Source organism: Manacus vitellinus, unplaced genomic scaffold, assembly GCF_001715985.3.
Source record: "Manacus vitellinus isolate BGI_N305 unplaced genomic scaffold, ASM171598v3 scaffold_8_pilon, whole genome shotgun sequence".
Lineage (NCBI taxonomy): Eukaryota > Metazoa > Chordata > Aves > Passeriformes > Pipridae > Manacus > Manacus vitellinus.
Window position 1 is genome coordinate 9,423,225 of NW_021940864.1, and position 124,447 is coordinate 9,547,671.

The 124,447-nt window shown below is 39.8% G+C and overlaps 1 protein-coding gene across 6 annotated transcripts; it reads right to left on the reverse strand.

Annotated features, from left to right (window-relative positions):
- Positions 1-37,020: 37,020 nt before the first annotated feature.
- RPS6KC1 (ribosomal protein S6 kinase C1) lies at positions 37,021-120,008 on the reverse strand. 6 transcript variants are annotated; one of them, XM_018085217.1, is made up of 16 exons: positions 118,980-119,086; positions 115,444-115,564; positions 107,628-107,743; positions 105,564-105,657; positions 102,191-102,250; positions 101,001-101,363; positions 86,419-86,537; positions 78,738-78,830; positions 67,453-67,500; positions 65,712-65,844; positions 55,429-56,982; positions 55,068-55,157; positions 43,547-43,629; positions 42,755-42,850; positions 39,507-39,645; positions 37,021-38,219 (listed from the first exon to the last, which is right to left on the reverse strand). In XM_018085217.1, exons 1-15 carry the CDS (start codon positions 119,061-119,063, stop codon positions 39,535-39,537), a joined length of 3,165 nt encoding a protein of 1,054 aa, XP_017940706.1. In that variant the 5' UTR covers positions 119,064-119,086; the 3' UTR covers positions 37,021-38,219; positions 39,507-39,534. The 6 variants fall into 6 exon arrangements, with proteins under 6 accessions (XP_017940706.1, XP_008931184.1, XP_017940705.1 ...); XM_008932936.3 differs by lacking the exon at positions 118,980-119,086 and adding an exon at positions 119,976-120,008 and having other exon boundaries at positions 37,021-39,645; XM_018085216.2 differs by having other exon boundaries at positions 37,021-39,645.
- Positions 120,009-124,447: the final 4,439 nt, after the last annotated feature.

Here is a 124,447-nt window from a genome sequence, read left to right on the forward strand (position 1 = left end):
GAAACAACCAATCAGCTCCAGAAATTCCAGGAATGCCTTCCTCTCTGTGTTTTCCCTGTGTTTTATAGTATATTGTTGCGTATGAGTTACAAATGTGGGAAAACACTAAAGTTGAGCCAACTACAAAATAAGCTAATATCTTGTGTTTTCTAAAAAATGCAAGCCTAATTAGAGTTTACGTAATTAAAGCTTTCACAGTTATAAAAAATACAATACATTCATTTATGCAAATCTGCCACTGAGTGCGATTTCAGTAAAATACCATGTAATGCGCATAACGTCAGAATTCTGCTTACAATTGAAACGTCTGCAAAGCAAGTTCTCCTCCTAAATTTCAGACACATGCACTGTAATTCTCTTGCATTATGGATTTAAAACTCAGATTGCTTTGTCTTCATTTTAAAATGATTAGCAGTTTACATTGGATTTATGTGCTGGCATAGCCTTTGTATCATTGAACAACTACAAGCTGATTTACAAAAGCCCAGATACACTATGTGTATATCTGTGTAACTACAAAGTAATATGTGATGGCAGGCATACCCAGCAGACATAATTTATAATTAAGTGATTAGCAATATAAGCCACTATTATTAATTAATGTGTAATGCTGACATTGTGCTTGGGGCTGTATAAACTACAAGTGTAAGGCAATCTCTGCCTTGGAGTGGCAAGAGGCTAAAATGACAGGCACTGTCTCCCAGTCCCACAGCTTCTGGGGAGCTGGGAGAAGAAAGCATCCAGTGGGAGTCCTGAAGCCAGTTCAGCACAGCCAGAGTGGCCCAGCCAGGCACAGGCCACTGCAGCCTGCCACAGCTGCTGACACCTCTGAAATAACAGCAGTGGCAAAAGCTAAGGCTCCTCTTCTCTAGTTCAAAAACAACCAAGAGCAATATATATACATAAAGGTTTTCCAGCCTCTATAACCCTGAGGCAAAGACCGAGGCAAAAACTTAATACAGAGGAAGGTAGACCTAGCCGTTGCCCCTTGCCTGTTGGGGAGCAAGTGGGGACAAGCCTCTTTGGTGGCTGCACAGACGACTTTTTTGCTCCACTCTGTCACTCCACAGAGTTCAGATTAGCTCTTGAGAGCAAAAACCTGACTGTACTTCCCAAAAGATCGAGAAGGATTCAGAGCATACAAGGCCCCCCAATACCAGGACAGACAGTTCTCATGAAACAGCACCTAATGCACATTTGGACAGGACAACAGGAGTGAGGAAGGTGGTTCAGAAATATTGCCCAGAAAGTGAGATGTCACAAACAGAGCAGTTAAATAATCAGGATATTTAGGACCACAGGAACAGCTACTAAATGTTGGAGACTAGGACTTTCCACATAGAGCACACATTTGAGTTTAGTCCTTTCTTTTCGATGTAGATTGGGACTTGAGCAGAAGAACATAACAGAACTACTTCTAGTTCACAGCACTCACACTGTTGCTCTCTCAGTAGTCATATTTCCTTGAATATGCAGAACAAGAGGTGTGAAACTTCTTGCCATGAAACCAGTACAGCTCCACCAATGGCTAACACCCAAGAAAGAATAAATATCCATTTCCATATAAAGAAGGGTGGAGAGAATTTTTAATACCTACCCTATGAATTACCCAGGTGAAGCAAATACTACTGAGTTTAAATTTTTGGGGGGGCAATCAGGCTTTGAAAAACAAGTCTAACAGATATCGTCATTAGTTTTGAAAATCCTCTGCTTCTTCCATGCTCAGCAGTCTAAATGGGAAAAAATCCAGCCTGGAAGTGTCCTTCATCATTATTTACATAGAGCCTTACCTGCTCTTTTGTTGATAAATCGAAAAGCTGTATTTGCAGCAAAATAATGATAATATACAGCTGCATGGACAGATTACGAAAAGCAAAGCAACCAGACAATTATTTACTGTGCCTCTGTAAGACAGGCACTAACTTTCTTTACATCAACAACTTTTAAAACTGTCACGCAGCTTTTAATTGCCATTAATAAGGTAGAGATAAAGCCCTCTGGGTCTTAATCCCATCATCATGGTGTCGCAAGTTAATGATATGTTAGCCAGTGCTTTGTATCACTAGCTTACAGAAGGGTCAGAATGAACATTTCATCCTAGGCCATCAAGACTGTATTCCATGGGTAACCTCTAACCTGTTGGGGCTGTCAATCAACGAGCAGTATGCATGAACACCATGCTTCTGGTAAATCTCCTTTCACACCTATGAGTTTTGTCAATTGTCATCCATTATTAACAGCTCTTTCAGTTGCTACGACTAGACTGAGTTACTAGATCTTTTTAGGACAGCAGAGGGTGACTGGCTATTGATCTTATCTCAGAGAATTAGTGATCTACTCATGGGTTTGGATACATGATGGCTCTGTGAAAGGTAGAAGATTGTTTGGCTTGCTTTGAAGGACCTCAGAAGATTACAAGAATACAAGAACTGTAAGAAACCTGTAAAATATTAAAGGGGCTATAAAGGAAACAGCTTCAGATGGATTTAACTAAGAGATGAACTGGGATCATAAAAGTCAAGTCATGGAAAGTAGTTGGGCCCCAGTAATGAGCAGGACCTCTGAAAGGTATTGTCACACAGATAATAGAGATCTGCATCCAACCTACCACGAGATTCATTGGCACTTTGATCGGATCTATGTCTCCTGTATAGATAAGGGCAAACAAAGAATCCAAAGGAAAGGCCATTTTCCCGGCTTGCTATTGAAGTCTTTTTACAGAAAAAGTACTCTGGAGACCAGGGGCTCTGTTGAATAGTTTTACATGGGAAATAGGACTGGAAGAGTCCTCCCAGGTCATCCCCTGCTACGTCTGACACATCATATCTCATTGATATCACAACATCACAATCTCATTGATAAATTTCTCAAGCTTTTTCTTGAAACCACATAGTTTTCTTGCCCCTGTGACTCCTAATGGAAAGCTGCTCCAAAACTTCACATTATTAAAACCTTCATCTCTTTTCCAAAGAACATTTATTCAGTTGGCTACTATCAATTGTTCCTATGGCATTCAATACACCCCTAAGTTAACCAGTTCTCTCTCACCACTTACTCTGATGATACATTCATAGGAAGCAGTATACCCATACTCAGTTTTTGTTTTGCTAAACTAAAGACACAGTTTTTTATTCCCCATTTCCTATCTCAATTTAATATCCCTTTTTCTATACTCTGTCTTTTTCTGGATGTCCCCAGTGTCTTGTACAAAAGTAGTCAGGAATCCCACGTTTCCTGGATATGCTTCCCCTGATGCAACATCCAGGGGAACATCTCAGGGAATACTTCCCTTCCCTGCTGTTGTAGAGAGTCAGCATTTGTCAATCACTGTGAGATTCAGCAAAACACTTCTCTGTTACTTCCAGCTGATGAGCCTCCTGCTCAGAGCAAAAAAACATCTGCATGACCTTGTGGTTTATTAGTACTTAATTTTATCTGTTTTTCATTTCTCCCATTGTCAGGGTCAGTCCTTCTCTGAACTGTCAAGGCCTCTTAGTTTTCTGTCCTTTACAGACTTTGTATTTGCACAGAATTTCTGCTGTGGCTACAAATAAAAATGTTCAGACAGGTCAAAAGACTATCATTAATAAAATTGGCTAGTTACTATTCTTTTCCCTTGGCAGTTCTTTCAGCTCAATTCTCGGCAATATTTCCATAGTCATTTCTTTACATTTATTGTGCCATATGTTCTCCAATCCAAATTATTTTCTTTCACAGACCACTGTGTTAAACATTTTACAGAAATCTTGATGAATTAGAGCAACTATATTTCTCTTGGTCACAAACTCAGAGAAAGGTATCACAGGAATCTGACACAATTTATCTTTGGTAGGCTATCTAGTGCTATAGCATTTGTTAATTAATCTTTCTTCCAACAGATCTACACAAAGTTCAATGTCCATGTATTATAATGCCAACAAAGGTCAACTCCCCCTAATCTCACTCTGCTAGAAATTAAGAGCTTAAAAAGTTAGTGACATTAGTACAAAAAAAAAAGAAAAAAGAACTGATTGGCCTTGGAACATGAGTCATAATGTAAAACCCTTTACAGTAAGATCATTTATAGAGATTCAAAGGATTTTCCATCTCAAAATTATAATACTATTTATCTAGAATCAAAATCATTTGAAAGGTCCCACCAGCCTTTGACATGTTTTGAAGTTTATGGCAGGAAGTATCATTGGTCACTGTTGTTGAGCTAAGAAAATATGGTTCAGTTGCATTCAGCTTCTTGCCCTGAAGTCTGCAATGAGAGTATAGCAAAATTTACTATGTCATCCTAAATCATCTTTAACTTTGCCTCAGTATTTATACCTTAGAGTAAATATCTTAATGGAAAGGAGACTTAGCAAGGAAAGAATTGCCCTCATTATTTCTTTTGTACATCATCAGAAATCCCAGATGCCAGCCCCGCTCTAGTTATGACCTTGTTCTGCAGGACATTACAAACATCCACAGAGCCCATGCTGCTGTGGGCCCTTTCAGACAGCTAGTTATGATGTCAATGGAAGCATAATAATATGGACAACTGGCTAAAAATTACATTCCTTTGTGAACTCCACTGTCTCACCAGGTCAATTTAATTATTCAGATAAGATTAACAAAGAGAGAAAAGCGTACTGTCATTAGACACCAAACCATGCACCACATCCCTCTGGCAGGAGAGAGGATGACTTTGACTAAAACAGAGCAGAGAGACTTACAGTAGGACTCTGGATGTTCTTCATGACACCAAACAAGTCACTCAAGTTCTTTGTGCCTCAGTTTCCTCACCTGTAGTCTCCATCATGATAGTTCACAAAATCACAGACTCATTCTGAGACCCTTTTAGATCCTTAGATGAGAGTTGTTAGAAACTATCATTGATTCAGCAAGTATGGTTGGAAGTAACAATTTTGTATTTCAGCTGAGTCAGTAAGGCTGCACCTCATATAAAGTTCTCAGCATAGTAGTTCTTAAGTTTTTAGGGAACCTGAGTCTTGTTGAGGTAGCTTGGAAAAAAGATAGCAACGTGCACAGCACATTAAGTGTTGCCACATATTGGAAACTAGTATATTTAGGTGAACATGAAGCTGACCACAGACAGATACCCCAAACCCTGACAGAACCAAATGGTGAGAAATACAAGCATTTGCTAGTTGCCCGTAGGCCCAACACTATGAAACGCAGGGCCCAGTTTCTACAGCATCCATTCATCTAACTCTCAGTACTGATTCACTCAAAGCTGCCTAAAAAGTCTAAAACACTAACTTTACAGCTATACAATTTCTTTATTAATTTCTCAGACCTGGGCTTGTGTGAAATCCAAGGGCAGCCACTGAAAACTCAGCATGTAACTTGTAGACATGTGGAGTATGTTTGACTGTCTTCCTGCTAGGTGTGCATAACTCCTGTTATCCAGTCTTCTCTAGAGAAAGAGAACAAGAGGAAAGTTCATTGTTTCCTCAACAATTTGCAAGAATATCTGAATTAAAAATTGAAGTTTTGTCATTTGCATGGCAAAGAGAGCAGGGAAAGAGAGGAAGTATTGTTAGGTACTGGTAATGTAAAAACATAAGTATGCTGTTATTTATGTAATTAGTTATTGCTTTCACTATGGGTGCAGTCTTAATGGTTATAGTATTTATGTATAATTACCTTAATATTCACTGAAATTTCCAAGTAGCTCCCTAATTAACTGTCTCAAATATATAATTACATTGCATCTTTACGCAAGACTTGCCTAATTAATGTAGTTACACCACTTCTTTGTGAATGTGCATTATTAAATGCTCTTCGCATCATTCTTCTGACTTCTTGTAATTCACTCTTTACAAAAATTAAGACCCTGAATTAGAAACCTTCATGAGCAACCAGCTCCAAAAGCAAGCGCCAGATGATCTTTTCTTAACAAAAAACAAATCTTACTAAGCCTCATTACCACTCCCTTTAACAAAAGCTTTCCATCTGGATCTGAAAGAAATCCCAGGTACCATTGTTTTTTAAGAGGGCATAGAAAACATGTTATACATACATTTAAAGAGAAGACTTTGCTGCCATCAAGGGTCCAAACTCCTGGACTTCCTAACTCATCCAACAAGCCCGTCTGGTAAAGGAATCAGGTGACAGCATGATAGCACCCCAATCACTTGACAGTGTCAGGTGGCATTTTCACAATACAAAAAAGTAACAAGAGGTTTTGGGAGACTGTCATGATTCTCCAAAACCATGTGTGATACGGTTTTAAATCAAGAGCTTCGAAATCCTTTCTGCCAAGTGTTCCACCTCTGTGCTTGGCACACTTCCTGCCACTCCAAAGTGCCTTGCATGTCACAAGTTACCAGTGTATCACACCTTGGGGGCTCTTGCTCTAGCACGCTCCATGGGCAAAGGACTGAGCGCCACCATCAATCAACAACACATGTGAAGGGAAAGTTTCTGCTCTAAATAATTTAATTGCATTTATAGATTGAATTCTTCTGATCCTCAGCATCCTGGGCACCTCAGGTAGTGACCTCAGAAGAAAAGGAGAAAGAAGAAATTCTGGGACCTTGTCTTGTGTAAAGTTTTTCTCAGGGGTCATTTATGCCCAACTTCGGTTGAGGACTTACAAAGCTACTGAAGTGGCAGAGAGGTTAGGCCAGTGGAAGTTTCTCTAAACAGTAGATGCACTGAAAAGTAGCAGAGCTAAGGAAAGAAAACTAGCAGAGCTCTTATGTGACAGATCTAAATCTGAATTCACCAAAAGGCAAGAACAAGATTTATCAGTCTGGAGCCAGGCCAGATGCCAATGAGGAATTTGATTCTGCTAGTTTCATAGGTCAAATTTCCCATACATGGACTAATGCAGCAAATCCAGTTGGCCATATGGGCATGACAAGCCTAATAGTGCATTCCAGAAGCAGTGGACTTAGTATGCACATGTGGTCAGCTTGTTCAAAGGCAGCATATTTTTCACACCATGGGTCTTTTGAAGAAAAACAGTAGAGTATGCACCACAGACATTTTCCAAGGATGTATGTACTGGTTAACGGGTTACCCTAACAGCTGGGATTTGGTGAAAATCTTCCCAAGTGTACTTGTAGACTCTACAGTTAGTGACCTCCACCCAAGTGGAGGAAGAAACACGCTTCAAGAACATTTACTTAGAAAATGTTCACTTGCAGAACTGAGGTGAAGGCTGACAGAACTATGACAAAAATAGTTGCTGTCCATTCCAAATAACCTGGTCTTTAGTCATCCCTTTCCAATGTGAAATTTGACTTGACACATACTTAAGGCAACTAAATCTCAGAGGTAAATTGACAAAACCTATGGAGCTTAGAACCCAGGTTTATCTGTATTTACTGTTGTAGAGTTTTCAGCAACAAGCTGTCAAAGATAGGCAATACAGGTATGTAAAACTAAGGAAATCATCCCACTTCAGCTCCCACAGCAATCACTACATACTAGTGCAAGGATATACTACATACAAACTGTGCCATATGGGAAAATAACCTGACCCTGATAACTCTGCTTGGATATAGATACAATTACCTTGGTAAGCAAAGAGTAGGCATGGTTGAGCTTTGCTCTGCAGGTTGACATTTTCAGGTGTAGACATACACATTTAGGCACCTAAATAGACAGCCTGACTTTCAGAAGTACCAATCATTAGAAGTTAGAATAAGAGCTACTGTGTGCACCTTCAAATATCCTGCCCCACATCCTGCCATTTAATAAGTATATCATGTCTTTCCAAGAAGTCCATAGCCCTAAACTACCTATATCAATCAAATCTGTGCCTAAACAGGTTCAAGCACTGAACAAATATCAATTCCATCATTGCTAGCAAATCATTGCTATTTTAAAAGGGCCTCTTGCTTTTTGAAAGAGCGGATGCCAACTCATACACTGAATGGATACAATAATTAATCACTTTGTATTGCAGTATTTTAGGTAGATGTTTAATGTATCAGTTGAATATGTTTCAGCCAACCTGTGACGTGTGACATGTGCATGGAAAATGTGCTATCATTCCAATGTGGGGTTTTTCCACTTGCCTTTTTTTTTCAATTCTGTAGTACGCAAAGAGTTACTGAAATAGCCAGGCATACAACATCTGGGAGACAAAAAACACACACAGGAAAATGCAGCAGAAGGGGGAGATTCATGAAAACAGGAAACATTAATGGGGAGAGTGAAAATATGTCAAAACAAAGAAGGTAATAGACTGTCAGAACGAATGAGTTCACCAATCGGCAGAAGTTCCTCAAGAGCCTTCAGAGACCAGCAAGGTGACGTATGGCCACTCCTGGCACAAAAGGACAGCAACCTTTTTAACCTGCATTTTGCACACAGACGAAGGATGGTGGTCTGCCCACAGACATGACAGTTACACAGGCCCATTTTATAAGACTGTGCCTTGCTCTGATAGGAAACACCAGCATTTAAAGAATACTGCTAATAGCAAATTCACATGCTTATGGCCACAAGTGCCCAGCACAGGTATTTAGACCTAGTTAAACCATCATTCACAAACATGCACACTGCTGAGGCCTTTTTGTTTCAACTGTGCCCATAGCCTTTTCACCAGTGTTGGTACAAACAGCCTTTTATTTGCCTAAAGCTTTGCCAGTGCTTCTGTACTTCCAGGCAGACAAGAGTGTTTATTTGCATCCTTCACCTTCCCTCGTGTTTCCATTTAGGACAGTTTAGTCACTCACTCTGATGCTATCAATAATATTCTGTGCATTGGGATAGTTTCACAACAGAGTAAAAAGTGGTAAACACCCAAAGTAAGCAGCTCTCACTCAGACTGAGCACTGTTCACCCAAGCTCAGGCAATGTTTCAGTGACAAATACAAGCATAGAAATCAGGACATGGTGCAACTTGAGGAGCTGTGAAAGCAAACGCCATTCTGCAAGAGATTACACGGACTTTAAAGCCTGTCAAAGCAAAGCTCCCCCCGCATTCTGAGAGGACCCTCAGATAGAGTGAGCCTTTGTAAGACATCATCAGCTCTTGAATCTCTATAACTTTAGACAGAAAAGCAGCCAGGTATCGTCTGTACAAAGACAAGTTCCTTATGTGGATTTTCTCAGTCTTCTTATCTCAAAACCATCTAGGAGGATTTCGACTGAGGAGATGAGGTATCGCAATGCTTTGTAACAAACCAAATCCCAGCCTGTGAGAAATGAAGGATGTGAGGGCAATTTAAAAAACAAAAAGGCCAGCAAAAAAAACCTACAAAAAACCAGTTCAGTGTAGCCTCACCCATTGGTTTTCTTTATCACTTGCAACAGATACGTGGGCTCTCCCCATTTCACGGTGAATATTTCCCTCACACACAAAGGCCATTTAGATGTGTAACTCCTGATGACTTTCAAAAGAGAGTAAGCACTTAAATACATTTGTGCCTTCAAAAATCTCCCCCTAGTGACACAGTAGTAAAATTAAGTCTCCAAAACTTGCAATGAAATGCATTCACTGGTGCCCTGTGAAGCGCCCCAAATAAAAACCACACTTGCTCATGGGAATGAAAGCAGTGCACAGAGCAGGGTGTTGCTTTTGCTTTTCCAGCATATCTAGCCCTCTTCTGTCTTCACTGACAGGAAGGAGAAATGATTCTGGTACATAATTTGCCCTGCCCAGGGCAAGGGGAGCCATCAGATGGACCTTACTTCTCCCCAGGGCCATGATGCTCCTTCCCCTCTCACACAGGGAGAGGAGTGGGGAAACCTTGGGACCAAAGCTACGGGAGGCCATGGGCACTGTGAAGGGGCTACTGGGAGGACAAGGAGGACAAGATGGACACTGGTGGTTGTGAAACAGCAGTTCTAGTCAAAAAATTTCATCAGCTTCAGTCCCAAAGGTTGTCATATGAAGGGCACACCATCTTCATGAATCTGTATTATTACATAGTCTCTAAAAAAGACTATGGGAGGTATCTCAGGTTTTTTTGGAATTGCTGCCCTCAAGGGGCAATGCAAATAGTTGTTAGCTGCCAGACTTGTCAAGAGGTGGATCTCCAGCTAGCCTCCTTGGAAACTGTGAGCTTGAGCTCTCCCTCCAGCCCTGCAATTGCACTGCCATTCCCATGGGTGTTTTGTTTTACTTCAGAAAAATGTTAAGGCCTTTTACAAATTCCAATTTTGGCTTCAAAGGTACCCAAAAAGCCTGCATTGTGCACTCAAGACCTAAACATGATTGCAGAGTAAAGCAGCATTCCTGGGCATCTGTCAGGCTGCAACAGATGTTGGGCCAAAGGATAAATGAACACAGACCCTAAAAGTTCATTGTAATCCAGGACCGCATCGTATTACATAAAGACCTGACCCTCTCTTACCATAGACCCCCACAATAATCAGGCAAACAAGGAGTACCCCACCTCCCCCAGATTAAGGACCTATAGCAGCTGCCAAGGCTCTCCCATAAACACACAGACAGCAGCACGCACTTCAGACCCAGTGATCAGAAGGTACGTGTGACCCCGCTCCAGCCCCTGCGAGTGAGCAGTACCGTGGCACAGCAACGTGCTCAGCGGGACGCCCAGAAAGTGAATCCCTAGCCACACATCTCATTTTTATAAAGTTAATGTTAACCATTACCTGAAAGGCAACTCTTCCACAAAGTGTTGATCATTCGCGACAACAATGAAATTAGGAAACATAGAGAGGTTTTGAAGAAAAAAAAAAAAAAAGCCTCTTAATTACATACAGTGCTGCATGACTTCACAGAGCAAAGCTTTTCTTTAAGATCTTAAGACCACCCACAAGCATAACACATGGCCTGGAACCTGAAGAGAATATCTGAACAGGGGTCTCAGCATAAGGATGGGAGGAGGGCAGTTTTGCTTGGGCATATGCAAATGTTTGCTTCTACTGGATCAAATAAAAATTAACTATTTGTTGTGTCTGGTTATCATTTGTCAGAACTGGGGACTGCTTGGTAAAGCAGGGAGAAATAAACCTTTAAAACCTGTGATACAGGAGGATTATTTGTCTGTGCAAGGCTTTAGTCACGGGGTTTGGTGTTTTATGTATGGATGTTGTGTGGGAACAGGACAACAACGGCTTTGTTCAACTCGATCATCTCATCAAACAAGGCTAAAAGAATAAAAGTTGGGCTGCAAGACTAAATGGATATGATCTGAATGCATATTTGTGTTACATCTAATACAACTAGCATCATAGATGAACAAGATCAAATAAATGGTAAAACCTGACAAAGAGAAGAATAGATGGTGTGTGGAGCCATCTGTTTTGGAGGACACCCAAATCTGTCTGAATCAGGAAGGCCAAACTACCAGCTATTCTAAGATCCTCCATTCCAAGAGTGGCCTAATACGCAACTACACAATCAGCTTCTCTCACCATCACTTTGGCTGCAACTTTTTTGTGCAATTAAGTAATTTATTCCTTTCTTCATCCTCCTGATTCTAATGAATCCAAGCCACAAACAAGCCCCAGTTGCTCCTATTCAAGGAGTCTGATTGCATCTGGCAGTAATTGCTGAAAATCCTGAAGAGGAAACAGGGAAGGAAAGCATATTGTTTGTGGGGGTAATAGGTGAAGCCCTGCCTCTCTTGACCTATAATACATTAGTGTCAGTGAACATTTGGCAGCCTTCAGATGATTAGCAATGAAGATGAATCAAGCAAAAAAAGAGGTAGAAATCTGCCTCATCTGAATCGCCAGAACTGCATAAATTTGCATGTTGATTAGCTGTTCTTTTGTCTGTGTTCCTAATTATTATGACACATTATGTCTTCATCATGCAAGATTCTGATCTGTCTTGTTCAAAATGCATGTAGAAAAAAGTGCTGTTTATTGATTCAACATGTAACTTTAATTTTTATGTTTGCTTTAATTAAATACATATTTGATTGCCTTTGACTGGTGTCTCAGATTTTTTTAACTCTTATTTACTTCATCCTGTTGACAAACAAACAGGTAACCTTTCTTTATTCTCAGATCACTTGCTGATTAAAAACCTCCCCACCCCCATCTTCGTCTTCACTCACAACAACCTTTGCTTCTTGTTAGAGAAAAGAATACCAAAAAAACTCCTTAGGTGGTGAAGTGTGATATCTACAGCACTGAGCAGGATTGCAAGGACCTTAAAAGAGTTAATGATAGCAAAGAAGTGCACCTGCTACAGGGTCAAGGTAATTTTATTATACCATAGATTCATCAGCAACAAGACCTGTAAAGGACCTCGATGTGCAGACCTTCTGATGTACAGGATTAGTTACAATGGGCCAGATCCTGCACACATATTTTTTCATTTTCATTGACTTTCATGGTAGCAAGACTAAACTGCAAAGTTCCTGACCCCAGATGAAGTCCACACCATCCCATTGACTCTCCTAACTGATTCCAACAATCAGGACACTGTTCCTGGGAACTGGGAAACTTGGAACTGACATTTACTCCTTCAAGATTTGTTCGAGTGGCTGTAAGTAACCAAATCAAATCAAAGCCAAATCAAAAGATAATATGTAATCTTTAGTTGCTTTGACTCAAAATAAGTTTCCAGAAGTTTTTCTTTGTTAAAAAGAAGTACTAGCAAAAAAAAATAAATTGGCAAATTATGACACTATTTCAGCAAAACATTTTATTCACTCAAAAAAGCCATAGTTTAATTTATATTTTATCTCTTTAATTTTAATTTTTTAAATAAACTGGAAGCAATTTTGAAAATTAAACAGTATTTTTAGTTGTGAAATCAAAGTGTTTCATTAGAACACGTTAGAATTTTTAGAAATGCTGAAATGAAACAGTCTTTTTTGGCATTTTTTTTGCCTTTTTCATCAAATTGAAGCAATTCACTAAAAGCAGCAAAACTTCATGACTCTCTTTGTTCAATAGAAAACTGCATGTTTCAATCAAGATCTCAGTTTCAGATTAAACATTTGACCATCTCCTCTGCTGGTTAATGCTAGTTTACCTTCATTACACGTATGCTTATTGTGAACTCTGACCTGTTTGTAATGGGGAAAACATACTTTGCTGGAATTTTTGTTTGTTAAAAAAATAAACATAGTCAGTACTGCAATTTGGAAACAGCTTACAGATCTTCTCAAATAATTCTTCAGATTGTGAGTCCAATACTAGGATCATCAACATGAACTGACTTCCTCTAAAAATAAACATTATATAATTGTGTTTTAATTTTCTACAATTCACCTTTTGGAGATAAATAGTGAACAACCCATTAAATTTTCTCTAATGTCAATAAAAACGTGCCAGTCGCTGTACAGCTATTAATCAAAACTGTGCTGATAAAGATGCCTGAAGGTGAAAAAAGCTGTATATTCGAGCAATTGGTTTAGCTGTTATTTTTTACCATCATACCCTTGCCAAACCAAACAAGATTTGAAACAACAATGCCTGCCGTTTTTCACTGTTAATGGCACAGGATTGGCTGCAAGTGAAATCAGTTGCTTGGTACCCACTAATCATCTTGAAACACAGGTAAATGTAAATCCATATTTCTAAGAATATAAACATGTAATTAACACATAGCTGCAGAAAAGCTACTCAAACATAAAGACTTAAAGGTTTTGACATTAATCCACAAGGCAAGAAGGAAAACGTTGTTGCATATTGAGGCTATTCATGATTATTTTCTTTCGTTTGGTCCCGACATGATGATACACAGTAACCAGCCCCATGGACCTCCATTACAGTACTGACATCCAGAAGTAACCAAGGAGCCAAAAGAAATCTCACACGTAGACATAAATAATGATAGGGAGCTAAAGTGAGGCAGCTAATAGACTTTCTCTTTTCTGTAACTCTCTTCTCAAGGCACTTCAGAACACACTGATCTGCACAGACAGCTCTGGCTTACTCAGCCTCCACAGCAACCAAGCACAGCCGGAACGGCTGAGCGTGCTGCAAGATGGAGCAAAGCACAATGGACAAGTGGGTCCTGCTACTGAGGGTTATGTGGTGCAAGGCAGCACTCCTCACCTCTGCCCTGCAGCACTGCCCTGAGGATGGGGCACCCACACAGTTGCCCTGGGGCCAGGAACACCCCTGCTCACTGCCATCGCCAGGATCAGCACATGCATCTACTGCAGGTGTCATAGCGGACACCTGGTTTTCATTCATCGCAGGAGAAATCCTACCAATGAATGGATGCAATGCTGTCCCCTCCCACAGTCCTTTACTACAACTTATTTAACAAGAAGGGACTGTGACTGCCCCATTAGTGGAACTCCACTCAGCTTCATTGCAGGATCCAAAGACCAAATAGTTTTATCTTCTGTAAATACTTCCTCTTCCCTCCTCCCCATCCTGTGAAAAAGCAAAGGTATTCCTTTACATATGGCCAAAGTTATCTTCATTTTAAAATCCTAGGAAGTGCTATCACCCATCTGATCAGAGGAATAAGTGTTTACCAGTGTGTTGACAGGACAGGGCTTCTGGCTGCAAGGGCTCCACCTCAGAGGTCACTCTGTTCCAGTATTCAGTTGTCCTGGATTTAACCTGGCCATGCTGTCTGGCTTCCTCATGCTGCCATCTGCCCAGGGTTGTTCCAGAGTCCAATCCAGAAGGCTGAAGTCTTGAAAGAGGGAAGATGGGGAACACCAGCTGAGGAATTACCAACATGTTGGGAATTGTCACCCAGCCTTGAGGAAATCTACCCTGCAGACTTCAGTTCTTCCTAACCAATATCCAGGAGGGTTCCCAATTACCAAGAAAGTTCCTATGGCTTCTAGCCAAAGGCCAGCTTAACTTAACCTGCTAGAAGTGAATCTTTTAGATCTGTCACAGTCTGGATTCAAGCCAGGATGTGGAACTGGAGCTATTCGAGTGGCATTGATGGATGACAACCTCCTGTCAGTGGAGAGAGGGCAGACATCCATCCTCATCCTCCTTGACTTTAGCACTAACCATGAGATATTACTGTCTCGCCTGATGGGTGGCAGAAGACCACAGTAATAAACTAAAATTATTTTGAGTCACTCCTGCTGGTACACAACTCGTGACTTCTGAAGAAGTGTTATCTCCAGCACTACACTCTTCTCTCCTGTGGAATCCTGATCTGTATTCTTTGTGGTGCCTCCCTGTGTCTACATGAAGCTGCCGGGTGATATGGCATGGACTGAATTGCCAGAAACAGACAGCTCAAATACAGCTACACCCAAATTTCTGTGTATATACAAATACTGCTACCACCAACATGGCAGTGAAAGAAAGGCAACTGGTTAAATCCAAGCAAAATAGAGGTAAGACAGATGGGAGACAGGAAAACATCTTTAAGAGCTTGTCACTTGAGTGCACTATGCCTGGTGTGATGGTGCATTTCCACAATTGTTGTGTTGGTTTCATAATTTAGGAGTGCTCTTGGATTTGCTACTGAAGCTAAGTTTTCCCATAGCGACCTCTGCAAGAAACACTTCTTTTCCGTTGGTTAGAAGGCTCTGTGCCACCCTGGCAGGTGATGACCTTGTCTCTGTTATTCATGGCTGTGTCACTTCTCAGCTGGACTATAGTCATTTGAAATATGCAAACATGCAGCATTCATGCTTAGAAAACTTCATTTAGTGCTGTAATGTATCTCTTCAGTGACAAAGGTATATCAAACCTGGCATTGGGCCTGGTACCAGCTTCCCACGGAATTGCTAATTGAGTTCATGGTCATCGTTCTTATCATCCTCGCCACATCTAACACTGTATAAGGCTGCAGCAAAGGAAATGTCTGACAGATTTGCTCCACCAGCCCTATGAGCTCTCTGCAGAAAGAATCACACACATCTGTCCAGAGCCCTCAGCCTGTGGATCGAATACCTTCAGGGAATGCAAACCTTCACCAAACTTCCCCTCCATCCTATGGCATATTTGACTTGCATAAATAATAACATCAGAAACACAGAAACAAGGTGCTCCATTACACCCACTTCTCCCTTAGAAGGACGGTGGGAGAGGGAATCAATCCACAACTGATAAATGGATACAAGGCTCACTGGATGGTGCAAGGAGCTGGCTATTATGGAGATGACCCACGAGTTCATTGCCCACTTAGCTCAATACTGACCTCAGCCATCCACAACGTTGGACTTGTCATGCCTAGGAGTTAACCTGGATCTGACTGGAAAGAAACCAAACCTGTCTCACCCAGATACTAAAGCCTATTCACCATTTCTCTTTTTATTTTATATGTTGTCCATGTTGTTCCAAATAAGGAATTTGCATTAATTCTACACCTTGCCAGCTCCTCAGGATGGATATTATAATTGTTTAAACTGAGAGTTCATACTTTCTTCTCAGCAGAGTAAACGTGGTTTTAAAGGATGTTGGCAGGTCATTTGGCCTTTAAAATCATGTGTTCTTCCCTGAAGTATGAACTTCAATCCAAATATGATTTTTTTAAGTGGATTTTTCAAGTGCTGCAGTATTTTTAAAGCATAATTGTAAATCCCATCTTCAAATACTGAGCTATCTCCAAGTCCTGCAATCAGAAAAAATCACAGCAAACGATGGTAAGATGGTAGGTCACGCTACCAGGAGGCACATGGAAATTATTTACAGTATAAAAACTTGGAAATATAATGAAGATCTGCATAAAGGATGAAAGCACTTTGCTTAGGAGCAGTGTTCACTGAAATTCACACTGATTAAATTATTGTGGCAACAGTCACTTTTTAGAGGCTTCTTCCCCACAGCTAACTTACAAGCCATTCATAATGTGGCTAAATATGTCTGTATCTGGGGAACTGAGTGTTGTATCATGCCTAATTTTTTTGCTGTAAATACTCTTCATCCTCAAGAAAGATTCATGCTTGTTCCATACTCAGATTTCTACCAATATAATGGTCAGTTAGATGTATTTATTTTGCCAGTGTATTCAAAATAGTATAACTCCTAATGTACACCAGAATATTTACACAGTATGGCTCTACTTGTATTATAAGTAAGAAATCACCAACATAAAGCATCTTTCTATCAATTAATTGCACTCACACAATGGAGGTTGTGTTAATTTAACCAGGCTCAAATGATCTAAGACAGATTATGCAAAGCTTGCTTAAAGTGACTGCAGCTACCTGCCTGTGATCTTCCTTGGGGAGAGGGATCACCAAAGTTCATGTTAGCTGGAGCATTTTCAATTATTTCTGTTAGTGTGACTTGCTGAAATTTCAAAATCAAATGAGAGGGGGAAAAAGGACCAAAGGACCTTTCCTCGTAAAGGTGACGAGACTCATGTTGAAACTTTGGAAGACAGGAGTTGGCCAGAAAGTTTGCTGGATGTAATCTACCCACTCAACAGAAGAAAGCGCAGGATCTGGGGGAAATGGTGCTTCCTGACTTTCCCGTATCCCTGCATAAGGGCCTTACACAGCTTTATCCACCATCAGTCTGTCAGAATTGCAATATCTCCTTCTCCTCTCTTTTCCCAAAGCCTGGAACAGATCAGAGAGTATGCGGCTGTTGCATCTTCCTGTAATCTTGTTATTTGGTTCCCAAGGAGAGGAGAGACCTCCAAAACTCCCTGGCACAGGCCATGGCCTGCTGCCCCCAGCCCTGAGGCAGCTGGAGGGACCCTCACCTCCTCCAGGGGCCACGGCCCCCATGGAGTGGCAGGGGACAAACCAGGAGATTCACCCACCGCCACCCTCCCTTTCTGAAGCTTTGGGAAGGAAGGGAAAAACACAAACCTGAATCACTTCAAGATCTGATGAGCACCACTGCCACAGGGACGTTGGCCAGGGAGGGCAGTTAAGCATTCTGAGGGACAGAGTTACAGGCAGAAATACACACCAATGAGTGGTTGGCAAACTCCCTGAAAGTGGAGGACTCGAGGGGCACTTCAGCTTTTCTCCTCTCATGGGTCCTGGGACCCACAGCCATGTCCAGCAGGGAGACACATGACGGTGGCAGTGACATGGCTCCTGCCATCAGCAGCGGTGAGAGAAACATCGCTTTGGGGTACAGATTATTGTTCCTCATATTCCTTTGTTTGCCATTGTAATCTCCGCAGTCATTCTCCTTGATAAACAAACAAGTGAAAAGATGCAATGAGGTGTAAGAATAGATTTGCACAGGGCAGACAACTGAACATTTAATTTATTTACCTCTCCTAACAGATACCTGGGGTGACATTTATTAATAAACGGCATTATCAGGTGTCTGATATGTAGCTCACAGAAATTAATTACCCAGCCCATGGTAAAACCATAACAAGCCTGCAGTGCTGTAACATTTGTGCTAATTGAAAATGAGATAAGTGCTGTGGGTGCAATTTGCATTCAATGCAGTGTATTAATTATCTTCAGTTCTCTTCATGATAAATATACCTGACTGAACCACTCTGCTAATTTACTGGGTAATAGAGTCATAAGTGGATTCCCTTAGGTGACCAACTACAGGCATCAGGCTCTTTGCAACATCAAGGCCTTCCCCTTTCTCAAGCACTTAAATGGGTTAGCAAACATGGATCACATTTCTTGCAGGCTGGACTGAAAGTACACAGCAGCAAACACTTCTTGTGACCGCACGGCTGCTCAGCAGGAAATCAGGGAAGAACACTCCCTCACCACAAGACTTCTGCACTTTGGGAAGCTGAAGAGGAGCCAGTTTGCCTCTGTCAATAGCACACCATGGTGCTTGATGGCAGCTCCATAAGGAAAGGCTTTTCAAACCCTGCTCTTCACTCCCCCCCACTTCATTTCACAGTCAGGTTATCATGGGATTTAATTACATTTTGTGTGAAATATAAATTAATTGACTCTTGTAATACCCATAGTGATCAGGAAAATTCAGATTTAAAGATACTGCGTAGTTCCAGTAGATTAAGGCACTAATTGTTCCACTCTCACCAACTATGATTTATGTGGGGATCAGGTTACAAAACCAATATGTGCTCGAGTTAAAGCTCTGTGGTACCATACAATTAGGGCTAAAGCTTTTTGTAAATGGGCCCAATAATGCAAAAAAGCTCTTTGCTAATCCTGGTCTTTTAATTCAGAGGTCACACATTGTCTAAGGCAACCGCTTATACTGTATGCAACCACTGTCCTTTATTCACCCTCCGCCTGTGTAGCTTGGGTATCTGAATTTGCCACTAACCTTGGACGTGCTGTTACTAATTTCAGGGTAGGTGATGGCAAGGCAAGAAGATCAGGGACAGCGCTTTGCTGTGCTGCCCCTGGAGCAGCCTGGGCACATCGTGACTGAGAGGTGATATCTGCCTCCCCCAGCTCCCCTTTAGTGCACAGGCTGCGGTTGGGGTCAGCTTTTGGGCTCTGCTGTCAAGTAAGCAGACATCCAGGGCAGCAGACGGATGGAGGTGACAGTCACTCTCGCAGCTGAAGGGGCCAGGAGGTGCTGCAGGCAAGGAGAAGGGGCAGCAACAGAGGAGGATGCACATGCTCTGCTCCCCTTCAATTCGCCTACCCCACAGCCAGCTGCACTTTGTTATCTTCATGCAGATGGGTGCTTTTCCATTGTTTTGTCCTTGTTCACGGGGTGCTAAAATTCAGCATCGTTTTCCCTACTAAGCATTGCCAGGACAGCTCTTCACCACTCTCCATCAAGTATCTCCATATTGTGAAATTGTGCTCACAGGATAGGAGGTGGCATGGGATGGGCACGCGGTCAGTGTGCCACAGGAACTGAAAGGTGAGAAAGATTAATTCAATGCCTGAAGAATCAGTTTGCTTTTTCAAAAGATCATCTAAGTGCGAAAGAACTGGAGAGAAGGTTTGTGTCTGCCAGAGACATGTTCACACATTCCCTTCTAAGACAGACAAGGCTCTCCAAGCTCTTACTCTGTCTGTTTCTAAACACATGAACAGGAAATACAAGTTAGTTTCACGAAACATTTCGGGTGGCTGCTCAAATACTCTTTTCTCCTTAAGTTTGGTCAATTTAATACAACAGGAGAGCTGGAACATTTTATAACTATTTTTAAGGTTCTGATATAATCTGTGCCAGAGACCTTATCAGTGACACCTACAAAGTTATCAATTATATCTCCTCATCCCTTTCTTGTTCTCTGGTAAGGAATTCTTTGGAAAGATAAAAGCAACTCTATGTATGTGCCTGTGTGTTAGCTTAGCAGTATCATTTCACTCAGATGATAGCTAAAAGTCAGGATATTTTTCTGATTTGGTGGGCAGAGGGAATAAAAACCTGCTGAAGTACTGGTTCTCCCAACCCAAAGCTTTCATACTTATATTGCTACAAGGACGGCAGGGCCTATCTGATGAAGAGGGATCTTGTAAGGCTGGAGTACTGCAGTGGCTCCCCAAACCAGAGGGAGGGCAGAGTTATCCCACATACACAAGAGCTGTCTGACATCACTGACTCCTGAAAACTGCAGCCACCTTTGCTTTACCATCCAGCCCTTACTATGTCCAAGGCCCAAGCTGGGCTCCTCTCAGCTGTAACTCCCCATATGGACTATAAATTACTTTCCTGGAGAGGGGAAAAAAGGTCAGTGGGGAAGGGAAGCCACAGCACATCTGCAGTGCCCAAGGACCCCCAGTGCAGATGACTGAGGCAGCATGCCAAGAGAAAAGTGCTGCAACACCTGCATCTCTCACCACCACACAGTCCACCTGCATCTCTTACCACCATGGAGCCCAGCAACAGCTTCAGCAGTGTCGCAGCCCATCCTGGGGTGAGCAGAACACCAGCTGTGGTGTGCTGCAAGATTGTCTGCATCCTCCTCCCTTGGGCAACCAGGACACAGCAGAGGGCAGGCACACAGCTTGCCCAGAGGTGCCCTGCTCTCCTGCATCCTTGTTTTGCTCTCAGAGTGCCAGGCCTCACTGCCTTTGCACAAGTGCAGTGGATAAAACACTTTCCTGCTTTTTCAGGAAAGCCAGTGCTGCACAGAGTAGGAAGTGAGATGCAATAGAAATTGTGGCGGGGAAAACATGAACAAAAAAGTCTTAACTTTTTGTGTGAAGCACACATTTGCTAAATAGAATCCTAATGGCATTATTGTAGCTAAAAACAGAGACTTGAAAATGCTGTATACATTATTATGTTCATTATCTACCAACTGCAAGAATGCTGTGCTAAAACTAACTCAAAACACCTCAGGTAAGGTAATTGCTACTAATGGATTTGAAGTGTGCAAAATTGAGCGTTATTACACAGACATCACATTCTCAACTTGGTGGAGCCATTGGATATTGTAGTTACCAGCTCACTCATCTCTCGATCGGGGAGAGATTTGAGGAAAAGGGCAAGCTCTCTTTCATTCGGCACTGGAAGGGAAATTCAACAACATGATATTGCAGCCGCCTGTTTGCACCTCTGTGGTTAAGATGGGGTCAGTGCTTGCTTTCTGAACCACTGCTTCAGAAAAACATCTACAAAAATTTGCTCCAGAGTTAAATATCTCAGGAAAAATCTGAAAGTAGGCTTTGCATTTGTAAACTTCTGCAACTTGTAGGTCAAAAGGAAAGAATGGGACAGGGGACTGAAAAATTATGAGGGGACCCAAGAGTCCAATGATATATTCTGAGGCAAATTAAGTCCTGGCTCTTCAAGACATCCTAAGCTACTATAAAGCCCTCCTGCCTAGAGACAGAAGACAGAAAACAATTTTATTAGACTCTCTCCTATGTAGGGATATGCCTGCAGGTCTGTGACTGCAAATCTGAACTTTGCCAAAGCCCAGGTGTCTTTGAAACAAGAGACTTGATTCACCTGCTAGAAAATCCCATATAACAATATAACTAATACATTCGGTATGACTGATATCTTGGCTTTCAGGGAGGGTAAGATTCATTTTTTAAATGAGTGACTCTGCATAAAAATCCATTATTCCAATTTAACTGTTTGTAGCTACATCAGCAGGCCCCAGATTATCCACAAAAAAGGGGTTATCAGGACTTTTGCTCTCTTTCATGAAAATGAAAATTAAACTCCACCAAAGCCAATGCTTTTCTAATCTTAGAGAAGTTAATATCTTACAAATTATTTTGTTGTAACACAAAAGCTACGAATTGGCATCTGGATAAAGTTATGTAAACCATCATCATTTCAGTGAATATACAGAAAAAATATGTGCCCAGGACCAAGTAAGTTTCAATTCCTTCTGATTATCTTGGGGAAAAGAAATTAAAAAGGCTATGCATGAACAAGATTAAAGCAGTCTCTATCCTACTACAGAAAGCACAAAGAAATTTGAACTCACAGCTGCAACTGAAGGCAATGGGAGCTATGCTTTGAACAGATAACAAACTAAGTCCTCTGAAAAATCAGACCACGCATCTCAGATCAGGAACTTAAAATTAGCGAATACTTTTGTACTTAATCTCTTTCTGCCTGAGTTCTTCATCATGAAATGGGGATAATACTACCACCCAATGCCTCACTGCAGTGCAGTGGAAATAAGTTCATTAATGTTTATGAAACATCCAGTTACCATAGTGATGAGTTCTATAGAAAAGCCCATGTGGAAATTAATATTTCTGTCTTCAGAGCAGGGTTTGAATAGAATACATTTAGTAAGGCCTGGGGCCACACAATGAGGAGAAAAGTAAACAGTAAATAACTTGTCATTGAAAGATAAAAACAATAATCAAATCAAAATGGCCTGTTAAACAAAATAATTTTTATCAAAAATTTTCATTTCCATAAAATGAAATTTTAGCCTAATTTTTTTTACCATTTCCTTGTTAAAAAATACAAAGTTTTTTGCTTTTAACTTTCACTCTAGTTTTCTGCTTTTGTCCTTCTAGCCTGGGGAAAAGAATTTTTTTAAGGAAATTATTTAAAGAATCTGGAAACCACTATCTTCAAGTTTTCAAAAATCAAAAGCTTTACCGGTTTGATTTGACAAAAAATCTGAAAAATTAGAGACTTTTGTGAATTTAAGATTACCAAAATGTATTCCTGAACAATCCTGACCCATTCAATCCAGCAATTCTCCTCATCAAGTAAGTTTGCAAAGGGAGGGATACGGGGTTTATATTTTGAACCATAAAATCAGGTACCTGGTTTGGTTGGTTGCTGATGTATCAGGTGCCAGTTGGGGCTGTCATATTATCATGCCAATTAACACAACTAATCTCTCAATTTGAGTCATTAACCTTCTCGTAACAAGTAAATAATAGGCAAGCACAAACTTATTCTGTGTAACCTGCAAAGACGAAGATGAGAAGACATCCATTTTAAGAAAAGAGATGACTCTGGCAGAAGAATCTTAACAACAAACTGCCCTGAGGGCCAATGGCATGTTCTTATGGCAGGTGCTGGATGACCAGCAAGCATAGGTCAGGGATATGCTTGCCCAGGACTATACTTTCCACTATTTCAGGAGCCACTGTTGAAACTAGAAGCCCATTTTTTTCCCCTTCAAGTTGTTTTGCAGTCAAAGACACGGTATTTCCTTTAGGAGAGAACTTTTGCCAAAAAGCAAAGAAGAAAAATCTGAATACACCTACCTTTCATTACTCAAGTCTTTCTTGCTCTTTTCTGCTTTAGTCATTGCCTTCTCACATATTTTTGCAATTGTATCAAATAGAAGTATCATAGAATCATAGAATGGTTGGGTTGGAAAGGACCTTTGAAGGTCACCTAATCCAACCCCTCTGCAATAAGCAGGGACTTCTTCAGCTAGACCAAGCTACTCAGAGCCCTGTCCAATCTCACCTCGAATGTTTTCAAGGATGGGACATCCACCACCTCTCCAGGCAATCTGTTCCAATGTTTCACTGCTCTCATTGAAAAACTTCTTCCTAATATCTAATCTGAATCTTTTAGTTTAAAACCATTAGTCCTTGACCAATCACTACCTGTCCTTCTAAAAAGTTTATCCCCAGCTCTTTTGCAGCCCCTTTAGGTACTGGAAGGTGCTGTAAGGTCTCCCTGGAGCCTTCTCTTCTCCAGGCTGAACCCCAGTTCTCTCAACCTGTCTGCATAGGAGAGGTGCTCCAGCCCTCTGAACATTTTTGTGACCCTCTTCTGGACCTCTTCCAACAGTCCCGTGTCTTTCCTGTGCTGAAAGACACAGGAAAGTGGGAGAGCCTTCAACAGCAGCTATTTTTCAATTCGTAACAATGCTCTTTTCTGAAAAACGAAGTTTTAAAATGTTGTAGAATGACAGGATTGAGGCAGGGAGAATAAACTGCTGGAATTATTTATTATGTTCATTTATTGAATTTGATACCAAGCTAGGTTCCTTACCTGCTTTTTCTTTCTGATGAGTAACACTGTTGTTCTATTAATTACGAGTTATTTTAAAACTATGATTAATACTTTTAAAATATATAATAATAAAATTAAAAGAATGTATTTCTAATGCTCTTACATGGAAAGCAAAGGAACCTGTTCACTCACTCTGAACTTCCAAAAAGCTGAAACTCCAAGGCACATAGCTACAGCTGCTATGAAACCCTGGTTGTCCTTACTTAGCTGTGCTGGGAGGTGCCTCTGCCCCCTTCATTAGCACAGGGTGACTCTCCTACCACACACAAACTGCTGCTGAGCTCAGCCTGGGAGCCACCTCTCCAAGCAAAAGACAATGTTTCTAGTTAAGCACAGCGTCAAATGGGCTTGTGCAATGCACAGTCAGAAAATCCCCTTAAAACCAAGACATTAACGGGATTTTAAAAACCATAAATAAATATTTTAAACCCAATAAATTTTAACAACAGTTCAAGCAGATCTAGTTAAAGCTGCTCAACTAAACAAAGGTAAGATGCGTATAATCTTTTACATATCAAAGCAAAGTCTGAAACTAATTGGCCTTTGCAGGGAACTCCACACACAAGAAAACTATTTCACTGTTCTTTCTTATACGTATGCAATTCTTAGGCAGGCAAAAAAGAGCAGATGCTCAAGTCAGTGAATACTGATTTTATTTCAGAATGCCTATGTTTCTATATGGCACCTAAAGCTTCTACATGGCATCTAAAGCTAAGGAAGCATCAGCATCGTTTGTGCTGCATGTTTGCCAGGACACGCTGGGAGAGAAAGAGTAGCTGTGCCTGGACCATTAAGTATCCTATTATAGAGGTGGCCCTGCCTCTCAGGCAAGGACCAAACAAGCCCACGGCTATGAACTTGTTCCTTTGCCACAAACTTCAGGGAACTTCACCAGGATTACAGAATCTTTAAAGGTTTCCTTTAGGAAAAGCTCTTCTAAACTGAGGAAGCCTAATTATGAGACCCGAGTCTGCTGCACAGAGCTCTGGCACCCAGAAATTATATGAGGGCCAATTGCCAGGACTAAACATTTAACACATCAACAGGTGTTATATGTTATGCATCAATGAGGTGTACATCACCAAAACATAAAGACCCAGCAAGCCGACAGCACAGCCATCAACCAGAACAACACAGCCATAAAATCCTAATTAGCCTCATACACGTGTTATGGACATTTTTATTTATTGACACGGTCAAATTAACAGGCAGCAGCATTTATTTTTAATGATAGCTTTGAAATCAGCCCAGGGAAAAAGTTAGCACTCATGCTCAGATACTGCATGCCATTTCCATTTAGCCACATGAATGTATATTTTAAAATAATAATTCAATATTATCATTCTAATTAAGTTACCTTAAGCAGGTAAGAGAAATCCAGTTCTCAATCAATGCATATCTTGTCTGAACAGGCAAACAACCCAGCAGGACAAACTCAGCAAGCTTCATGGTTTTAAGTGTGTACAGCCACAGGTCTGATCCCTGCCTGCTAGAAGGAGCAAATTCTGACAAGTGGAATTGTCAGGAATAAAGAGTCTTTCACTGAACACCACCAGCCAAGGCAGTATCTAAAATGTTGGTGAACAAGACTGGATGCCCTCAGAGGAATACTTATTTATATACTTCCAATAAGCAGGTGCTTTACTGAATATAGCTGTGGCTATAAAGATTTGTGTCGGTCATCAGAGAGTGGCAGATTGCTGTGAAGCAGACAAGATGCAGTGGCCATTATATATTGGTGCTGGCTTGGCCACGCAACAGCTTACAAAGCAGGAGGGAATATCTTGGCATATTTATTATTACAGTGGGGAATTTAGATAGTAACCCTAATGGCTCCTTGAGACAGGTAAAGAGAAAGGAACTGGGCAGCAGTACAGTTATCAACTGGGTTAGAGAAAGCACACAGAGTAAAGGATAATGAAGAGCATTTTACCAGGTATTTTAAGCAGGTTTATATTTTGCTGAAGACAGTAGGAGTTTTTTGAAACTAAGTACTTGTGGAAATTAAATCATTGCTTCATGCATTTAAACTGTACTCTTCACAAACCAGATTTCCCATTTTAAAACTTCTGATTTACCCACTTTAAACAAGGATATTTCAGAAACGCAAAGAAAGACTGTGTGCAATGGCTGAACCAAGCAAATTGCATATTTTGCATTAATTACTATAATGTGCTCTGCTTGTTGGTAATTTCTGTTGTATACAAAGGATGACAGTTGCAAAAAGTACCAACATCCCACATTCAAAAGAGATTCAGGAGTCTAATTGCATAGTCCAAAATGCTGAGACATTTACAAAGTAGAACTTGAAATCATCGTTCACTTCATTGTACTACAAAGCTTTGCCCTAAATCCTGCTCTGTGGCTTAGGTGTGGGCTGAAAATTGGAGAAAAAGGAAAGTACTTTTAGAGGTTCGTTGGTTCTTTGGACTTGGCATTCAAACATATGCATGCAGATAAACTCATCTGAATCTATTAATAAAAAAGATTTTGTTTTTTTCAGGGAAGAGCAGGTCTGTAAGCTTAGCTGAGAAAAAGTTTCCACAGTGTTTTTAGTAAAAAAAAAAAAAAGAACAGGTAATGAACAACACACAGTGAAGATGGGAAAAGGATCAAATTTCTGCTCATGAGAGAGAAGGCTGAGGGCAGGGTAGGCATGTCGGGCTGCAAGAGCAGGCACAGGACAGGACATGGACAGGCAGGGCAGCTGTCCTGGCCACTGTCTCTGTGGGGGCTCTGAGAGGGGCTAAATTACTGTCCCCAGGGAGCCTCCCCATCCTGGCCAAGTCAGGATACATTTTTATAGCCTTTCTTCAAGTGATAGCAATACTGGGGGGAGGGTCAAAAATGTGAGGGGGGAGAGGAAGCAGTTTCCAGTATTTGTCATTATTATAGGTTATATATACAGGAAGAAAGTTAATTAAGCTTTAAAAAATCCATCACACATCAATGGGTGCATTTTAATGAGTACAAAAAGTTGAGGTGTTTACTGCCAATTAAAGTGGTTTTTAAATAAGCATTAATTAACACAGAAATTCAGAAGAAAGTTATACCTTGTCAAAGAAAGGCCAGTGCAGTCTATGCCCACTTCTGCTCCCATTCATACTCAGATAGTAATTACCACCAACCCTATATTTTCCATAATAATGAGGACAGGCTGTCATGGCTGTCAAACAAAACATAACAGGAAAAAAAAAAAAAAGGTGCTGCACAAAAATACTCTTAAACTGAAGTAAACTTTTTTTTAGAGTCAAAGCCACAAGAGATAGCAGTGAGGAGTAAGGCAGCAAGTGGGGCAGTCAGACAACCATGCCTACACTTGGCTCCTTCCCAGGGAGTAGAGACTTTTCCACATGGGATGAAGCCTCCTCATACGGTCCAGTTGAAGAAAGACTGAAGAAAGGTTAAGGAACAAGCAGTTGTTTCATCCCTAGCACCGCGCCTCACGTAGGAGCTGGTTCCACTGTGAAAGCCAGAGGAGCTGTTTTTTCCCCACAAACAAGCACTGACAGACTCACTCCTTGTTTCCCAAAGTCAGGTCAAAGCAACCACTGCAGAAAAGTTCAGTTTGAACGTGTACTTCCAGTTGGTGCAACTGGTGGCATGGAAAACAGTACAACTGTCACTTTTGTCACTTCTTGATTGTTTAAGAATTTCTTCATAACTGTTAGGAGTGTCAGCTCTACTTCAGCTAGTGTTGGCCCCTGAGCAGTGAGCAAAGGAAGTGAATACTCCCACTGTTAGTCAGGTATGTGTTTAAATATCATAGGAAAACCTTCCCTCTCCTGAAATGCCTCTTAAGCACCAAATAAGGTTTTCAGACTGCCTTACTGAAAATGGTTGCTTTCCTCAGTTCTCCAACTGTGAAGGGACAAGAGCTGTACTGTCTTTTCAGCTGATAGCAAAGGCAGGTCCCATTCGCAGTACCCTAACAAGTTTTGGACAAATCTTTGGTGTAGTGCTTTTAAAATTAATTAAAAAAAAAAAAAGGTAAAACAAAGAAATATAGACAAGTATATGATATGCACAGATACTGTGTCCCTGACCCTTGGCACTTTGCTGGTGTGAGTTGTGTCACTCAGACAGTGTGCAGCCTCTCTATAGTGCCTTTTTCCTATTCCACATCCTCAGGCGATATCTGCAGTGAAATAAAGAAGGAGAACATTAGAGGCCATGAAAGTGTTGTTAAACTTAGCTGGACAGGGCCTTCAGATCTCACACTAATCTTTCTAACATATCTGATGGGGCTACAGAGGAATATTTTATTGCTAGAAATAGTTGAGCGATTACTTCAGAGAAAGGACGGACGTAACACAAAAGAGTTTCCAAGTACCGACAGGAAGGAGTGTTGCTCATGCAAAATTCCACATTAGGCTCTACAAAAATAATGAAAACAACCACCGGTCCTTGTGATGTCTGAACTCCCCGACACTGATATATGGACAGGGGAACAGAGGAGGAAAAAGACAGAGAGAGCAAAGCAAATACTCTAGGATGCTTATGAGCAGAATACAGGAGCCAAGTGTCACAAGGTGACCCTTTGTGTTTGCACTGAAATTTGACCACTCCACACGAAATTCCTTTAACGGCTTTTACCTGGTTTGAGTATTGTTTATAATGGCTATTTCTCACAGCATTGTGACATTTAATTCTGTTTAATCAAAACTTCATAGAAGGAGTTACAATTCTAATTACTACAAAAACCATTGTAACACACTTACGTTTTCCTTAGATGGATTTGACCCAGCTCTGATTAAGGGCCATAATAAATAAGCTTTGTGCATACAGAGGCACATCAGGAATACAGCTTGCTTCACAACAAATGACCTGCACACATCCAAGGAAAACGCTCTCTCCACGATGACTGCAAAAGAGCCCTGTCACATCCCATGCTAGAAAACCTCTCAGACTTCCTGGCAGCAGAGGTGCCCAGTGCTCAGGGTAGATCTGCTGTACGTCATCCTCTGGGACTCCCACCGCAGCGACACCTGGACACCAGCACATGGGGTTTTCATCATTCAGGAACAAGAAAAACAAGGGAGAAGGTTGTTGTAGATATAAATCATCTACATCTTTCTTACCAGGATGAGCATGGCACTGGGCTGGGAAGCACCTGGTACATAAAGAGAGACTGAAGAGCTCAATCCCAGCATGATCAATAGTACCAAACATTGTGGCTTCAGCCCCATTTCTTCAGGCTCTCTGATGTGAGGCTATTTGAACTGTCAGGTCTCTAAGGATATTCCTCCCTTCAGGCTTGCAGATGCGTTGTACAAGACCATAATGTAAAGACAAAATATTGGTCTCTCTCTGAACACAGAACAGGATTTGTTCTCTTATCCATCAGACTCTTGTTTTGGTGTCCTTCATCAGTTGGTCCAATTCATATTTGGTTGGAATGGGGACAACACTGGCCCCACTACTAGTAGGAATCATTTGTGCTTTGGGTTTTATACCATGAAAAAAGTTAGCCTCTATCCAAAAATCCTGTTTAAAAAAACAATGGTAACAACAGTCATAATACCGACAGCAGGGTTCAAAGGTGGAAACCTGAAGAAACCTGAGCTTCTTTCAGCCATCTTCTGGAAGCTCTATGGACCCAGCTCTGAAGGTGGACTCCAAATTCAACCAAATATGTCAGATCACTGCAGTTAGTCTTTTATAATGATGAAATATGAAAGACAGAAGGAAATTTTTTGTTTAAAAAGGCCTATGGCTGAAGGTTGGCTTATGCCCTAAGCTGAAAGTGTTTCTGTTTCTTCCACAGCTCTTAACTATTTTCAAGGTGCTGGGATTTTTTAAAATATCTCTCATTCCTCTAGAAATACTTTAATAGCCAAATAAACTTGTACAGCTCTTGAGCCTCTATATATAAGTTATAGGGATATACTAAAAAGAAGGGAACATGCTTTTTTTAAACGTGTATGGAATGAAAGCCAACATTTCTGCAGCAAACCACCCTTTTGGTGGCTAGGAGACAAGTGAGAACCAAGTCCCCTTGGAAAAAGACCGAAAAATAAATGAGAGTCAAAACTACTGTCACGTAAAAGATAAAAACAACATTCAATCAATTAGCTGGTTATAAACAGAAACTCCCCAGGAAACATACATATGGAGAGAGGAGGAGGAGGAGGAGGAGGTGGTATTCCCTTGGAAGTAATGTAGGAGCTGTCCAGGCTCCTAATGCTTCGAGTGAAGCTGCCTGGTCTGGCCAACAGGCAAAGTTATGCCATACTCATAAGACTATGTTTATGCTGGTTTTTTTAGTTAAATCAATGCAAAAAAGGTATCTGTATTCTCTGAAATCAATGGAAACCTTACTTCTTCTGTATGCTGATCTCTGCAGCCTCATCAAAAATAGATGGCCAGGTTAAATATCCTTCCATAGGATACCAGTGTCATCACACAAGTGTAAATCCCATTATAACTAATGTCTTGCACCAACACCAGTACCTAAAAAATGAAAATGTCAGACAATATTGGCTTCCCCTGCACTTACTAGGAAACTGATAAAAAGTCTCAAAAACTGGCAGCACCATCAGATTCAGCTCTATCTGTAGTTATAGCCATAGGACAGACAGCTTGCCTGTTGCCGACCACTTCAAGCATCCACAGCTTTATTTGTGATCCTGAAAGAAGTGTACATCTCCTTCACAGCCACATAAACATACAGTGACTGATCTCTCTAGAAACCAACTTGACAGTTTAAATCTTTTGCCCAGCTGAAGAATAGGTTCCCCTTTCAGTGAGACCTTCTCTTTTGGTCACCTCTCAATAACATAACCTTTGATTAGAAAATTACTCACACACCAGAAACATTTTGAAAAGACCACAGAGGTGCCACACTGTAAAGAGGGTCTGAAGAAAATCTCAAAAGGCATCTCTCTTTTTTCCCATTGACTGTGTGGCAGAAGCCCTGACTTACACCACTCTGCTTATTTAAGTGACAAAGGTCAACTCAAAATTTCCAAAACGGAAACGAATCTTTAATTTTAGATACTACATTTCCAGAGATGAGGCCAACAATGTGACAAGATAGTATGCTGGTATGAAGGTGGATATTATTGTGAAATGGGAGGGAGGTCAAAAAGTCACCCTCTGAGCTACGGACAGGAGGCAACCAGTAGCACAGGTTCCATACCCCCGTGCCAGAAAAGCCAAACCAAAACACACATCCTCACGTGCCTTCACACACATGCTGTAAACCAAGGTGTGGGACTCCTATAGGGCCTGTGCCAGTGCTGGTGTCACATCCCAGACAGGACCTAAGGTCCGCCAAGAGAGCTGCTACCTCTATTGTAAAACCAGCCTGCCAGATTTTTTATTTGAAAGCCAAAAATTACACACCTTTTAGAGAAAAAAAGAAAATCTAATTGACCATAATAAAAAAATAGAGTAATCTATTTCCAAGAGGGTTAGAATAAAAAGACACCCTGAAACCTTCACGTGAAACAGCTCTAAGCATTTAAAGGTTTCTCATGTGTTGTATTGTAAAACAGCAGCTCATTCTTTTCAGAGCAGCAGAGGTAAGAGCACACAAATGATTAAACAAGCAGGTTTAACTATCTTGCACTGACGAGGAATTTGTCAACATGGGCTTGGTATTTATGCAGCTCTGCAGCAAATACTGTACGGCTGCAGGAGTCAAACAGCTGTCTGTCAATAAAGCTATTCTCCTCGCTGGAACATAATAGCACAGACTCAACATGACCCTCAGAGGCATCTTTAAACTGCCTGGCTGTCTCCTCCTTCCCCATCCCTCCAGAGTCCTTCACCAGCAAGCTCTGAATTAAAAGGGGGGCGTGGGGGGGGGAAGCAACAACCACATATTAGAGTCTTTTCTGTCCATCTTAATATTAAAAGTGACTTAACCCTGGGCAAGTCAGCCTACAAGCCTGAGCTAAAACAAAGTTAGGGAAAGACAGCTTTGATTCACAGCACGTGATGGGCTACTGACAATCCCTTTTAATAGAGCTTGCAACATTAATGTAGCCAGAGCCACATGTGACACCCATTAGGGCCACGGAGAGCTCCCACGCATATATTTCAAGGAAGCAGTAGATTCCCCGGTCCCAGAAGCTGTCTTCATTACAAAAGTCTAATGCATTTTTTATTATTCAGCCTTCAGTGGAAATGTCACCTTTCTAAAGCAAGCTGTTATCATGTGTTTCCCATGCCAAACACATGGCCTCTAAGGAGAGGGTTTTATCTCTACATTTTTAGTGATTTGTATTTCTCTTTCAAGGAGCTCCATGCCTTAAGGCACCTGAAACGCTCACAGCACAAGAAGGTGAGGTTACACAAGATCCTGCTGAAGAGGACAAAATAAAACCCAGGGCCAGGAGTCGGCACGGCTTCCAACAGTAGTCACTCTACCCGATAATTCACCTCCTTTAGGAGATTTAATTATTATCCATTTTCTTGGTTAGGACCATATTCTCAAAGAAGCAGGGCGCCCACCAAGCGCTGCCGCCGCCGCATGACAGGCAGTGGCACAGCCAGCACCACTGCCCCGGCGCCTGCCAACCAGCCAGATGCTGCCACATATTGGCATCTGGGGCCTGGAAAAGCAACTGCAGTCTCCGTTTGGCGGCGAATCCTGACCCCGACGACTGAAGGAGACAAAAGGAAGATAGACGGGAGAGGGGGGCGGAAATCTCTCCTGACAATTTCACTGGTAAAGATTTAGACAAAAACCTATTGTTTCATCCCTCTCCAAATGAATAAGTTTTGGAGAGGAGAAGAAAAAAAAACCCACCCGGCACATTCTAAATGCTGTCAGAGTCCAGGGTGCAAGGACAAGGGATTATTTATGAAAAGAAATAATGAGGAAACCAGATGCCTGCCTTTCTCAGCCCTCTGCGCTCCAGTCACTCTAACGGGGCATGTGCAACGCTGCTCATCAAAGACTTCTCAGCCTTAAAACGCAGAGCAGGCGCTAACTAACTCTTCCCATCTCTGCCACTTTGCAAAATGCCCTCCCTGTTTTCCAGGGAGGCTCACACAGTCCACCAGCGGCAAAGCAAGGGCTGAGGAAGAAGAATTGCAGACCTCACTCCAGCCAGGGACAGTAACTGGACAGCCATATTAACTGCACCCACCAGAATAGCAAATAAAATAAAACAACACAACACACACCACCACCCCCCAAAAACAAACAAACAAAAAACCAAAAAAAAACACAAAGAAAAAACAACCACCACACACAAAAAAAAATCAGAACAAAAGACCAAAGAAAGAGAACAGCTTATTTCACTAACACGAAGGCTAAAACTACATGGGAACACTCAACGTAGGAAAGCAAACAAGCTCCCTAGACCCGTTTCCATGAAATTGGAAACATTCTTTCTGTAATTGAAGGGTAAGCTCCTGACCCCAGCAAAGCCAATGTGAAAACTCACAGTGATGTTAATGGGACTGGAACTTCACACTGTGCAGTTATTTTACCCTAGAAAGGTGATTAACTCAAGACTCTGTAGTATCACAGAGCACCTGATGAGGGACCTGCAAGAAGCCAGAGCAGCTAAGGTCCTTCTCATGGGAACTTACTTCATCCTGCCTGGTTTGCTGGGCCAGGCAGAACACCATGAGAGACCAGGGGCTGATCGCAGAGGAGTTCTCTGAGGCCAAGGCAGGCATGAAGCTGGAAAGGAAGGAGACCAAGGCAGCAGAGTAGCAAATTTTCAAATCTGGAGAAAGGATATATGCCACTTGGCTCATGATCCACACTGCTGAAGTACCTCCTCTCCATGCCTGGTTCGTAAAGCAAGATTATGAGCTGGCAAATGTCAGACCACAGAGCACAAGCAAGACCCCAAGTGGAGCATAGCTGGCCAGCATCATGCTCTAAATCATGGCGCAGCACTGGTCCCTCTCATGGAGGCTCCTTCCTCGTTATCCCACCACTGTGCAAGGTGCCATAAAACTCCCATTACTCACAAGCTGCTGGGATAACCAATTTCCTAACGCTTTTACAATCCCTGTGCTTTCATTTTGTGGGAGTAATCCTCTCTCTGCTTTCATCACTATGTGGGGATAACAGCTGTATCTAATAATCTACTCCTGTGTCCCAGTATTTTGGGGCAACATTTCAGAATCAAAAGCACAGAAAGGGCAAGAAAATCTGTGACCAAGGCTGAAGGATGTAACACAGGACATGGATGAAGACAGCTGGGCAAAGCTAGAAAATATCCTGGAAATAAATAGCTCAGCTATGGAGGGGGATGGGAGAAACTGGCAGAAGTGAGGTTGTACCAAGGCAAAATGTCTCTTGCCTCCAAGGCAAAGCATAAAGAGGTGAGCAAGGCTAAGAGATCACTGACCTCAACAACATCTGTTCTTTCCTTGGCTAGTCCATCTTCATCCAGCTCTACCACTTGCCAACTGGCTGGTCTAGCTTTATAGCCCCCAGAAGGAGTTCTCCCAAACTTGCCAACTTTAGGATCTCAACAGAAAAGTATCAAGGTAACCACCTGCAGCCTTCCCAAGAGGACAGCAATTCCCCACTGCCCAGCCTTGCACACTTCCCCAGCCCTCCCGTGCCTCACAGTACCACTGCAGTCATCTGGCAGCAGCTCTAATCCCTCCTGATGGGTCCCTGGGCCAAGAAGACAGAGACAGAGCTGTCTTTGGAGAAGGAGAGCCTCTGCTCTGCCAAGAGACAGTGAGGTCCTGTTGGGGCAGCACATCAAGCTGTCACCCGCTGCCAGGAGTCTGGAGCATCCTCTCTGCTGCACCCTGATTAGCCTCCTCTGCCCAGCAGCAGGGGTGCAGGAGATTTCACCGCACGGCCCTAGCAGACGGTGGGATCACTTCCATCGCTTTGCCCCTCAGAAGTTGAGATTTTCTTTAGGACACTGCAACCTTTGGGCCAGGGCTCCACAGCTCTGCTCACACAGATGGCTCAGGAAGCAACCAGCCCTCCACCGGCCCCACGGCGCAGCAGACAGCCATGTGCTGCCAGTCCAAACCACTGCTGCCAGCAGCAGCTGCTCGGCACCTTTTATACAAGTCCCATTCCCCCTCTGGGAGTTGGCTCTGCCACCCCTTCCCAAACAGCAGCTGGAGCCACACAAGGCACCCTGTCCTGGGGGCTGCCTCAGCCCCTCATGCACATCCTACACCCTCGCTGTGGCTGCCAGGCCTCCGCAGCTGCTTGGCCCAGTCCCTCGCTCCCCCATCTCACCCCCTCGCCCCTTCACCTAAGCAGAAGCTGTGCCCCAGCTGGGTGACCTTGTCAAGGCACTTGTCCTCCTGCAGCACCCGCATACAGTCCAGCCCCAGAGGTGCAACTACACAGAAAGTCCTCAAGCATTCGGGATGGCCAAAGCCCCAGGTCTGGTCTGGTCCTCACTAAGCCCCAGCCTACCATTTATTGGTGGGCATACACTAAACAATGACCATTAACGTGCGTGGTGCCACATGCCGCTGCAGAGAGAGAGCCCATGGGAGGTCTGGCCCACCACACCAGGCAGGAGTCTGCTGGGCAGGAGCATGGCCGAAGCCACACAAAATGCCTCTCCGGCAGCATCTCCAACAGTACCCCAAAGACACCATGCAGCGAGACCAGGCAGCCCTGACATAACAAGCTGCTGAGGTGGGGGACTGGGCCGCACTTAACAGGGCGCTGCTGCAGGCAAAGAAATCCTGTCCACCAAACATCTTGGAGCCTGCAAAAACCCATGGAGCTCTGATTTGAAAGCTACCTACAGCTCAGAAGATGCACAGAGCTGAGGGCCAGCTGGGAGAGGTGCTCTGCAGCCGCAGATGCTGCTGACTGGATGAGGACATTGGGGTGTTCAGACCCAGACAGACCAGTCGCAGGCTCACACGGAGCGTGTGGCCAGGCAGCAGCCCCGAGCCACAGCGCTCAGCTCACAGCAAAGCCCTCACAGAAAGCACAAACCCAAAGAAATCAACAAATGTACTTTTTCATTTTATTGCTAAAATCCCTACCATAAATCTCACCAGAGAGGAAGTTTCTGTTTCTCCAGCTTCCTACTCAGTGTCCTTGAGAAAACAAATGACACCACACTAAAATAAAAAAAAAAAATCCCATAGTGGTTTACTTCACACTTCCCTGTACCTTGTTATGCTGAGTGCTTCATTTAGAGAGGGCTGACCTGCCCAGCCTTCTTCATCCCAGTGCCCTTCGCCGCAGGGACACACCAAGGAACAGGTTTAGCACTGGAGAGAGGAGCCGGGTGGATGTTCCAGCGAGGGTAACCCTGCCGACTCAGCATCCCAAAGGTGTGCGGAGAGTCAGCGTGACAGTGACTGCTGTCTGCGAGGTGATTTTCAACAGGAGATATAGGAGCGCTGCTACAAGCACAGAAGCTGCGAATACAGCCATTCAAAGTTATGCCCCTTGCATTTCATGAAATGCAATTTCTTCTGTGAGTCTGGGCAGGTTCCTTGCCTCACCTCACAGCAATTCCACCCAGTGGAAGCCTTCAAATATTTTGTCTCCCAGTTTTTCCTAGTAGGACAAAAGAACATTACAGAGTGGTTCGACTGGGTGCAATGAATTACCATTTCGAGACGCCCTAAGCGTGTCATCTGCCTTAGCTGAATACCAACAGGAGAATAGGTAAATAAATCTACAGGTTTATTTTACTGTGTTTTACATAAACCATCACTAATTCCTGTGAACAAAAAGGCACTGATTTGTTTTGCTATTAGTCATTAGGTGTAACAGAAGGAAGTGGGAATGGATGGTCAGCCAAATGGAGATGTGCACCACAGGGCTTCAGAAGAGGCACCAAAAAGAATGTATCTAGGACATTTCAAGTCATTAAAGCCAAGGGCAAAAAGCATTGATCAGATAAGAAGGTGAGTCTTCAAGAACTAAACATAAAGTTCAGAAATGCAAAGTCTGAATTAGGCTTGAAAGGTTTTGTTTATTAAAGGAATACATGTAAACACTAATACAACATAATGCATGTTCAAAGAAAAAAAACAAAGATAAGAGGCAGGATTGTTTTTGTGCAATAAACTCAAGACTGTGCTTCCCTTGACAAAACCATTAGCTGAGTCATTGGTAATGTTACAGAAACCTGTAGCATCTCAAATGTTCATTTCTGGCAAGTCATCTTGCCAAGTGTCCTAATCCTTCCACTCTCTGGGGTCTAGATTTCCTCACTACTAACATACTTGAAAAAGAATATTTTGGTGTCATTAATTAAACTGAATGCTTTGCAGTGAGAGTGATTGGTTGTCTGGTTTCTGCTAGAACAGGGTTTTCCTTCTGCTGCTCACAGAAACCAGCTCGTGCTCCTGCGCTGTCTTATCCTGCCTTTGCTTGCAACCGGCACACAGGCACAACCTGAACAAGGGAGTATTTCAAAGGAACATGGAAAATACTTTTTTTTTTTACAGTTATCACCAGGTATATGCAATGGGACAGATCAACACGGGCAACAACATTATCTAGTGGTTAGGCTAGAGAGGCTCAGGGATGGAGTCAGGTGGCTAAATGGAGGGAGGCTTCCCTTGAGCAGTGAGCCCTCTCCAAAGTCACAGCCAGGGCAGTGCTGGAAGGAAGCTCCGGATCAGCTTGGTCTCTGCATTAGAGATTTCCGACCCGATGGGCGCAGGAAGTTGTTCCTGTGGCTCACCTGAGGGAGTTCCTGTTATGAAGCCAGAGGGTGGTAGGTTGAAACACAGTTTCTGAAAGTGATGTAATCTTGGACAGCACTCCGTAGGCAGTGATACTAGTGACCTGGTTACAACCTGCAGTGTTGTGACAGCCCCTCTGCTGGCCTAGCGATCACAAGAAAGGGAAGACAAAAAAAAAGAAAAAAAAAAAAGAGGGGAGTGGAATAATTTAAAAAGGAAAAAAAAAGTTTCCAGATTTCCTTTGTTTAAGTGAAGCATTTTCCTTTTCCACTTTATTTGAATACACCGACTGGTGTCTAACAGATGGAGATTGTGCAGATGCACTTTTGGGAGTGCCCATAAAATACACTGCTAAAATACAAATGGAGGGATACTTTTTTTTTTTTTGAGTTGTAAATTCAATAATCATTGCTGTCACCTCACTTTCCCAAAGGAATTTGCCCTTTGTTCTCCGGATAAAGCTGGGGAGAAGAAAAAGAGAAAAAAAAAAGAGCGTGAGCAAAGGGAACATTTAGGAAAAAACCCACAGATCCATAATCTGTACAGGCATTGCAGTACATCGGGAACCCATGCAAGCATGGCTGCTTAGCAGTAACAGCAGTGCTCAGCAAAATATTCTGCATGTCCTGTATTCTTCTCCCATTCTCCAGACCTTTCTAACAAACAAACAGGTCAGCTAATTGGCTCATGCCCAAGTCTTACCCACTAGGGTTTGCTCAGAGATGTCACTTAGTCATTTGGCATGAGCAAATCCCAGGCTTCTTCCTGTTCAAGCAGCAGAGTGGGTGAAGGCTTTCTCTGATTTATTAAGACTATTAACAAACAAACAGGGGAGTTCAGAAGCTTCCTCAAGCACAAGAACATGAGCAGAAAGGTTTTTTCCTGAAGTATCAGCTAAAAATAGGACACTTAGAGGAAGTAAAGTTCATTAAGTGATAAAGCAGTGGCTGCAGTGATGAGAGAAGAGTTTTTTCCTTTTTTATCTATACATTTATTTAGTGTTACGTTTTCTTGCTCCTTATGAGAGTGCTAAAGCAGTGTTTATCCGGCTGAGGAAGAGATTTCCCTTTCTGTAGTGACTTTATAGGTAGCTCATCAAATACAACAGAGTCAAGAGTTTTAAAAGACATAGCCAGCCAACAAAGTACAACATCTGACAGCATTATTTGCCTTTTATATGCTCCTTCCAGAGTGGGAAATGATATGCTATTTCAAGACACATTCCACAGTATTATGCAACAGCTTTCTTAATTTTTAATGGATATATTATTTTTAATGTCAACTTTTGCATAAAGCATATTAGTATTTTATTTAGCATATACCATTAATAAATTATTTGTTTCTTCTTTCTCCACCCTCCCAAAGAGCTGCACTTAGCATAGGGAAATGGTCTATTGACACTATAAAAAAATACTTTCAACTGGCACAGTCTGTAGACACTTCCAACATTAGACAAACCATCAGGAGGACATTCCTGTTTCTACTCAGCTGAACAAGCTGGCAGTGCTAAACATGCTGCCCAGGAGTTGCCTCACAAACCTCCCTTTGATGAAAGGACTTACACACACATAGCAACCAGTTGTCATAAAAATAAGTCAGTACCCTGTACAACCAGTGATTCCTGTTAAAAGTGTTCACTTTTGGCCCAATTGCTCCAGCATCCTTTAGCCACCACATCCAAACGGTTTGAGACATCCAAAGGAAGCAAGTAAGGGTGCTCCTGTGCCAGAGAAACTTGTCCAGTTGACCTGAGTTTGTTCAGAGGGCACGTGTCTCTCATCTCTGCAGATCTGCCCATTCTATAAGGGCAAAAAATGGATGAGATTTGATGTCTTCAACACCAGCAACGCCAGCACCAAGACGCTCCGCAGGATTAAACTGCAAAAGCTTGATATAAAAGAAACATATATATGATTCAGTGAGTAAGAACAAAAAACAACTGCTTAAAAGTTCCAGAAAGGTCTAAGGTAAGGGACATCCTACTGTTTTCCTGCTCTATGAATTACTTTCAAGAGTGCAAAAGCATACTTGAAATTCCTAAAATCAAGTAAAAGGAAGAAGACTCTCCTTTCCTTGAGTCTCAGTGTTACAGTCTTCAGAGACTACTGATCACAGCATGCAATTCCCCAAAGCACTGCACACTGGGACTTCATTTTAAGTGTAACCTCATTTAAAAAAGAGACAGCAGCAGCCTGAGCCTGCATCAGTAGAACTCTGGACACTGCGTTTGTTCATGTTAACCTTTGCTCACACCACTGCGTTCTGGCTACATCGGGGATAGTGGTCTGTAACTTTCCATTTCATAAACTGTGAGTTGGTACTAAAATATCAGGATAACATAGCCAGTCCTCTATTTCCTAAAAAAAAAAAAAAAAAAAAAAGTTTTAGAGAGTCCTACAAATGGCCTAAAACTGAAAAATCAAAACCCCAGTGAAAGAAACAAAACAGTGTAATGGTTTAATGGAAATTTCCTGAAATTCAGTACCTCATTTGCTTTTTAGTTGTACATCACATGCTGAATTCATGTGAAAAGGAAATCACAATATTTACATCTGTTTAAAGATACCAATCCATATAAAAGGGAATGCAAAGATAAACTCCAAAGAGACTAATAAAGGCACACAAAAATATTTTGCAGTTTTAGAGAACTGTTTATACTCTATTCAATTACAGCCAGTACAAAGGCACGATTTCTTTCTTGCAACAGCTATTAGGGTAACTTCTCCCAGTTGTCACTTGGAAAAAGGTGTATTCATATCTTGATGCAGTCAACATCTAAGAGAGCCTACATCCATAAACATAGGAATTTTCACATTTTAAGATGGCTCAGTTATTTGCAGTCATAATGTCACATAGTAAAGGTAACTTGCTGACAGCGAATGGTGCTGCTCCAGTATCTCCCACAAGCCAGCACACACACACAGATGCAGCCAGGGTGCCTCTGCCTTCTGCTGAAATGCAAGAAGCACCAGCATAGGGAAAGTAAGCATGGTCACTTATTTTCTGGAGTTTGTCCTTCCAGCAGAACTTTAATCTTAGAAAACAAATGCAACACAAACTGCAACTATTGAAAAGTCACGTTGCATATGTTGTTGGTAGAAAAACCTGATGGTGCCTGAAAAAAATATTGGGTGCAAAATACCAAACAAACATTAAGAAATGCCCAAAACTTCATCTTTCACCAGAAATAAAGAGATCTCTGTTTTCTTAGACACTGGCTAAATGAAGAAGGTGTTTACAATTAAGTCACCTGGACTGGAAGCCACAGCAGGAGACAACTCCTGACTCAATTTTTTGTATAGCTGAACATTGATTCTGGAGAGTTATTCTGTGATGTTTTGACCTGTTTCCCCTTGGCAGAGGGGGGAAGGAAAGTCACAATGACAAATTGCTATCCATGCCAAGAGAGCTCTCTTCCTTTTCCTGACAAGGCTTCCTCAGCAATGAATGGCAGCTTCCTTGGATAGTCACACAACAAAAATGTGATTTACTGCTTCATACAGCCAAACCTCCCCCAGATAAGTCACCACCCTACGCTAGACAGCTTGACCTAACAGGCACTGGGGAGAAAAAATTGGCCTTGTAACATAGCTGCGAGTGGTAGAAATACATTTGCTACTTAAACCACAAGTGGCAAAAGAGACACTCTTTGGCATATGTGATAATAGGCAATACATTAGTCTACCGTGAAAAACAATCCTACACTGGCAGGGAAACATGAACTGGACAACTCCATTTGTCTTCTCGTCTTAATGGGAAGAATTCCCTTCATTAAGTGTTGTTTCGCTTTCCCTCAGCCATTTGTGTTCTATAGCACCTGTGGGTAAGGGTAACAATTTGCTACCATCTAACAACATAAATGCAGATTACATAAAAATGGGATTTTTCTTCAGTCATTTCCCTTTCTACCTTTGCCAGAAACACACAGACACATGCTTTCACCTTCAGTGACTTCATGTCACCTAGTCAAAATAGGTGGCATCCAAACATCTAGTTCCATTTCCACTAATCATTTCACAGTAATGGCACAGAAATCTATCTGTCACTGGGTCTTTTGACTCACTGAATTTTCAAAATCTCTTTCCTTCGTTTTCCTCAAGAACTACTTTTGCCACTCTGTTCTGTTAAAAACTTCATCTAAGTGTTGTCATTATTTATGCATCAACTAGCAATATATTCTTCAAAGCCAAGCAGCACAGTTCACATGTATCACTTATTCTTCTCAAGTGGAACAGGTCAGATCTAGACACCACTTCCTCACAGTTACATCAAAATTAACTAGAAGGAAGATCATACTACCTGAATTTCAAGACCCTGTACTGGAAGTTCAGCCATGAATACCTAACTAAGAGTAAACTAAAACCATCAGACAATACTATTTCCAGTAGGCTGAAAATGGTGTATCAGTCTGGAAGCTTGTCTATATTTTACAGATTTCTACTCTGCCTTTCATCCAACCTACCAGTTACCTTCTCACTACAGAAGTCATTGTATTCACAGTACTTTTCCTAACAAATGGCATCCAGAAGGTTTCCTGGAGAACAGCTACAGATTTTCAACCGCGCCAAGGTCATAACTTCTAATCAGTGTGTTACAGGTTTCATAGTACTTTGAGCTGTCTTTCTGAATTGGTATAAAAACTTTTTAGATTAATTCATGACAAATATTTCCACAAGCATTTAGGGCAGAACTTCTAAAATGCTCATGCATCACCAGCAGGTGTTTCCAAAGCACTCAGCATTTGCCAAGCTTGTTCTTTGAAGAAATGGCAAAGCACTCTAGTTTTCTACAGACACACCACAGGCAGGAGAAGTCAAACGTTTCCAGATGCAACAAGACAACTGGGCAAAATTCATCAGCCCTGACAAAAGAGCCATCCACGTTCCTACCAGCAGCTTTCTCTTTCTACATTTACTTCACCAGACCAACTCAGGTAGGTAAGTATTTGTCCCATCTACACGTGTACATATAGAAAACAAATTTTCCCCTCACTTACTTGCTGAATCAGTGATCTGGCTTCCTTCGATACATGGTCTGGTATACTCAAAGAAGTGTGAGTATTTATTCCTGATGGATGGCACTCAACCAGAGACTGGAGAAGAAAAGGAAAATAAGGGAAAAAAAATCAAAACAGGCAGACACAACTATTAATTTAAAAACTGTAGTGTTGGATTATCTCCTAGTATACATGCAAACAGCTGAAATTTCAGTGCTTCCTAGTATGAGGTACTGATTTGGGGAGGAATGTCTACAGGCACTTATGTCCTGCAGATACAGCTGTAGAACATTTACGTCTTAGAGCTTCTGTTCTATTTCTCAAACTTGAAGAGTCTGGGAATTTGGTGGACTTTGCTTCTTTGTTCAGAACTGCAAACCAATCTCCGGTTTGATTTGGCTGAGCAATCCTTGTGTCAAAATACTGAATTAATGTCTAACAGCAACATATGGCTTCTGCGCAGTCCCAGGAAATAATACTGAAACTAGCAGAGCAAAATTTTTGTAGAAGTACAGGTGGAATCTTAGAGAACTTTGATTTCACTGTGGTTAAGAGGGCAGAATGGTTTAGGTTCTTTTTTCAGTCTTGAGTTTGATAAGGCTTTACCAAGCTGTTCTACTGAAGCTTGAGCATGTCCTGTTTCTTTGGTCTCAAGACTAAGTAAATTGAGAGTACTCAAGTTGGCAAAACACATGAGAGAGACAAGCAAGGGAACCACAACTGGGCATACCACTTGTGAGAAACTACTGGCCAAGAAGTCAGTTTAATTAAGTAACTAGCCCCCAGCCTTACCTTCCCAGTGAGGAGTTCAAAAAGAATGGCACCCAGGCTCCACCAGTCACAGGCTTCTGTCTCTTCTAGGATAGCACCAACCTCTAAACACGAGACATTTCAATTAATATTAAAAAGGTCAGTTACTCCTTCAAAATTAACATATATTTACAAGGTGACTGCTTAATGCTGACAGAACATATACTAAATACCACAGAGCTTTCATTATGCCTGCAATTTAGTTAGCCCTTTAGCCACCTACAGATTGCATTGTTCAAACACAGCAGCACTATACATTTCATGCATAATTTGCCTTTTCCATGCACACACAGGCACTTTCAAGACTTCTAGGCATTACAGTTATGATTTTTCTATACTGGACAAAACTGGACAGCGACAGACAGTAAAGCAAAACATATTTAGAGAATTTACTGTGGTCAGAAGAGCTGGACTGACCAGAGTGGCCTGAAGTATCCATAAAAGCAGCACAAGAGAGGTTGTAATAGCCTACTGCATGCCTCAATTTTGTCTTAGAGGGCAGGATTTGTCTCATGGCTAATCTATTCCCTTTCACTGGGATCACCACAGGAGGCTCTTCACAACAGCCACTCTGGTCTCAGACATGTTAAATCTATTTCACATAGCATAACCACAGCCAGTAACTATGTATTGTGGCAGTTCAGCCCAAACTGTACCTCTGTATGAAAAGTTGTTTTCCCTTGCACCCAGCAAGCACCCAAGACTGCTATTGCTGTACATGCACAAGGGACAGTGAAGAGGGGAGATGGGAGTGACAGAGATATTCAGTAGCATGATGCATGCAGAAAAATTGGCCTTCACTGACTCAGGGTTTAAACCACAAAAATTATTAAATACAAATACACCACGCTGTCTGCTCTAAAACAGGCAGAAAAACAGATTGCAACGAAGATGAAATCTTCATTTTGACTGTCAAAAAAATGCAGAAGCTGCACTAAAATAGCTTTGGTGGCAAAAGCCACACCAGCTTCCCAGCAGAGGACAACAATTAGCATACAGCCATAAGCTGTTGCTGTGAAAAGCATTGCGGCATGTGTGGAAAAATCTTGCTCATCATTTTATGGAGCTTAGCATGAGCATGGCCAAGGAGAGCTACAGATGAGTCACTCTCCAGGGTCAGGGAGAGGAAGGTGTCAGTCCCAGCCCTCCCCAGATGCAGAGAGGCACACACATGCTGGGCACAGGGATGTGCAGAGGGCTGCCCCCTCGGGCAGCTGCCACACAAGCTGGAAGATGCTCAGCACCTTACTGAACTAGCCTGAGGTTGTCACTGCAAGAGCAACAAGGAAGGATGGCTCAGACATTGTTTCTTTAGGTAGGACATCCCTCACATTGAAAAGTTTACTACAGTTAATGGCCTCTGAATGACCAATACATCACTACAAGGGTGCCACACATCAGGATTTATTCCACTCCCTACAGATTAATACTCCTATCAGCATCAAGAAACTTTTACAGAGATATAACAGCAACCACACGAGTAACTGTATCAGCATAATTACATGCATTTTTAAAATGTTTTAAGATCTCAGGCAAGCATCCAGATGAAGCTGAAGCTATGGTAAATTGAGAAAATTTGTGTAAAAATCAAAATCTGTTCTTGCAATTTATTTTTAAAGCCCTTCAGAAAGGCAGACCTTGTAGTTAACTGTGTTTTAATAAAAGAAAAACAAAAAAAACCCCCGAAGTTGGGCCTTTCCACACAAACCAGCTGATGAAAGGTTTTCATAGCACCTCTCAGTGAAACCTACTGAATGGAAATGCCTTTCCAGTCTGATTGTGATTTCCTAGTGCTGTATATTGCAATAATGTACATTCAAAAACAAGATAACGTGAATGGAGAGTAAAATATAAACCCAAATACTTTAGATTTCTTTAGAGCAGAGCTTTCTTCCCAGTAAGTGATTATTTTTAATTGAATTCCACATTTATTTTAAAATAAGGACAACAAAGCCAAAAATTATTTAAGATTGACTATTACATTCTCAGTTCCTATAATACCATTAACTTCCCCACACTGACACATCTTAAAATTTTAGAATAATACTGCCACAAAAGGAGATAAACCATTCTTCCCTAAAGACATTCAGTGGGGATGGGCCTTATGAGTTACAGCCCAATAGAAAAAAAATATTGTAAAAAAAAAAAAAATAATTCAGAGCACAGGAAAAAGAAATTCTACCAAAAAAAAAAAATCTCAGTTTTGGTATTATTTCCTTCTATTTTGTCAATCACAGATGCTGATTCAGTTCTTTGAAGCATCAAAGTTACACTGCCTTCTTTCACAGAATCACACACTGTTCATTACAGGATGTCATTTTCTTCACTGATGAAGAAAATGGACAGAGTAAGAGTCAAAAAGTAAACTACAGTCCACTTCTCCAAAATTCAGCCTCATATTTTCAACTGTAAGAACACTTTCAATATATGCCCAGCCAAAACAAATGTCACTACAGTTCTTTTATCAGAGAAGCACTGAACTCTTCCACCCACTTTTGACCATGACCAAAATGACACAAGTGGGATAAATCAAGAACAGTCAAGTAACACAGATTTCTCCCAGGGCTGAAGGGCTCTGGCTGGGTTCTCAGGCACACAGCATAAACTGCACGACAAGTCATCTGAATCAACACAGAACAGAAAATGGAAAACTCAGCTGAGTATCTTTTTTTACAGAAAATAGATTTTAGCTCAACTTTTTTCCTATTATGCAATGTCTGCTTTCCTGATGCTTTCTCTAGGTTCCAAAGTTTCCTTATTTCAGGTTAAAATAAATGTTTTCCTTAAAAAAAAAATTAAAAAATGTGTATACTACAAATACACATGTGTTGTTTACATTTCTTTATTTCAAACAGGTTACATTACAATCATAGTAAGTTCAGGATACCACATCAATATTACTGCATTTTATCTTGACTACACATCATGGGAAAATCTAGAAACTATAGATTATTAAGTGCTTTTGAGGGACACAGAGTAGCTGGCTAATGTAATATACCACATAGGGCATATGCTTTTTTTAAAGCTTTAATATTACAATAAATCTGAACTACAATATCTGCCTTCACCAAGAAAACATTTTCATCTCGATCCATCAGCAAAGTAATTTAGACAATAAATGGTAGCGACACATAAGCTTAAGTAAATAACACAGGGATATTTGTGCCAAATCTTTCCTTCATGAACCTTGAAATCAAGGACCTTACCCAGATTTGTACAAAAATAAATGTGTGCACACATGTGCACAGTGTTGGTGCTTCTAGGAACAGTCGTACAAAATTTGCAGAAAAAAAGCATTTATATCATCCTCAAATAAAAAATCCTTTTAAACCAGAGAAATAATAAAGTAAGGTGAAGAAAAAGTCAGTAGCTCTTCCAACTTTACTGCAATTTCACTAAAGGGAAAGCTTTCCTCTTTCTCTCTTCCTGATGCACGGCCATGACATCCAGCACCAAGTAGCACAAGTCAACAGCAATGCTAGATTGCTGCACAAAAACAATCCCAAGAGCAGTCACTGGGATAACTGAAGGGAAGGAAATTTGTAAAATGCTATCAGTTTAGACAAAAACAGATGGGACAGGTAAACACCCTCACTACCCTGCACTCTCCTCCTTCCAGAGCAGCTGGTCTCAGCCGAAAGGCCATTTCTTTACGGTTTTCATACTTATCTCAATATTTGCATTGCACACAGTAATACCTTACTTCCTGATAAGGGATGCGTAGCTGACAACACTCTGTATTTTAAACTGAAGTGCCAGTTCTAAAGTAAAAAGCAGAACTTCACCTCTCCTGAACACACACCCTCAATAAAGTCATTGATGGTAAACCAAGGCTCATTTTCTCATTCTTTCTACAGCACCTTAACTTGAAATATACCTTTCATGCTGAAGGATTTCAAAGGCTTTTACTACCACACCTGCAACATTTTCTTCCAAAACCAGTTTCCTACAGGGCTGACAATAAGGCTTCACAACCAGCACACACAAATACTAGTTAACATGAAAGAAGTCAGGCTTAAAGGAGGACTTAGACATTCAGTGCACAACTCAGGCCAGACGGCTTCCGAATCACCAAGAACAAAAACTTGACCAAAAACTTTGTTGGACAAATGGTAATATCCAAAAAAAAAAGCATCTCAAGTCAGCTTACATGACAACAGGCTCTAGGTGGATGTACTGTTTCTCCAGACACCTAGGAGTCAGGATGGGCTTTGCACTGAGATGGTTTTCTTGGAATTAAGAGTGGATTGATAAGAATTCCAAAACCTGAGGAGGTCCTTTCCCTTACCCCTCATTTCAAGCAGAAACACCATACTTTCAAGTATCACTTCTGCACAAGGAGACCTCTATGAACTACCACGAGGTGTCTGAAACTGTTCAGGAGGAATTGGACTTGTTCAACATCCTGAAAACAAACACAATGTTTTCCCCTTCTGTGGACATTAAGATAAACAGTATTGCATGAAAAACCATTAGAGACGCTTTGGAAATTCTGTTTACCTTACATTCATTTAATTTTAAAAAATCACTATTTTATCATATTTTGATATCTATATATGTAAAGAACCATTTGCAGAGAGTCGAGTAAAGAGTCCAAGCTAATTTACTCTCAGCAAACTCAGTCAGCCAAGATATTGTAAGCTACAGTCACTAAACACATCGCACGAGCAATCTGGCCATAACGCTTTGCCTAAAATGTTTTAGCAATTTATAAAACACAGTATTTAACCATCTATAGTTAAGTATAAGAAGTTTATCATGGTCTTTAAACAATAAAGTAGTGAGGCAAGTCCAATGAACATCTGCTAAGATCAAATGGAGTATGAAAATAGGAAGTTTCATCTTAAAGTTGTTCAAAAACACATGAGCATCTATGTTCCTCTTTGGAAGAAATTTCCTCATGCCACTAAAAAAAAGAAAAAATAACAGAGGGAACTGTGTTCTTTCCTTCTTTTAGCAGCCCATGATGGAATCAAAACTTCCTCTTAATCATGTGACTAAAGAGACAAAGAAACTTATTACTGCTCTGTTATCAAAACAAAGCAAACACTAATTAATCTTTCAACTAGCTCCATTTATTTTCACAAGGCATCTTCTACACTGTCATCAAGTTTTAGCCTCATTTGTAACAACAATTAATAATAATAAAACACATAAACAAACCCAGGTAAAATACAGTTTCTTCTAGAGTTAACAACTGGCTTTTATGTCAGCCAGACTAAAACACCAGATTTTTACAAATCAACAGCTTTGGTACATCTTACTGCTTATTCTAGTTACAGAGCCTATGAAAGACCACAAGAAACACGTAGTGTACTCACAACAAGCCCGAGTGCCAAATCACATCAGATTCTTTTCAGAAAATACCTGATTCTCTCCCCAGACCTATGCTTTCAATTGCCTACTCCAAGTTCATGACATTTTGCTGTTCTGGGAGCAGTCAGTTGTCATTGTTTTCTGTGGGACACTCAAGTGGTTTTGGAGAGCTGTCCCACTCCAAATGGTTGTTGTAAAACTGTTACTCCCAGCCTCACAATAATCAGTACTTTTTCAGCACCTCCAGACCACCTTTCCTTGTTATTCAAGCCAGTCATATTTTTCATGCTAGTTTTTAGTCCTGTTTCCTATTGCCAGGGCTTTTTAAATCAGGCTAGGCCATCCTTCTGATTTTGATGCCCAAAGCTCCTTCACCTGCCCAGTGTTTTTCTTTTTAGGATTATCCTGAGACATTAATGTCACACAAAAAGCTAGGACAGAGTCAGAGATAAAAAGTAGAAAGTCCAGTCTTCCACTATTAACCACAAGATCAGCCCACCCCTCAACACCTCTCAGGGTCAATGGCACTTTAATCTACCACAGTTATTTTCCTTCTTAAACAATCTACTCAAATTAAATTACTATAATGCAGAACAGCAGATTTAATGAGTGCCTGCAAACTCCTATTGAAAAACACATACACAAATAACATGCAGGTTTTCCAGCATCAAATGTCTATTTGGTAAACAGAGGCAAATATTTTTTTTCCTTATTCAGTAAATAAAAATTATAGTATGAAGGCTAATAATAGCAACCTAGCAATTTTTATTTTCATGCCATATATTTTAGGTTATCAGCTGCACTTTGCATCTGTATATTCAATTGTTTAAGAGCAGAAGTGACATCTTCATTTGGGAGTACAAAAATCAGGTTGCACATTAAAATGTTTTTGCCCTTTCTTTGGGAAAAAATCCTGTACACACAAAACCTTCATTTTGCTTAGGTTTTGCATTATGAACAAGTAACAGCAGGTTATATAAAACCAAATTTACCACGTATTTATGTGTAGGTTTCTGTGAAGGTTAGTTTGTGTAAATAAGGCTTATTTACACAAACACAGCTTATGTGAAAGCATCAGAATAATACAGTGCATTACTGATGGCCAGTTTACTACTTATATTTTCTGTGAAGCTAAGATCCCTTTGGTTTTAGGATCTCAAGCAGCAAATCTCCAGTTTTTATTAAACACAGTCTGGTGAAAACTCGTTGTTTAAACAAGAAAAAAGACACTAAGGGCAGCCCAGTTCTGAAATCTCATCCTCCAAAAACAGGGATGCAACAGAACGCATCCCTGCTGCTAGAACAAGAACTTGGAGAGTGTAAATAAAACATCTCATTCACACATCATATTTACACAAGATGATAGACCAGCAAGCTGCTTCCACAACATGACATTTCTCAGGTTAGTAGAAAAAGTACTTTAGAGATTTCTCTTTGTGAGTAAATTCTCAACTTCATCTGTTTTAGCTGAAGACAGTCTTGACTAGGCTATGCCTATAGACAAATGTCTTTCTCACAAGTATTAAGCATACTGTGAAGGGTTTGGTTTTTTTCAAAGTTACCGATTTGATTTTAAAAGTCAAGACTGGCATACAATTATTACTGCATTTAAAAGTTAACAACTCTTTATATTTAAGATCACAATGTTGGCAAAACCAATACTTAAATAACAGAAGGTGATCATTTGCATTTCAAAATTCATCTGTCTTGCTTTTCCCTCAATTAGACCAAAACATGTTGATTCACAGGTTTGTGTGTGTGTGTTTCTTTTTTAAACTTATTTATAGAGCAGAATAATGGCCCCCCTGCTAGGCTGGCATTTGCTCAAGTTTCTGTCCATGTAAATTGAATCTGTTACTGGAATTTTCCCCCCTTCAGAATACCAAGGCACATTAACCAAGAGATAAAGAGATACATTGCTGATACTATCAGCCACCAGGCAGGTGGATAATGCAAGGGATTTTTTGTTAGTTTTTCTGGGGATTTTTTGGACAAATATGTGATAAGAGTTCTCAGGGGGCATGGAGAGCAAAGGGCTGTTTAAACAGAAGTGAATCATTCTCATCTGATCTACTAATAACTTTGCATTCAGATATAGCTGCTTAGCACACTTTAAAACATTCAGAAAACAAAATTTAGTAAAAAGGTTTAGTTAAGTGAAAAGTTAAAGGAAAAAAAAACCCACATAAACCTCACAATAGTCACCTTAGCCACATTAACACAGGAGAAATTCTCAGTTAAAAGTGCTTAATTTCTTCTTTAAAAGCAAATAGGTTTTTCTTGGCCAAAACCCCCATGGTTTTACTTGAAGTGGTGTTGAGTTTATAGGTGATGATTTATAATCCATCACTTCCCTTGTGGGTTAGAGAAACAACATTTGACTTATCATAGGTGAACAGCAAAGATTTAGTTTGGCCATTAATCAAAGTATAGCACGGGCACTACTTTTAAGCATCTGCAGACAGCTTTGTTGTTGCTGCAGTTGGTTCAGCATGAACTTCTTTTTTTCTTAAACTGAGTAGAACTATACAGCAGTAAAGTGTTATCCAGCTTTACCAACAGATTCAACAGCACTATAACCCACCACGAACGACTCTGAGCTTGCGAGTACAATTCTCGATATGCAAATCATTACAAATGAACCGCATCTTCCATTTCCAGTTCTTAGGAGAAGTCGGGCAAATTAGCGCCAGCAAGTGCGACAGCAAAATCCATTAATGGTATAATGCCACCTCCCGTCAGCAGAGGGGAAGTGCTGCTCCTCGCAAAGGACGCAGCCCTGCTTTTAATTTATGGCAATTGCTATTTCATACAAAAGTAATTATATTGCTCGCAGGGAACAGCATACAGCTTTTTAAACCATCTCTTCCCTCATCTTTTTGACACTTCTGCATTTATAATGTGTGCAGTTGTTTGTTCTTTTATACATACATTGCATAATGTCTTTTCGACATATGCTGTCACACTGCCTCTCCACTTTTCGTAGGATAACAAGAGCTGAGCAATTCCCTGCTATTTACCATGGCAGAGATCTGATCACTGTTTCTGTACCAATATTACCTTGCTTTGCTTTAATGCAAGGTTACACTCTAGTGTACTGAAAGCCTTAAACACAAAATCCTAGATCCCGCAAGCAAGCTCCACATAGGTGGACCTCCATTCTCCCCTGCGTCTGAAAAACTTCCACACTAATACACTGCTATCCCTACCCCATCCAGGAATTAGTTTCTGATACATAAATTGTAGAATTAAGATTCCATGTTCTCCTTCAACCCATAAAACAACTTAATATTTAAATACATCCTCATGCACTTCACTGCAAAGCACTTTATAACTCACACTGTAAAAAAGTAACACATGGTCAATTTAAAAGATACAACTGTTTCAAATACATTTCTACAATTTTCATATAATTCTGCAATACAATTTTGTACCTATTTTAAATTGAAATAAATCTGTTTAAATTTCACATTCATACTCTTCTTTTTCTGCCTCCAAAATTTGTACCTCAAAAATCAGTGCAGAAGAAGAACTGCAGCCCTAGACTCATCATCTGTTCTCAGTCTCCAACACCAGACCCTAAAAGACACCTTCCCTTTCCTGCATACTTCTAAAGAGTGCACTTATTTAAATAACAAAATGTTGAAATCAGGTAGCATACAAGTTACCATATCCAAACCCTAATATATCTCAAACTCTGTTTAAAACACCAAGCTAAACACATGGAAACAAAATTCTACAAGCCAAGTTCCACTGAATCCTTCAGCCAGGAGAGAAAAGGAAAGGGAAGGCTGATGACCCAGAGGTAGGGCAACACAGCATATAATACTGAAAACCCCAGGAAAATTCAAAACAAGATAAAGACTCACTTTGAGTCAGCTCATTTAGTCACTGTGTTTTATTATGGTAAATCATAAGACCTGATGAAATTTTGTGAAGATCACTTGTTCAACCTCCACAAAACTACAGCCCTTCCTTCAGCAGAAAAAAAACCCGTTGTGAGAAACATTTATAACCAATATTAAAAAGCAACTTTAAAATAATATAAAAACCCTCAAACTTGCCAATTTCTCTTAGTGTACTGAACTGACACACAAGTATAATCTCAAAATCCTTATTCCAAGAACCAGCCTGAGGAGCAATGTTGTCATGATAAAGGGGAGACATGGGTTCCAGGGACACAGTACACTCCTTAAAACAAAAAAAAAATTAACATCCAAATAAGGCTTTTTTCCCTGTAACATTGGAACCCAGAGAAAGTCCATTGACATGATTATTTTTTAACACTGCCAAAAAGTTCTAAAGCAACATTTACTAGCAGCAGCAGCCTTAAGAAAGCTGCTTTGGACTCGGCTATACACCATTATTGAATCCTTGCTCATAACAGAATGGCACTTGACTCCAAAATATATTTTGTGGTGTTAATTTATATAGGGGAGCATTACTCCCCTATATAAAAATTAAGATGCAACAGCTACACCAAAGTACAAGGATGCTTTGCAGAGATAACATTAGGATCAAGAAATGTGAAAGGTAAGAATCACAGAGCAGGATCAACATTTGCATTTGCAAATCTTCAACTTGTAGCTCGCCAGTTACAGACACACAAAGCAAACTACAGCTTGGGGTAGGGCAGAGAGGGCGGAGAGGAGAGGGCAACTTAACCAAAAAAAGCCCGGATGGATACCACACCTGTGCTGTGAGGTGGAAATAATGACATAGTGGAAAACTTTATTCTTGCATTTGGGGACTTCTAAATATTATTTCAACTGCTCCCTAAACACTTAATTACTGCAGGAGTTGGCTGGTTGGGGCTTAGGGGGCAAAAAAAGCCTCTCTTTGGATCCTCATTAAAGTACAGAAAAATTAAGCTTTGACTTTCACAGCTCATTAATGATGACAGGGTGGGAAAAGGCTGCACTTCCATCTTTGCTACTACTCAACTAGGGAGTGCTTTGTTCGAGGCTGGGTTAGGGAGGCAGGAAAACACCTCTTTCTAACAGGTTGTCATGCATGTTAGCAACCAGGACACATTTCTTCTTAACAACCACAAGAATTGTTGGGATTCCCCAGTTCTCTTGTTCTTGCATTAAAGTGGTGCGAGGGTAGAATAAAGATGTTGGATTTGCTTTGATAGGTAAAAAGAATTATTTTCTGTAATACCAGCCCTTTTGACTTGCACCTGGATAGAAAATATTTTATTTACTATTAATCTCAAGAAGCTGGCATTCAAATTTTTGCTGAGATCCTACCCCCTGTATGCACGGAGACAGTTCCTTACTGCATTTCAGTTGTGGGACAAAAACAGAATAAACACCTGACGCCAAACTAAGTTCAGAGCTTCCATTGCTGGTAACTCTTTTTATAAATTTTCTGAGCACATTTGCAGACTGAACTTGAGGATTACCTGCATGCCAAGCTGCAATGCCTGGTCAGACCACACACTCAGCAGAAAGTTATGTTGGCATTTCAAATTTGGAATAAAGAAGTAGTAATTTCAACTCTAAAAGTAGCTTTTCTAAGCTAGCTATGAAATTTTTAAAATATGAAGCTATAAGTGAAACACCTGATTTTTGGCTGTCACTACCATTTGACCACTGTATTAGCAGAAAATAAATTGGAAAAAGGAAAAAAGGGAGGACTCAGTTTCTAAGTGCCATCCTTGCTATGAGAGAGATCGATTTTATCACCCTCATGATTGATGAAAGCAGTTCTAAGAAAAGAGCTCTCTAAACTATTTCAAAGCCCACCGTAGCTCATCAAAAATGTCAGAGGCATCTCTAAGCCTATTAGGGTTGTATTTTTCAAACCACTATGGTTCTCCCCTTGCCCCCCATGTTCTTTGCAAGTATAAATTTTTGTATTTTTAAGGCTCTTTGTGCCATCTTTTCAGTTACCAAGATGTACTTATGCACAGCAAAAAACTGCAGGAAAACAGAACATTCCTTAAACTTGCTTAAACAAAACATTCAATACAATTACACTTTATGGAAATGACATAACAAAAACCACCACAGTTCAACAATAAAGCAGTCATGAGCCCTGTAGCTTTTTAAGACATTCAGAAAAAAAGCAAAGAAAACTCAGGTACTACATGATCTTGAGCTCTGTGCTACAGAGACTCCATGAGAAAATGAAAGCTGCTAATCTACTTTCCATGTGAAACATTGTAGGTGATTGCTCTAACCTGGGGCACAGTACATTCTCTCTATGGCATCGTTGTCACAGGAATCTTCAACCTCCCTCCACCTGCTAAAATACGTTAGCTGAATGTGTCCTAAAAACAAAACGACAGGAGAAATCAAAACATTTTTCCCTTCCATTTTCTGCAGAAGTGAACTGTAATTACTCCTTTTGTAGCTAAAAACAGTATCATTAAGAATAATGGCATCATTAAGTACTAGAAGCTATTACTGGGGGTGAATTTGCTGCACTGATAATGAAGCTCTAGACAGGAAATGAAGATACTAATTACAAGATAAAACGCCTACTCAGTTAATTGGAAGCAACAGCGAATAAAAAGAAATGCATTTGCAAAAGTTCCTGACCTCTATCATTCAATAAGATGTTGTTTGGGTTCAAATCGCGGCACACAATTCCTTCTCTATGCAAAGCATCAAGGGCTACAACCATTTCAGCTGCCCATCTTTGAATGCAATCCTCTGGGATATAAAACCTGGAGGTTATCGCTAATCTTTCGTCGAGGTCCTGAAAAATTTGATGTATTTCCTTCTCCCCTCCTCCTGCTGTTTTGTCTTCCCTCTTTGGTGCTGTCTTTTTACTTTCAGCTGCTGGTGACGGAGCCGAGTCTGTCTCCGCTTTCCCAATGTCTTCAGTTTGATTGGAAAACAGCAACACTGCTTCATTTCTTAATGTGTCTCTGTCCAAGCCAACATCTGGAGCAGCCGAGAGCGAGCTGGAAACAAATGAACTCTCTTCTTTGCTTATCATGTTTAAGGAGCAGGCTACAAGTCCTTGAAACAGAGCCCTGTCTTCTGAACTACCTACCTCTTGGTCAGATGTAAAGAGGGTCCCAAGAGCTCCCTGAGTGACACCACTCTGTCCATTTGCTTCCTTGGGGGAAGGATCACTCACTTCTGGTGCCACACGATTTGGCTCTGCAGAATTATTTAATTGCAAGACATCAGGTGTTTCTAATAACTTCACTTCCAACACATCCCTATCAGTTTTTGTAAACTTTGTTGGCCCTGACACTGCTGCCTCTTCTGTCTCATCAGACATACCAGGTAAGTTTATTAGGAGATCAGGCCTTCCTTCATCAATGCTATTTACATCATCAAAAGCAGCATCCTTAAAGGAGATAACTGGCACAGAGTCATTTGAACCTCTGCTTACGGTGTCATGAGGTCTCACACCCATTTTGCTTTCTAGGGCATCCAAGCTTCTGTCATGATCTGGAACAGAAAACAATGGCTTCAAGGGCTCCGACTTCAGGTTATATAATTTTTCTCCAAAATCAAGCCCCAGGAGCTCACTAGCGCTGTCTTTGCTGTCTATCCTGAAGAGTTCCATAGGGCTGTTCTTTGATTTAGTTAATGAGTCCAATATCCTAGTAGGGCTAGCTATTTCTGGCTCAGCATCATCGATGAAAAGCTTTCGTTCCTGAGGTACAACCTGAGACATGAAGCTATCGCTGCCAACAACATTGCATTTCTGTAAGCAGCTTCTCTCTTTGGTATGCAGATCTTCACTCCCCAGTTTAGCCACTGGTTCCTCATTTAGAGAGCCCGAATCAACTTTTTCTTGCCCATATTCATTGCATAATGTTAAATAACTAGTAGTGCACTCTTCTTCTGAGCTGGATCCTGAGTCCATCCACTTCAAACTCTCTTGGCCATCTTCCTGGTTGCTGCTGTCATCCTGAGAGCTTGGTGTTGGGCTGCTCTTCAGTGAGACCACCTTCAGCATGCTCTCCCCATAGCTTTCTCTGGAATCGGTGCTGCTGCCAGTTTCTTTAGGACTAGGTGTTGGTTGTTCCAGGTAAATTTTAGTTGAACTGGCTGTCCTGGGTTCAGGAATTTCAAAGCTCTCTTCAGGACTTCTGTTTAAGTACTTACTGACATAAGACCACAGTTTTCCTCCTGAAAAAAAAAGAAAAAAAAAAGGGAAGGGAACTCTTAATTTCACTCAAACTAGAATTGGTTTCATTATGAAACAGGAAAATATTCTCACTGTCACTATGCACTATATATCCTTATGCCCACAAAGTTGGAACTGCTACTTCAGGAGGAAATAATTACAGGGACCAACAACTTGCCTTTTAAGTATATTTGTATTACTACATAAATATTTAAAGAGCTGTATCTGAGATTAAGCTGATGCTTTTGCGTTTTTAAACTTCAGTAAATTTTTATTTTGGAGTCTGTCTCAAGTTGCATGGTGGTTACTACTCTCCATCTGCTGTCTCAAAAGAAGCAAAAACTAGGGAAGATCAAATGGTTTAGGGCCCATCACCAGTTCTGCCTACAATGAATAATTCTGTATCACAGCTCTAAGTTCATGAGCAACATCAGTGGAAACGTACTAAAAACTAATTAGCAAGTTCAGCAAGGGGAAGGGAATTACCTCATATTAGCAGGTTATCTTAAGGAACTGTTTATCTCTTTGAAGAAGATGGGTTTTTAGTTAAATATTGATATATTTCTCCCATTAACTTCAAAAAAGTTTTTTATGCTTTGCTGCACCACACAAGAATTTATCAATACTCTAAGTTACACTGGCAAACAAGTTCCTTCACAGCTTCTAAGAAAGTTACAACTCCAAAAGTAATAGTTACATTTAAAAAATACAAAATAGGACTCTTTATGTTTCCAAATACTGTTCATATTAAAAAAGCTTACAGATTTCAAAACATAATTTGAGCAAAATAAATCAAGAAGTTACTGCATCTCTTGCCTGTGCCAAAGAATTTGGCTTAAAGCTAGAAAGTCTCCTTTGATAACTTAAAGAAAAATGCAATGTCAAGACATTTCAATTTAAAAGATAGTACAGAAATTCTCAAAAACACTGGAGTTCTAACAAAATCTTTGTAGAAGAAAAAAGTAAGCATCCAGCCCACTGGGCATCTGCAAAGTTTTGGGAGGTTGGGTTTTTTCTTACTTATTTGGATAAAACAGAGTTTTGTATTTTTCCAAATACAGTCTCTAGTAATTTGGGATTTTTTAATGCTCTCTGTATCAGGTAAAATTCTTTTAAAAAGTACAATAAAAAAGTATTTATCATTGCCTAGGAACAGGTTTTCTGTATTCCCAGGTATTTCAAACGTAACTTATCAAAGGCAGAAAAAGCTTGACACTAAAATTAATTTGAATAATATAGTGTGGAGTTTTCCTGCCCTCCATCCCCCTGGCTAAGACAAGACTTGTTTTTAAACAGGGAAAAAATCTCACTGGTTGTGGTGAAACTAAGTATATTAAAAATACTAAGAGGGAATTCTAACACCTTGAGTCCAACAGTAAAAATGACAATTTAGATCTGTTAATCCACATAGTTTCTGCCATAAACTACAAATGGATTTAGCACCAGGTCAGAACGATCCTTGCCGCCTTCTAGAAGATGATGAGAAAGGATGCCAGGTAAACAAGCAGGAGCAAATGGAAGGGAGTAAAAACTGCTACACTGACCACTGTATTGCATAAGCACTTTAAATACTTACCCAGAGATATGTTCAAAATAGCCCCAAGTGTGCCCTGCCACAGCAGCAAGACACAGATCACCAGTCCCTCCCAGCAGAGCAGCAGCAGCAAAGCAGGGCAGCGACTGACTGAGCTTGCTGGGACACAAGTGACCTGACGACCTGTGTCAGACAGACCAAGGGCCCTGGTCCTGCCAGAGGTGCCTGACGAGCAGGACCTCACCTGTGTGAGAAGCTGTGAGCCTGTGCAGACTCTTAAGATGAGGCTGCTTGCTTTAAATATGACACGTTGCACGGGAGCTCAGCAGGGCAAAGGCGCCCTGCCCTGCCTTCTGAGCCCTGCAGCTTGTGCAGGACTTCAGAACTACTGCTCTTAAACTGATTTGGTTGTTCATCCCGTAGTCACCGATGATTCTTTTCTATTATTACACTTTTACACTTATTCATGCTTCTGCTATGAAATGGCAGGGAGAAAAAACAACAGAAAAGAGAATAAGAGTGAGAACATACATATATATATATATATATATCGTGCAAGAGTTTCTCCTCTTTTCCACACTCTCATCCAGAATAATTATTTTCCTTTAAAATTTCAATTAAATTACTTTAAGTAACATAATAAAATAACTTTTTTCAATTTATTAACTATGCATAGAATTATTCAGGTTCACTTCATACCAAACAATAAAATCTCATTTGACAACCACACCCCTGCTGCCTTCAATAAAAAATATTATAGTCTCCCCATCCCACCTGCATTAGATTAATTAGTACAAGTTAAATATTTCCATCTACATATTACTAGTGTTTATACTTGTGCTTCACAAATTTCTTATGAAAACACAAATCTCAGGTTTCAAAGAGACCATGACCCACAAAGACTCACTTAAGATTTTTGGAGCTTTGGACAATGCCTGGCACAACAGTCCTTCAGGTTGCAGGCAAGGAGTAAGAAAAGGTGGAGGCCTTGCCTTGAGCTTTGACCCAGAGATGCAGAAAGCTCAAAATGTTATTCCTGTGATCTTCTGTCACATTTTTTCCTGGGTCATTACTGAACACCAGGTGTGCTTTTACATATGACACCTGAACAGCTCTCACTGACCTAAAATGTTTTGTAGCCCTATTCTAAGGTAAGAAAGGGTTGGGGTGCCCAGCAGTAAGAAAAATGCAAGAATTATCCTTGCACAACTTAGTTTTACCTATTGACACGTCAAGCTGCTCTCAGGATGACAACTGTCTTCTGCTCCCTCCACCTCACTTCAATGCAAGATTTCATGCAACCTCCACTAGATTTTGGCCTCTACTCAAAGTCTTACTGCAGCTTAAGAAAGGAGACCCAAGAAGAATTAAGGAAGGAAAAAGAGACACATCAGGATCAATCCTTCAAAAATCCACAGAAAAACCACTGGAAGATTCAACATAAAAGTTGCAAAAGACAAAAAAAAATCTCTTTATTCTTACACTGTTTGGGAATTCACTGCCTACTTATGAAAATAGATAGAACTGCAACAATAACTCATTTTCTATTTGCAAATCTATTATCTTTTTTTTAAAAAGTTGCTCATTAATAATGACTTGTATTTATCTAGAAATCACAGTTGAAATGACTACTTACTGCAACTCCAACTTAAGAGTTAAATGCAAGTAAATAAAAAAAATTATTATGTCCAAATATGTTTACATACAAATATTTCAAGAATGGCCTCCTGGTCAAGTGGAAATACGTAAATAAATGCCATTCAATAATTGTGTTCTACATGGAAAAACAACCATTTTAGTCCTTTTTGAAAATGTCCAATCCAGGGTCAAACAAAAGTGATATTTGTATCTGCGTATGTAATTATGTCTTTATGAATGACATACTAATAATCTTTCCCCCTCTACCCATGTGTTGTGTAAGATCAAGAAAACCCATTAGCAAGCCATGCTAATATAGTATCAGGAATCTATAAAAACTAAAATTACAGAAATCAATCCAAACAAGTAAGCTTCAGTCATTGTCAAATAGTCCAATAGACTAAATAACTATAAAAGCTACAGTATAAAGCTAAAGTTTACTAGTGTTTAATACAATTTCAGAAGTTCAATATTAACACAACAAATTATTAAGTTTGTTTTGTACTACCATGAACTGATTCTACAGCCAGTATATCTCCCTCTTTCTGGTTTTATTAGCACATGAAAATCATCAAGCTCTACATTCTTCTGCAGTTACTCCATGAAAAATTTCTTATTAGCAGTGCCATATTTAACCAGCATTTCATACTCTGGCATTCTAGAGGTTATACCTCTGCTTCTAGAGGCAGAATCTAAAAAGTTAGTGTCCAAAATAATCAACAGGAAATTCAGTACAAAGTGACCAAGTGATGAAGCTGACTAGGAATCTTGTTAGTTCCATAATATTTTTATAATCTTTCAAACATTTCTGCACCTTTTTTGCTTATTAATAGCACTTGATACAGGAATATCAAAAAGAAAATACAGGGACTATACAGTACATGTCACAGGATAAAATGAAACCTAACAAATCAGCAAATTTAGCTTTCTAATCATGTTTTTGTTCTAGTTGACAAGAAAAATTCATTACTAGTTGGATTCTTCATCACCTGGTGCTCAGTTACATTTCAGCTTCACATCCTGAAAGACTGGTTGACTAAGGAGACATATTCCACAATAAATCAATGTCTTTTGCTAGCTTGGCCCACAAGTTTTCTCTGAAGGATAATATATTCCAGTTTCTGCAGAACTGGAATGCAGCTAAGAATGCAGGAGTCACTGTACTTAGGAAATCCCAAACAAAGTCAAAGTGAACAACCCGGGCTTCCAAATAACTGTAATCTGATAGGAAAGAAAAACAGAGTATTGAAAGACATCTGCTTGAATTATTCTCCAAAACTGGGCCCAGCTCTCTACATCACCACATAAGAATTTGCTCATGGCCAGGAATACCAATCCTAAATCATGCACCTCATGCGAATTAATAGCCTTCCTCGCTGGAAAAGGAACAATTTTATGATTTTCAGAGAATCACTGTCCTCCTTTTCACTAAAGACATGCCTCCTGGTAAACTTCATCATGTTAATGCAATGACTACATAAAATTAGGCTTGTCCAGTTTCTAAGCCAAAAGGGAACCAGACACACAGGCACTGCCATGGTACAACAATGTTTCACAGCATCCCAATGGCAGCCACAGTGGAGCTGCAGCGTACACATGAATGGGAACCTAATCTCCTGCCTAATCTCTAACATGACAGTAGTTACAAGCACCAGAGTCATATATATACAGCTGTTTCCACTGCTGCTGGTGAATCTCTGCTACAAAGTTTGCTAGTTTAGGCAAAGCTCCCACTTCAATGCACTTGGAGCAAAATTTCAAAGCAGCCTCCTGAAAAAGTGACTTGCCAAGGACTATATCACCTTTCCTACATTTTCCGATTCCTGTCAAATATTTACAGCTAGTATTATCTGCTTTCCTAACAACAAATCCCCAGCTTTGCAAGCCAGAACACTACTGTGTTGCTGTCTATCAATTGCTGCATGCAGCAACCCTCTTCAGCAGGAAGTTTCTTGAGTGCTCTCCAGATTGATAGGAACTCGGGCTTGTTTATGCTTAAAGAGATTTGACAGCTTCTAACAGCCACTTAAACTTTGATGTCCCATGGAAGCCCCCCAGCCTATTTTTGAAGCATCTGTTTCTAAAATTTCTGGAGTTAGTAGTGCCAAGAAGAAGCGAGGCCTTATTAACACCAGATTGGCTCCCTACCACACTAGAACTTGCCAAGTGCTTTCCAACAAAGCTACAAGATAACTTTATGGACTTTTGTGCTTCTGAGGCATCCTTGAAGCCTCCAACTGTGGCCAAGAGAAAAGTCTGTAAGAGAACTCAAGACCTCACTCACCAATTCTGAGCACGTAACAGTATCGCGATTTACCAAAAAAAAAAAAAAAAAGTAAAAAAGTCTTAATCTTGAGTCTGTGGTCAAGCTTGCAGAATTCCATACAAAACCCAGTAGTGCTGCACTTAATAATATAATTAAAATCCACTATGAACAGGAAACAGTGAGCTGATTAGCAAACATATGTTGCCCACACATAACATTCAAACCTCTGAATTTGGTGCCCACTTAAATGAGTATTTTACCCTTGAACCTTACAATGGTGGAGCTAAGATACCTAACATCATAAATCAGCACCACTTATAAATTTGACTGGCAGAATCTTTTTTCCTGTTGGAATAGAATTACTTGGAGTATGAATGTTAAGAGCATTCATAAAGCCACAAAATAAAATTTCAAGAGACTATTACTTAAAAATTAAAATCCTAGAAATTTTTACCCTTTTCCAACATTAACTGCAAGCACCTTCTCTATTTATTTTTGGTTTGAGACGGACAAAATTTTAAGATTGCTTTATCTCTAGGGATTCCCAATATTATTATCCTTGTAATTTAAAGGATGAGTGCTACTTATGTAAGAGTGATATGATCAAGACCATCATCAGTGGGGTGAGCAAGACTAGCCCCTGCATACAGTACAGCATAATTTTAGCCCTATTTTATTCATGCTGTATTCACATAAAGGTAGAAGCCTTTCTCCTGAATCACTTGCTAGCATCAGTCTCCTGGGACAGGGTGACGTGCACTGGCCATTGCCACAGTTAGGGATTTGGGATCACACCCTACGCCTGCAATACACCTTTTACATGCATTTTCAGGCAATTTACTCATCACTTTGTACCCCAGCTATTCCTCTTTACAACACAATATATCACTCTTCCTCTCCCTTTGCCTGTTCCAAGCCCAGACAGTAAGATCATGAAAGCAGGAGACTATCCTTAATGAAGAAAACCTTGTTAATTCCCTGATAATCAGGAAAAAGTGCTTATAGCACATCATAATTTTTGAATGGTTTGCAAACAAGAATAGAGGTTAATCCATTTCCAGACTACTTCCTGCTTTACCAGAAAGTGAGGGAAAACCTTTTACAGTTCACAACTTACACCCAAAAGTGTCCAAGTCAAGTGAATCCATGTATTGTGTATCACCAACCACAGCCCTCATCCACATCAAAATCCCTTCTGGTCCCTGCAGCTCTCCCCTTCCACCCCAGCACAGCCTACCAGTCCTCCATCCTCTCTGCAATGCTCTCCCATTTCTCCCATGCTCCTTACCCACAGTTCTTCAAAGCTCTCCCTATAGGAAGTACTCGTATCTCATCAGTGCTCCTCTCCCAACTCCACCTCAAAATAACCCATCTCCCTCCCACTTGCATGGCTTTGACCCACAGCTGAGAGAGAGGCAGCACAGCTGTGGCTGTCTCCAAGTATGTGTTTCCTGTCTGGCCAGCTGAAATGAGGATGCTTTACAGACACCACCTTCACTGCTGGCAAATTAAACAAATGGTGTGGGGTGCTGCACAAGGCTGTGTGTTGCACAAACCTGATTTAGAAGGTACTTAGTAAATTAAAAATCCTTCTGCCACAGAAGTCAAAATGTGTTACAGCCAACGTTGGTAAAAGCAAGACATTCAGGCAAAGCACATTTCACTGAGATTTCTGACCATGTCAAAGATAACCAGAAGAAAGGCATTCCTTTTTTAAGGATAACATCCCATCTATTCCAAATGTTGAGCTGAGGTTTCTATTCTTAAACGATAGAAGTCTGATTATGTAATGTCTTAATTTTTGTCACTGTTGTCACAATAAAATTATGACTTCCAGGAGATCATCTTTGACAACTGGTCACATTAGGGCTTAGTTAAAATTTTTGTTCTTACATCTGACACATCTGCCCCCAAATTCCACTACTACTTCACCCACTTTTCCATTTGTCTTGAGGAAAAATGTTCTTCCTGAAGAGAATTTCAAACCTGTAGGTCTTCAGAAACTGCAGAAATATTAAGAACAGTTTTTTTAATTATTATCTTATCCTGTCTCCAACCTTTTGATTACGCTAGGTTAAGAGCAGTTGGTATCTGACAAGGGTTGTGGGTGAGGTTTTTTGTATGGTGAGGTTTCTTTGGTTGTGGATTTTTAAAAATATTTTTTCTCCAAACAAAATTTATCAGCTTATGTGGAGATTACAGTTCAGGTGAGAGTCTCCAAGCTATCCTGCCAAAACACACACACCTTGAGAAAAGTAGCATTGTACAGAGCAGCTTTGTAAATTCTCAAAATCACCATCAGGCAGTACTGTAATGTGAGGCTTTTCTTCATGCATCACTGCTCATGGCAAAATCAAGTCACACATTGCAGAAACAGTCACTCATTTTGCAAAGTTAACTTTAACTGGTCTCATATGACAAACTGTTCATGAAAAAGCCAAAATCTAAGTTACTGGGGGAAAAAAGAAATAATATTCAATGTAATAAAATTATCTTTTCTATCAGTCAGCTCAGTTCCTTCACATCATCCACTGTGACTGAATTATTAACATGTCCTAAAAAAAAGAACTATTAGCAATCCCACAATTTACATTCTCCACTCATTCTAAACAAATATGGGTAATTACATTTAGGGAATATTTAAATCCAGGTGTTAGAAGAAAAAATCAAAATGTAATTATTTTGTGCCACCTGTTCCCTGTACATTTAACAGGAATTTTATAAATAGTTTGAAGGCACAACTCTGTGGTTCTGCTTTGAACTCCTGTGTGATGCCACTAGCTATTTTCTTAAAAATCCACATCAGAATAACTATGCAACATTAACCAACAGGCAAATGTTCATGGTATTTAGCAGAGCTATTAAATTCTTGTGTAAATACTTGTCATTTTAACTATAAGATGCTGAAAAGATTAACTATCCAAAGTTTACAAAAGTAGCCAAAGACTGTATCTCTGGGAGATGACTGTAAATAATGCAGATAGTTGTTGCTTTCAAAGTACTTCCTCTTCTGTAGAAAATAAACAGTTGGAAGCTTTCAATATTGCTACAATTCAAGTAACCCATCAGGATTTGAGGCCATTTGAAACGGGAATCAGATCCACCGCTGAACGAGAGGGGAATAAGGGGGAGGGACAGAGGAAGGGAGTGTGGTGTCTTACATGACATCTCTTAGGCACACTAAAAATATTTTAACTAGATGTATAAGAGATTAATTTGACAATGAAATGTACCATTGATTAAAACTTAAACCTTTGACTCTTTTCAACAACGTGCTTAAATGAGAGACAAACCTTCCGCATGCTGCAACACGAGAAAGACGGACTCCTCGGAGATGATGTACTTGTGCAGACACACCATGTTGGGCACACAGCGGGGGATGATGGTCGTTCTGCTCCTGCTGTACTCACTACTTTTCCTTAGACCCTGACAGAGAACAAAAAGGTCAGTTGTACCCTCAGTTGCCTTTGGAGCCTGCTGTGCTCTGTGTTTATCAACCAAACTAATCTATCCGAGTTACTCTGGGCTTCAGAGAAACCACTCATCTGCTGCTCTATGCCCCTCGGTCCCCCGAGGCTGTGCTGATGGCATCTGGCGCATTTCCAGAGAACAGAAGATGGCACAAAGCTGCCATTAAAATCAATTACATGGGTCAATGTTTTTATTAGAATCTCTCTCAAACTAAGTCATCAGGATGACACTCAGTTATTTCCCTGTGACCTTTTTTTTAAATTTTATTTTTGTGTGTGACCAAAAGACACTATTAAAAAAATTCAATTCAAATTCTAAAGACAAAAGAATGCCTTAGTGTTACAGGTAATCCTCACATTTCCATTTTACTTTACTAAAGACAACAACCACCACAACAAAAAGCAAAGGAAAGGATTAGTCTCCTTGAGAGGCAATGATTTTTGGGAGGTAACACAGAGATGAAGTTGCCAGAAGTGAAAAAATTGACGTGGGAGGGTGAAAGGGAGGGGGGAGAAAAAGAGAAAAAAAATTATGTCAATAGTGTGACCTATTACAATATTGATAAACATAGGCAGTTAAATGGGAAATTCAATGTTACTCTATCTGCCAGTAGATAATGTGAGGTTCTAATATAAAATATTCACAAATAAACCTTTCTGAGGAACAAAGGGGTTTGCTGTATCCTGCACATACTTCAGAAAAACAATTTCAAAGGCCAGATGCACAAAGTTAAGGCAGGGTTGTAAGCCAAATCCAAAGCAAAGTTACAAAATGTTAACGACTAATTAGAGCTTCATGTTTGGGATACAGTTTTTTTCAGCCCTTCCTGCCATCAGCAGTGGAATTCATGTCAAGGGGAGCCTGAAATAATGACCACAATAACAGTACTCATAACTAAACTAATTCTCGGCATCACAGATGCTCTGAGCATATTGGGATCTTGATCTGAACACTTTCTGAAACATAAAAGAGTAATGGGAAAAATTTTATTCTGACCAATTAACTATTCACTAATTCAATTGGTTAGTAACATTAAACTCAGTTTTCACAGCCTACTGATGTAAAACATAAGGAAACAATTTTGAATAAGCCCAGTCATACATTTCATCCAGAATCCACTTCGGCCAAGACCATACTCTTCAGCTAAAGAAGACCAAACACAAAGCACAATGGATGTACTTGGGTTAAGAAGATTTTTCACCTTCATCAGCAGCCTGCACGTGTCCTGAGCCACTAGGGCTTTACAGATGTTTTATGCAGCACACTAAATCTCTGATTCTTTATCAAAGCCTGCTAAGGTGTTGGCTGCAATAACCAGTGGCAACTCAAGTGACTAAACCAGCACATCCGAGCACTAGGGATGTTACAGAAAAAGGAAGGGAATGCAACTGAATACCGGCAAAAAGAATTCCAGTGCCCTTAATAGGGATATATGTATTACCATAACAATATATTGCAGGCATAACTCTATATAGTACATACAAATTGAGCTTTGTGTGGTGGTGTAATTTAGGAGGCCATATAATAAAAGATTATTAATAAATAATAAAAGATTTTACTCACCTTCAATATAAAAGTCTGCTGTGTTCTAGTGTCCATTACAAGCAAAACCTAAGCAAAAAGTATTCAGATAAATATTTAAGATTCATATGAGTAAGCTAACAAAATATAGATCTTAAATCTAATGTTGAATATTCTTAAAAAGAAAGGGTTATAAGCAATGATTTTAAAAAAAATAAATAAATTAAACCCCTGCAGCACACAGCCTTGATAACCACGGTTTTTTCCTAGGAAAGAAATATGACTGAGGCTATAGATCTCTAGTATTAATGTAACAACAACAACAAAAAAGAGGATTTACTTAGGGAGAAAATTGTGGATGGGTTTGCTGCAGAGACGAGAACACCTACAGCTGCAAATAGCATCTCTGTTAGCAGTGCATCACCTCTACTGAAAGCACTTTAAACACGGCAATGAGAGAAGCACTAAACAGCAACTACACTCTTAGCAATCTGCATTTGTTTATGCGTTGAAAACAAAACAAACAAAAATATCTATGTGTATATACATTTAGGAAACCGCATCTTTAGAAAGCTGGAACCCTCCACATCTCCATCTTCAAATCACCCTGGTCAGGAATTAATTGTTTTCAAACTCTGAGAACACAGATGTGCTTGAAAAGCACCAGCTGCAAGACAGCCACACGAGCAGCACAAGCATGAGCTCAACCCTCCTCTAGGAACAAGAACAAGAGTCTGTGCTCACTGTTTATTTACAACATACATTGTAAACTTCCAGTATAAATATTCACATACAGTTATACTAAAATATTTAGGCTGCAAAATCAAACTTCTAAAGGGCTTCCACTGCCAGCACTGGCGTTACCAAACTCTGAGTTTAAAAGATAAGATGAAGCAACTCCAAGTCAACAGACAAGGTGCAGTGCAGCCCAAGACAGCTCACATCAAAAAAAGACTTCTTGCAGAGGAATGACACGTCAGGAGTAACAGGGTGTTGGATTCACCAGGTCACAGAAGGGCAACACAACACACAGTCTCCCTTATCTCCCTGTTGTGTGGGGCAGCAATGCAGCCATGCCCTGCTATCTCTGAAAGGGTGATGTCTACCAGGCTGAAATGCTGACTTTCCTCACACCAAGGGAACTGTGGGAACATCTGTCCCACGCAGTGCCCACAGCAAGGTGAGGTGGAGACGTGCCAAAGGCCCGGCAGTTGGGCCAGAAGGGAGCTCTCCAGGGGAAGGGCTGTGCTGGCTTCCTCGCAGGTAGGGGCTTTGCCCTTTGGGATGGCCACATTTCAAACACTGCCCTCCATCTCTCCCTATTGCATCTCAAGCAAGAGATGAAGAACTGAAGTCTTTTCTAAGCATTTCTCTCTCATCAAATTTCACCAACAGAAATAAAGTCACAGACACCTCCATCTCAAAGATCTCTTCTTTTACTAGAGCTGCACGCAATTTTAAAATCTGGTTTATATCTTCTCACAAAAAAACCCCAAAACCAAAACCAATCAACCAAACAAAAACAAACACACACCCCCAAACATACCAAAAAAAACCAAACAAAAAGTACAACCACCACAACTAAACCAAACCAAACAAATAAAAAAGCCAAAACAAAAAAATCCAAACAGAACTTGGTGTTACTGAGATTTTTTGACAAAGGAATGACATACAGCTTCCATGTCAAGGGCATGGTAGGGAAAGACAGATATTCCCAGACCACTGAATTTGCCTAACAACTCTTCAGGCCTCTTACCTGGGTCTTCCAGTAAGAGTGAAAAACAGTTAAATAAGTAACTGTACAACTGGTTTTGTTATTCTTGCTTAACCAAAAGATGTAAAATTAAAATTAAAAAAAAAAAAAAAAAAAAAAAAAACACACCAACCAACCAAAGAAAACCAACAGAACAAGAGAAAAGTAAAATCCACTTCACAAGAGGTACCAAAATAAGATGAAAATGGGTTGGAAACATCTATGTGTTTATAGTCACTTTCCTTCCTCTTCTCCCAAGTTTGTTTGTACCTACACTGTTCACATTGAGGCAATAAATACGAGAACATATGTGATTTTTTTTTAAATGTGCCCTTTGACTGTCAATATCTCCCAAACAGGTGTTGGTTAAATGATTATAAATTGGCCTCTGGATACACCTCTTCAACTGAGCCGTACAGGACTGGCGATAATATAATTAGACCTAAAAACATCAGGCTGGTGAATGCTTTCCATCTGTTTGGCAATAATGTTTAGTCAACAATAGTCTTTAAAAGAAGCACCTTCAACTTCAGTTCTTAAAGTTATTTATAGGGCCATTCTTAACACACCAGCACTCTTGCTAACAAGAGCTTTAGCCACTTGGAAATTATTAGCCATACGGCTGTATATGAAAAGGAATAGCAGCATTTAACATCTGTATCTCTCCAGATTTACAAGCATCAACCTCATTTGAAGTCATTTCTTAATGAACAGTTCCATGGTCTGTATTAATATGATAGTTGCATGCACAAAGATCATAAGAAGCCAAACATTTTTTTAATACCAACAGTAGGCCAATCAGTAATGAAGCTGTCAGCATAAAGGACAGAATAATAGCTTCTTTAACCCTCAAACAGGATTTGTTCATTTGTAGAGTAGAAGACACCAATTTAAAAACTGCTCATGGGTTTGCTCACCTTTATAAAGACAAAAATCTAATTTGGTACTAATTTGATACAATTGTCTTTCCAATAAAAGGCTCCTAAAGCCATCTTTTATTCCATGATAAAACAACTGCTATAACTAAAACTGTCATGAAATAATTACCTTTGATAGCATAGCTTATTGCACAAATACAATTAATGTATTCCTCCCTTTCATTTTTCATACTTGCTTATCAGCACTGTATTAGCATATGGTGCAACAGAACAGATTACTGAGCCCTCGCCCTATAAGACGACATATAGAATGAGGACCAGTAACGCGAACAAAGCAGACAACAGGTCCCTTTAGGGCTGGCTTCATCTGCTGTTATATTACAACATCAAAATGGATGTAGCAGCTACAGTTTTATAACTCTAATAACAACAACTGGTATCAGTATGCCTTTGAGGTTAACTACCTAGCTGGACTAGGTTAGACATACCCAGTCTAACTAACCAGGTTCTTTTCTTCTGCTTCCCATCAAGCACCATACCTTCCCCAAGTGACTAACATCTCATCTACAGCTCCACTTCATTTCATGGCCAATTATTTCTTTGTTGATTCAATGTCAACCTTTCTGCAAGACTGTTTCTCTCAAAAGGGATGCCAAGAAGCCCCAGGAAGAGCCATAAAAGTAACTTTAGAAATTCTTCTAGTGATGTTCCATTTGGCCCTGGCAGACTGTGGACTTTACATGGACCTACCAAGTCAAAAACCTGCTTCAGGGGAAAGCAGCCTGCATGCATATTACAAAGACGTGGTTTAACCAGATTCTTTCAGATAATTAAAGGACTACATGAATGAACAAACTGCTATCAGAAAACTGACATTTCAGAAAGGGATAAGTCCAGGAAAGAGGGGGTCACAAGTATATTTGATTGACTTTTATCATGCATCCAGAGCAGAGGAAGGTCAGCAGCTCTTGGATGCACTGCCAGGCTGCTGCAGAAGGGCATACCTGTAAGCCTGCCACTGACCCAGATGCCAACTCACTCTCCTCACCTCATGCTTTACAGCCAATTTCTAGATAGTGGTGCAACAACTCTTTCCTGTTGGCATTCCTTCACACTTCTCTCCCACTGCAAAAGGGGGTGCTTCAGTAATTCTTTTTCTAAAATTTCTTTTTAAAATGTAAAGTGACAAGTTTCCACACTAGTGGTACAGTGGGACAAAATGGAATTCCACAGAGCATTCCCTATGACATAACTCTTATTCTCCAGAGTAGATCACACAGAGATGCTGGGATTAGACCAGGTTGCTTCTAGCTCATATAAACTGATGGAACCTCTTTCACCAATGATGACCACGGAGTAACTTGTAATATTTGATATCTCCTAACAGTGAGCTGTCGGCTGTAACATTCAGCATTCTATCTCAGAGAGGAGGGAGAATGCACAGCAGAGCATTCCTGGCCACTTAGCAAACTACACTGGGACACAAAAAGAGACAAGGCAAAATCCTATTTGTAACAGTAATGTATGAACAGAGACAAGGTCTACATATCACACTGGCTTTCATGGTACTGTTGCTTATTCTTTCCTAGTTTTTTGCATTGATGACGACTTCAGCATGGTCAAAAACTCTGACATGCAAAAAGCAATGACCACAAATAAATACCTAATGTAAACAAGTGTCTTCAGCAGCACAGACATCCCTAATTTTGTACAAGCCCTTGAGCTCTCGGGTACATCCCAAAATACAAGTGAACACAGCAGCACTGCATGACAGCATCTCAGTAAAGTGGCAGATAGCAATACCCCTCCATGATGCCAAATAGGATTTTCTACTGGTGAATTCCTTTTTTTTTAACTAAGTCAAGGGTTAATTCCAATGCTGACAGCAGCTACTTAAAAAAATTAGCTTCTTAGATTTGATTTACAGCGTATCCAACAGCTTAGTGGAAAATAAATTAAATTCAATTCAATATAGTAGGTACAATTAATTGGAGAAAAATAAAATAAAACCTGCCTGGTAAATAACCATAGTCTAGCTTTAAGAAAACAGTTAATTTTAGGATCCTTTAAATGCACAGAAATTAGCAAATGTTTCAGTATGCTAATTTTTTTTAATTAAAAGATATTTCTGCAGTAAAAGCTCTTTCATATGCACTACTGATTCTTCATCAAACGTTAAGTTTCCAACTTAACACCAGTATAGCCGGTGGCAGCCTGAAGGTTTACCATCTGCTGCCACCCAAAGTCACGGTGGCCACCTTCAGAACATATGCATCAAAGCCCTGAGATAAGAGACTGAAGGAATACTGCAGAAGTCAGCATAAGGGGAAGCACAGACCCAGAGGCAGGCAACAGGCAAGTCACCAGGAAAAAAGAACATGGTGAACCATTAGTTACCCTACCGAGCAGCCAACCAAGGTCGCGGGGGACGGCTCTGGAAGAACTGAGGGCTGCTCTAACTGCACTGCTCTCCTGTGGGTGGCTTTAACATAAACACATAAATCCTGTCACGCTGCAGACATTTGCTTCCCCAGCTCCTCTTTCATTTCTGGGATTTTTTTCCCCTTCCTTCTCCCTGTCCAGCATCTCATACTGGTTTTTTTCTTGCCTCCAGTCTTTCAGGACATAGTTCAGAACATACTTGTGCTTTTTATTTACTTCATCAGTTTTTAACACTAATCAAAACAAACACATTAACACATTTGCTTGCAAAAATGTAACTTTAAGTTCACTGACACAATTGAAAAATAGCTCATGACTGATCAAAGAAAATTGAATAGGATCTCTTACTGCAGTACCAGACAACAGAAAGATTTTGAAGACAAACCAGAGCTAAGGGATTACTTTAAAACCAGCTCCATTTTGTTATTAAATTGCCACTCTACACTGAAAACACATCATGTAATAATGTCACCAGTGGGCCATCTATTAATTCTGGTCATTATCTGCTAAACAAATGTACTTTTATCACAGGATAGATACTCTAACAGAAGTCCTACAAACTTGAATCTGTATCAGATGATCATCTATGATTTTTTTCTTGCATTTACCCCACCAGTTGGAAAATCCAGTTACAGGTTGTGACAGACAACACGGAACGAGACAAGCTGTCCACCTGATCCTAGGGGTGAGTATTTGAGACCGCAAGAAAACCTCAGCAGGGTCTGGCACACAGCTGGTGCTGCTCTCAGGACACAGTTGCAGTGATGAGGCAGAAGAAGGGGTGCAATTCACTCTCCTCAACTGTGCTGGCTGTCACAAGGCTACCAGGATTAAAAGATCTGCTTAGCACAGATTTATTCTTGTCACTTTTCAGATTACACCACCCAGACTCTCACTCATCTCCCTCTGTCGTTACAAAAAGAGATTACATTTGGCTAATATGTATGGAAAATGTGATTATTGCTTATCCTTGTACCTGTGCAATATGAATTATCTTCAGTTTGCAATTACTCCTCCTTTCAAACCATTATTCTAAGGAACTTATAGCTCGTGTATTCTATGACTTGTAATAATAGTGTACTTATAAGACAAATGGTGCAGCTTTAAATAATGAAAATGCTAAGAAAGAAGCATATATTCAAATTCAAATTTTTAAATATTTTAAGTTGGTTGGTAGCAAAGAGGAAGGTCCATTTTCTTAGAGCAAAATAAAAACTGGCCAATAAATTAAAAATGGTGAAATATTAACCTAGAAAATATACCTGGCAGGTTTTACTAGAGAATGCATTTTAGAATATGAAATGCCACTGACATCGTACTAAGCAATTTTGTAACAGTTATGAAGATAAACTTAAAATAATTTTGATTTAAAAGAAAATATCTCTACAAATTATTTCTTTCTGGAGGCCAAAAGATACATATAGTTTGGCCTGCACAGGAACATCCAATATTTTAATTTCTATTTTCTAAAGGCAAGGGCAAAATTTGTGTTACTCTATCAAATCTTAAGACTGTTTTATGTCAGATGAAATAAAACATTCACTAAAGCCAAAAGAAATTTTAGTGAGACAAACAAGAAGGAAGCTAGGGTTATACCAACAAATACTCAGAAACATTCAGATTAGTATAAATGGAACGATTTCAGGAAAACAAGCGGCAGGTGTTTGAGGGCAGGGAAGAAGGGACAGGACTCTTACTAGCTGGCAGAGAGACTGTGTTTTAAAGTTCAGTAAGCTTTGTTACGTGGGGCTTGAAACCTGACTGCAGTTAGGAATAATCCCACAGCAGCAGGGAAAAGAAGTTAGTGAGCCAAGAAATCAGTTTTGCCGATAACTCCGTAGTTGATTTGATTTTGTAGGACTTGGCAAATCACTTAAGAAACGACAAGGTTATCAAAACAGAAAACCAGCTCTTATAAGTTTATTCGTATGAATAGTTACTATTATTACTCAGTTTCAGATTTTCAACCATTTTTTCCACTGCTATTTTCCATTATGCCGTGTTTGTAAGTTTATTACAGCTCCCTTCCCCCCACACCTCTCATGCACACACAGCCACTCATTCAAACCCATAAGATGATCTAAAGATGCTTGGTAGAGTGCACCCAAGAGCCAGGTGAGAGAAAACATCTGCTACAGTCAACTCAGGTTCACAGCTGCAACAGTCTTTAATCTCACCTCAAAAGGCCAAATATTTAAGTTTCTGACAAATACTAACAGAACATAGTTACCTACATCCTATGTTATTCTTGCACAATACACATGCTGCCTTAAGAAGAGCCTGTTTCTCCCACCCTCTGATTAAATTCTATTAAAGCTAGCCATAACCTGTTTGAATTCAAATATGGGTCTGCACACTATGCACGTGAAGCTGACATACATGCTAAATACTTCTGCTTTTTGGCAGTGCCACTCATCAAGCAGAAAAGCAGTAATCACACTTTATAAATAATTAATAATACTGAGTTAGTTTTTCTGCATGTTTTTAAAGTCGATTCACCAAAATGTACAACCACCAGAATTATGACTTCTGAAGATAGTACAAACAGCCACAAAGAAAATCTATACTCAAGATTAACAGAATTGCTTCCAGTTATTAAAAAAAAGTTATCTACCCACAGAATCCTTTTCAGAAACTCCCAAAAGAATTTTAGCAAGGCCCTGAGGAGAGTATTTTATTTTTTAAGGTTTCATAATAAAGCTTGACAAATAGTGTATTGAACAACAAGCTCAAATGTACAGACATCTGTGGAAGAACTGATCACAGTCACACCAGTGCCAGTACGGACAGTGTGGCTTCATGGGGGACCAGGGGAGGGGATAGAAAAGACATAAAAGACAGTCATTGGTTACAGAGGCATAGTTATTACTTAATGCACTCTGCTTTCAAGATGAATCTTTAAACTGAATGAATCTAAATAACAGAGGGTTCTAAAGAATAAGAAATTGGGTTTGAAACAGCATTGTGAAGGTATCCAGCAGCACCATAACAAAGTCGTTTCTTTAGGGGCCAGTTGTAGCTTCAAAGGAAAGATTTGCCTAGGGCAGAAACTCAGCACAGAATCTGCAACCTTGATTTTTAATTAGGCAAATTCTGAAAGCAAAACTCTCTCCTATTCCAAAAAGAAGTTTTCTGCTTTAAGGTACATGAACTGATAAAATAATTGATCATTCTTGGTTGGTGATAACAGCAGCTAAAATATTTAGTTATTAGTTTGTTTTCAGTGCTGTACCTCTGTTAACACTAATGAGAGCTTTGCTGCCCAATCTGCAGCACCTCAGATTCCACAACGTTTGCAGGACAAAAGCCACCTTTATCATTACATTAAACCTTTATTTTCAGAAACCTACTCACAGGTAGACTCTTAACATAATAAACATATAAAATACCTGCAAACACCACCTCGTTAAGTTTTGACACCATGAAGTGAGCAAACACAGCAGCAGCAGAATTCAAGAAAACTGCTTTTCTCAAGCAAAGTGTAGGTTCTCTTTGGTCTACTAAAATAGTCAGATTTATACCACAGCCTTTGCAGGAGAACTGAAGCAGAAGGATGGGAGGCAAGGCGCGGATATGGTCATTCTTCTCCAAATTTTCACAATAATTTAAGGAGTTTAATAATCCTAAAATCTCTAACTCCCTCGGATTTAACAGAAAAGGGTCAACACAACAAAACTTATTAAGGTGACAAGAAAGGTGAAAGGGTAGACAAGGAAAGAAAGATTGCACATTGGGAATAAACTAGGCTAAAATTAAATATCTAATCATTCTGCCTGGTCTAAAACAGGTTGAAAAACCCAGAGTTTCAGGTTGCAACAAGCATTTTGTCTGTGAAAATGAAGCCAACTCAAAACACTTCAAGAGGCTTCAAAAAAAAAGAACAAAGAGAGACATTACTCTAAGGGAAGGCACTGAACCTTTCAGCATTTGATGGAGGGAAGGTTAACAGTTGGTTTTCTCGAGGCAGCACTGTAGCAGGCAGACACCACTCTGGGCTTCAGCAGTGGGAGAAAAAGTCTGCAAAGCAACCAACACCATTTCTTAACACAGTGTGTTTGAGCCAGTCTTGCCCAGGATTAGGCAAGCCAGCAGTTACAATCCCAGTGGCTCATTACTATCCACACACCCATGTTCTGCTGAAACCAAAGCAGCTATCTCAGGGTTAGAATAGGAGAGTATTTTCAGGCAAAACTCTGCGTGATGCTGAATCAGTTACAGCCGCGTGCCCAAAAGCAAGGCATCTTCAATGCTGGCCACAAAAATCAAAATCCATTTTCAAGAACAAGCATGCTATGTCATCTACTTGGCTCCAGTAAGTATACTTACACATTGATTTGGATTTCTCCATGATGTGAGCTTTAGGGCATATGCAGGCAGAGAAGAAGGCAAATAACAGTGATGGTGAGGAAGGAAGCGAGATGGTGCTTGAAACCAAAGGCAGGGGCATCATCTCCATCACACAGACACACATGCACACTTTTGCTTCATATTCACGAGCATTTTGTGTATGCATTATCAAACCAAATAGAACATGCTCTGGACATCTGGGCTTAGATCAGTTTTTCATTTGGCTCACAACATTATAAACACCTAGAAATATAAGGAAAAAAGGCAGCATACTCAGAATAAGATTAAGTTTGTGACAAGGAGAATGTGGAAGCAGGAACGCAGAGTACAAAGACACCTGAAAGAATTTCCCTTTTCCATACAATAATTAAACATGAACTCTGAGCCCTATGATATTGTTTGCACACAAGCACACCAGCTGTATCCACAGGCCTTTTGCTCCTCACACACATCTCTGACACTACAGATCTTTTATTTTGTCATCTTTAGAAGCCTGATTCTTCCCAACTCTGCTTCAAAGATCTGGACACGTTTAGCTCACACCTGGAACACTTACTGAAACTCTGCTCAGAGAGATCTAAGGAGACCTGGTACAACCAAGAACTGCAAAAGCTTCATTGTGATCAAGAATCTTCTCCAGTAGATGTTCATCATTCTTATACAACAACAGAGATACTGAGAAGGTCTTTCATAATCCATTTCCAGTACTTCTGCAGGCTTACATTGTCAGACTAATTCACAAAATCCATGCCTACTGCATCCATTTAATGGCTACTAATTTAGCTAGCACCTACTAATGCAACAGATAGGTGGTCTTTCCAACCTGTCTCTGATATGTATACAGAGTGAAATACAGGCTAAATTCTGTACTTACGACTGAGGAAAGAAGATACAATGAATATGAAGTCAGAGCTGAGAAAACCTTGTGTGCTATAAAAGCAACCATAATACCTAAGGTATATAGCCCTCTGAGGAGAAATTATCAACTTATACACACAATTACAACAAAACAAGCAAAGAAAACCAAAAATCAGTCCCAATAGCTAGGGTCAGTCCAACAAGAAAAAGAAACCAAGAAATACAGACCTTAAGAGATAAGCTACAGGTTTTCTGATGCAAGTTACAAATGCACCACCATCTCACACACAAACCACGGACCACATTAGGAACTATCAAAAGGCAAAAGGGACTTGCCACAGCAAAAAGGAAACAAGCCATTACGGTCTGCCTTAGCCACTGTCACATTGCTGAATAATAATACATCATCTTAAAAGTATTTGGTAAGGTAATGCTAATCAGTGTTATCAAAAAGATGCAACAATTCTTCTGGTCTCTTAATTAGGCTTGCAAAAACTCCGTATGGTCCTTTACTGTTTACAGAGGGGTATTATCCTGGGATTTTGGAAGACATTATTTGCATGACTCAAAAATAAGCTTGGCTTCATTGCTGAATCTCTGTCTTGGTAATACATTTCAATTCCAAATTCTCAGGGAAGGAGAACAGTTGTATGTGTCCCCAGTCCCCATTTCAAGTAAGAGTTCAAAAGTAGGAATTTCTATCCTCCTGTATTTTAAGTATCCACCAGACTGTTCAACTGAAAAAACATCAACTCGTCCTTACCCCAGTATTGTAACTATGACTTCATTTTTGAAAAACAGGCCTCATCCTATTGAATGCCACCAAACATGTACCTTATCCTTTAGCTCAAATACATTTTGCATGACCTTACATGAATTGCTTAGATAAAAGCCTTTTTTTTCTTCTACTTTTGTTATTTTAAAGTGCAGATGCATTTGAGTCATTTTCCCCTTTTGTTTCATATCCTTAAGATCCACAGCTTCAAAGACAAAATGTCAGCATGCAGTCGATTTATGACTGAATTCTTGAAGAGACACTGAAGAATTACCTTGTCAATCACCCCAAGGACTCTGAAGGTCTTCAGTTCCTCGGCAGGGCTCCTTAGGTTCCAAGAGGGCCTTGAACTTAGTGATCCTGGAGGCTAATGGAAGATATCAAAGATTATACATCAATCAGGGTGGTACTTGAAGGAAGACTGCCTGCTGAAGCAAATGCCAGGCCGAAGGAAACTAAATTTATCATAAAATCACAGAGAGTGAAGATGAAAGGAGAAGTTTTCTGTTTGTCCTTAGTGGGGGGAAAAAAAAAACAACTTGCAAGTAAATAAAAGTCGAGATAACAGTGAAAACAAAAATTTAAAAAACAAAAAAATAATGAATTTTTATATTTGCTATGCTTAATGGAACCTGGCAATTGATTACTCGGTTCTTACCACATCATAATAATCAATCAAAGCCTTACAGGTATTCTGGGTACAAAATAATTCAGAGATCACTGAGGAGGAGAAAGCAAATTAGAGGCTTTTAAAGTCTGAAGAACATAAAATATAGAATTATAAACAGGGTTCTCTTGCTCTCTGGTGAGCTTTGTGAAATCCATTTAATAATAAGGTGCACAACAGAAATTATTCCTAAAACTGCCTTAGAAAAAGGTAGCTAGCTACATATCATTAATCTAGAAATTAACACCACAGCAAGAAAATTGGCATGTGCTAACTATTCAAGTAGTTAATATGCTAAAAGGCATGGATTTTTGTCCATGCTATGTTTTGCAGTTTTTCAGAGCAAACTCAAAGCTTGCATCTCCAAGGCAGGAACAGCATTTCAAATGGAAGTCTTCTGGGACAAAGACCAACCTCTTAAGCATCCCATGTACCTCTGGCATGTTAACAATCATTTTCAGAAGTTTCTGGTTGCCAACTGAGAGAATTCATTAGATCTTCCTCCAAAAATTCAACATGCAGCTTCTACTAGAACCTCTTCCTCACAAATAAGTTAATTTCATTTGCAGAGCTGTTGAATGCCAAACTCCTTTTAAGCATAACCTGGCCTCCCCAAATACATTTCTATCACACAAAGGTGGAAAGGAAGAGGAAGGTGAAACTCCTTGATTTTTAGGTTTCTAAGACGTAAAAGTTGTTTACTTAATTTGTCAGCATCCTGAGACAATATGTAACAGTTATGTCACATTGGAAAATGGCTGGTAAGCAATTATGCTGTGGATGAAATGCTTAATTATCAGGGAAAATGAAAATTTCTCACTTGTGATCATAAACTCCAAGATGCTGAACTAGGCAGTACCATTTGTTCCCCCCCTAGTTTTTCCCCTCTGACATCCTTACTGCAGTATCCTCAAAGGCCAAAGCCTTTCCCAAAACTGAGCCCCTTTGTGTTGCCAGTCAATAACCTCTCCTTCCAAATTCCTTCCTAAAACTCAGTACCTATTTAAGCATTGCACACAAAATCCAAAAGAAAGGGTTATAAATACATGTTCAGAAAGCATGGAGAAAAGTGTGCTTTTATGGGCTCAGTGTTTAAAAGAGTTCATTACTTATCTTCATTTATTTGTCTAGATCTCATAATTGTTTCATAATGTAAACACTGTCAAGCAGAAGTACCAACTGCAGTTAGGAGAAAACAGCCCAGAATCTACAATCTAAAACTGAAGGCTGCAGCAGGAAGAAGAAAAAAAAAAGAACACTCTGCATGAACTTTTTTCTCCAAACCTAATTTACGTTCCACATTCTAGTAAGCTGTTAAAAGCATTCTGAGAATGTGCAATTTTTTGGCAATAATCAAATATTTCCTTTGAAACAAAGAGTTGTGCTAACACTTATTCATGACAAGATATCAAAAGCATTCTAAGGAATACATTAAATGGAAGATAACAATTCCAAATCCTCTAGACTACTATAAAAGATTTCCACTTTTATCTGCTTGCTATTACATTTTATAACTATTCCTCAATAATCAAGCTTTTAAAATTCTCTCTTATGAATAACATTTCAACCATGAATTAAGTTCATACATCTCTACAGAAGTTAATAGTTGTCTAATAATGCTATACAATTAGATTCCTGTACCCATTACATCTTAAGAGCTCAAAAAAACCCATTATTTATATTTTAGGTCCTTCTCTAATGTATGACCAATGGTGGCACAGTCTGCAATACTGTGTACACACACTGTTTTTCATATATGCGCTCTACAGTCACTTCTTACTTTAAAAGGATTTACAATCACATCTACATCTCCACAGCTCCCAATAGCTTCTCCACTTTTATCAGTTTCAGGTTATTTTTTGCCCTTTACAGTACTTTGGTTTCACTGTTGCAAAGTCTAATAGTAGAGCCCAGTGATGGGGAGGCATCACATTCTGTTGTGAGGCAAGCCGGAAGCAAACTCTAAATACCCAATTCCCAGAACTGCAGCAATTAAGCACTCTATGAAACCGCCTGCTCCTCTGAATAGAGTAAAAATCCAAGCTCAGCATCTAGGCAGCAATAATAAAAATAACTAAAAAACACCACTCTCATCAAAAACAGAGGACCAAAAAAAAAATAATAATACAGGAAGGAGGGTAACAAAAAGTCAAAAGCTTTGTTTGCCTTTAGAAATAAGGTATTTGTATTCTAAAGAAAGTGGTAGGTTACCTCTGCCTAAAGACCTTCAACATCCTATCTGAATGCTTGGCATGTTGCACAGGTATCCCAGGATCATCTCTCCTGTGGTCAGGCCCTTTATTTCCAGACTACACTCTGAGCTGCACTGTTGGATTTATCTGAGTTAGGATTGGCATCACCAGTTCCTCTCCCACCACCACCCTTTGGCCAGCATCATGTGCTAATTGCAAATAGAAAAGGATGCTGACTGTGATGTCTCTGCAAAGACTCAGCAGCTTGTGGCCACCACCTGCCTTTGGAAAGCTCTAATTTTGCAAGCCACAAAAGGAAATGTGGCAATAGCTCTTGCCTCAGCTTTGGCATCATGGTCAGCAGTTATAAGAGCAGAGGAAGAAAGAGAAATATACCACCAACCAGGCAAGAGGAAGGGCCTCTCACATTAACCTCATTTAAGGTAAGAGCACTTTCGTAGCCCAGTAACACAAACACCATTTGATGGGAAATCATAGAATATCCTGAGTTGGAAGGAACCGACAAGGATCATCGCATCCAACTCCTGGCTCTGCATAGGACAATCCCAAGAACCACATCACGTGCACATCTCAGGTTGGGGTATACCAGCACCTGTTGTGGAGTTCCTTACATCCCTCTACTTCCCAGGATGCAGTGAAAAATAAGGTCCTGGTCCTCCTTTGGTTACACAAAGCAACCCTTGTGCTCCAGCAGTGATGCACCTTGCACTGCCCCCTCAGAGCTTTCTCAGCACAACTGCTGTTTTCCCCAGATCTCCTCTAATAAAATATTTTATCTTTATTTTAATCTCTTCATTCTTTCACCGAGAAAGCTCTGCTAATTTAACTGCTAATGCTGCCACCTTTGACAGCATTCACCACAGATCCTCAGGATAAGAAAAAAGAAAAGAACTTTCATGAACACCAGTGCAGAGCTGCACATCAAAATACGATCTCCCCTTGCCATTCAGAGGTCTGAGACTGATGACTTCAATAACTATCTACCTGTAGCATAGCCAGATCTTCAATGGCAGCAAGGAGACGCCTTGTTTTGTGGCAGATACATTGCCTCATGGGTATGAAAGTGCTTCCAGTTCTCCTGGTGTTGCCCCATCCCAGCCCCTTCCTACCTGTGCATCAGGAGAAAAGCAGGTTGCATTTTTGCCTGCATCTGAACGACAGAAAACTACAGTGTGCTTCAGAAGGCCCTCAGTGAGAACCAATTGGAGAATGCATCTTCCCTGAAGCTGGGACACACCTTGGATGTGATCTTGGAAGCCTTGAGACTGAATTTCTTATTTTATGTTAAATTTATATCTCACAGAACTATGGTACTGCATTTTCTTTATACTTCATGTAATTTTCATGCACATTTAATGAGAATTTTAGGAAGATATCTTATGAAAACCACAAAGAATGAAAGTTGCTTCTTCTGTTTGGGCATCGGGTTTGCATGTACCTCTTGTTAGTAAATTGCTTTGAAAATCAAAAATAATTGACATTTTAAAAGACAATAGCTTTCATAACAGTGCAAAAAGAAACAACTCTGAATGTAAGAAGTTAGGCATGAGTAGAATCAGAACTAATTTCAAAGAGGGAAAAAGTATGTTTTATAAAACTACCAAAGTTAAAATGGACCCACAGCCTGTACAGACAGCTGCGCTGGGCTTTGCAGCTGACAGCTATGTCAGCTATGTCACCTTTCTGACAGTCAATCCAGCGTGATTCAGAGGCTGTTGCTACAGCCCCCTTTCAGGTTTGGAAGTGGCTCCCCAGAGCTGCTACTTATAAAGGGGCAGAGAAGAAAATGCAGCTTGAGAACGAGCAAAATGACCCACTGCTGCCATTACACAGTGCTCTGGAGCGTTTGTCGAAGAGAAGGTCCTGGAAGCTGCCATGCTGTGCCAAAGGAGGAAGAGACGGACAGCATTTGCTGCAGTTAGTTTTTCCAGAAGGTCTACATGTCTGTTTACAAGCTCCAGAAGATGTCCCCACATCTCCTACTCTTATGGGTCACAGCAAGGCTTTTCTCAGTGTTTACAAGACTCTGTCAAGTGAGTTCCCAGTTCACGGTCACAGTTGCATCAGCTCCCTGTGTTTCTTTCCAGCTTTAAGAAATCTTCTATCCATCATTAAGCCCTCTATCCACAACCTTTTTTTAACAGTGCCAAGGGTTCTCCAAACACCCTCTTCTTGTGTTTCTCTCTTCACCACTCGCACTTGCCAGCAGCAGGGTGGTTGCTAAGGATGCTATCCTTGAGGGTTACACTGCTGAATTTTTGTTGAGGCAAGAAAAGTAACAAAGTACTGTTGTTCTTTGTTTGGTTTCCATGGCACCAAAGATAATTTTTGCTTCTCAGCTCTGAAATGCCAGACTTTTTCCTCTAGGGAAATCTGGTCTTCAAAGAGGCAAGTGTCTGGCATTTCCAGCCACGAAAGAATGGCTCACTTTCTCCTGCCCCAGGACCTCAGAGAAAAGCAAGCCACTGTGCTTTGCCTTCATGTGGTGTTCAGATGGCAAATGGGTAGCTTGGGGTATGGGTAGTGGGCACAGTCTTTTGAGATTGCTGCATGTGGCTCAGCACATGGCTGGCAGCCTGAGCCTTTGGGAGATACGAGAGGCTGAGAAGTGCAGGGCAATAACCCAACCTGCACTTCTGAGCTTCTCTCTTCCCTTGCTGGACAGTTCCCTGGCCTGGTGGGTGAAAAAGAAGTAGAATTCCATGTCTAGGAAAGGCATGTGAGCCTAGTTCTGATGCTGATCACCATGATGGTTCCTTGTAAGGGCACAATAGGAAACACAAAGCCATCTACAGCAAACGTGGGTGACAAAGCAGTTCTGCCTGGTAACATCACATCATGAACAAGAGCACCCAGGCTTGTCTATCAGTCAGACCTCCTCCTGCAAGGAATGGTCTCAGCATCCTCACTGCCCTTGACATTCCCTGCACTGAACCATGCTTACCATAACAAAACTGCACTCTTCCAGTCTTAATAGGGCCCAGGTCCTGCACTAACCTTGTACAATATGGACTTAGTTTTTTTAGGAGAAGGACACAAAGAATCTGCATGTCTCCATTCCTAAGAATCACATTGCATATAAGTGCAGGTCATTTCAGTGCACTTATCACTGTCTCTATGAGGGGGAAAAATTCATGCAAACTCTTAATTTAAACTATATTGGGCAGTACAAAGAATAAGCAGTAACTACAGTGCAAGAATTCAAGTCTGTTCAGCAATTAACATGAAGGAAGAGTCACATTCCTCATGTTCCTTAAGCCACTAAGCCAAAGTACAGAGCATGCCAATTCTTTGTGGTTCCTACCCCTACCCTTAGAATAACTTTTGGAGAGAAGTCCTTCTCCTGATTAACTTTCAGCTATCAGCTCAGAGACAAGCTGTTCCTCAACACAACCATCATGACCCATCAGCACCATCTGCCCTTGATGTCAGAAAATTCCAAAGCTCTAAGATAAAAGTAAAATGTATGCATTATGAAGAGCAGCAAATAAAGGACATAAAAATAAATGTACAAACTTAGGAAAAAACCAGAACTAAATCATAGAAACATGGGGGTTCTTTTGTAAAAATGAGAATCAGCCAGGTGCAACATCTTGCTTGTGCAAAATCAGGTTTGCCATAACTTGTCCATTTTGATTTTCAGCACAGAATGGTTTTCTATTCTCACCACTTCTTTTTTCTTGTCTTATTCCAATTAAATCTGCTTTTCTTTGGATCTGCAAAGAAGGCATGTGTCTTAGTACAGCATAAAAGAGGAAATACTTTACCTCTCAAGTTCACATACAAAAATGCAACCTATTTCTTCCTCCTTCTCAACCACAATTAATTTTTAAACTTATAAAAAGGCAAAAATAGGTTGCTTGTGGTTTTTTTTCTCTTGTTCTGCACTTTCCAAACACACTGAGGTTTCCATTCAATATAGATTTTTTTCCCCATTTTCAGGGGCGTTTGACCCAAAGAAAAGAGTACCTGGTAGGAGTTCATATCAGTCCAAAATACTAAATTGTTCAAAGTACAATTCATAGCAACAGCAAGACTCCAAACCTCACAAAATGTATCCCATTTGGAACATCCTCAAAATTGTACTTGTGGGCTCTCAACATAAAAAAAGCTACCCTTACAGAACAGTGTCTTTGCTTTTTTAATTTACTTATTAGACAGATTTTAGAAGCCTTCCCATTTTTGCAGCAGTGGTCTCCTTAAAGCACTTTTAGATCTGTGCAAAGTAAGATGCAATAATCTTCTGCGCCTTTTGTCCTCACTTGATATTAAAGTAGAGAGTCAGGAAGTTGGTAGCTTTTGTACTTACTACAATAGGGCAGTCATTGACAATCACAGACAGTTTAGCATGACTGCGGTAAAAGTCTAAAGTAAGAACAGATAAGTCCCAAAGGAACTGTTTGGGGAAGGGCAAAGTAGAAATTTATTGAGGGTATCTTGGAACAAGCTGTGTTTGTCTTTTGTGCAAGTACAGATAAGGGTGTTTGTGCTCAAGAAAGTGGGAATAGTACAGAAACTTCCTAAAAATCAAGGAGTTGATCATACGAGCATATCCAAGAGAGACATTTGAAAGGATCAGGAATAACCTTTGCACAATTAAGTACTTATTCTGTGGAAAATTCATCTGACCTCTTCTATCATGTGCTCGACTCACTTCTGACACACCACTATGTGCTAAGCTGAAGAAACCAACAGCTTTCTCACTCCCTACAGGGCCAAGCAATATTCTCATGGAAAAGTCAAATTAAATGTTACATTCTAGTGTGGTTTTTTGCTTTACCTTTAGATTCTTTAGTATGATGAAAAATGTTTACCTCATCAACTGTAAGCAGCAGGAAAGCATGTGAAAACCAGCCCTGTATTAAACCAAAAATTCTTCATAATGTTATGAAACACCAACAAGAATCAGAAAAGAATGGCAACTTAGCAAAAGTGTAACATCAAAATACTCCTCGGGCCTCCCAAAAGAGAAATTCTAGCTAGTTTTTGAACCTTAAGCTTGATTATGCTTTGCTAAAAGACAAGACAACTTAATAATACCAAATTCTGGTTTGAAAAAATAAGTTAAAGCCTACCATAGAAACAGATGCATCTTCAGAGGACTTATGGTAGAGACTGGAAATTTTTTCAGCACGCATAAGATATTCTGCAGTCTTCCTTTTCACTGCTTCTCGACGAGTTGGACTTGATTCACCTCAATAGAGAAAAAAAAAAGTTATGTTTTCTACAAAGAGAGAGGTACTAAGTAATCAAAGCACATGACTACTTTGATTCTACCTTTTTGATTTCCTTTGGTTTATCCGTAATGAAACCTACAGACATACATCTTCTAAAAATCCAGTACTATGATCTCAGAGTTCTACAAAAATAACAATTTAAGCCTTGCCATAGACTAAGGTAAATAAAAAGCCTTACCTAATATTTCTGAGATTTGGTATATGTTCCTATGGTAACATAAGTAAGAACTAAAACAAACCACTGATCCAAATGTCATATTAAAAAAGCAGAATCAATTAGGAAAGACAGAATAAGACATTTACAACAAAACAAAAAAGTTATTTTTCCCTCAGGTTTCCAGTATGGACTTTCCTAAGTACAAATTAAGTGTAGAAATGATATTAAAAACCAGAAGGCAACACGAGAGACCCCAAGAACTCTTGCTCACAGCTTTCCAATGCTAGCCATTCCTTGCCTCTTGACTTAGGGTAACACGGGAAGAAAGGAATAAGCACTTGCGCCAATTACTTCACTTCCCAGATGGGAAGTGAATAAAATAACACCACTGTGTTATTTCTAATCTACCCAGACTCCTACAAGAGGTGAGAATCCCACGATACCACACAAATTCTGTATTCACTCTAAAACTTACAGTTTATATTTAGGCATTCACATCATGAGCAGTATAGTGTTATAACTGACTCAATTTGTGATGACAACGCCCAACCAGTCAACTGCCAGGCACAGATAAAAAGACTGTGAGACGCAATTGTTACAACAGAGACTGAGATTACTATGCTGAAAATAAGATAGAGACAACTGTCCTAGAGGTAGAGACTTCATACAGTCCTGGCAGTCTCTTCCAGCCCTAACGAAGGCCATCCAAGACTTGCAGAAGCACAGCCTTGACTGCAACGGGCTCTGCACTGCCAGGTGCAAGCCAGCACCCCTCAAACTGATGCTCCAACAGGGCAAGGAACCGCAAGATTATCTGCCTAACAGCTACTCAACATGAAAGACAAGGCAAGAAACAGGAGAGGTAATAAATTAAACACACAAATCCTAACCAACAGCAGATAACAGTCAATAAGGAAGGCTGAAACTCCTAAGACACTGATCAACGGGCCATGAAAGGAACATGAGTGTAACCTTGAAGGAGTTTAACCAGCAACTTGGTAATTGATAACGAAAAAATAGGATTATTGTGGGTTATCAAGAATGAGTCTCATAAAAAAGAGCAAGTTTATTATGGAATTTCCAAGGGAGAACTTACTGTGTAAAAGCTTGCATTCAAAACTTACTGTGGGAGGTTCTCAGGGGGCAATTGTGGCAATGTGTAAGACATTGTGAAATTTTTAAGAGCATGACTGAAGGGAGGGTCAAGGTGGATGTGGGGCACAACCATGAGAAAAGAGGTGGAAATTTCATGGGTAAATTGTGCATAAGCAGGCTGCTAGTGAATACGCTAGTCTGACTGAACCCTGTATCTGAGCAGCGCCTGTCTCACCTTCTTAGAAAACTGTTTCTCACTATTCTCTGCATTACTATTACTGTACTCCTTATTCTCTGTGTATAAGATACGCCAACAAACTTCAAGACCGATAAGCAGGCCAGTCAGACACAGTGTCTGAGAGCTAGACCATGGACCCTGGGGAGAGCTACCAGAGAGAGCTGAACAGCAAGTCTTTCCCTGACCAGCAATAGTTCAAAAGACATTGGGTTGTTCACGCTGCCAGTGGTTATGCAGGTGCCTGTAGAGGCCATATCCTTCTGCCTGTGCCAATCCACCTGTGGTGAACCATGTCCATACAGAGCATGTGTGCACACATGCAAGCCCCTCAGCAACTTGCACTCAGCTTCACAGCTGGCAGGACCTGAAGAAGAGATGAGCTGCAGCCGTGTATCTCCAGCAGCTCAGGGCAGGAGGACTCGCTCTAATCCTTCAGTCAACCATAGCTGGCTAGCTTGAACCCTGGATGGGTTAAATAGGCAGGTTGTCTGTTCAGTTTTCCCAAAACACTTTCTAGATGGCAGAGAACAATCAAAAATTAAGTACAATATCTCTTCAGAAATTTCATGGAGAGTTCCTCTCTTGTAAGCTATCAGAGCTGCTGTTTTTCCCCTGCCCCAAACAAGAGAAAATGAATCATTGCTTTTGCTTTAAACAAATCTTAGAGTGTGAAGACGGCACAGGCACTTTTTCACTTTATGTTGCCATGACGTGCCACTAGTCATTCTGACCTCATTATAAAATAGAGATTCCCACTTTTTTCATACCATGACTAGAGACTACCCGAACACATGGAACTATCACACAGACTCCATCAAGAATAAGCAGAAGAGACTTCGGATCTACTCCAAATCCTGTGGTAAGTGATCTATTGTAAATCTTACTATGCACCTCACAGCAGGAGGAAAAAGTGCTGTCACCTCCTTGGATAGAGACTCAGAGCCCTGCTCTGCAAAAACCTTCATGTACACTTGGTTTGGGAAGAAGCAGGACAGTCAGAAATTCAGTGCACTTTAGCATTCAATATTACAGATATGTATCGATTTCTCAGTAATTTCTCTCTTTCTAAAGACAGAGGGCACTTTGTACCTAGATTCCACTACATGAGACTGCCAGTCTTGTTCCCATCCAGGATTTAAAAAAAAAAAAAAACAAAACATCACTCAACTGTTTGAACTTGAATTTGTCTTTATCAGAAGAGAATAGATACACAGTATTTTTTTATAAGTGTGTGTTGCAATTCCTTAAAACGTGACTAACGTTCTTACTTTCATCTCTGCACATAATGTTAATCCACCATAAAACTTTCTTGTGCCGATCCACTGGTGAGCACCCACGTTCTCTCTGACACACAAAGTGGCAGTCGCTCAGGGAAAACAAGACAACAATAAAACAGCAACAATAAACTCTTCGGCCAGTGTTTCCTTCAAGCAGACTGGTAGAAAACTGCTAGGTTAGTGTCTAAGGCTATCATAAAAGTCAAGCTTACTGCTTAATTGTTAGTTATGTGTATTTACTTTGGATGTTTATTGCCTTTTTTCAATGCTTCAGTAATTTTACAGTAATTAACGCAAACAGGCTAGGATGTCCCCTTGGAGCTGTCTTTGTTCTCCCTACTTTCACAAGACATTAATTTCAGTTTTCCTTCTACTTTTCCTTCCTGAGTAATTTGTTAAATAACATTTGCAAACTGTTGCCTCATTAAAATCTTTAGCCATAAAAAGGGTGTGGATTCACTAAACAAGATTTATTCATCAAGTTCTTGCATCTTATTTGTGAATAAGATCATTAACAGTTCAGTCTCTGAATACTTTAACAGGTGAGTGTTTAAGAATTGGATTTATGGAAATAGGATTTTGGCTTTTTATTCTTTGCATTAATTTAAACAAGAAAATGAAAAAGACTGCATTCCTATACAAATTCCCATTTAAACAGCCAATATCCCACAAAAATCTGTAAATAAATACAGGATATTAATTTAATAAACAAATAAACGCTACTTTAAAAGCCTCAAACACAGGGAGTAACAATAAAGACCCCATTAAACTCAAAATAATCTTTAGCATTTATGTCAAATTTGAGGTCATAGAACTCTTCACTTAAAACCAAATAAATCACTAAAACAAAGTACTAGAACAAATCCTTATATTTGACAGATGTTAAAGCTGTGATTCAGACTTTATGCATTATTTTTTTAAAATGCAATGTTACATTTTGCCATGGAATAGTGTTTTTAGTTATGCAAAATGTATATTCTCAATAGAATCTATTTTATTTTATAATACATTAGGAATAATAATTTATTTCTAGTTAGGAACTTCTGATTTTAAAATTGCTTGAGCATACTGAGCTCCTATTTCCATTCTGTGGTTAGTCCACAATAATCTAAAGAGGTATCTCTCTAATTACAATTTAAACTTGAAAGGCATTTTTCTTTAAATGGCAGCAAACAGGAAATGTTTAAACTGTGTCAAAGCCTTTGATGAATCTTTACAACTGCTCATAAAAGATCATCCTGCTTAAAATAATATTGATTTTTCATTTATTTTCCTAGATACTAGAAGATTTATGTTTCATCTGATCAGGATCAAAGCTTCTCCCCTCTCCTGATCACTGGGATTAAATCAGCAATGTCATTTTACACATTTAAAAACTACACTGCTAAAGCAAGATATAAAAGTGCAGCAAGGCTGATCATAGAGACCTCAGAATAAAAACCCCCTCAAGATTCCCCGTCTCTCTCTCTCCCTCTGCATTTGCTACGGAGCAGCTGTGCCTCACACAGATTCACATGAATGAAAATATTAAGGCGAGAAACCACCCACTTAGTTTATTTTCCATATGACTTTCCTGTAATTATTTTGTAAACTGTTCACACAACAATATATAAAAACATCTGCAAAAACAGGTAATTAATGTGTCAAGCCAAACTAATGCATTTTTTATGGTGTCCATGCTTCGTCAACTGTAATTATAACTCTTTTTAAGCAAATGATGATGTGTTTGTTGCAATGTGCAAGTGGTTATTTTAGATGCTCTGTTTACTATTACTGCAAACAGAATATAAAAACTCTACAGCTACTTTGTTGCACATATAAGCCTTCATCCACATAAGCACAAGCAGGCTGCTCCCTCATTTTCCAAAGGCTTGGCCTATTTCAAAGAAATAAAAATATCTTAAAATGAAAATTGGCTTTGGAAAGGCTGACCAGGCCACCCACTGACCAAAGTAACAGTAGCCAGGAAATTAGGACAACAGCCAATAATTTAAAATTTTTCTTCAATTTTTATTTCTAAGGATGGCTCAGCCATGATATATTTACAAAGACAGACATTCCTAACAACATTCAAATTATTTTGAGGGTTGAATAGAGGAAAACCACAAATATCAGAATAATTGTGCCATTGAGTTCATCTGTGACTTGCCTGCTCGTTTGCCCATAGTCCACTGACTTGAATAAAAAAAGACAAAGCAGCAGCATTTCCACAATGTACAGACCAGTAGCATAAATTTTTGTTTGTTTTCTGCTCAAAAAGTCTTTACTCACATCTCAGAGCACATCAGAAGAGGACACACCTTTGAGAGATTAATTAACTCAATGTCAAAGTGTTCAGCTCAGTTAACTGTTTATTCATGCATCAAACCTTCCACAATTCTATCACGTAGGAAAATTACTTACATTCAGATATTAACAGCAAAAAGCTATTGAAAGGGGGCCATATCCAATAAACAAACAAAAAACCAAATAAAGAACACCTGGGCAGTAAAGACCATGGAAAAAACCTGCCCTTTTCCCCAAAATAATCTGGGGTACTAACAGAACACATCTCAGACACGCAGAAGTGCTGTCAAACTTCCTCTGCTCCATAGCTAATCTCCTCCACAGTTCCAGGATAAAGTCCTGGAGAAGATATGCCTCTTACAGGACAGTAGCACAGATTACTCTAGTTGCCACTTGCCACTACCATATTAAAAAAAAAAAAAAAATCAGTAAATCACAGTAATATACAGTAAATCACAGTATGTAGCACCCACACAAGAATTCTAGATACTCCTTCCTTTCTTTGTGCCTGACCACTTCCACATCATCCCCCTTGAGGCGTTAGAGATTCTCTCAGGAAGAGTCAATCTGTCAGGGCAACATAGGTGGTCTCCCTACCTAACCAGTTGTTTGGCCAGGATGGGGTTATTTTCACAGAAAAGGTAAGGCTAAAAAGTTAGCATTACCTGTCCCAATCCTCTGTAGCCTCCTCTTCCTGCTTTTCTCTCAGACTTACTAAAAATATATGTGGGCTGCCTTTATTTAAAGAAGATATCAGAAGAGATTTGCTCCAGGAAGGAATGTCCTCTTGCAGAACAAGCTACAAGGAACTTGTGGGAGACTGCCTGTTGTGCTAACCCCAAACTCCATGTTCTTAACAATTTAAACAGTAAAACTTTCTCTAAATACTGAAATCTTCAATGAAACATTTATAATTGCCAAATCTAACAGCTATAATACCATTTTTTATTTTTAAAAGTTTCTTTATCTTCTTCACAGTCTTCCTGCACATATCACCCAGCTGGATTGCTGAATTTTTCAAAGAATTGCTCTCTATAAAAATGCAAGGGAGTAAGCCTTAAAAGATTTATTTCTTCTCACAATGAAAAGAGGTTTAGCAGCACCTTCCTTATTAGTGGGTAGCCCAGCTGTTATTTTTGCCTAATTGGTTCAAGAGGACCTCTGTTCTTCTTAGGGCAAACACTTCTTACATCATGTGAAGCAGACTCCTTTGTCCATAATAGCCAAACAAAAGCTCAGGCACACCATAAATGACAATGCGACTCATAATCCAGCACAGGTTTGTGATGACTTTGGACACAGCTTTATAACCCCAAAATTTATTTCAGGAAGGGGAAGAGCTGCTGATTTTGGAACGAGTCTCCACCAACTTTCACAGGAGAGTGGGTAACCTTTAATTTTCAAACAATTACTTAAGTGAAATGTGGCAGGTGCTGAGGTAGATGGACACTGCAGCATCAAGGGAAGAGCTATAGATTTTAGCAGTAGGTGGGAGTTTGGAAATGTGAAATAAGCCCACTAGCTCATCGCCTCTAGTATGCTATATATTATATTAACAATGAGTTCCTTTGAGGTGGTGGTCAAATTCTGCAGCTGAAAAAAATCCTGTAAATATTAAAAAACAAGACAAAGGTTAAACTCATTACAGTAAAACAGCTCGAGGTGATCTTTTTTCCTCTTTTTTTTTCTTAACATTTTGAGAGAGCCAAAATTTATTAAAATGCAACACACTTATCAGAACCATTTTCTTATTTTTTGAAGATTCAGAACAGTACTGTACTCTATCAACCAAAAAGAAAAGCCACTTAAAAGTTAAACCTCTCATGCTGAAGCACAAATTTGTGACAGTGAGAGAGCACCTACAAATTCTTCTTCCAGCTTTCCAGTGTGCTCATAACTATTATGTCTATATCTTATATACATTGTCTTCACTGCAGGTTGATTAAGACACTTTCAGATCTGCATTTCCTATGAAGTTACAAGTTCTGCATCTTGTAGAAAACCTGTGGCTACATACCTGTCATGTAAATGTCTAGGTAAACATTTCTAAGTAAACATTTCTCCGGGGAAAAAAAAAAAGTTGGCATTTATGCCAAAGTTAAGACTACATAGAAGAATGGTGTGGGTGAAATGTGTTTGAGTGGCCAATAAAGCAGGAGTCAGTAACACTCCAGATAATAAGAACTGTAATTTTCCAGAAATGCTAAACAACAAACATCTGCTTATAGAGAAACCCTCATGTTAAATCCACAAGGTGGTGGCAGCTTTTCATGTGCTTGTGTGACTAACTGGAAAAAAAATAAAATGAACAGTCACCCAGCACACATTATTTCAGGGAGGCAAAGCTTAACTTCCCACCTATCTACTAAAACTAGAAGTCTTCAACAGCAAGGTGTTTCACCAAAGTAAGACTTAATATGAGAAATATCCTTGAACATTTTTCTGTTGAACTATGTAAGAAGGGAAAAAAAACCCTGTAAGCATTGCAAGACAGAAGGACAAGCCATGGCATTCTAGAACAGATGAAAAAACACTATGGTGACAGTATCAGCAGGTCCTTCAGCGCAAGCACCACAGGAACAGGAAGAAAGCACTGACAGAGCAAGGAAAGAAGTTGCTCAGGCCACCACCACAGAAGAGAAGAAGTTTCCAAGTTCTCTGTACTCTTCCTTCTTAACTAAAAGGACAAGTTCAAATATGAATTACAGCCACAAACATTCCTTGCTTCAGAGCAGAGGGAACCCAGGCACAGAGATACCTACAAGTAAGAACAGTTTGAAGAATAAAGTATTGCAGGGAGGGAAAAAAGAAAAAGGCAGATGAAAAACCAATTATGAGATTCATAAATCCTGACAGTCTAATAGTTCTCATACTTATGTATTAAATACAATTCATATGTACTTTTATATACTACTATGGGAAATGGTATCTTTCCCTGAGCAATCACAAAAATCTCTAAAACAGAAGAGCCAGCGGCAGGCCTTGTAGAGATCAAACCTATACTAGTTCTTCTATGCAGCTCTGAAGCTAGAGGGGCTATTTTAAGATACTGGAAGAGTAAAGAGAGAAAGAGGACAGAAAAAGAGAAAAGGAGGACGTGAAAAGAGAGAAGCTGTATATACAAGAACTGTTTGGGGGGAGGAATCAGAGCACTGATTATCATACAGCATCATGCCCTTAAACATACCTATGCAATTTTTCTGTTCCAGCTAGTAATTTGCCTTAATTCACCTACGCTGTCTGAGGCATTTAATTCTGCAGCCAGGGACTTCAATTTCCTCACCTGAGGACAGAAGCGGCTCTGTAACCCAGATCAGTCTGTTCTGTCTCCACTATGTGCTGGAAGAAGTGTGTCAACCCTACTAGGTCTTCTGATGGGAGGTAGAAACTCCACACAGCAACAGTCAAAAAAAGATTAATGCACTTTGCAGCTAAGTGCTGGCTAACAACAGCTGAGACAAAAGGCTGTGCAGGCAGGAAGAGATGTCTGTCAAAGAGGCCAGGAATAAGCAGCAACCTGGCAAGGTACTCTGCTATGAGGACAGATTCAGAAATCTTGGAAAGGTCAGATGAATACCAAGCCAATGCAGCTAGTTGTGTGCCCCAGAAGACAGAAGAAAACAGATTTCTAAGGCTCATATGGTCACATATTAATTAATTCTTTAACAGCCACATGCTAAGCAACCCCATTCAGAGTCATCTCTGCATCAGACCCTACACATGTTGGCTTATAGGTATTGCTACAGTTCACCTTTACGTTTATTGCAAGGCTCTAAGCTGTGCAGCAGGTATTTAACCTCAGACCTTTATCAGCCTCTTGGTGCAGAGAGGTCTTGCAATTGAAGTGGAACTTTGTCTTAAGTATTTACATAGCTGAATCTGGTTGCATATATACAGTAACCAAATCGAGTCAAACTCTTAAGTGAATGGCCCATATGGGGATCAAACCCACAACCTTGGTGTTATTAGCACCATGCTTCAACCAACTGAGCTAATCTCAGGGTCAGTAATGGATTCTACAAGACTAACCTTGTCTAAAGCTCTGTATGGTCTGCAATGGGCTTGGAAGACAACACAGTTATGCACAGCTCATAGCCCATAATAATATGTGTTTCAGCATCACTGGCAGCACACTGGGATAAGATGGTTCTTTTTTTCACCAACCACAATATTTCCAACATCCATTCCTAATCTAGCTGCTTATCAACACACAAGTCCTCTCACAAACCTTTCTTCTGAAGCAGCAGCTGTGATTTCAAGAAGCACTAGGAGAGAGGGAGCACTTTGTATGGTTGCTTAAAAAGCTGACCCAAATAGCCCTACAGCATCCCCACAGTCCAATAGCAGGAAACAGAGATGGTTTTCAGGCTCCTCAGGTAGGAACCAGGGCAGGAACTTGACTGGTTCCAGCCTCAGTGGAAGTATAAAACTACAACAGCAAATAAGGCAAGCGATGATATACCACAGGAGCACAGAGGTCTGAGATCAGGCAGGGGAGAACTACAGTTCCATCAGTCAACCTGTCACCAATCTTGCCCTGTGAGGTCCAGCACAACGTTCAGGGTTTCCCTGCAGACAATCAGCTCACACCCCAGTGCACCTTCTCAAAAAACAGGTCTGTTGTTTCCTTAAAGATGTTGCTCCAGTCAGGCACATCTAGTGGATAGCTCATGAAGTGTCTAAGAGATTGTTACTATCAATGAGAAACACTACTCAGAGAACTTAACGAGTGAAAAGAATTTAAAATAGCTACTGTGTGGTAACAGAAGTTGTCTTCATAAGTGTCATTCAACAAACAAGTAAAGGAAGCCAGAAACACGCTGGTGGAATGCCATGGCTGTTTCCCTTTTCATAAAGTACTGTCTTCTTGGCATTCTGTCAAGCATGCTCCTGTTTGCATCCCTGGCTCCATCACAAGTTCAAATCATAGCCCATCATAATCCCAGTAATTAGACACAAGTTGGTTTGTTTTCAGTATATCCAAAAATATCATCTAGTTGTCCAAAGTATTCCCAGCATTTCATTGTATATGCATTTCTGGGTTAAAAGTCAAAGTCATTTTAGCAAGGTTCCAGTAATTTGTGTAATTTTTGTTCCAGCTCTGTTTACTGGATAAACATTAAAATAGCACAGAGCAGTGAAAAACTGACATTCACAGTCTGCTTTCAAAGGCACTAGCAGCTGATTTAGAAGTTGTAGATACCTAACACAAAACACAGATACCTGGAATACAGTTTGTGGCTGCTGTGACTCAAGAGGAATCACATACTTCATGCAACAAGGTTCATGCTGTCTAAACCAAATAAATATTCGTTCTGCCCAGCCACAGCTGCTACACATGTGAAAACAAACATTCCAAAACTCTGAGAGAGTAAATGGATCATCTCCCTTCGGATGTTAATGAGCAATATGGATGGACCAGCAACGAACATATTCGCTTTCTAAACCACCTGGAAGAGATCCTGTACTTTTCTACACGAATTAGACTGACCATATTGTGCAGCATTGTTGCTTCATCAGGTGCCTGAAGGTATTGAAACCTAGCAATAAGCAACAGAATTAATTTTGTGTTTCTCACAGATCCATAATGGATATAACTGAAGAATAGTTGAAGTTGAAAAAGAGGAGCAATTTATATAAATAGGACTCCCTCCTTTATTACAAAAAATTCTTTCCACAATTTCAGCCTCATGATCTGTTTTTGTCCTAATGAAAACTATGCCCTACACCAAAGTCAGGGAAAGCACTACTTTGCATAAAACACAGCTAACTTCCAGCCTAGAAGTTGGTGGCTTGCTATTGATTAGTGCATTTTTTTCCATCACTAGGCCTGAAGCAATGCATTGACCTCAAAGTGCTCTGACATGCTAACAAAACAAAGGAACAGCTGTAATTGTGAGCCAAAGTTTCTATCACCTAGTATACTTGGTATGCTTAAAAAGGCTGAAAATTTGAATTCTAGGCGGTTTCAGCTCCTGGAGAATTGTTTAACCATCCTACACAACCTTTACAGACCTGTCTTCCAAAAGCTCCCAAACTCTGCACACAACAATGAAAATACATATGTACCTTGCGCAGGATAATTAACACTACCATGCTTCTGAGAGCATGTGCACACAGCTGAAAACAAAGCGAAGATGGCCGTTTCTTTGGTGACACCTGCCTCATCCAGCATTAGTGCCATCAGCTCAGAGAGTTGGAAAGTCATCAGGAACATAACAGGTTCAAGTGTGCTCCAACTGCCTTTACAGAAGCCACCTACTTCAAAACAAACAACAGAGGTCTATAAACTTGCAGTCAGAAACTTACTCGAACACGATTTTGATGAGACAGCCTTGAGAAGTAGACTTTGTACCAAGCCTAAAGGAGCTCAATTTTTGGATACATCTCACCAGCTTACAGAGGTATTACATTTCTGAGGTAATGCAGTGTTTCAAACTCAAAGTTCCAAAACCAGAGGATGGGTGATGTTCCTTCACCCACACCACTCCGCGGGCTGGTTGCATTTCCCTGATTCCAATTCTTCCGTGTCAATTCCTATTTCCTTGGTGCCACCACGTGGCAAAAATCTGTATTACCGTTTTCAGCGCAAAAAGCCACCTGCAGCCCATTCCACAGGCCACACATTCTGCTATGGCTGCACACCGAAAAGCAGTGACACTTTACACGGGTCTAAGTATGTATGAACACTCTGTTTCACTTTCAGCTGTTACTAATACTTATTTAGACAAAATAGCTTGAAAATAATCAACGGCAGAAGACCAGAAGCATTGTGTAATAATTGCACCATCCTTATCTCTGGAAGGAGCATGTTATTATCCATATGAAATACATAACCAGGGGTGTTTAAATAACTGATTACATTACGGGTTTGTCGTTTTTTATTGCAACATAAAGTGAATATTCACATATCAATGCTAAACGTAGTGCCTTCACAAAGTAGCTACATTAAAAAGTTTTGTGTGTCTTTTGAGGTTGTTTTTTTTTTACTGTCCTCATAGATCCTGAGAAGGCATATATTTTTAGGAAGGTATTTGAATCAGCCCTGTCATGATAAAGAGGGCATCACTGTCTCCCTGCCAGCTTGCAGAAGCTCCAAGGAGAACAGGACACAAAATGAGCTGGATTTACCCAAATTTAGTGCAAGTGTCCAGCAGAGGATGAACATTCATTTGCTTTCCACCTTCACAGCCATGAAGGTTAACACAGAGAAATGAAAAAGAAGAGCTAACTGCTAGGATCTAGCCTGTGCACAATTTTGTTCACAAGGGATAAGATGCCAGTTAAAAAGCAACTTATTGCCATTATTCCCTCTTCTGTGCTTTACAGATGAATGTCAGGGACTGCAAAGGAAAAGTTGTAGGTGCTGCCTACATGTCTCTTCATCCATCAGGAACATCTACATACATGCACAAATACCACTAAATATTTATTAATAACGCCTGTACTATTTGAGTGGCATCAAGAAAACAGAGCAGAATATTACACTTTCCTAAGACATCCTGAATTTCTTCCTAGCCTGAAAAGCATGGATACCAGTGGGTGAGAGAAAAGGGTTAACAGTCATCTGAGGAAGTTGGATGAGTGGCTACTCTGCAGCAAAAAAGCAAAAGTTCTTGGAGGAAATTCTGGGAAATGCAAGTAAGAAGCTCAACCCACTCTGGTTTAACATGTTAATATGCATCAGTTGGGCAAGAGACCTATAATACATGCAAGAAAAGCCTTTCACATCTTCAAGGTAAACATATTACCATAACGATTACCAGAGATTCAAAGCCAATCTGTTTAACCACTGCCACAACCCAAGTATGCACAACAGTTACCACAGCAAAAGGGACGTACGATAGTCTGACTTGGGTTCATGCCCTAACAGTTTGAAACTGTTTAATAAAGAAGCTTTTGAAGTTGAAATTTGAAGTGTCGGTTCAAAACTGCATCATGGCAGCCTTGCATCATGGCAGGAAGACAGAACTGATTATGACAAAACAGGATATCCTTCAGAAGACCGTAACAGGTCTATGAAAAAGTACATTGGCAAAGAAAGAATAGCTGGGCTCTCCAACAGAAGGATTGCCAGCACATTCAACATCAAGAATGAAAAGCATTTTGACAACACAGGCAAGAAAAGACAGGATGCTATTGAAAAGCCACAACAAGCAGCAAAGCAGCAACCCTACTGACATCACTGAGACTTGAAAAGAAAGAGGTGGATTTACATTTGCCAAAAAGTGTAAGACACTTTAAGCAAAGGCTATGCACATATCTTGGCCCACACTTCTAGTTCTCATCAGTAACCTGTAAATTATTTTTTGCCAGAACCCATTAAATCAGCTCAGCAGGTAACTTCCATTCCTAGAACTGTTCAGAAGGCCTGGATCACTGCTGTGCATCACACCAAGATGCAGCAAAGGCTTCTGCTTGTGTGTGCTTTGGTACATTAACATTTAAGTTCAGATCTGGAGCAGCATAATGCATCTGTGCTGTGTGCTGTCAAACAAAGCCACAATTCTAATCTTACTCATTTGATCTGTGTGGGACAGAAGCACAATACACAGACCCTGAATTCACTCCAGGAAAGAACAAATATTTTCCTGTGCTTTATAGTCTTAAGCAATTGTTGGACAAAATGCAAATATATGAGGTTATCACTTTAGATTCTCAAGAACTAGAGAAGGAAGGGAAAAAAATTGCTCCCTCACTGACAAGCTACAAGGAGACTACACAGAAACCTGCATGTAGTTGCATCTGTCTGTTAACAACAGCTTTTGCACACATACTAATGTGCCAGTCTTTTAATAAAGAAAAAATCCTGTTCTCCTCTAGTAATGCAGGTATGTAAGTTTGTATGCATCCTTTAGCTAGAAAAGGAGAACAGTTTAGTGGAAAAAACAAGATGCTGTGAGCGAAGAGTAATTCTAATCCTGTTGTGATTAGGAAGCTAACCTGAGTCTGCCTCTCCCCATGCATAAAATGGGGATAATTAATCCTCACTTAACCATGTAAATTAAATAATGTTTCAACAGCGCTGCAAGTGCCACATATTAATTAATGCCTAGGTAATAAAAAGGAAAGAGGCAGGAGCAAAGCACTTCGCTACCTACCTGCAAGTCAAAGGTTGTGTTGCAATTTTAAAAGAGGAGATATTTGGCACTTGCAAGATGAGACCCTAAATTACTATTCAGTCTTAGAGAGAAAGATTTCCCTCTCTTATATGCACACAGCTATCAAGTACATGAAAGCCAAGCACACATCATTCTGCATTTCATATCACCTCTTTGCAACACAGTAAGCTGATGTTAACTAAGGAAATGCCATAAACAAATACACACAGCCAAAGATAAGACAAACATAATGGGAAGATCCATACCTTGAACACCTTCCAGAAGCAGATCAACCCCCTTTCTATAAAAGCTTAAGGCAGTTTCATAATCTTCTTCCTCCTCCTTCTTCAAGGCCAGTTTTATTAACTCGCCTGCTTTCTCCAAGTAATCTTGTTTGCCCGGCTTGGGTTTTAAGCTTCCAGTAAACAAACTATGGCTTTCCCTCTCTCCTTCGGGTTTGCTCCACTCCTGCTCAGGTGCCAGTGTGCTCTGTGCTGGGGGTTCAGAAGTAACGCAAAGGCCAACAGCTCTACTGGGAGAACTTTGGTTGGATGCCATTCCATCATCTAACTCAGCAAGAGAATCTACATCGACTGTCAGAGAGATCAGGTCGCTGTCACTGGAGAAGCCTAAAAGTCAGAAAGGCATCCATTACTTTAGATCTCTCATATACCTTAGGAACCTTCAAAATTCTTTATCCCTTCCAAAGGTTTAGCTTTTTTTTCATTCATGCAGCTTCCTGAGACCGTGCCCAGAAACTCCCTGCCTGTTTAAGACAGCTTTCTGTCTTAAAAAGCTTTTAGTACCTATAGAAACATGCTTTTTAAAATTAACTACAAACTCTGCAGAGCAAGGGGTCTTGAATTTAGTGCTGAGAATGAAGAGACCAACATCTAACACCCAGCTTAAACTTTCAAAGCCAGTTCACCACTGGGCTTCAGAAAATTACAAAACTAACTCTTTCTGTGTGAGTGCTATTAGAAAAGTCAATCAGCAGGAGCCAAATTACTGTTGCAAGAAATCCCAACATACTGTTTAAATCAGCAAGGGGAAGCATCCAAAAACAGTAAATTAGGAGTCTGAATTAACACAGTTAGTGTCAGCTTACGTATCATACAGTACTCTTAACTCCCATCTAACACACACAGCCTTCTTTCATTGCTGACACGTGGTAAAAGGAATTAGGTAACACCTCTTTCACTGAAATCTGAGGTAACACATTTAATTTTACATTTGCTACAAGTCAGTATATCTTTGCTGCAAGCTGACCTTCAGTAACTAAACCACAGGAATTTTGCAAGGTTACTTGGGAATAAAAGGCAACAAAGATATTTTACACACACACCATTTCATTCCATAAGGATTATCATCCACAAAAAGCATTCACTCAATTATGACTTTCAATTAGGCCTACTTAAATTCCACAAATGTAACAGAAACAACTTCTAGATCTCACCTCCACATTCCGATTGGCTCGTAAGTGTCACGTCGTCGAGCCCACTTAAATCCTTCCGAACTGAAAAGAACAAGAACGACAAAAATGTTTCTGACATCCTTTGGTAGAGCAGATTACACGTGCACTTGCCATCAAAATGTAAGAGCACAACCCTCCTACAGGTAAAAGTACATAATATGAACCTGCTTTTTGACTGGCTATCAGAGATACCCATTTGGTAACACACCATTAAAATTGTGACAGTGGTATTAGATTTGCCATTTCTCACTGCTTCCGCAATTTTAAAAACAAAACACGTGTGTTTGCTTGGGGGGGCAATTCAAACCTACCAACTCACCTAATTTCAACAGCAGTAGGATCATAATCCCTATCTCTCACTGCCCTGATGATTTACAGCTAAGGAGACCTTAAAGAGGAGAGCCTCCAAGGCTGGGATCTACACACCACGGAAAAAAAAAGAAGTCAGCTTTCAGTGTCAAGTATGTCGTTCCAGAACAGTACCCTGCATGAGACATACCGAGCTACCCACGAATTTGGCAGTGCCACCTGGATATCAAGTAGCAGTTTGTTTTATCACTTGGCACATGTGCCCACTGAGGCAATAAAACAGGCAACGAGGTCAAGACATTTAGCTATCTGTACACATAGAGAAAGTAAATTCTAAGCTAAAACCTGGTGTCTGTTTTCTCCCATATTATTGAGTGAAGAGTTTGTCCACATTTCCAGGTAACATGTTCTGATTTATATTCAAAAAGTATGTGGCAGCAGCAAGAAGCTGACTCGAAGGCAACTAACACTTTCTTGTTCATTTTGCAAATGTAGAGTTATAGGGAATTTACAATTTATGGAAGAGGAGTAAGAAGGCACTGTAGAAATACTGCTTTTCTAAAAGCCAGCAGTATCTTTGAGTGAGAGGAAACAGACGTGAAGGAGAACAAACTACCAGCCACTCTTTGTCTGAAAAGCAAGGGACAGTCATACTTAGTGACCCAAGACTACTTGAGAGGAGGGGACAAGGCACACAGAAGACAATGCTCCTGATCTTCTCATGGAAGGGACATAAAGTGAAGTGTCCATCCAGAGAAGAAAACTGCCTGTGTAGCCCCAAATCTGGCAAGGAAGAAGGAAAACTCCCAACAGAAATGTTGGAGGAAGACAGGATACATTAACTAGGGTAATAATAATGGGCCCCTTCACCTGCTCAATTTAGGGACAGCAACAAAACTCGGGTGTGGAGGACTTCGAATTCAATTACACTTAGAGGAATTAAGTGGTAGAAGCAGAGCTGATTGGTGGATAAAGGGTGCAAATAGAGAGCATGAATGGAAAAGCTGGGGTTTGTGGGAATGTTGTTCTGGCCACCCAGACTAGATGAATTAGAATCCATCCACACAGCAAATTTCACACAGACTCAAGTTCCCTTCCCTACAGGCCACACAAAACTACATTTGCTCTTCTCTTGTAGCCAACCTGACCAAAAGCTGTCCAAACACAGCTAGTATGGCACAGAGCCTGAGCTAATAAACTTTTCTTAAGGTCAGGTTTAGAGCCCAGATCTGGCACCACACAACCACAGTCATGGGGCTTCCAGTCAGCTCATGGAGCAAGAAGGGTCTGAACTGCACAGGCTTACTTCTGGGAAGATAATGTATACATGGTAAAAAAAAGGAGGGGGTTAAAAATAAAAAGAGAAATTAGCTTCCCGATGAAGCTAACTGCTAACTGCTACTGCTACTGTCAGTTTGCATCTCCTACCATTAATGTGCACACCTGCTTCAAAAATAACTTTGTCTGAAAAGAACAGATAAAAGAGAGAAAACACGACCCACCCTTAAAAGCAAACAGCAGCACCTGTTGGGAACTGGGTCTGATACTTCTCAGTACAACAGCCTGAAGGAGCAGTGCCCACGTGGAGGCCCTTGAACGCTCACAAAACATAGCACAGTGAACCAGTCACAGTTAACTACCATAATCAGACTGGGGGAAAAATCAGACGCAGGCAGGAAGCCCTGAGGAGAGGCAGGGAGGAGACTCAAGGCAGAGTATTGCCACTGCCACCACTGCCATCTAGAGGCCTTAAAGACAGATGTTTCCTTCTGTCCCCGGCTCTCCCCCCCCTCCAAAATCTGGTTTCAAACATAAGAAGAAATGAGCTGGACGACACATAGGTTTTTAGAAAATATAACTCCACAAAAGTCTCATTCAGCATCTTGAAGTCCTGTGCTCATGGTCGTTGCAAGTATCCCGTAAAAGCACTCCAGCAGATTCAGAAAGGTATCAAAGAATTTTTCTACTTTACAGCATTTTTTCTTTTCAGTATTTAATCTCACATAAAGGAAGTGATTTTCTTCTTCTAAAAATGATGCCCTTGTGAATAAAGAATAGAAACATTCACATTAAGCACTTATAGAAGCACTTTTTCTTTTATAAGGCACAGTGCAACATGAGTGCATTGTCAGAATTTTAAATTTCACAGAAATCATGCCCCTTTAAAACTAGTTAGTGGTATTTATCATAACTATCCTCTGTAATTAAACAGCTCTATGCCTTTCCCTTCACAGAATGAAATATCGTGAGAACATTAGTTCATAAACATCATAGAAAATACTACAAAATAAAATGCAAAGCTCACTTCTCATATATAATATATTGTACAACTGAGCACAAAGTTGTTGACACAGAGAGATCCCAGTGGCAAGTCAAACAACCTCAAGGAAAAAAGAAACAACCACTATTACCACTATTAGAAAACACAAGCAGTTTTCATTATTCAAGCATTTTTTTATCAAAGCAAGTTCTACGTCAGAAAAACCAGAGGACATTTAATAGTTAAGAAAAAATCCCCTCTCATATAAGCATAACGAGTGTTTCTATAATAATGTGTATTTATACACGAGTGCAAAACAATTCCAATGGAAAACCTAAGGACTGGAGAAGAATTTCTTAGAAATCACAAGGACCAAGTGTAACTCAGGAACACATAAATATCTGAAAGATTGCATGGTACACAGAGAAGTTTAAGCCAGCACAGCCTCCAGAGGCAGGCAAGAAGCCCCGGTACAATATTTATTTGGGCTGACTGACCCTTCCTTACAGCTATACTATTATTTAGTGCAGGTGAAGTGCCACTAAAATTACTCTACATGTGGGATCCAAGCCAGCATGTACATCTTTAGAAGCAAACTTCCAGAGGTGCAGACAGAGCTCTGCTGATCCCAAGCTCTCTTTCATTAATCCCAGCTCTGACATATCTGCCATACCAAGCAAACATAAACTGGACAGCAGCACTCCATAAACAAATATGGCACTTGTCATTTACGAGCTGCTTTAAAACAGAGCACACTGTAAGGACACATGAGAGAAGAAAGCAAACCTTCAGAGCTGCAGTCAGACAGATTGTCAGTCACAGAGTCAGAAAGAGGCTCAACAGGACCAATCAGTTCAGAGCCATCATGCACCTCTCCACCCTGAAAAGGAAGAGGGAAAGGAATTATTTAGCTGCTGTGCTCTATGGAAATTCTCATTATATAGAAGTGATAGTCAAAATTAAATTTCCTAACCAGTGAATGCTCTGTTACTTTAGAGTTAATGCATTTAAATAAACTATATAAGCCTGTAAAATTAAACAAGGACTTTTAGTTAGGTCATGTTTGGTTCCCACAGGCTGCCTACTGATCTAAATTGTTAGCCCACTGCAACTTCAGAGTTCTGCAGCAGGTCTGCCTGCACACTCAAATCTAACAGGAAGAGAACAATCATGTTCCTGCTGTCCTGTGTCACTTATAGTCTGTGCCATTCAGTGGTGCTCCTAAGCTCAGCAGGTCCCTCACACAGGACTGTTTGCCTGTCAGACTCATGTCCCACCCATGACCCACTGTCTTGAGTTCAGTCATAGTCACGACTGGACAAAGATACCAAGACACATTATTCCCTCTCAAGCCTGAAAGGAATCAAGGACAAGTGAAGTAATAACAGGAACAATTACTTGCACTAGAAACCACATACATGGGGTTTTTTAAATTTCTGCTTCAAATCTTGGGTGCACACTTTCCATGGAACTTTAACAGAAACTGCACCATTTTCAAGGCTGTGTTACATACGGACACTGCTAATCTGTCTTGAACTAGCCCAGCACATTTTCAACCTAGCCAGTTCATTCTTTTGATACACACAGCACTCCCTTTAGTTGTTTCTAAAAATTTATTGTCCAAGTTCTCTCTCTCCACAGCTATTTGCAAAAAAATCTGAAAACGAACAAAAATCACCCATGAACAGAGCTAAAGGACACGGGCTGAGCTGATCAAAACCCAAGGCTCTCCTACAGGAAAGCATAACACTACATCAGCTAACAAATGAGCCTCAATTATTACATTTGCATAATTCCCCTTGTAGACATAGTTGTTCCTAAAAAAGTTAACGTTTTTCTAGTTTTATTCATTTCCTTGCAAAGTCAGGAAAGGTCCATTGGGAGGCTAAAAGTAATACTTTTATTAAGCAAAGGGGCGGAAGAGAGCTCTGAAAAGGTACCCAAAAACACAGAAGTATTTTCAAAGAACTGAAAAAATGCAAGTGAAAATTAACCAAAAAGTAAAATATTCTAACCCAGTCTCCCACTTATTGTTGCCACTAATGCTTAAAGAAAATTATTTTAAGTATTACAAAGAACTCTGCAATAACTTCATCATGAAAATGAGAATTTTAAGCCTCAGTGTAATTTTGCTTTTGCATATGTATCCTTTAAATATACTTAACACATTCATACGTTTAAGTCCCATCTCAGCCAGATGAGTATTTCCTTAATTCCAGGGAGTTACTATTATTGTTACATGTAAATTTACGCTTATGAGTTTGCAGAATGTTAGACTAAGCTACTGAAAATAAAGAGGTTTGAAGGAACTATTGAAAACAAACTGCTTCAGCTGTAATAAAGAGGAAGTCCATATCAATGTATTGTTAGATACGTTATGGAGAGTGGTTTTCATGACATTGTACATGCAGCACGTTGGACTAGTTATATGCAAAATTTGTTGTCATGGACCTGAGTCCATAAGAGACCATATGGAAACAGTCTAAACAGTCTTCGTTCCTTTAGTTTGAAACTATAAACACCTACTTAAAATACAGAAACCATGACAATATTTTATTACTTCCCTACTGAACACCTAGATTCATCATCACAAGTTTTGCTCATCATTTAATGAAAAAATAAATTTTGAATCCCTTCACCTGAAGTTCCTGTAAAACTTTCCACCTTGTAGGGGTGTGGCATGGGGTTTTTTTTAAAGCCACATTTCTAGAGTGAACGGAAAACCCCCAGTCCCTTCACAAAGCATGTCAGTTCAGCTCACTCTCACCCAGTTTATAAAGTAAAACAGAATCAGCACTATATTTTATTTACATCGGTAAGAAGCAAATACTTCTGCAAATGCTAACCAACCTTAAAAAACTCTTCCAGCTGTTTGCTGTTATAGAGAGCAGGGATATTGGCAGAAAACTGCAACAGATCTTCAGCACATTGCCTTCTTTCTTCAATCACAGTCTCATCAAATCGCCCTGGAAGAGACACACAGATTGACAGTTTTAGAAATAACTCCACATTTATTTTGCAATAATAACTACAACGGAAAAGAAAAAAACAAACGAGACAAAAGCAACCTTCTGGAGACAATGCCCTGAGTCTATGAAAGTCACTCCAATGCTTCAGGAGAATATAGCAAATCTTCAAACTTCCTATTCTCAATTGTCCCTAGAGTCCCGTCTTCTGCAATCCACTCGGATGATGAAAGCTGGCAGCTACGACAAGAATCCTTCGCCCTCTCATCGTAAGAATATGTGAGGCAACACTCTTGATTAGCCAAGAGACACTAACGGATGTCCAGTGTTATCTAACAATAAATGATACATGCACAATTTGACAATATGCCAGTCAGTGTCAGCCTTGATTACGGCCCAAATCCTGTAAGGAGCTGAGCAATCTTCACATATTCTCAAGAACAGTGCACAATATGAGCAGATAGTAAACAAAGTATTACTAAAAGCCCCCAAACAGATCATCAATTCCAAGGTGCCATTTATGGAGGAGACAAAGTGTAAGGGAGATGGTGAAGCCCTGCCACCAGGCACTGAAGCCTTCCTCTGAAGTAGTTCCATGCAGACAGAATCTTCATCTCCCTCTGGATTCAAGAGGTAAACAGAGCCGGAAAGCAGCTCATTTACTAAAATGTATGAGCCTTCCTTTTTCCCTACCCAGCACCCAAAACATTCCAATTAGAAAAAACATACTTAAAAAACAATCCCACAGTTCACCTGAAGAGATTTGCTTCTCAGGAGAAAACCCTTGGATTGCTACCTTACATTCACATCCTTCACAATTGCACATAACTTATTTTAGCTTTTTATATCAACATCACTTTGTTGTTGAAATAGTTACAAGTTTACAAAAGAAAAAGGGCAGAGGTTAACAGTAATAATTGAAGGAGAATAGAACAGATATTGGAACCGCTATACAGAGGGAAAAAAAGGACTGGGAAGACAAGTGCAAGAAACAGTATTGCTATAACAGCATGACCAGAAAAATAAGAACCACCTGTGACAGCTCTGTGGCATTAACCTTTGAAGAGGACAAAAGAAACATTGAATACAAAAGCAAAATTCATTTATACTTAGAGCAAGCAAAAAAATAATCCCAGAAGAAAGTATCAAAGCAGGATTCTTTCCAGAAATTCTTCAAGTAAATAGCTCCTGCCCATGCGGTACCAGAAAAAAGAAAATAAAACCAAAAAGACACACACATACTCACAAGATCACAAACAAAGCTTTTGGGGTTTATTTTTTCCATGAAAGAAAAGAAAAGACATCATTGAGCTAATTTTCAGCTTGATTGGTTCTGTACCTTGCTCACCCTGCCGTTTCAGCTGCACAAACATGATCAGCTGTACAAAAGAGTGAGCAACAAGCAAGCAGAAAGAAGGCAAAAGCAATGCTACCACACTGAGTGGCAACACTGAAATCAGGCTTTATTAAACTGCTCATCAAACTTCCTGTGTCTTCAGAGCAACACTGAGGGTGCATTAGGGCTCTTGGTTCATTCCATGCAAAATTGGACATCAAAAAAAAAAAACCCAACCAACTTCTCTCAGCAAAGCACAGCAGCATGGGCCAGTTAAATGAATCTACAAAATAACACGAACACTTATAATGCAATACAAAATCAATCGTGAAGAAGTAAACATGCAACAATACCAGAAACAAATAACTTTTGCAAGAAAGTAATTCTGTAAGATATGTTTCCTCATTTACCAAAAATCTCTCCCTGTTCCAAGTTATCATCAAACCCAACAAAAACTAATTTTTCTTATCCATGTCTTCTCAGTACTCCCACTGGGCCCCAGATAGGACACACCAGGATCAGCACTGCCAGGCTAACCAGTGTGTGTTCCCCTATTGCCAGGCAGCTACAAACCTACAGGTATGAGCCGAGCCTGCCTGGCCTTCACCAGCACCAAAGCATATGCTCTCTTCTTACTCAGTTGCTGTTTCACAGACTTTGCAGAAATATAATTACATTTGCAACCACCTTCACTCTCAGATTTAGCTGATATTAGCCACATGAGTAAGAGGTTCTCCGTTCTGAGAGCACAGTTACACAAGTCTTAGTTTCTTAGGAAGCTGAGCTAAAAAAGAAAATAAAAATACATGTTTGAACAGAGCTGTTGAAACATCACTCACTGTCACATTTTCCAGCCCTGCAGCATCATGATACACCATCAGGACAACTACTTATAGAACTAGAGGACCTTGGGGGAAGGAAGAGCATAATTCAGTACTGGTTCAGTTCACAGACTAGCTGCCATCTTGCCGGCAGTTTAATTCCCAGGCAACCCTGCCTAAGTCCTTCCCCCTCTTCCTTTTTTCATACTTTCCTGTATTGCTCAATACTTTCATTATCACCCTTCTCAATGAGATGTTCAAAGACGCTTACATAGCATGACTCTTCAAAAAAAAGTCATCCTTCATCTAAATCCACATTATTTCTGCTATTCTTTACATCTCTCAGACACATGTAAACTTCATTATAGGACTATGTCTTTCCAGGGTTTTTAAGAAGTGGCAGCTACAATTTTAGCAAGCAACACGTGCAATAGCACAGTTCTGCTATTCCTCCAGTGATGATCCATTCAAAACTTCTTATATACATGAAAGCCAAATGTAAATTCCTGTAAAGAGAATCCACAATTAATTCTGTGGAGCAGACTTGAACAACAAAATACCTGGCAAGGTTTGTGTTCATGTTTCAGTTAGTTTCTCAGAAGACTTCCTATTGTACATGACACCAAGTTCTTAAATATGCTACTTTAATGTACATCGACTTTCTGACTCACAGAAGCAATATCTGACGGAGGGTTTGTTTCTTTTTTGGCAGGGCTGGGGGCTGTAGGGTTTTTTTATACTAGAGTACACTTCGGCAGTTGTTAGATAAGAGACATGATGAACACAGATTTATCCATATTTTGGTAAAATCCCATGTATAGTTAACATGTGGGAATACTTACAGTGTCCAACAACAACAAAAAAGGTAGTTTGAAAGTACCGAAGAAATTATGTTGATGCGTGTTAGGGTAGGACACTAATCATGTCACAGAAATAGGTATAATTTTAACAACTGGATCTGTTAGGACATTTTAGACTTCCAAGATCAAGGCCACTGGGTTTTTTCCCATAAGATGGATAGAAAAGGTTCAAGTGAAGTACAGAAAAAGTCAGGTGATTTCTTTGTCACATCCATAACAAGTTTCCTGCTTTGACGCAAGCGGCTCTATTGCAACAGCATAAAAAATACACACACTTGCATTCGTATTAACAGCTGAGGTGTAAAGCATGCAACAGAGCTCAGTTCTGCAGATGTGGCAAGTCTTTAGTTGCAGGAAATATGGAAGCACAGCACAACACATTTGTTTTTAAATACATCTCAGTTCTCCACACCGTCTCCTGAAACTCCGAACGCTGGAGATGCTGCTCAGGTTCAACACTTCTACTACAGGTAAGTAGTACAACTGTCAGAACCACCAATGCTCATTTTGTAAAGTGCACTCTCTGCAAAACAATATGTAGGTGCATTATTTAAAGCACAGGTATCCAAAAAAAATAAAAAACCAACCGGTTGCCAGCAACTACTGGCACTTCTAATTAGTAACTAGTTTAAAAATTGCAACAAATGTAACATCACCACAGGGAAGAAACACTGCAGAAATGCTCCCTCAATGCAGCTTGGAAACAAAAGATCTTAAGACAGATGGACCTTGCAGCTCACCACTAATGAACAAGACTGAAAACAAGTTTGTCAAAACCTCGAAATCTACTAAAATTATATTTTTCCTCTAGTAGAAAAAAATACTAGGACTTTTCGGAGCACGAATGCTTTAAACTAAAATAAATCATGCGGCAGTTACTATGTGTAGAAGTGAGATGGAAGGAAAAATTTTATGCTGTAAAGGTAAAATTTTACACTGTAAATTGAAAAATAATTCTTAAACTGAAGAGTCAGACAGTTCTGTTCCTTCCAGCTATCATTTAAAATTCATTTTTACATTATCTCCACTTTCCTGTATTCTTCTGTGGCTCAGTTTCATCCAAATGTAGTGAGGTCTGTTTTGTTTAATTTCAAAGAGCTTTTTTATAAATAACTGAATTGAATATTTCTGTGGATTTCCTTCTCTCACCATGCACACTGCAGTCACTTTTGTTCACTAAATACAATAGAAGAAGGATGTTTTTTAGAAAGGATTTCACTCAGTTCTGTCCTTGCTTACAGAGCTACTATAAAAACAGCTAATTTGCATTTATGGCAATTTAAAATTATTCAAGATATTAGAAGCCGATACCTTCTTCCACCTTGATTTTCTTTTTACCCCTCTCTCTCAAAAATAACATGTCTGTGGCAGTTTTGGTCCTGAAGCATCAAAAGGAAAATTTGTGCTTTCCAGACTGAGGTTTGGCCTCCAGGGGAGTTTCATATAGTTTCTCCATTACTCAAGGCAAAGAGCCAGCAAAACAGGATGAGTAGATAGTGGCAGTATTACAGTACTGTCACATAAAGTGGTGGAAAAAAGGCTGACTAAACAACCTGAGTTTGGCACTGTCCAAACAGGCAGGCTTGATTATTCCAAAGTAATAGCAAATAGCAAAAAAATTCTAACCAAACAACAGCAACAAAAAAAACCACACCAAGAAGCATAACACACACAAAGAGGAGAAAATTAAAAAAATAAAAAATCATCACTCAACAAAAATTTAAAAAATAAAAATACAGAAAACCCAAAAAAAATGCTAGGGTGCCCAAAAGCTTGTGCTGAAAGCATGCAAAAAACTGCCAAAAGCATACCAGACACTAAAACACTCTAAAATCATTACAAAAGGAAAAACATGAAAAAACATGATGCAATAGATACATGCCAAAAAATGTGAAACACATGCTGGATAATAAAATATACCAATGTGAGACACAGAGAAAATGTGGGAAAATACGCTCTAGATGCATGCTTAACACTGCTAAAATATGTTACAGACAAAAAACCTGCAAAAATCAGCACTAGATACGTGTCAAAACACACCAAACACTGCCTGGTTGCTAAAATGTGCGACACGCATCAAAACATACAAAAGCATGTATGACAATAGCAACAAAAACAGGCCCAAATCATTGAAAATGTGCAAATACATACAAAAGGATGCACTAGATGTGTGCCAAAAAATGCCAAACGTGCTGAACACTAAAAATGCTAAAAAAATATGGGAAGAAATCACAAAAAAGCAAGTGGCAGCAGGAGGCAAAAAAATAAAAAAAGCCAACCCCATGCTGAAGTGTGCTGTACATTTCAAACACATTAGAAACAAAATGACAATGGAAAACAACACTGCAGCAATGCCTGAGAAACCAAAAACATTCAAAAAAAAGGTGCAAAAACCTAAAGGGGGGGACAAAAAAGGAGCACATGGGAAATTAAAATTCATGCCAAAAGATGCCAAACATGCTGGACCCTCAGAACACCATCACAGTCAAGCCAAACATGCAGTGACAATGCTGAAAGAACCAAAACCCACACCAAAAAAATCATGCAACACCCAGACCAGAAACTTTGCTGAAAATACAGCACATGGTAGATGCATTCAAAAAAATGTCAAACAGGCTGGGCACTAAACAGCACACAAGGTGCATAGAAAAGCCATAAACACAGGCTGAATGCTAATTAAAATAAAAAAATAAAAAATAAAAACAAACAACAACAACAAAAAAGAACACACCACCACACTAAACCAACTTGTAAACAATATGAAGAGGTCTTAACCCAAAAGCCTACCCTAAAACATCTTAGAAACTGAAAACCTTGCCAAAAATGACATTTAAAAAAAAAAGGGAGCATGTGGTAGACTCACGCAAAAAAAAAAATGCCAAACAGATGTCCAAAGATTAAAAACCCATTAAAATGCCCATGACAAAAGGCGCATGGCAAATGCATGCTAAAAAAACCACTAAATATACTGGACACACAAAAAAGTCCCACCTTATAACTTAAAAATGCACTGAAAAATCATACAGTACATGTATGCTAAAAAAACCACCCAAGAAATCCAGGACAGAAATAACATCATAGCCATGCCCTAGGAACCAAGCCACACCTAAAACCACCCCCTCAAAAAACCCCAAACCCAACAAACTCTAAAGGATCACCAAACCCATTCGAAATGCCTCAAAACCGCTTGCAAAGCACACGGTAGATGTAAGGCAAAAAAAAATGTCAAACATGCTGGACTTGTTAAAAAATGATGAAAAATGCTTAAAAACCTGCAGTATATGCATGAAAAAAAGCTACACCTAAGAAATGTTGGACAAAAAAAAAAAAAAACAAAAAAGCCCACATAAAAATGCTGCAGCGATGCATTAGGAACCAAAAACCATGCCAAAAAAAAAGCACAAAATTTACACCAAAAATCTCGACAAAGAGAGTACATGGTAGATGTTTGCCAAAAAAACACCAAATATGCTAGATGCTTAAAAATATGCAAAAAGAAAAAAGAAAAAAAAAAAACAAAAAACCAACAAAAACAACAACAACAACAACAAATATCACAACCACCACAGGCTGGGTGCTTAAAAAAAAACCAAAACAGACTAAAACAACTCATAAGTACCATGGAAATGCTATAGCAACCCCAAAAGCACTTTAGAAACCAAAAAGCTTACCCAAAACCAAACCAAACGCGACATGATAGATGCATGTAAAGAAATGTCAAACACTTACCGGACACCATAAATTAAGAAGAAAAAACAACTTTTAAATGCCTGGGGGGAAAGGCTGGAAAGCAGGCAGTAGAGGCACACCAAGAAGCACAAAACCCATTCCAGACAGTAGCAACACCTCAGAAATGCTTCAGAAACACTCACGAAGTGTTCAGTAGGTGCATCAAAAGAGATGCTAAATATGCCAAACACATAAAAAAAACCATTGAAAAATGCTTAAAAACCCAAAGGATGTTGTGTGATATATACGTACACCAACAAAAAAAAAAACAGCACCAGTTTGTGCTGAACACAAAGAACACACACTAAAAAAGTTTCTTTTATAAACACAGCACCACTGAAAAAAGTGTGGTAAGGTGGAATTCTATATGGAGTCACACTATTTCACTGGAAATCCACACGTAGCTCATTCATGAGAACATATACATCAGGATTAAGTTAAGACCTGTAAGATCTAATTCCTTTTTGTCACTTGTTTCTCCTGTAGAGTCACAATCCACAGGTTTTGGTGAAATATATAACTGGTATACGTAAAACTGATCTCAAAAATCTATCTAGATAAAACTGACAATTGCACTCCAATTCCTAAAATAAAAATCTTTTTCTGTAACAAGCACTTGATACTTTACTGTAACTCATCACTAAAAATCAGACAGCTCATATATGAAAAACTTTGTTCATTGTTCACAAAGCTAATACAGACTTTATTCTCCTGAAAACAGGGAATGTACCTTGTAAAGATATCTCGGCTACTATGTCTAACATGGAGGCAAGAACACAAATATCTCTGTTACAAAAATAAATAAAAGTATCAAGTGGTGATACCAACACACCTACAAGTAAGTTGGGTAGCAAAAGCATATGGAAAATTTCCCATCCAGCTGCAAAACAAGATGTATTTATAGATACTGAGTTATCAAAGAATTTCAGCAGGTCAGGGAGAAATTATGCTTACCAAATACTATTGCTTTGGCAAAAGGTGGAAAGAGTTCTGTATGTCTGCATAGGTTTTTATGGATTTGCCAGAGATCTTTGTGCAGTTTCTTAAAGTCACTGTATCTCTTCCAAACGACTATCTGAAGCAGAGAAAGGGGAGAGAAGTATTAGTGAGGTTCATTGTTCCCATTGCATCACACCACAAATATACCTATTTAATCATATCACAGCACCAACTTGAGCAAATTTGTTTAACAAACACACACAATCTGAATTGTCAGCTGTAACAGGCATAAAAAAAATGGTCATTATCTGTCCCCAACCCGCATTTTAGCAACAACACTACAGTGCATAGAAAAAACATTAAGGCAAAGCTGAAAAAAAAGAAACAAGAGAGGCCAAAGGCAGCACTGCTTCGGTCACACTGAGATCCAGATCTACATAGGGAACCAGTAAGAGAGGAAAAAATGCTGAATAGGAGTGTTGCACTGTCCAACATTCAACAGCAAGCTGTGCTTGGCGCAGCTGCAGGTGGGGGGAAGAGACACAACAACAAAAGAGGAAACGAGTGAAGAGAAATCAATACCAGTAAGGGATTCTTAAGGACAGCACATTAAGCACCCAGGACTACAAAACAGCTCTTAAATTGCGTATGTAAAATGTAGATGTAAATGCAAGCCCCCATTTTAAATGGTTTATTAGTAGTAACGTTGATCAAAAAAGAATATATTCCTTTTGTAATATGGACAAAATCTCCAACTTTAGGAATGTTAAGACAGCATTGGTTCATTATACCAGGTTTTCCTGATCTATCCTTATCTAGTAGGTAAGGTATCTACCTTATCATTCTTCCAAGGTATCTCAGTCAGGTATCTACCTTATCATTCTTCCATTCCATTCTTTCTATTCTTTCCATTCAAGGAAGGAGAACCCAATAGGAAAATCAAGCCAAGGAAAGAACTAAACAACAAAATTTATGCTTGACTGCTAACTGGTTTGCTACCAAGATGAAAAAAAAATTAACAAAGATATTTTATATCTTGATCTTGTTTTTGGTCAGACTCACTAAGCCATCATAATAAACCTCAACAGTAATGTAAAGTAGAACAGAATGAAAAAAAAAAAAGAGAGAGAAACTGCAATGCATTCAGCAGTTGATTCCCCTGTTGCATCACTCAAATATCCCAATTAGCTTAATACAACTAACCACAATTTAAAATATTCCAAATATTTCTGAATGATTTAACAGGCTGACCTCTCACGAGCAATCATAATTGAAAAGGTACTTCTTTCAAGCAAACCAGAGTTAAAGCTAAGTAAAACATTTAGATTTAGCACATTTTTGTTGTTGTTTTGTTGGTGTTTTGGAGGGGGTTTGTTTGGGGATTATTTTTAAACACTAAGATCAGAGGCCTTCCAAGTTTCAGCAGAGGCAAGCCCTACCTACAGAACAATGCAGATATGGGGCAAGATGACTATTAACAGTGGATATGCAAAGTGTTAGTATGGTGACACTCTATCCACCTTATCAACTCAGCTATACTGAAACTAGTAGTTCTGATTCAGACTCAGTTATTGGCACGCATGTTCAGGACTTAACTATAACTGGTACTTGGTGAAGTTCAACAAACGGGGGACTCTCAAGAAGGCCTGCTAGTCATTTTGCTATCAGAAACAATAATTTTTCAATTATGTACTTCTATCTAATCCAATATCTAGAAAGTGGATGATTAGCACTTCTTGAGCAGTGTACGTATAGCAAGTAAAATTGCTTAAGATGGTGAATTCTTTAAACATTAAGTAACTGTATTGTCAATATTTGGGGACAACGTGAAAAGCTGCCAGAAAATAAAAGCATGAGATTCTGCTCTACTGAAAAAGCATCATTTTTCATGCTGCAAACGATCACCCAAGAGTCAAGAGGAAAAAAATAAATATCCATAAGTAACTTGCATAGCAAAAAGCAGTCAAGGTCATCCTAAAACCTTTCCCAAGCTCATGGAAAACATGCCTCTGCACACATGTGGCTCAGCAAAGTTAGCAGTTCCCACTCTACCACACTCATTAGAAAACAGATTTTGAGGAAGGACACATTGTACTTCGAGGCCCAACTAAGCACAGCAAGTATATCATAAAACATATGTTACACTTGTAACGCAATAAGGTGCTTGTCATGGCTAGAGCCAGTGCATCTTATTAACTCATGCAACTCGTCTGTTCCACAATGAACAAGCCTTTCTCCTCCCTGATTAAAAAGGGGAAAAAACCCACCAGACTACCCTAGCTGCAATCGCCTTACATGCCATGTTGCCACCATCAGTCCCCAGAAACAAGGCAATTAAACTTCAGCATGCCAGCCTTTCTGTATCTAATAACTCCTCACACAAAACTCCACGCTAATTTCTTTCATCCTTTTGAGAAGGAAGCCCTTACAAGGTTATCGTCCTTCCTGTCCCAACAACAACAGCAGGGATTCTATTGAATTGTAATTGGCTGCAGTGGGAGAGATGCTGTGGTAAAGGCTTGTGTCCCAAAAGGTAGCTAAAAGATGTGATGGAAAACTGGCAAGTAGAGCTGAGGTCACAGCACACAGACTTATGTGCAGTTGTACATATGTAATGTATGTATTAACATCACAGCAGTGACAGAGACTTCTGAATGAGGAGGCAGGCACAGCTATGTGGTCCTATCTGGGTGTGAGAAGGGGGTTGCATGACACAGATCCTAAAGCAATGGAGTGGTTGTGTGCACAAAATTATCTATTAAATTTCTAATCCTGGAAAACTGAGGTAAATTTATTTCCAGTGGGAGTAGGTTAGGGGCATATTCTTTTTCTTTTGAAGGCTGCCCACAATTCTATTTTTATCATAAGAGGCCCCTACAACAGAAAAGCTCCCAATTTATGGAGTTTTCTGACTACAATCCACCCTTATGGCAACTACCATCTAGGATATTCTTTTTAATAACTCATTATTTTCAGATGCTTGCTTATAACAGAATCACCCCACATGCTGCCACAAGCAGAATCATTAATTTGGTACAATGAAGGGTGGAAAAGGACAACCATCAACAGGTTCATAGCATATTTATGTCCTCTTACTGTCTAACATGGAACTCTGCGTGGCTCACCTACAGCCACAGACCAAAGCAATAACTAAAAGATATGGTTTTGCTACTGTGTCAAAACTCCTTAACATACATTCATGCAATACTCTAGCTGAAAGACACTTACAATGTATTTTTCTGATGAATGGGCTCATCAACAGCTGCTATAAAGTGTTTTTCCTCACAAATGAAGATTTAGGTAATGGCAGAATGTGCTCATGGGTAGGTTCAATTCAGAAGTCTTCCTGGAAAAGGTGAACATCAAGCTACAAACTACAGTAATGAAGCTCTAAAACTAGATCCATGATCATCTCTGATTCTGATAGGTTATTTTAATCTTCTAGACATTAAAAAAATTGCAAAAAGCAGGAATGCTCATGCTTGTCTGATTCTCGAGATTTCAAAAAAGGATGCAATAAAGGCATGTTAGGTCTATTAGCCAATTCTCACCTCTGCCAAGCCACTAATCAATAACTCATGTTTGACCACACAGAGAGATGCAATGAATTCATTTATGAACTCTTCTTTCATCATCTATGCAGGTTCTCCTCAACTGTAGTAAGAGACTGCACCACAAATCAAACATATGCATAAGTTACACAATGTCTGAAAAGCCATAAAGTTGTGCTTTTGAAGGAAGATTTTGCATGTACATAGTGTAATAGTATCCACGTCAAGTCATTACTCCAGATAAAAAAATCAAGAGGGGGGAAAAAAAAGATTCTTAATCTAAAAAAAAAAAAAAAAAAATTCACAACCCACACACACGATGAACTTTTTTGTATCAATAAATGGCTTCTGTGACAGACTTTTGAGGCATTTAAGAGGCACAAGAATACCGCAGATCCTTATTCATAGACTTTCCAGAAGAGGCAAAGTGTAAGCAATTTTAAAGTTTTATCAAAGCATATCAGTGGAAAAATACTAAAGGAGACTCAGAGATATAGGCATAATGTATGACTTGCAGTCTAATTTCTCTCAACTACTCCTATGCTCCTCCGTTTTCACTCTTCACTAATAGACAGTAATGGTGTAGGCTTTTCAGTGAAGTGGTTAAAGAGGAAAAAAGTACCTACAGCTGAGACCTAAGACTTGAATTGTGGACTGATCTCTAATTTTACCAGTAGGAGTTAAGTAACCATCAATTTGCCAATTCCAGCCCCGAGAAAAGAGCTTGCAAAGTTATCAAAGCAGTTTTGTCATCAAAAGACACTTTACTCCCTAAGACTTTGTTTCAAGTCACGATTCATCACTGAGGGATAAAATGCAACATGTTACAGCAGCTACTGTTTTCAACTATGAGAGCTGAAGACAAACGGAAAACATACGAAAACTGTTCGCTCAATTACAATGACAAAACACACAGAAACTGCTAAATTACATCAAAGATGTTTCAAAAGGCATAGTGTGATACATAAAGACATTTGCGCAAGTTTAAACTGTTACCTCCTGGACATCCTCTGGATTTTTTCTTGAAACAATCTGAAAAGCAAAACAAACAAAAAAAAATAAGCAATTAGATTTTCGGTTTGAAAGTTAAAGAGTAACATATAATGATTTGTTGCTGAAGAGAAAAATCTGGAAAAAGGCAAACAGCTGCATGTTCCTGCACATTCAGAAAAGTTTTCAGGTAGTTTTAGAGAAGTCTAATACCCAAATACAACCTGGTGAGATATTTTAGCAGCAGAGTCAGTCGTGATCACAAAGCAAGATGTACATTCTAGGCAAAATGGCACAAAAGGCATCTCTCAAAACAAAGCCAGGTAGAGCACATCCTCAGTCGTCTCTCCAGCCTCTTCCTATTAATTCTTAGTAGGGCCACGTTACTCCAAATAAGCAGAGCTTGTTCAGGCTATAAAGCTTTTATAAAGCTACATAAGCTGCACACCACCTCACTCTAAATGTGAGTTTTTTCATTTACTAAGACAGTATTTCCACTTTACTTACAACCACCAGTGAGCAGACACAGCCATCTGACTCTACCCTTGCGTATTTGTTTCTCCTTAAATACTCTTTGCCTAATTAATTATAAACGACTTTGTCCAGGGGAAGATTGCAGTAAAAGCGAGGCTTGGCTGCACACCATAAAGATGCCTCTATTTTGTCAGGGTTTTTTTTTTTTTCTTTAAATAAATATTGATTGCAAAAGCCTTTGTAATCCAAGTTTTGAACTGGTCTTATAAACAGCAGTAAGAGCATATCCACACAAACATACAAACCAAATAGAGACATTTTCAATTCATAACTGCAATTATCTTGTGCATGTCAGTATGTCCTTCATTATAAGAGCCAAAGCTGTTTAACAAAATAATTAGTCCATTGTTAGCTAAAGCAAAATAGGGCATTCTCAATCCAGCTGGGACTATCCTCACAGTGGCACACCCCAGAATAATTGATGCTATGAACAGGTGATGCGTGTAGGCAAGCACAAGGAGTCCACACTACCTGCACCCCAGAGACTCACACTCCATCCCACTGTACCACAAGCACCAGGCAGCTGTTGCTCTGAGATGGAAGTCACTGAATCTACACTTTCCTCTTGATACGTGACAGTAACATCCCCTTATATTCCCCACAAATTAGCTCTCTTCCTCCCTTCCATTTTTCAAGAATCCTTGCCAAAGCCTCCCCAGATTTCATACCATCAGTTTACTACACAACCCAGCCACTGTCATCTTTCACACATTGTGGAGGACACAAAACAGAAAAGAGAAGTGTTACCTTTTCTAGCTATCCTCCAAAAGACCTGAAACATTTTCCTTCACAAGTCTAAGTTCTTTCTCTCACCTCAGCACATCAAAGTCCTCTTCTTCCAGCGTAGTCTATCTTTTGATAAAACCTTTCTCAACTTTTCCTCGCTCTTGAGTAATCTAACATTTGGCAACTTTACCAAATTTTAACCTTGGTGGCTGTTGCTCTTTCATTGACTACCAGGCAGTTTATAAGTATAATTGGTGAAATATTTCTAACCTTCTTTTCTAATAGCTGGCGTACTTGATATAAGGAGCCTGTAGAGCTGGGGAATGAAAATATCACAGGCATGGCTACACATCACAGAAGAACACCAAAGGGCAGACACCAACTGCTTTGCTTTGCAGTTCACCTTTAGTTAAAGCCTTGCAACAGTTTTGGCAGCTAGGTAAGTTACCAGATGGGCAGAAGGAAACCCAGAGAGATGAGTAATTACCCAGCCAGTTAGTAAGAATCTGGAATAAAACCCAGAGGCCCTGTTTCACACTTGCTCTAATGTTACATTGCCTTCTATATCTACCAGCCATGCCAACTTTAAGTCAGTATGCAATAATTTATGTGTTGTCCTACTTTGTTCTTCACATCCTTTCCTGAAGGTCAATCATCTCAGAAGAGGTCTGCCCCTTCCATCCAACCTATAATCAACTTAGAGACTTGGCAAAGGCAACCCAATCCCCCAAATTTTCCATGTACTTTTTTAATCCTTCCACGCAGATCAATGCAGTCAGCTCCTTCCACAAATCCTTAATGCAAGCAACTTTAACCTATTTTTAAAAATATCACTAGGATACCCACCAATGAGCTAAGCAATGCACAATTACTGCATTAGGCTCTGAAAAACAGAGATCCTACAAGAATACTAACCATTGAGCAAAGTATTTCAGATTATACCATTCCTTGTCTGACCTGCAGATATCCAACATAACTCATTAGAATTTTAATTATCATTAATAATTGTAATCTTCCAAATCAGCTGAACTTTTATTAGTGGCCTATATTTTCAGATATCATCAAAGAATACTCCTCATATCACAACCTGCTAATATCTCTTTCTGTTCCTGAGCCTTTGAAAATGGATATTAAAAAGCCAATATTCATTTAATCTTGTCTGCATTTCCAATTATTTCACAGTTTACAAGTAAATAAAATATATATTCTCTGCTAAACAAACAAAACCTTCAAGAACAAGCTGCAATAAGGATAGACCTCCTTAGTACTCAGAAGAGACTACATGGGTAGTTATGCTGTGGGTCAGGTGTTTAGGGACATGCTAAACAAGTGCTTTCTCATCCATGATTATTTATCTATCATTGCATTGAAACACAAAATTCCTATAACTTCATTTCACAAAAGATTCACTCATATACCACACTAAGTAACTACAAATCTCTACTAACATGTACTGACTACACTAGATCTCAGTCAGAATGATCTTCAATCAACTGGAAGATCCACCTCACTTTTTTCCTGGTGGTCCCCTAAAGTTGCTGAGCATCAGATAAGCAAATACAGCTGGAGTGCTGTGATATCAAGCATGGAGCCAGATCACTGCAGGAACAGGAGGGAGGAATAGGAGGAAAGAAAAAGAGAGGGACCTGGTATGTACATTTAATTATTTTTAAATCATTTTATTCTGCATCTAACTCCCCAAATCCTCACTTGAAGTAATACATAACAGAACCAGATAGTGCCCTACTGAAACAAAAGTTATTTATACTTCTACATTTGTGAATCCAAACCATCTTTTGCTGCATAAAAGCAAAATAATTTTTCACTTTGAGGATTTTAGCTATCAAAATACTGTAAAGAACTAATGATCTCTGGTCAGCTCAGTTTAATTTGGACAGCTCACAGACTGATCAGTGCCTTGCTCTTTACTAAATCACACGCAGTCAGTGCACCACCTGATTCTGCACTGCCTCACTTGGAAAAGCAACAGCGTATCCACAACTTATGGGACAAGGAGAGAGAGTGACACCCCCAACTAGTTAGCCACAACTTGTTTTTTAACAATTTCACAGAAACCAAAATATCACTGAGAATTTTAACTGGCTTTAGTCAATAAGAACAAAGTCATCAGAGTAAAATAAGCAGAAGTCTTGGTTCATTACTGTTAGTCCCTAATACACATACAGATTTAGCCCATCGTGAGCTACTATATAAAGATGTGATGGCACTGTTTTCCTCCTTGCCTCTATCTCAAGAAAGGCTTTTTAAATTAAAACCTCATAGGGGAAAACAACTCTTTTTTCTTTTTCTCTTAACAAATACTAAGTTTTATTGGACCAAAAAGAATGGTTTAAATATGTCACATATTCATGTTTGGTGGATACGAATATATATAATTGACCAGAAAAAAAAAAGTAAAAATATTTTTAATTTCACAAATCATACACACTTATCACAGTCTAACAACCTGAGCACTAGAATATATATACACATATAGAACGCTGTATACTTTGAATTAAGGGAAGGATGCATATAAGCATATATTGCTCTTACAAGGAGGATGTCTATAGCTGCAGTAACTACAAGATCAGAGGCCATTTAAATAAACTCTGTGATGCTTTCTGATGCTCTCAGTATATCCCACCCTACCTGTGAGCTGAACTCCCACTCCTCTTGCGCCTACTTCCATATATTTACTTAGTCTCCTTCCTCTTTTTGGCTTAAATAGGAAAGTGGAGGAGAAAAGAAAGCAAGGAATTTCCCTAGGGGAAGAGACGGAGCTTTCAGCAAAGCTACCACACCAGCTCTCCCAATAGCCAGTTATCTGCAACAGCCTTCCTTCTTCTCTACTAGGCCTCTCTGATTCACCCAGACCCCTCCTGCCCAAAGGGGGGTGGACCCTCCCAGGCGCACACCGCCTGAACATCCAGCCCCAGCAGCTCCGCGCTGCCGGCGTTGGCGTGCTGAGCCCACGGACTCCGCTCCCGAGCCGAGAGCGCCGCGGGGCCGGCAGGAAGGCTGGGCAATTCCACTGCAACCTATCCAAGGGATCTGGGGCAGAAGAAGGGGGGCGGAAAAGAAGGAGCTGGTTGGTTTTAAGCTACTGTCGCACGCCCTGCACCAGACAGCAAGGAAGCTAAGAGTCAATTGCAAAGCGCGTTTGAGGCCATTGCAACGCTGTGTTTGAAGCTACAAGTTTGCAGGAGGCGACAGAGGCT

Coding starts and splice junctions, on each gene's coding strand:
- RPS6KC1 (XM_018085217.1), bottom strand. CDS start 119,063: ATGATGAAAGAAGAGTTCATAAATGAATTCATTGCATCTCTCTGTGTG. Junction 102,251..105,563: donor GTCTGACTGCAGCTCTGAAG/GTTTGCTTTCTT, acceptor TGTTCTTTTCAG/TTCGGAAGGATTTAAGTGGG. Junction 67,501..78,737: donor TCCTTGGGGTGATTGACAAG/GTAATTCTTCAG, acceptor CTTTTTGCTTAG/GTTTTGCTTGTAATGGACAC.